This window comes from Mesoplodon densirostris, chromosome 16 (assembly GCF_025265405.1).
Source record: "Mesoplodon densirostris isolate mMesDen1 chromosome 16, mMesDen1 primary haplotype, whole genome shotgun sequence".
NCBI classification, from domain to species: Eukaryota; Metazoa; Chordata; class Mammalia; order Artiodactyla; family Ziphiidae; genus Mesoplodon; species Mesoplodon densirostris.
The window spans coordinates 79,500,884-79,624,346 of record NC_082676.1 but is presented as its reverse complement, the minus strand read 5'-3'; the positions used below and the strand labels follow the sequence as shown (position 1 = coordinate 79,624,346).

At 43.6% G+C, this 123,463-nt stretch overlaps 1 protein-coding gene across 1 annotated transcript; it reads right to left on the bottom strand.

Moving 5' to 3' along the window:
* Positions 1-32,209: 32,209 nt before the first annotated feature.
* Positions 32,210-116,362, bottom strand: ISM1 (isthmin 1). Its single transcript, XM_060078946.1, has 6 exons — positions 116,225-116,362; positions 60,338-60,577; positions 51,110-51,374; positions 43,037-43,180; positions 38,899-38,988; positions 32,210-32,727 (listed from the first exon to the last, which is right to left on the bottom strand). Exons 1-6 carry the CDS (start codon positions 116,360-116,362, stop codon positions 32,210-32,212), a joined length of 1,395 nt encoding a protein of 464 aa, XP_059934929.1.
* Positions 116,363-123,463: the final 7,101 nt, after the last annotated feature.

The window sequence follows — 123,463 nt, the reverse complement described above, 5'->3', positions numbered from 1 at the left end:
GCACTTAAATTCTACAGTCTACATGAAATGAAGAAATTTCTCAAAACACACAAACAACCAAACTCACCCAAGATAAAAGAGATGCCTGAATAGTCCTATAACTAGTAAATCAACTGAATCCATAGTTTAAAATCTTCCACTAAATAAAATTCCAGGCTGGATTTTTCTCACTGGCATAGTCTACTAGTTATTTTAAGACATAATCCTAATTCTATAAAATCTCCTCCAGAAAACAAAGGAAGAGACAACACTTCTAACCTCATTTTATGACGCCATTATTATTCTGATACCAAATTCAAAGACATTTGAAGAAATGAAAACTACAGACCAATATCACTAATGAATACAGATGCAACGATCTACAAAAATATTAGAAAATCAAATTTAACAATGTATATAACTAATTGGGGCTTTCTAGCAAATGCAAAGCTGATTCAATATTTAAAAGTAATCAATGTAATCCAATGTTTTAACAGTTGAAAGAAGAAAAACCACACGATCATATCAATAGATACAGAAAAAGCATCTGACAAAAATTATCATTCATTCATGATAAAGTCTTAACAAACAAGGAATAAAATGAACATCTCCAACTTGAGAGTGATATTTTACAAAATCCTACAGCTAACATCATATTTAATGGATAAAAACTGAACATTTTTCCTATAAAATTGGGAACAAGGCAAAGATATATACTCATATTATTCCTCTTCTACATTATCCTGGAAGTCCCAGCAGTTGCAATAGCAAGAATGAGAAATAAGGGGCATTCAGATTGGAAAGGAAAAAATAAAACTGTCTCTATTTGAAAGGACATGATTGTCTATGTAGAAAATCTCATTGTATCTCTAAGAAAAAGCTCATAGGACTAAGAAGTGAGCTTAAAAAGGTTATGGAATATACGGTAAACACAACCAATCATTTTTCTATATACTAGCAATGAACAACTGAAACTGAACTTTGAAAAAAAAAAGGGTTATATTAGTTTGCCGTGGCTGCCATAACAAAGTACCATAGACCGGGTTGCTTAAACAACAGAAATTTATTTTCTCACAATTGTGGAGGCTGAGACCAAGGTTTTGAAGGTGTTGGTTTCTTCTGAGGCTTTTCACTTGGCTTGTAGATGGTCATCTTCTCCTTGTGTATCTTCACTTGATGTTCTCTGTGTGTGTTTGTGTTCTAATCTCTAGTCCTATTGGATTAGGGCCCACCCTATATACCTCATTTTAACTTAATTACCTCTTTAAAGACTCTATCTCTAAATATAGTCACATTCTGAGTTACTGTGAGTTGGGACTTGAACACATGAATGTTAGGGAGACAAAATTCAGTCCATAACAATTACTCAAAACAATAGCTCAGGGCCTCCCTGGTGGCGCAGTGGTTAAGAGTCCGCCTGTCGATGCAGGGGATACGGGTTCGTGCCCCGGTCTGGGAGGATCCCATATGCCGCGGAGCGGCTGGGCCCGTGAGCCATGGCCTCTGGGCCTGCGCATCCGGAGCCTGTGCTCCGCAACGGGAGAGGCCACAACAGTGAGAGGCCCACATATCGCAAAAAGAAGAAAAAAAAAAAAAAAACAATAGCTCAAAAAAAAAAAAGAAATGCTTCACTTATAGACCTAAAAAAATGTGCAGAATCTGTAAGCTGAAGACTTCAAAATATTATGAAAGAAATCAAACATGTCCTAAATAAATGGAGAGACATATAATATTCATGGATTGCAAGATTAAATGTAGTAAAATGTCACCTCTACCCAAATTGACCTATAGATTTAATGCAATTTTAATCAAGATGCCATCAGGATTTTTTGGTAGTTAAGGACACGCCAATTCTACAATTTATATGGAAAACTAGAGGAATTAGAATAGCCAAAAAAAATTCTGAGAAAAAGAATAAAGTTGGTGAACTTAACCTGATTTAATGATTTATCTTAAAGCTACAGGAATCAAGACCGTATTGATCTATAAGATCAACAAAGCAGAATAGGGCACTTGGAAAAAGACCCACACAAGTAAAATCCACTGATTTTTGACAAAGGTGTAAAGATAATTAAAGGGAGAAAGGATAGTTTTTTCAACAAATGATGTTGGAATAAATCAACATCCTATGCAAAAATGGGAGCCTTAATCTAAAACTTACACTTTATAAAAAAGTTGACTCAAAATGAATCATAGCTCTAAATATAAAATGTAAAACCATATAAAAATTTTAAAGAAAACAAAAGAGAAAATCTTCCTGACCTGGGTTTTGACAAAGACATATTAGACATGACACAAAAACCTCAATAGATTAAAAAAATTGACAAATTAAAATTCATCAAAATTAATAACTTTTGCTTTGCAAAATACACTCTTAAAAAAATTGGAAGAAAAACTACATTCTGAGAGAAACTATGTGAAAATCACACATCTGACAAACAACTTGTATCCAGAGTATATTAAGAACTCTCAAAATTCAACAGAAACAAAAAACCCTATTTAAAGATGGGCAAAAGACTTGCACAGACATTCCATTAAAGAAGATATATGGGAGGCAAGTAAACACATGAAAAGATGTTCAACTTCATTAACTATTAAGGAAATTCAAACTAAGAACATAATGAGATACTACTATATACCTATTAAAATGGCTAAAATAAAAACTACTGACAACATCAAGCACTGACAAGGATGGATGGCAAGGGGAATGCTCATATACTGCTGGTGGGGATGCAAAATGGTACAGCCAGTCTGGAAAATCATTTGTTTGTTTCTAAAAAGTCAAACATAGACTCCCGTATAACCCAGCTATCCAACTACTAGATATTTACCCTAGAGACATGAAATCTTTTATTTTAATTTTTTGAATTTTATTTTATTTTTTTATACAGCAGGTTCTTATTAGTTATCCATTTTATACATATTAGTGTATACATGTCAATCCCAATCTCCCAATTCATCACACCACCCAACCCCTGCCACTTTCCCTCCTTGGTGTCCATAAGTTTGCTCTCTACATCTGTGTCTCTATTTCTGCCCTGCAAACCTGTTCATCTGTACCATTTTTCTAGGTTCCACATGTATGCGTTAATATACAATATTTGTTTTTCTCTTTCTGACTTTCTTCACTCTGTATGACAGTCTCTAGATACATCCACTTCTCTACAAATGACCCAATTTCATTCCTTTTTATGGTTGAGGAATATTCCATTGTATGTATCTACCACAACTTCTTTATCCATTCATCTGTCGATGGACATTTAGGTTGCTTCCATGACCTGGCTATTGTAAATAGTGCTGCAATGAACATTGGGGTATATGTGTCTTTTTGAATTATGGTTTTCTCTGGGTATATGGCCAGTAGTAGGATAGCTGGGTCATATGGTATTTCTATTTTTAGTTTCTTAAGGAACCTCCCTACTGTTCTCCATAGTGGCTGTATCAATTTACATTCCCACCAACAGTGCAAGAAGGTTTCCTTTTCTCCAAACCCTACCAGCATTTGTTGTTTGTAGATTTTCTGATGATGCCCATTCTAACTGGTGTGAGGTGATACCTCACTGTAGTTTTGATTTGCATTTCCCTAATAATTAGTGATGTTGAACAGCTTTTCATGTGCTTCTTGGCCATCTGTATGTCTTCTTTGGAGAAATGTCTATTTAAGTCTTCTGCCCATTTTTGGATTGGGTTGTTTGTTTTTTGAATATTGAGCTGCATGTTTATATATTTTGAAGATTAATCCTTTGTCTATTGATTCATTTGCAAATATTTTCTCCCATTCTGAGGGTTGTCTTCTTGTCTTGTTTGTAGTTTCCTTTGCTGTGCAAAAACTTTTAAGTTTCATTAGGTTCCATTTGTTTATTTTTGTTTTTATTTCCATTACTCTACGAGGTGGATCAAAAAAGATCTTGCTGTGATTTATGTCAAAGAGTGTGCTTCCTATGTTTTCCTCTAAGAGTTTTATAGTGTCTGGTCTTACATTTAGGCCTCTAATCCATTTTCAGTTTATTTTTGTGTATGGTGTTAGGGAGTGTTCTAACTTCATTCTTTTACATGTAGCTGTCCAGTTTTCCCAGCACCACTTACTGAAGAGATTGTCTTTTCTCCATTGTATATCCTTGCCTCCTTTGTCATAGATTAGTGGACCATAGGTGCATGCGTTTATCTCTGGTCTTTCTATCCTGTTCCATTGATCTATATTTCTGTTTTTGTGCCAGTACTATATTGTCTTGATTACTGTAGTTTGTAGTATCGTCTGAAGTCAGGGAGTCTGATTCCTCCAGCTCCATCTTTCTTCCCCAAAGACCGCTTTGGCTATTTGGGGTCTTTTGTGTCTCCATACAAATTTTAAGATTTTTTTGTTCTACTTCTGTAAAAAAATGCAGTGGGTAATTTGATAGGGATTGCATTGAATCTATAGATTGATTTGGGTAGTATAGTCATTTTCACAATATTGATTCTTCCAATCCAAGAGCATGGTATATCTCTCCATCTGTTTATGTCATCTTTAATTTTTTTCATCAGTGTCTTATAGTTTTCTGCATATAGGTCTTTCATCTCCTTATTCCTAGGTATTTTATTCTTTTTCTACAATGGTAAATGGGAATATTTCCTTAATTTCTCTTTCAGATTTTTCATCATTAGTGTATAGGAATGCAAGATATTTCTGTGCATTAATTTTGTATCCTGCAACTTTACCAAACTTATTGCTTAGCTCTAGTAGCTTTCTGGTGGCATCTTTAGGATTCTCTATGTATAGTATCATGTCATCTGCAAACAGTGACAGTTTTACTTCTTCTTTTCCAATTTGTATGCCTTTTATTTCTTTTTCTTCTCTGATTGCTGTGGCTAGGTCTTCCAAAACTATGTTGAATGATAGTGGTGAGAGTGGATATCCTCGTCTTGTTCCTGATCTTAGAGGAAATGCTTTCAGTTTTTCACCATTGAGAATGATGTTTGGTGTGGGTTTGTCATATATGGCCTTTATTATGTGGAGGTAGGTTCCGTCTATGCCCACTTTCTGGAGAGGTTTTATCATAAATGGGTGTTGAATTTTGTCAAAAGCTTTTTCTGCATCTATTGAGATGGTCATATGGTTTTTCTTCTTCAATTTGTTAATATGGTGTATCACATTGCTTGATTTACATATATTGAAGAATCCTTGCCTCCCTGGGATAAATCCCACTTGCTCATGGTCCATGATCCTTTTAATGTGTTGTTGCATTCTGTTTGCTAGTATTTTGTTGAGGTTTTTGCATCTATATTCGTCAGTGATATTGGTCTGTAATTTTCTTTTTTTGTAGTATCTTTGTCTGGTTTTGGTATCAGGGTGATGCTGGCCTAATAGAATGAGTTTGGGAGTATTCCTTCCTCTGTAATTTTTTTTTTTTTTTTTTTTTTGCGGTATGCGGGCCTCTCACTGTTGTGGCCTCCCCCGTTGTGGAGCACAGGCTCCGGACGCGCAGGCTCAGCGGCCATGGCTCACGGGCCCAGCCGCTCCGCGGCATATGGGATCCTCCCAGACCGGGGCACGAACCCGTATCCCCTGCATCGGCAGGCGGACTCTCAACCACTTGCGCCACCAGGGAGGCCCTCCTCTGTAATTTTTTGGAAGAGTTTGAGAAGGATGGGTGTTAGCTCTTCTCTAAATGTTTGATAGAATTCACCTGTGATGCCATCTGGTCCCGGACTTCTATTTGCTGGAAGATTTTTAATCACAGTTTCAATTTCATTACTCGTGATTGGTCTGTTCATATTTTCTATTTCTTCCTAGTTCAGTCCTGAAGGTTATACCTTTCTAAGAATTTGTCCATTTCTTCCGGGTTGCCCATTTTATTAGCATAGAGTTACTTGTAGTAGTCTCTTAGGATGCTTTGTATTTCTGCCGTGTCTGTTGTAACTTCTCTTTTTTTATTTCAAATTTTATTGATTTAAATACTCTCCCTCTTTTTCTTGATGAGTCTGGCTAATGGTTTATCAATTTTGTTTATCTTCTCAAAAAAACTGCTTTTTGTTTCATTGATCTTTGTTATTGTTTTCTTCGTTTCTATTTCAGTTATTTCTGCTCTGATTTTTTGATTTCTTTCCTTCTGCTAACTTTTGGTTTTGTCTGTTCTTCTTTGTCTAGTTCCTTTAGGTGTAAGGCTAGAATGTTTATTTGAAATTTTTCTTGTTCCTTGAGGTAGGCTTGTACTGCTATAAACTTCCCTCTTAGAACTGTTTTTGCTGCATCCCATAGGTTTTGGATCATCGTGTTTTCATTGCCATTTGTCTCTAGGTATTTTTTGATGTCCTCTTTGATATCTTCAGTGATCTCTTGGTTATTTAGTAACGTATTGTTTAGCCTCCATGTGTTTGTGTTTTTTTACATTTTTTTCCCTGGAATTGATTTCTAATCTCATAGTGTTGTGGTCAGAAAAGGATGCTTGATATGATTTCAATTTTCTTAAATTTACTGAGGCTTGATTTATGACCCAAGATATGATCTAACCTGGAGAATGTTTTGTGCGCACTTGACAAGAAAGTGTAATCTACTGTTTTTGGATGGAATGTCCTATAAATATCAAGTAAATGTATCTGGTCTATTGTGTCATTTAAAGCTTGTGTTTCCTTATTAATTTTCTGTTTGGATTATCTGTCCATTGGTGTAACTGAGGTGTTAAAGTCCCCCACTATGATTGTGTTACTGTCGATTTCCTCTTTTATAGCTGTTAGTAGTTGCCTTATGTATTGAGGTGCTCCTATGTTGGGTGCATATATATTTATAATTATTATATCTTCTTCTTGGATTGATCACTTGATCATTATGTATTCCTTGTCTTTTGTAACATTCTTTATTTTAAAGTCAATTTTATCTGATATGAGTATTGCTCCTCCAGCTTTCTTTTGATTTCCATTTGCATGGAATATCTTTTTCCATCCCCTCACTTTCAGTCTGTATGTGTCCTTAGGTCTGAAGTGGATGTCTTGTAGACAGCATATATATGGGTCTTGTTTCTGTATCCATTCAGCGAGCCTGTGTCTTTTGGTTGGTGTATTTAATCCATTCACGTTTATGGTAATTATTGATATGTATGTTCCTATGATCATTTTCTTAATTGTTCTGGGTTTCTTTTTGTAAGTCCTTTTCTTCTTTTGTGTTTCCCACTTACAGAAGTTCCTTTAGCATTTGTTGTAGAGCTGGTTTGGTGGTGCTGAATTCTCTTAGCTTTTGCTTTTCTGTAAAATTTTTGATTTCTCCATTGAATCTGAATGAGATCCTTGTCAGTTAGAGTAATCTTGGTTGTAGGTTCTTCCTTTTCATCACTTTAATATATCATGCCACTCCCTTCTGGCTTGTAGAATTTCTGCTGAGAAATCAGCTATTAACCTTATGGGAGTTCCCTTGTATATTATTTGTTGTTTTTCCCTTGTTGCTTTCAATAATTTTTCTTTGTCTTTAATTTTTGTCAATTTGATTACTATGTGTCTCAGAATGTTTCTCCTTGGGTTTCTCCTGCCTGAGACTCTCTGCATTTCCTGGACTTGGGTGGCTATTTCCTTTCCCATGTTAGGGAGGTTTTCGACTATAATCTCTTCAAATATTTTCTCGGGTCCTTTATCTCTCTCTCTTTTCCTTCTGGGACCCCTATAATACGAATGTTGTTATGTTTAATGTTGTCCCAGAGGTTTCTTATGCTGTCTTCATTTCTTTTCATTCTTTTTGCTTTATTCTGTTCTGTGGCAGTGAATTCCACCATTCTGTCTTCCAGGTCACTTATCCGTTCTTCTGCCTCAGTTATTCTGCTATTGATTCCTTCTAGTGTAGTTTCCATTTCAGTTATTGTATTTTTCATGTCTGTTTGTTTGTTCTTTAATTCTTCTAGATATTTGTTAAACATTTCTTATATCTTCTCAATATTTGCCTACATTCTTTTTCTGAGGTCCTGGATCATCTTTACTATCATTATTCTGAATTCTTTTTCTGGAAGGTTGCCTATCTCCACTTCATTTAGTTGTTTTTCTGGGGTTTTCCTTGTTCCTCTTGGGCTCTCTTCATTTCTTTTCATTCTTTTTTCTTTATTCTGTTCCACAGCAGTGAATTCCACCATTCTGTCTTCCTGGTCACTTATCCGTTCTTCTGCCTCAGTTATTCTCCTATTGATTCCTTCCAGTGTATTTTTCATTTCAGTGATTGTATTGTTCATGTCTGTGTGTTTGTTCTTTAATTCTTCTAGGTCTTTTTTAAACATTTCTTGTATCTTCTCAATCTTTGCCTCCATTCTTTTTCCAAGGCCCTGGATCATCTTCACTATCATTATTCTGAATTCTTTTTCTGGAAGGTTGTCTATCTCCACTTCATTCAGTTGTTTTTCTGGGTTTTTATCTTGTTCCTTCATCTGGTATATAGCCCTCTGCCTTTTCATCTTGTCTGTCTTTCTGTGAATGTGTTTTTTCTTCCACAGTCTTCAGGATTGTTGTTCTTCTTGCTTCTGCTGTCTGTCCTCTGGTAGATGAGGCTAAGAGGCTTGTGCAAGTTTCTTGATGGGAGGAACTGGTGGTGGGTAGAGCTGGCTGTTGCTGTGGTGGGCAGATCTCAGTAAACTTTAATCCACTTGTCTGCTGATGGGTGTGGCTGGGTTCCCTCCCTGTTGGTGTTCGGCCTGAGGCAACCCAACACTGGACCCTACACGGGCTCTTTGTTGGGGCTAATGGCAGACTCTGGGAGGGCCCATGCCAAGGAGTACTTCCGAGAACTTCTGCTGCCTGTTGTCTTGTCCTCACCATGAGACACAGCCACCCCCCACCTCTGCAGGATACCCTCCAACACTAGCAGGTCTGTCTGCTTCAGTCTCCTCTGGAGTCACTGCTCCTTCCCCTGGGTCCCGAGGCACACACTACTTTGTGTGTGTCCTGCAGGTGTGGAGTCTCTGTTTCCCTCTGTCCTGTCAAAGTCCTGCAATCAAATCCCACTAGTCTTCAAAGTCTGATTGTCTAGGAATTCCTCCTCCCATTGCCAGACCCCAGGTTGGGAAGCCTTGACATGGCGCTCAGAACCTTCACTCCAGTGGGTGGACTTCTGTGGTATAAGTTTTGTCCAATTTGTGAGTCACCCACACAACAGTTAGGGGATTTTATTTTATTGTGATTGTGCCCCCCCCCATCGTCTCATTGTGGCTTCTCCTTTGTCTTTGGACGTGGAGTATCTTTTTTGGTGAGTTCCAGTGTCTTCCTGTCGATGATTGTTCAGCAGTTAGTTGTGGTTCTGGTGCTCCCACAAGAGGGTGTCGAGAAATGAAATCTTATGTGCCCACAAAAAACTTTACGTAATTGTTTATAGCAGTTTTTTTCATAATTTCCAAAAACCAAAAATAACTTAAATGTCTTTTAATGGGTGATGGATAAACTGTGACATATTCATGCAATGGAATACTACTCAACAATAGAGAAGAATGACACACTCATACACACACACACACAAAACAACTTGGAGGAATCTCAAAGCATTATGCCCAATGAAAGAAGCCAGTTGCAAAAGGCAACATGCTTTGTGTTTCTATTTACAAGACACTTCAAAGAGACAAAACTGTAGTGATCAGTGGTTGCCAGGGGCTGGTAGGTTGGGGGTGGAGGAAGTGACCACAACAGGTAGTAAGAGAGTTTTTGTGGGGTTGATGAAACTTTTTTATCCATAAAGAAGCCTCCATTTCAAACTGCTGGGTTTTCTTTGAAGGTGAGTGTTATATGCTCGTCTTTTAAAAACTTCTTTTAATAAGCAGCTATATGAATAGCTCATGGCAGGTAGGAGAAAAATCATGCCCAAATTCCCAGTTCATCAAATGAATTATGAATAAATACATATTAACCACATTTCAGTGTTTTGATGCAGGTGGGATTCATTGAAGGGCTGATTATTTTGGATCTGGCTTCTCCTGGAGGGAGATTTGTCCTCTGATGGCAGCAGAGGGGTTTTGTCCACCGACATGTCTCTGGGGACAACAAGATGACTACTTCAGGAAACAGCTTGGGGAGCAGTGAGTTCCATTGGAGCCCTCCCACCCCATCCCTTTTCCCATAGCAGACCTGTGAGCCCTCTCATTGCACCACTCACAGCTCTCCTCTGCCTTGTTTGGGAATCAAAGTGACAGGTTTCTCCCCCTTTTATTTATGGAGACGGATATCAGAAGAGCAAGCAAGCAAACAAGGGCTCTAAACCTCAAACACAAGGTTTACATATGTTGCAGATTTGCGTTCCCAGTACAGATGTGCAACCTTGCTTTTCAGAAGGGACCTGAGACCTCTAACCCCTCGCTAAGAACAAAAGGTAATAGTCTCAGTTGTGGTATCACATGTGTTTCCCATGAGAAGGGAGACTCTCTAGGGTCACCCCCCAGTGGCCGGGCTGTCCTGTGCGCACCCCCTGGTGGTCACTTGGATGGAGTGTCTCTCTTCCTTGCCTCTAGCCACTCTCAGGCTGGAACCCTGGTATAAAACAAAAAGAAATATTCCGATTTATTTCTTTGGAGTAGCAAGAAAGAAATAGCTGACCACCAAGAGAAGAAGCAGTGGAAAAAAACAAAGTATCATCTGACCAAATGGTGTTAACTGTGATCATCAGAGCTAAGGGTCCTTGCGTTTTCTTCAGCTCCATGAGCAGGACTCTTTGCCACACCCTGCCCTTGTGCTTTAGTTTTCTCATCTGGAAAATAGGAAATTTAAACTAGGTGATTTCTAAGGGTGCTTCCGGCTTTAAATTTTCTATTATCTAACATATGTATATATGTATTTAGGAGGTGTCTTCTGCAGAGGTGTTGGATGCCACTTCCGCCACCTGACTTGGCACCAGCCAAGAGATCAATGCCTGGAAAATTGAAGAAAATGGAAAGACATCTTGTAGATATCTCTTTGACCTCCAACATCCAGCCCCTTCTACTTGTGGCAGCTCACACTTTCTGATGATTTGGAATAGATGATTGTGATTAGAGCATAACTAAAGCCATTGAAACTTAGTTTACTTTCTTCCAAAAGGCTCTCATCCAGTCATGATGAAAACACACTAGTCTTCAGAGAGAACTGAGGATGTAAGTCTAAATCCTATGCTCCTGCAAAAAATGTAGACAAGACCCTCTTTTCACACCTTTGGGTCCTGCCCATAATTTTAAGTCTTCATAAGTCCTGAAGTTAGAAGTTATATTTTACAAACATACCTCACATTTACTTACATTTCACAGAGAGCGAGGCAATTGATCCCTACAATGCCCAGTGTATTTTTTTTTTTTTTTTTTTTTTTTGTGGTATGGACGCACAGACTCCGGACACGCAGGCTCAGCAGCCATGGCTCACGGGCCCAGCCGCTCTGCGGCATGTGGGATCTTCCTGGACCGGGGCACGAACCCGCGTCCCCTGCATCGGCAGGCAGACTCTCAACCACTGCGCCACCAGGGAAGCCCTGCCCAGTGTATTTTTAATCCAGTCACTTAATTGCTCTCACCTTTCATCTCCTTACCTGTGAGTTGGGGCCGTGGAAGTCAGAGATAGCCCATGGGGACATGATTTGTAAAGTGTTACACAAGCTTTGGGGAGTGATTTTAAAGCTGATTTCACAGCCAGATCACAGAGATGGTGCCTGAAAGTTGCACTGTTTTCCTACAGAACATCAGTCAATTACTTCACATGTTTCTTAGCTTAAAATGATAATTCCTCTTCAGTGCAAATTGTTGTCCTTACTAGAAGGAAGAAACAGAAGACATTTCTTAGAGAAAAACTCATCCTAAAAGTGATGAGCTGACCACATAGAAACCCAGAAAGGCTCACAAGAAATAATGCATTTCTCATCAATTTGGCTATTAAAAAATAAATTTTGTCCAGAGGAGGGGTCAGAAAAAGGGTTTTCCATTCTTTTATGAGGAAGCCTCCATTTCACGCTACTGTGGTTGAAGAACAAGGTTTTCTCTCAAGATGAATGTTAAGTTCTCCTCTAAAATATTTATTTTAATAATCAACTTTAGGAGCAGTCCACAGCATGTATAAGAACAATAAGCTCTTTCTACCTTTGTAGTGTGATTCCAACTCTCCTGTCCTGTTTGAGCCACTGTATTTCTGAGAAGGGACCCCATTCCCTTTGGACCAGTCCCCAGTCTCCTCAGCACCTACCTTTTCAGCAGGCAAGTCTTAGTGTGTCTCCTGCTTTATGTGAATACACCTCCCCTCGACCATGCCCATCCCCTCCTCCTTTTGACCAAGGAAGATTTGGGGACCATAGCTGTGCTTCCCATGTCACAGTCCAATTGCTCCCCCTTAGTGCCTGCTTTTCCTCAGAGTTGTCCTGACACAACGTCTGGCAGGTTGGGGAAAATGCTTGTGACAAGTGGCCATGTACCTTTGAGGACTTTGATGGTGGGTGGCAGGGAGTCTATGCAGAGAAATGAAATGGTGCCGCCTTTTCCCAGAGTGTACACCTAGTTGCTCCGAGGAGCCAGGAAGCGCTGTGGCTTCGCTAAGCGTTTTCTGCCCTGGCTTTATCAAATGTTGTCTCTTCCTACAGTAATCCCTGGGACTCTTTTCATCCCAGGGTTTTATTCCAAATGGAATGTTAAGAGGGTTCAGATGTGGAGAGACAGGTCAGGGCGGTGGGGGTAGGGAGAGGTGTGAGCTTGTCCAGATCTGTGGCTTTGCCAGAACTGTTTTTAAGTTGACACAGGGCTAAATAAAAAGCCCCCTGGCTTTGATCTCAGGGACTTCCTGGGTAGACTGTCTGATTAGATAAAGATCACGTCTCCAGCCCCACCCCCATCATCTTTTAGGCAGTAATCTAAGCTCTGCAGCCATTCCTTGTCCTGGGCTCCTGTCTCTTTCTCAAAGTATGTCTCTCTGTCTCAGTGGGTTCCTTCCTGGGTCTTGGGTTTTTCTTTCTGTTTGAGCAGGAAAAGGAGGCTGAGAAAATAGAGCACTCCTTCTCCTTTAATTCCTCTTAAGTTGTCTAGAAACAAAGCAAAAGCTTTGTTCGAGAGCCTCATATGGACCTCGTCTGGTCCTGGGCATCAAAGGGAATTGGTCTCTGTGTGCAACACGGTCAGCTGCTGGGATGCTATGGAGAGAGTGCGTTGGCAGGTGGAGGGTTTGGAGAGAGAAATACTATCAGTCCCTGCACTGGGTTCATCAGCCAGGACAACAGGCTGTGAGGGGTGTGGAGGAGAGTGTCTTCTCTGTGACTCTTTTTTTTTTTTTTTTTTTTTTTTTTTTTGCGGTTCGCGGGCCTCACTGTTGTGGCCTCTCCCGTTGCGGAGCACAGGCTCTGGACACGCAGGCTCAGCGGCCATGGCTCACGGGCCCAGCCACTCCACAGCATGTGGGATCTTCCCCGACCGGGGCACGAACCCATGTCCCCTGCATCGGCAGGCGGACTCACAACCACTGCACCACAAGGGAAACGCATCTGTGACTCTTTAACCTAGAGCTGGTCACCCAGGAGGTGCAACAGAAACCATCTTTGATGATGATGAAGTAAATTGTTCTTAGGAGTTGGGCAATTTTAAGAAATGCTTGAACCTAAAACCTACCAGGTTGAAAATCTTCTAGGCTGGATCACAGCTTTTTAGCTTTGTTCAGAGGAGAATCTCTTTATGACATTAAACAATGAGACTTTGCACAAGAGGATTTGCACTTTTACTATTTTATTTTACTTAACCATCTGTGCTGATCACTGTTTTAAGTGACACATACACACACACACACACACACACTCACAGTTTACATAATATAAATATTAACTCATTAAACCTTCATGATAACCCGATGAGCATTTGCTGTTAGCAATTGCCAACAGTTCCATTTGCTAATCATATTTGATAAACTAGGAAACTAAGGCACATAGAAGTTAAATATCTTACTCAAAGTCAGACAGATAGTGGGGCATCAGATTAAGGATTCAAACTCAGGCAGTCAGGTCCAAGAATCTGACTCTGCTGCCTGCTCACACCCCCCTACCCCCCAACACACACACACTTAGAAATTCGCTAAGAAAACACACATGGATAAAAATGTTATGAATTCAAGAATATTTTAAAATATTTACATACACCTGAAAAATAGTCACATTTTTATGTGGGAGGCAGTTGAATGTAGCAATTTATTCATCAACTTCACAAACATTTCTTTGAGAGCCAACCAGGCCCTGGGCTCGGTGTTGGGGTTTGAATGGGGACTGGAACTTGGTAGGTCCCTGTGTTTAACCTAGGCTTCAAGACACCAGGTCTGGGCCAAGAGACAAGCATCACGTTTACGCTGCAACATTACTGAGGGCTTTAGGTGCTGTGGGGCCAGGGTTCTGGAACTTCCTGGAACAGAGCGTTTCTCTCCTTGGATCCAAGCAGCCATCATCACTTCCCCAGAGAGAAGCCCAGTTCCCGGTGGTGTGCTGCAGAGGGACCCTTTACCTACAATTGTCACCTTCAGGGCTCATATGGTTAATGCCCCTGTGGCAGAAACTGCTAATTTTCTCTTCAGCATCTTCTTTATTCATCATAGAATCCCTGTGCATTAGCTGGGGCACATGGCTGCCACACATGAAGGTGGTATTTATCGTCTCTTGCAAGTAGGTGTGGCTGGATGACTAAGTTCTGGTCAATGGGATGCAAAGAGAAATGGTGTCTGCAACTTCTGGGAAGTCCTGTTTTACTTCCTCTTTTTTGCTGACAGGAATATGGACGTGATGGCTGGAGCTTGGGGTGTCATCTTAGACCATGAAGTGAGACTGCTGGCATAGAAATGTAAAACAGTGAGATTGAGGGACCCTGGACCCCGTACCTACCTGGGACTATTTTCCTCCAGATGTATTTTTCACAAGACAGGAATAAAATTCTATCTTATTTAAGCCATGGTTACCTTGTTTCTCTCTAACCTAATGCAGCTAAACCTAATCCTAAATGATATGGCATCCCTCTTCATTAGCATGTGATGTGATTTTATCCATTTGAATCTTTCTAAAGCTACATAGTATCTGTCCAATATGCTTTCATTCTGTTTAAATTAACAGAGTTAAGTTCCCATTTTCAGCCTTGAACCCCGACTGGTACCATCTGTCTCTAAGTTCTGCCTTAGGGTTTGCAAACACAGGATGATGCCAATGCTTTTAGGGCTAAAAGACCTCCTTAAACACAAAGCCAGTGTACCACACACAACTCTGCTAGTGAAGTCTGAACACTCTTGGGAATTTGGAAAGTAGTTTTGCGCTATCTTCCTTTCCAAGGATTTGTCTTCGCTCCTAGAAAAGACAACTGTGCTTTCAAGGGCCCCTGAGCCCCTCAGCAGTGGTGTGGGTGAGTGGGGTGAGGGCTCTCACTGCAGGGCCAGATTAGTGGGGCTAGTGGTCCAAGTACGGGTCACTTCCCATGGGAAGGGGAGCCCTGGGCCCTTTCCCTGCAGCGCCACCTACTGCTACCCCACCAGCCTCTGACTTTGGGGACTTGGGTCACCTCCTCACAGCAGGCTGGGCAGATGTTCTAGCCCCCAATCCTTAGGTGCGGTTTTTAGAACAGCCAGTGCTTTCACTGGAAGAGCCCTGAACCGCCTCCATGTGAACGATGCTGGTCAGAGAGTCCCTTCCTCTCAGCCGACTCCAGCCAGGCCCGTGCCAGGCGCCCTGCTAGGGCCACAGGCCAGGGGACCACAGGCCTTGATGCCCTCGTGGGCCTCTCCCACATCTGTGTGTGTGTGTGTGTGTGTGTGTGCGCGCGCGCGTGCACGTGCGTGTGTGTGGTAGGGAGGGGGTTAACTTGTGGTGATCAGTTTCCTGTAGATAACACTTAACCCCTTCATATATTCAGGAACTATAGCACGCTTAGAACTCTGAAAACCATCCCTCTTTTTTTTTTCTTTGACAAATAGATGAGCTAGAATGTGGGATGTTTTTTTCAAGGCATGTTTCAACTTTTTTTCCCCTTTAGTTCTCTCTTCTCTACTCTGTACCTTGTCCATTTCTCCTCTCCCACTCTCCGAGGGACTGTTCCCTGTTAGGATTAAGCGAGGCTCAGTCCTCAGCCCTTGGCCTCTGGGAAACCCAGACATGATGTGGACCGGCAGTGCCTGGTATTCCTATAACTTCTAGTTTCTGACTAGAAGCAGAAACACCTGCCATGCGGTGCTCATGTCTGGTTCACCCAGCAAAAGCCAGAAGGTGCCCATAGTCTAGTTCTTACCCTGTTTGCCTTTCTGCAATTTGATTTTCAGGGGAGAAGCCTGTGGGAGAAATCTGTGGGCAGACTTGAGTGCTGAGGCCATGGTGACCTGTGGGATGGGCGGCAGGAAGGACCATGGGGGCCAGGGGCCTCTGCTTGAACTTGGAAGGTGCTCAAATGAGAATCAAATCTCACTGGCTCACACTCCAGCCAGAGGTTGGTTTGGTGCAGGCAGGATGGGGCAGAGATACTGTCTCCAAGTTTGAAGCCCAAATGGTGAGAAGAAAGATGGATTTGGAGCCACACACCTAGGTTTAAATATGGATCTACGCGTGAGATTGAGGGTGCATCTCTCCAGGGTCCTCAGGGTCCTCACCTGTGACATTTGTAAAAGGTGATGGAGGTGATTTCCCACTCTGGTATCCAACATGAAAGAGATGCTCAGTAACCGGGAGTTTCAGGCTCAGGTAGGAGCCCATGGCTCCAGAGTTGGAGATTTTATTGTCTCCAGGCTCCTCCTGGAGCAGGACAGCAGGGGGAGTGGAAACGGGGGCTCAACAAGGCGGGACAGGTTCGAGGCCTCCATCCAGAAAATGCTGGATTGGGGACCAGGTTCCCAGTCCAGGGCTCTGTTTGCCCCAGAACGCGCATGTGAGAGAGGAAGGGAGAAGTTGGCAGAGGAAGGAAAGTGGGAGCAGGTGAATGCAGCGTCCCAGCCTCAGCATCATTGCCATCAACCTGCACAGCTGGCCATCTCCTGCTATGTGTGTACACCCACAGATGCCAAGGGGTGTTAGAGTCGTGAACTTGTAGGAAGTCTTCTAACCTCGTCACTTCATTTAGTTTTCCTTCTCAGGTTTTTGCTCCTCTTTAGTAATTTTTTTTTAATTTTTGAAATCTATTTTATTTATGTTTTTATACAGCAGGTTCTTATTAGTTATCCATTTTATACATATTAGTGTATATATGTCAATCCCAATCTCCCAATTCATCCCACCACCAGCACCACCCCGCCACTTTCTCCCATTGGTGACCATAGGTTTTTTCTCTACATCTATGTCTCAATTTCTGCCCTGCAAACCGGTTCATCTGTACCATTTTTCTAGGTTCCACATATATGCTTTAGTATACGATATTTGTTTTCCTCTTTCTGACTTACTTCACTCAGTATGACAGTCTCTAGATCCATCCACGTCTCTACAAATGACCCAGTTTCATTTCTTTTTATGGCTGAGTAATATTCCATTGTATATATGTGCCACATCTTCTTTATCCATTCATCTGTCAATTGGCATTTAGGTTGCTTCCATGACCTGGCTATTGTAAATAGCGCTGAAGTGAACATTGGGGTGCATGTGTCTTTTTGAATTATGATTTTCTCTGGGTATATGGCCAGTAGTGGGATTGCTGGGTCATATGGTAATTCTATTTTTAGTTTTTAAAGGAACCTCCATACTGTTCTCCATAGTGGCTGTATCAATTTACATTCCCACCAACAGTGCAAGAGGGTTCCCTTTTCTCCACACCCTCTTCAGCATTTGTTGTTTGTAGATTTTCTGATGATGTCCATTCTAACTGGTGTGAGGTGATACCTCATTGTAGTTTTGATTTGCATCGCTCTAATAATCAGTGATGTTGAGCAGGTTTTCATGTGATTCTTGGCCATCTGTATGTCTCCTTTGGAGAAATGTCTATTTAGGTCTTCTGCCCATTTTTGGATTGCATTGTTTGTTTCTTTAATATTGAGCTGCATGAGCTGTTTATATATTTTGGAGATTAATCCTTTGTCTGTTGATTCATTTGCAAATATTTTCTCCCATTCTGAGGGTTGTCTTCTTGTCTTGTTTGTAGTTTCCTTTGCTGTGCAAAAACTTTTAAGTTTCATTAGGTTCCATTTGTTTATTTTTGTTTTTATTTCCATTACTCTACGAGGTGGATCAAAAAAGATCTTGCTGTGATTTATGTCAAAGAGTGTGCTTCCTATGTTTTCCTCTAAGAGTTTTATAGTGTCTGGTCTTACATTTAGTTCTCTAATCCATTTTGAGTTTATTTTTGTGTATGGTGTTTGAGAGTGTTCTAATTTCATTCTTTTACATGTAGCTGTCCAGTTTTCCCAGCACTACTTATTGAAGAGACTGTCTTTTCTCCATTGTATATCCTTGCCTCCTTTGTCATAGATTAGTTGACCATAGGTGCGTGGGTTTATCTCTGGGCTTTCTATCTTGTTCCATTGATCTAAATTTCTGTTTTTGTGCCAGTTCCATATTGTCTTGATTACTGTACCTTTATAGTATAGTCTGAAGTCAGGGGGTCTGATTCCTCAAGCTCCGTTTTTTGCCCTCAATACCGCTTTGGCTATTCGGGGTCTTTTGTGTCTCCATACAAATTTTAACATTTTTTGTTCTAGTTCTGTAAAAAATGCCATTGGTAATTTGATAGGGATTGCATTGAATCTGTAGATTGCTTTGGGTAGTATAGTCATTTTCACAATATTGATTCTTCCATTCCAAGTATATGGCATATCTCTCCATCTGTTTATGTCATCTTTAATTTCTTTCATCAGTGTCTTATAGCTTTCTGCATACAGGTCTTTTGTCTCCTTAGGTAGGTTTATTTCTAGGTATTTTATTCTTTTTGTTGCAATGGTAAATGTGAGTGTTTCCTTAATTTCTCTTTCAGATTTTTCATCATTAGTGCATAAGAATGCAAGAGATTTCTGCGCATTAATTTTGTATCTTGCAACTTTACCAAATTCATTGATTAGCTCTAGTAGTCTTCTGGTGGCATCTTTAGGATTCTGTATGTATAGTATCATGTCATCTGCAAACAGTGACAGTTTTACTTCTTCTTTTCCAATTTATATTCCTCTTATTTTTTTTCTTCTCTGATTGCCATGGGTAGGACTTCCAAAATTATGTTGAATGATAGTGGCAAGAGTGGACATCCTTGTCTTGTTCCTGATCTTAGAGGAAATGGTTCCAGTTTTTCACCATTGAGAATGATGTTTGCTGTGGGTTTGTCATATATTGCCTTAGTTATGTTGCGGTAAGTTCCCTCTATGCTCACTTTCTGAAGAGTTTTTTTTTTTTTATCATAAATGGGTGTTGAATTTTGTCAAAAGCTTTTTCTGCATCTATGTTGATGATCATATGGTTTTTCTTCTTCAACTTGTTAATATGATGTATCACATTGATTGATTTGCGTATATTGAAGAATCCTTGCATCCCTGGGATAAATCCCACTCAATCATGGTCTATGATCCTTCTAATGTGTTGCTGGATTTTGTTTGCTAGTATTTTGTTGAGGATATTTCCATCTATATTCATCAGTGATATTGGTCTGTAGTTTTCTTTTTTTGTAGTATCTTTGTCTGGTTTTGGTGTGAGGGTGATGGTGGCTTCATAGAATGAGTTTGGGAGTGTTCCTTCCTCTGCAACTTTTTGGAAGAGCTTGAGAAGGATGGGTGTTAGCTCTCTCAATGTTTGATAGGATTCACCTATGAAGCCATCTGGTCCTGGACTTTTGTTTGTTGGAATATTTTTAATCACAGTTTCAATTTCATTACTTGTGATTGGTCTGTTCATATTTTCTATTTCTTCCTGGTTCAGTCTTGGAAGGTCATACCTTTCTAAGAATTTGTCCATTTCTTCCAGGTTGTCCATTTTATTGGCAAATAATTGCTTGTAGTAGTCTCTTATTATGCTTTGTATTTCCGCGGTGTCCACTGTAACTTCTTTTTCATTTGTAATTTTATTGATTTGAGTCCTTCCCCTCTTTTTCTTGATGAGGATGTCTAAAGGTTTATACATTTTGTTTGTCTTCTCAGGGAACCAACTTTTAGTTTTATTGATCTTTACAACTGTTTTCTTTGTTTCTATTTCATTTATTTCTGCTGTGTTCTTTATGATTTGTTTCCTTCTGCTAACTTTGGGTTTTGTTTGTTCTTCTTTCTCAGGTTCCGTTACATGTAAGGTTAGATTGTTTAGTTGAGATTTTTCTTGTTTCTTGAGGTAGGCTTGTACTGCTATAAACTTCTCTCTTAGAACTGCTTTTGCTGCATCCCATAGGTTTCGGATCATTGTGTTTTCATTGTCAGTTGTCTCTAGGTGTTTTTTGATTTCCTCTTTGATATCTTCAGTGATCTCTTGGTTATTTAGTAACATATTGTTTAGCCTCCATGTGTTTGTGTTTTTTTTACATTTTTTCCCTGTAATTGATTTCTAATCTCATAGCGTTGTGGTCAGAAAGGGATGCTTGATATGACTTCAATTTTCTTAAATTTACTGAGGCTTGATTTGTGACCCAAGATGTGATCTATCCTGGAAAATGTTTTGTGCACACTTGAGAAGAAAGTGTAATCTGCTGTTTTTGGATGGAATGTCCTATAAATATCAAGTAAATCTATCTGGTCTATTGTGTCATTTATAGCTTGTGTTTCCTTATTAATTTTCTGTTTGGATGATGTGTCCATTGGTGTAAGTGAGATGTTAAAGTTCCCCACTATGATTGTGTTACTGTTGATTTCCTCTTTTATAGCTGTTAGCAGTTGCCATATGTTTTGAGTTGCTCCTATGTTGGGTGCATATATATTTATAATTATTATATCTTCTTATTGGATTGATCCCTTGATCATTATGTAGTTTCCTTCCTTGTCTCTTGTAACATTCTTTATTTTAAAGCTTATTTTATCTGATATGAGTATTGCTCCTTCAGCTTTCTTTTGATTTCCATTTGCATGGAATATCTTTTTCCATCCCCTCACTTTCAGTCTGTAGGTGTCCCTAGGTCTAAAGTGGATCTCTTGTAGTCAGCATATATTGGGGTCTTATTTTTGTATCCATTCTGTGAGCCTGTGTGTTTTTGTTGGAACATTTAATCCATTCACGTTTAAGATAATTATCAATATGTATGTTCCTATGACCATTTTCTTAATTGTTTTGGGTTTCTTTTTGTAGGTCCTTTTCTTCTCTTGTGTTTCCCACTTAGAGAAGTTCCTTTAGCATTTGTTGTAGAGCTGGTTTGGTGGTGCTGAATTCTCTTAGCTTTTGCTTGTCTGTAAAGCTTTTGATTTCTCCATTGAATCTGAATGAGATCCTTGCCAGGTAGAGTAATCTTGGTTGTACGTTCTTCCCTTTCATCATTTAAAATATGTCATGCCACTCCCTTCTGGCTTGTAGAGCTTCTGCTGATAAATCAGCTGTTAACCTCATGGGAGTTTCCTTGTATGTTATTTGTCATTTTTCCCCTTGCTGCTTTCAATAGTTTTTCTTTAATTTTTGCCATTTTGATTACTATGTGCCTTGTTATGTTTTTTCTTTGGTTTATCCTATATGGGACTCTCTGCGCTTCCTGGACTTGGATAGTTATTTCCTTTCTCATGTTAGGGAGGTTTTCGACTATAATCTCTTCAAATATTTTCTCGGGTCCTTTCTCTCTCTCTTTTCCTTCTGGGACCCCTATAATGCAAATGTTGTTGCATTTCATGTTGTCCCAGATGTCTTTTAGGCTGTCTTTGTTTCTTTTCATTCTTTTTTCTTTATTCTGTTCCACAGCAGTGAATTCCACCATTCTATCTTCCAGGTCACTTATCCGTTCTTCTGCCTCAGTTATTCTGCTATTGTTTCCTTCTAGTGTATTTTTCATTTCAGTGATTGTATTGCTCACGTCTGTTTGTTTGTTCTTTAATTTTCTAGATCTTTGTTAAACATTTCTTGCATCTTCTCGATCTTTGTCTCCATTCTTTTTCCAAGGTCCTGGATCATCTTCACTATCATTATTCTGAATTCTTTTTCTGGAAGGTTGTCTATCTCCACTTCATTCAGTTGTTTTTCTGGGTTTTTATCTTGTTCCTTCATCTGGTATATAGCCCTCTGCCTTTTCATCTTGTCTGTCTTTCTGTGAATGTGTTTTTTCTTCCACAGGCTTCAGGATTGTTGTTCTTCTTGCTTCTGCTGTCTGTCCTCTGGTAGATGAGGCTAAGAGGCTTGTGCAAGTTTCTTGATGGGAGGAACTGGTGGTGGGTAGAGCTGGCTGTTGCTGTGGTGGGCAGATCTCAGTAAACTTTAATCCACTTGTCTGCTGATGGGTGTGGCTGGGTTCCCTCCCTGTTGGTGTTCGGCCTGAGGCAACCCAACACTGGACCCTACACGGGCTCTTTGTTGGGGCTAATGGCAGACTCTGGGAGGGCCCATGCCAAGGAGTACTTCCGAGAACTTCTGCTGCCTGTTGTCTTGTCCTCACCATGAGACACAGCCACCCCCCACCTCTGCAGGATACCCTCCAACACTAGCAGGTCTGTCTGCTTCAGTCTCCTCTGGAGTCACTGCTCCTTCCCCTGGGTCCCGAGGCACACACTACTTTGTGTGTGTCCTGCAGGTGTGGAGTCTCTGTTTCCCTCTGTCCTGTCAAAGTCCTGCAATCAAATCCCACTAGTCTTCAAAGTCTGATTGTCTAGGAATTCCTCCTCCCATTGCCAGACCCCCAGGTTGGGAAGCCTTGACATGGCGCTCAGAACCTTCACTCCAGTGGGTGGACTTCTGTGGTATAAGTTTTGTCCAATTTGTGAGTCACCCACACAGCAGTTAGGGGATTTTATTTTATTGTGATTGTGCCCCCCCCATCGTCTCATTGTGGCTTCTCCTTTGTCTTTGGACGTGGAGTATCTTTTTTGGTGAGTTCCAGTGTCTTCCTGTCGATGATTGTTCAGCAGTTAATTGTGATTCCGGTGCTCTCGTAAGAGGGAGTGAGAGCACTTCCTTCTACTCTGCCATCTTGAACCAATCTCAGTAATTAGTTTTAAATATGTCACGTATACAGAAAATAATGTAACGGTTGTACTTTACCCAATACTCAGATTTAACCAGTATTAACATTTTGCCATATGTACATATACATGTTTTAGGTTATATGTATAGTTTTATATTAGGTTTCTTTTTTTAAAAAAAGAAATAAAATATTATTTGTAAAGTTTCTCTGCTTCCCCACCCACTCACTGTCAGCCATACCCAGAGGTAACTGCTATCTTGAGGTTGGCTGTTAGTCCTCCCATGCATAATTAAAACTTTAATTCCCTATGTCAGTGTCCAGTCATAATACAGTATTGTTTTGTGAATTTTTAAATGATTGAAGACTGTATAATACTTTCATATCCATTTGCAATTTTCTTTTATACACATTATATTTTTGTGACACATCTGTGAGCCTATGCCTAGCTCTAGATCATTTAATAGCTGGATGGTATTCTATCCTATGAATGTAACATGGTGTATTTTTTCATTCCTCTGTTGGTGAACAATTTTACTTATTTCTAATTAAAAAAATTATTATTTTTTGTTGGTTGCGTTGGGTCTTCGTTGCTACATGAGGGCTTTCGCTAATAGTGGTGAGTGGGGGCTACTCTTCATTGCGGTGCATGGGCTTCTCATTGCTGTGGATTTTCTTGTTGCAGAACATGGGCTCTAGGCATGTGGACTTCAGTAGTTGTGGCACGTGGGCTCAGTAGTTGTGGTTCTTGGGATCTAGAGTGTAGGCTCAGTAGTTGTGGCACATGGGCTTAGTTGTACCACAGCATGTGGGATCTTCCTGGACCAGGGCTTGAACCCATGTACCCTGCATTGGCAGGCGGATTCTTAACCACTGTGCCACCAGGGAAGTCCCTCTTATTTTTGATAATAGAAAAAAGACCCTCAGGAGGGAAATTAGTGAATTTTGCTACATTTCAGCTTCTACTCTACTAAGTATAGTCAAATTATTCTCCAGTTTACATCACCACAAGCAGAGGTGATAAAGAGTTTCTGTTTTCACACCCTCTTGCCAACACTTGGTATTATCAGACTTGTTTTCCTAAATAAAATGTGGCAACTCTGGCTGTTAGCTACAATTTCCGTGGTTAATCATGTCCTCATATGTTCCCATAGCATAATGTATTATAGTCATCTGAGTTAGTCACCCCCACGGGACAGGGTTCCTGTCCATCTTTTTTTGTATATCCAGTAGGTACCCAGCATGTGACTAGTAACTGGCACACACTAACTTAGTGTTCAGTACATGTGTGTTGACTTAAATATAAGAATAAAGAGATCAAAGAACAGAAGAGTCAGGGAAGACTTAGTGAAAGGGATAGAACCAGGATTGATCCAAGAATCAGAACCTTCAAACACTCCTGGATAAAGTGTCAACCAATGTAACCACTTTGGAAAACCCTGGGGAAGTATCTGCTAAACTGTGCAGGTCCTCTGACCTACCAATTTCACTTCCAATAGAAATGTTGTGTGTATGAGCCCCAAAGACACACCCTGGACCGTTCATAGCAGCACTATTTGTAAAAGCTCCAAGCCAGCAACCACCCGTATGCCCACCCATGGTAGAACAGTTAAATAGACATGTGCCATACTTGGCAGCGATGGGCAGGTGGCACCTATAGCTGCAAGGAGCAACGTGGGAAAATCTCACAATACGATGTGGAGCAAAAGGTGACAGATCTCAAGGAGCACATGCTGTGTGATTCCACTGACTTGAAGTTCAAAATCAGGCAAAACTAATCTAGTGCAGAAGTTGTGATACTTATTACTTTTGGTGGGAAGTGGGTACTGACTGGAAGGGGACAGAGTGCTGGTAATGTTTTATTTATTTATTTTATATTGGGGTGAGATTTACATACGATGAAATTCAATTTTCTTAAGTGCACAACTCAGTGAGTTTTGACAAATGCATACAGTTGTGTAGCCACCACCATAGTCAACACTTAGAACATTTCTGTAATCCCCAAAAGCCTCTCATGAGCCTTATGCTCCATTTCTTGACCTTTGTCATGGGTGTTGGTTACATGTGGTTGTTCACTTTGTGAAAATTCACTGAGCCATGCACTTATGATATGTTTGCATTTTTTTCTGAATGCATGCCTAATTGTAATAGTGTTCAAAGAGCATCTTTAACAAAAGATTGGCTACAAAAATGGCAATTGGCTGCAAGATGGCCAACTGGGTGGCAGAGGGGGTGGGAGAGGAGCAGTCAGGAAGGTGACTGGGCTGTGCAGTGTAGAAAAAGCAGTGAAAGGGAAACAGTGAGTCTGCAGTTTTATCTCAAGCTTTAGCTTCTTACCTTTGCTGCTGGTGAGTGGTGAACCAGGCTTTATATTTCTAGCACTGGATCACTGCCCTCCTCCTTTTTTTTTCTCTTTATAATATACTGTAATAGTAGGAGAGAGTACTCAACAGTGGCTCAGAGGCAGGCTTCTTCCTGACTCAGAGAGGTCCCCAGGAAAGGGGACTTGAAATGTTCCTCTCAGAAAGTTCTACCCTCCACAGCCAATCAGCATAGGACACCTCACTCTCTTTTGACTGGAAGAATCCTGGTCATGTGACTTTAAGGTCACATGAGGTCTTTGGAAATGTCTTCCTGGTCTTGTCTGGGCAGGACCCAGCCATCCCTGAGGGGGGATTGGAAGGCTCTGTGGGGTCAGAAGCATCAATGGTGTGGGTCTCTCCAATCTCCTGTTTGTGAAGATCCCACCTTAGTTACATTAATAACAGGGACAGTGAGTTATTTTAGAGGTTCCAAAGAGACTTTCATCCTGGGAGATCCTGGGTTTTTCATTTCTTTTCTTTTCTCTTGCCTTTCTCCTTCTCCATTTGTTCAGCTCTCCAAAGATGAAAAAAAACAAAAAACAAAACCCAACCCCCCAAACAAACCAAAAACACAGCCAAGTGGGGTCTAAAGGGGGTTACAGCTAACCAAATAGAAACTCTCTGGCTAATGGTGTAAAATTTTAAAATGGTGCTTTTCAAGATCTGCTACCATTCCCTGTCACTAAAGAATTAAAAGTTTACTTCACTTAGACTGTTCTCTTCCATAGCAAATAAACCTAACATTTAGCCATGACCTTTGTGAAAAAATAACTTAGGAACTTGCATAGAAAAGAGAATCCCTCTTTCTTTTTTAAAAGTCAGCCTTGAAATTTTTATATCCTTTGAGTCATATTCTTGAAGCAATTGGCTGATTAGTTCAAGAAATGTTACCTTCCCAATTCAAACATGACATTTTGAAAGTCATCCATGAATTACATGCCTTGGGAATGAAAGGCTTTTCTGTGCCAGTTAAAAGTTGTTGGTTTTTTTTTTTTTCATTTTAAGGGCAATCATGAATACCTATAAGGGCACATTTATGACTCCCAGAACAGATAGAAAATTAGCAAAGTCATAAAATTTTTACCCAGCTTTGCTATTGCAGCTGTGACTCAATCCAGTCTCCCACCAATTCCTCTGCCACTAAAATGGTTAAGGCAAGGCACTGGTCTTTGTATGTTGGCTTTCTAAATCTCTACATGAAGGTCTGGGGAAAAAAAAGGGTCTGTTCTTCTGGTTCAACAAAAAGTTGCTGGTCCCATAAATTTGTTCCTGAAAAGTTTTACCTTCTGGTCCTGGGAACTGCCCCTCTTCTTCTAATCCCATAGAGTAAACCAATGCTAAACCTCAGAAAATCAACTGGCTGTAAGCTTTCTGCCTTCATTTATACTACTGTATTCAGGATCTGTAGACATGGATGTATGTTTCTGTATATACCCACCCAGTAATTACTGAGGCAAGCCTTTAATTTGTCTGAAACCGTGCAGGCATAATGGTGACAACCCACACATTTTTCCATTGGAAATTGTAAATGGATGACAACGAAAGAACCCAGGCCTCCCCCGCCCCCTTCCTGGGAAGCTTTTTCATGACTCTCTGTCCATCAGGACAGAATCAACTCAATGCTCATGGGGTGTTGATCACTGTCGCTCAGATAATTAGAACAGTGCTACTCAAAGTGTGGTCCTTAGAGCAGGACTGGTCTTTAGTCAGCAAGGAGATGAAGTCAAAACTTAAGAAAAGACGTTCGGAAATGTTTAGAGGTATTTGGTGGAATCCTTTTCTGCCTGTTGAACCTAATCATAAAAACTGGGGGTTTATCTTCATTTTGTAAAAACTAAATGGAATTGAAATCTAATAGAATTTCTATCTCTGGCCAGGATGAGAGTGAGTTTTCTTTTTTGGAAGAGCTGTCAGCAACACAAGACCTCGTCTCACATGAGCTCGATGGCAATAATATTATTATACACTTATATTTGAATAATGATCTTATATTTGAATATTAAAGCACGAAGTGATGTCTTGGTTTGGGACCACTCCGAAGCAGATCCAGAAAGAAGGATCTGGGCAAGTAGCTTATTTGGGAGACAATTCCAGTGAGCGACAGTAGGGGAGTGGGGAGGAAAGACAGGGAAGGGAAGGAGGCCAGTAATTGATGTGTTAGCAAGCAGGTCCCCACCGTGGGTGGCAGGACCTCAGTCTCACTGGGAGCTCGGGAATGGTATAAAACACACTTCAGAATTGCCCCACTCGAGGGATGAGAGAGATGGGGTATTCATCCACCAAGGTCCTGTTAAGCCTCCTGGGAGGCACTGTTCACTCCCTGGCACTTCAGCCCCATCTGTGCGAGCTGCGTGGCCCCTGGTTAGAGAAAACCATTAGGTAAGGGCTTGCAGGAGCTTCCAGTTGAAAGCTGAGCTGGTCTAAATGAGATGAGAAGGATCGCTCCCTTTGATCACTAACTTTGGGCCCATCCAGAACTGCTTTCACTAGCTTTCTCTCTTGCCTTGTGTAATTAATTAGTTGGTGGTCTACCTATGTGGCAGAGACTGATCGGGTGCTCACACAGCCGATCTCTGCTTCCTGGGCCCCCGACTGGACTCCATTTCCCAGTCTCCCTGTAGAAGAGTGTGGCATGAAACAACTGTACTCCCCTGGGCCACCTATATAAGTCATTGTCCATATTCTCCCTGCTTTTTACTCCTTAAGCCTCCTGGAATAGAGATGACCTGCAGGGCACCTTAGAGAGTCAAGCCTTGAAGATGGAAAGTTTGGGTCCTTGGGTCATCACTTAGAGGAGAGCCACTTGACCAGAAACATACCTTTAGAGGTTTCTGTATTAAGCCATTGTGATTTTGAGGCTTATCTATTACAGCAACTAGCATTACTTTAAATAATGCAACATACACGTGTGATCAAATAATTTATTTTTCTTGATATCACTTACCACTATTTCAGATTATGTACTTATTTATTTATCAGCTATCTCCCCTCCACCAGGAGAACTTGGATTTGTACACTGCTGTATCTCTGGCATCTAGAACAATGCCTGGCAACTAGTATATGCTCAATAAATATTTCTCCAATGACTCAACACCGATGCTCATGGTACATGACAGGCCCTATGCTAGGAACTTCATATCTCTTATTTTATTCTCCGAACAACTGTATGGGGAAACTGGAATATACGCAGGCTGATTAACTTATCCAGTGGTACCCAGCAGGCAACTGAGGGAGCCAGGATTGGAATCTAGGCAGTCTGACTCAACTCTCAAATTCTTCTGCCCTCTGTACCTTGCCTGGTGATATCGGCCAGGTACAGAGCTAGGGGCTGGGGGTGTAGAAAGCATGAGACATGGCACCTGCCCTTCAGGTTGACCCAACAGGCAACAGTTGGCATGGGGCTTGAGTGCAGCAGGGAAAACAGACCAGTCTCATTCTTATCTATGGAGCAGGCTATCTTCTAGAAAGTTAGGCTCTTCTACTCAGCCAACCTGAGCAAGGGCACAGATACAGGATTCAAATCCTCTTATGGAATATGAGAGAATTGAGCAGACTATATAGAGCTAAAGCCAGATCCACTGTCACCAACACGAGACACATAAAGGGTGGTGCAGGGACATTTGGTGGATTTGAACAATTGGAGCAAAGGCAGAGTGGGTCGGAGGCAAAATCCTGATCCTGTGTGTTGGGAAGAGTTAGGAAGACAGTTGAGTAGAGGTTAAGGTTAAGAACAGGGTCTTCAACCAGCTTTGCCATGTACAGAGCCTTATGACTTGGACAGGTTAGAAGACCTTGTTGGGCTTCTTTTGTCTTATCTGTAAAATGGATGTAAACTGCTTGCCTCCCATGGTAAAGTGATTAGCACAGAGGCACAAAGTGTGTGCTCAGGAAGGGTGGCTGGTATCATACCTATTCTTTGATCCTTGCTCCCGGGTCTTAGGGTGGGGAAATCTACCCCCTGGCCACTGAGCTACAAAGATGGAAAGGCTTGGAGACTAATCATGGTGGATAATAATTGAATGGGGTGAGGAGGTTGCCCAGCTCTTCTGGGGCCCTGCCCTCATCCTTCCCATGTGCAGCCACTAGACGGCCTTGCCTTCTCTGTCTGCCACTATTGGCTTGCTAAGACGTGGCATCTGAGAGGCCCAGTGGGTCACTAGAAAAAGGGATCTCTTTCTAAGGAGCAGCAAAAGAGCAAAGCATTTCATGAGAGGCGTCTGTAGAGCAGTTGCTGAGGGATCAGACAGCCTACTGTGTGGTGGGCAAAGTTGGCCCTTGCTCACATGATCCCCTTTCCATGAAGGAATTACCCAGGGTTACCCTGGGGCTGGCTTGGGGCCCTAGAGTAAATGAGATACATCTGCATAGAGGCAGGTTATAGTTCATCAAATTTCCAGAGGGGTGGCACCATCTGGATGATGGATGGGAAACTAGCGGTGTTCTCAGTAGGCAAAGAGCCCAGGAGCCCTCCCCAGCTCCTAATTCACCCCACCTTCCAACTCTCAGTTCATTATGTCAGGAAGGTCTGATATAAAGAGGCAAATAGCCCATTGGAAACATGGCTCATATCAGTCATTCTCACTGTATTAGGAAACAGCTTTAATTTTCCATGCTAAATCCTTAACAAAAACACCTTAGACACAACTCCATACCTTGCCATTCTTGTCCCTCTGGCTCATCACTGTAAACATCCCAGTTTTCAGAAAACACCAAGCTCTGGCATAGCTCCTTCCCTTTGCCCATACTGTTTTCTTCCTCCAAATGCATCTCCTTGCTCTCCCTCTTCTCTGCTTTGTGAAATACCACTCCTCCATTAAGTCTAGCAGGTACTTCCCTGATTCCTGCCTCTATTTTCCCAGAGTACTTTCCACATACCCTTTATAGAACACTTATCAGAGGGGGTTTTTGCTGTACATTTTTGTCTCTCCTGCTCACTAAAATGAGCTTCTCATGTGATTCATCTCCAGCTCTGCTTGAATACCTGTCCAGACAGGGTACTCACCATCCCAAAGGCAATGCATTCCATTGCAACCAACTCTCTTGGCAAAAATGGTTTTCCTATTATTAGGAACCAAATCTGCTTCCCTGATACACGGACCTACTGATTTTCTCCTTACCAGTTGAGTTGCCTAAACTTCCTTCAGGTGTGAATAAGGATTCTCATTCCATAATTAGCAATAGGTCTTAAATATAAATATCCTGAGAGTGGGCAATACATGGATAACTCATCCTAAAGTGTAAATGACTGATAAGAGCTTTTCCATTAAAACAAGATTTTATTATGAGAACCTAAGGGTAGGCTGATATAATAGATAGAGCACTGGACTAGGAAATGAATGATAGATCCAATGTGATCTATTTTTTTCTGAGCTTTGGTTTCCTCATCTAGAAATGGAATAATTTGCACAATGAGGAGTTCTACTTATTACTGTAATTGCAGAATTTTGTCTGGAAGCAGTCCCACTCACCTGGGCTGTCTTAAGCCTTTGCTCTGGCTTGGATTTCTTAGTTCTTTCTTAGCTCTGGGTGGGCAAAAAGTTGCACGTGTATCAATGAGCTCTAGCCTCCTGGGGGCAGGGTTGATATTCTTGGTGCCAAAGATGCTATGACTTATACCACCCACCATCACATCAGTCAATGAGCCTTTTATTCTACCTGGTTTGAACCTTCCTCTCCCCTGCCTTGAAGCCCTGCTTTACCAGGGCTATTTATGGAATTCGTATCATAAATATTTGCAGGTAACACATTTACTGTAAGTAACACATTTTATTATGATTTTATTATGTAATCTCTTTTCCTGGAGTTTTGCAAGTAAAGATTGCATAAGAACCAACTCTTTATTTGCCCTAAGTTCCACCCTACAGAACCAGGCCATATTAACAATTGCTTGATGCACAAGACTCAGTGACTCAATAAATACTTTACAAAAATAATGTATTTTTTTCTTTCTTAAAACATAAAAAAATTAGGGTTTCCTAGACTTGAGTTCCCCTCCTTGTTTTTATATTTATTTACTGAGAATGTATTGTGGAGAAAAAAATTGTTACGATGGTATTAAAATAAAATAGATAAAATGAAGTTCATGTTCTCTCCCCATTTGTTTTGCATTTTTTCTTTGGAAAAGTGCTACTCCTTGTTTTTATGTCTGACCTTCCTGTAGCCTTCTGAACCTATTAAGGCATGAGCAGAAATTCTATTCTGGGGTCTTTTAGTAGAATCATAGCATTGTGTTAATACTGGCCTTTGTTTTAAAGTCCATTTAAAACCAGGCCTCAGATTTTCTCCTAAAATACCCATTTGCTCCCCACTCCCTACCCAGGCTGAGGCAAGGGCACTTGGAAGCTGAGACTTCATCAAGGTACCTCACTGGCTAACTAACACTTGGTTTCAGGTGGGTGTTTTCTTGTTTTGATATCTTTCTGTTGAATTCTTTATTTTTAAAGAAGTCATTACTACAAAATTCCCTCTCTCTTCCATCTCCCTAAGCCCCTTTCTGAACTCTCATGGAAGTGATTAAATAGTTTCACGATGACAACTCCAGAGAAAAGGTGACGTATAAGTCACATTCATATTAAATAAGTTACAAAAACTGCTTATCACGTTTACAACTTCCTTCTCTTTGCCCCTTTGCTTCTCTCGGAAACGCTGGATCAGGGGTGTGAGTTGAATCCCACCTGCTATGATGTCCAGGTTCTTCTTCCAGCTTCTTTCTCCCCATCTTCCTGAGGACATCCCACCTAGGAAGAGTTCCAAGGAAGCCATTGGCATTGAAGAGGCAACGGTGGCTTCATATGGCAGTCACGAGGGCCTGGCACACACCCCTAGTGTAACTTATGACAAATACTCATGTGGTATACGTACATATACATGTATGCGGGTAAGAGGGACTCTGTGCCAGGTGGCGGATCAGTGCAGTGTGTTTGTGTCACGAACAATAGAGGTGGTGTCTCTTTAATACTCTCTGGCCTCTTGAAACTGCTTGATATAATCTTCGTCCGAGGGGCTCTCTGTGCACTTCTGTCCGTTGTTGGGAGGTCGGGCCTCGTTATACCTGCTCCAGTCGCCCTTGCAGATAATCCAGGGCAGGATGTCCACTTTGTAGTGGAGCTCCGCTGAGAACTCAGTGCTGATGAGATTGGGTGTCCCCGCCCCTTTGCCCCTGGTGATGAGCTGCATGTTGTCGCCATAGCAACAGTGCTGGGCGGCCAGTGTGGTGCTCTCCAGGGACAGCATGGAGCGAATGCAGTACCGGGCCGTGGGCTTGTAGATCTCCAGCTTCTCCTTGGGCCCGCTGGCATCCTTCCAGCGGAAGTCCTTGCGTTTGATGCGGTCGAAGATGTCGGCCGTGCTGTAGGCCACCTCGGTGGGGTAGGAGCAGGGGCAGCTGGGCAGGTCGTTGATCACCTTGTGCATGTACTTCTTTAGGAACTCGCTCTTGCAGCTCATCCAGCGCTCACAGCTGTCCGTGTCTGAAACGGGCCAGAGAAACCCTCTGATCGCATGCAAAACCGGCTGCCTGATGACATTAAAGTCAACCTCTCCCTTCCCTGACTGGCAGCACCTGGAACCCCCAGGCCATGGGTGAACACAATCATGGCCCTTGAACTTGGGAACTTTGTTCTTGGCCCCACCAACTCCTTAATTTATATTATGAAAACTTTTCACATACATAGAAAAGTGGAGAGAATATATGTATACAATGACTACCCAGATGCCATCACCTAGACTTAATCATTGTATTTCCCTCATTAAAATTTTTTTTGGAAAGATATGATATTATTACCGCTAAGTTTTAGTAGGCATCTACAAAAAACAGAGGATAATTACACCATATTTTCTATGTTTTCCTAGATAACCGTAACCCCATTATCACCCATAACAAAATGAACAATAATTCAGAGGACCATTTTGAATCTCCTCTCTAAATAAGCAAAGAGTGGTGGAAAATGCCTCAAAGGGATATTTGTAGAACTAAGTTTTATTTCTGCCACTCACTGACTGGTTTAAACTAGGCTAGTGGCCTAACCTCTTAACCTTAGGCAGGAAAGAGTTAACAACCGTTACATGCAAATCCCTACGATAAGAGGTCTCAAAGAGGAAGAGGCTGGTGGTCCCTGCTTTTAGGGAATTTAATATTTAGGCCAGAGGACACTGACCTATAGACTTTGAGCCAGAACCTGCCCCAAGAGGTGTGTAGTGTTTGGCCTTACAGTATTAAAAAATATTGAATTAATTGCCAACGTTTAAGAATTATGTGATTCCACTTATTAATGTATATTCCTGGTTTCATTTGAAAAACCCAAAGATAGGTTGACATCAGTTCTGCATTGCCTTGTGAACAGGTCACCAGTGACCGCTTCTTGGTCAAGACAGGAGGTCCCCAGTTCACCACAGTCCCTACCTGGTCCCGTCACTCATGGGTGTTCGCTCTTAGTCCCTTAGTCATGAGAGTTCAGGACCTCTGGTTTAGTGAATGTCTCAGTTTGTGTTTTCCCAGACCCGGAGACAAAGATGTCAGTGAAAATGGTTCTTTGGGAAATGATTCTGGGAAACACCAGCAGGGAGTATGGAGGTGGGACAGGGAAGGGGGGTTGGCAATATGGGATGTGGATCAAACAAGTAACCACTGTAGAAACTGGAGCATCTTGCCCTTGGACCTCGGAAACCCATCCAGTGACAGGGTGGAACTTTACCCAAGCCCTGTGATTCTGGGAAACAGCCAAGGTTAAGACTTTCCCCCCGCCCTTGGGCATTCTGGAAAACCACTTACTGTAAGAACCCTCTTCCCCGCAGGACTTGATAAGACTCACAGCTGCTGCCTTGTTTACCCATGACAAAACCAGACACAGACCCTCCAGATTCCTTTTCTTGGTCTCATAAATGATTAGCTAAACTGCTCATCCCCGATCAGAACAAAACGCATCCCAACTAAACTTTAGTTAATATTCTCCCCTTCTTTCAAGCCCCTGAACTCTTTTTTTTTTTTTTTTGCGGTACGCGGGCCTCTCACTGTTGTGGCCTCTCCCGTTGCGGAGCACAGGCTCCGGACGCTCAGGCTCAGCGGCCATGGCTCACGGGCCCGGCCGCGCCGCGGCATGTGGGATCTTCCCAGACCGGGGCACGAACCCGCATCCCCTGCATCGGCAGGCTGACTCTCAACCACTGCGCCACCAGGGAAGCCCCTAACTTTTTATTTTGTATTGGAGTATAGCCAATTAACAATGTTGTGATAGTTTCAGGTGCTCAGCAAAGGGACTCAGCCATACACATACATGTATCCATTCTCCCCCAGACTCCCCTCCCATGCAGGCTGCCACATCACATTGAGCAGAGATCCCTGTGCTATACAGAAGGTCCTTGCTGGTTGCCCTTTTTAAATATAGCCGTGTGTACATGTCAACCCCAAGCTCCCTAACTATCCCTTTCCTCCACCCTTCCGCCCCTGTAGCCATAAGTTCATTCTGTAAGTCTGTGAGTCCGTTTCTGTTTTGTAAATACGTTCATTTGTATCATTTCTTTTCAGATTCCGCATATAAGCGATATCATATTATATTTCTCAAGCCCCTGAACTTTGACCTACCCTCTGCCTGGGCCAGCATATAGCCTCTCCTTAGGGGTCCCTACCGAAAATAGGCTGGTCTCAGGGCAGAACATTCTCTGATGCCCTATCTGATCTCACCAGCCTTCCTTCCCAATGCCTCACGTGGGGTTCTTCTAGCCTTATTTACTCCTCTGTAGAAGAAAACCTTTTGCCTAACCCTTGAGAGGCTTGCAGGCCTATAGACACAGTGTTTTCTCTATTGCAAATAGGCCCTTCCCCTTTTGCAATAATCCTTTGAATACAGTCTTTGAAGAGAGATTTTTTTTAATTTGGCGGGATATGGATATTATCCACCAGTTCCCATTAGTCACTGATAAGGGGCTGCTCCTGGACTTCTGGATGACTGTGGATTCATGAGCTGGTGGCTCTGGGGGCCAGAGCACGCCATCAGGCAAAGAACCACAGGGGCTGCTGGGGTGTAGGGATGTGGTGTGGGCAGTGGCAGGTTTCCCATCGTGTGTGGCTCAGGAAGCTGCAGTGGGTAAGATGAGCCATATCTAAAGCCACCCACCATGGTGGAATGTGGGGTGCATTAAGGGGGCCAAAGCAAAAAGTCCTGCGGGTGCTAAAAAGTGTCATTTCTATCAGTGCAAGTCAGGGAGTGCTTCAAGGTGTGTGTGACACCGGGCTGGCCCTGAGCCTCTTCAGGGCTGCATGGTGGCCACAAGTGTCCTGCTCAGAGCTCCTGCAAGGAAGCCTGCTGGGGGCACTTTGCTGCCTGGTGGCCTCCAGCTGTAGCCGCTGTGGATCTGCCATGGTTTCCACATCCAGGTTGTGCTCCCCCGGGGCTGCTCTCGGTCGATGACTGAGCCTGGTGTGGGTGCTGCCCAGCGGGGGACCCCTTTGTCAGGCAGCCTTTGCTGGGGGGTCCCCGTTGGCATGGTCCAGACTTTCTCAAGCTGCTTTGAGGCCCTTGCTTCCCAGTCCTCCTTCCTTCCCTCCCTTCCTTTGCAGGGGTCAGGCCTGAATCGTGGTCTGAAAGCCTTCCCTGCTTACTCCTGCTGCTTCTCCTCTATCCTTCCCGGGCGCTTCCCCAGTGAATCTCTTGAATGTCTGATCCCATCTCAGAAGGCTGGACCTGACTCAGACTACATACAGGAGCAGAGATGGGGCCGGGTGAGGGGAGGGCCATCCAGGTTGGTATTAACTGTGCAAACCACAGTTAAGCAGAAGAAGCCTGGGGGCAGGGTGCTTGTTCAGTTTCCCTGGAGCAGAGGATACAGGGAAGGAAGGTTGTTAGTGTCAGGTCATGGGGTCTTCGGTGTGGTTTAGGCTCGTTTCAGAGGGCACTAGGGAACCAGTGAAGGTTTCTGAGTGACAGTGAGCTCTTCACTGAGCTATGCAGTAGGAACAAGGATTCAGTGCTGATGCCAACTGTAAGAGTCCAGGTGAGATACTCTGGGAGGGAACAGCGGGTGGGGTCAAGAGTAGTCGGGGAGGTAGGGCTGCCAGGCCTTGGTGGGCTTGGGGGGAAGGGAGGAAGGTATCAGAAGTGACTCTCCAGCTCTGACCCAGGTGCCTGGGAGGCTGGTGGTGTCATGAGTGAAAATCAAATGGTTGGGCTTGCGGGGCAGCTTGCAGGGGTGCTCAGGTTTCTCTTGAGGGATATGAGAATGAGAAAGCTGGGGCGCCTCCCAGGAGCTCGGAAAGGCCTGGCCTAAGATGAAACACCTGGGCTCTTGGGCCAGACTGCCTGGGATCGAATCCCAACTCAAGTATTTAGTGGCTCTGTGACCCTGAGCAAGGTATTCTACCTCACTGTGCTTCGGTTTTCTCATCTCTAAACTGGGTATAAAAATTGCACTGATCTCCAAAAGTGCAATGAGGATTAAAGCAGAGGGAAAGCAGGGAGTACACAGAACAGGGCTGAGGATGCTGCCTGCGGGGATGGGCTGAGTGCTATGATTCCACCCCTGAGAGCCCCTGACTGAGCAGTTGCATAGAGATTGGAGGGTCCATCCTGGGAAGTGTGTGTCTGCAAAGCCAATGGGGGTCTCCCTCAGAGGGCAGGGTTTGCAGAAAAAAATTCAGCGAGGTCCCAGAAAATAGCTTTGTATTTTTCCTCCAGAGTAGAAGGTCATCATAATTCATGTACAGGACATAGGTCCTTTGACTTATTTTTTTAATCAAATTTACATGGAGTATTCAGTGTGAATGTTCTCAATGCTTTACAAGTATTAACTCATTTCACTCTACAATAGGTCTAGGAGGTAGGCACCATTACCTTAGACCATTTTACAGATCAGAAAACTGAGGCAGAAGTAGGTTAAGAAACTTGACCTTGTGCTAGTCAAGCTTTTCTCATCTCTGCTGGGCATCTTCCACTTGTCCTTCTACATCCTTATTCCACATTTTTCCTTGCCATGGAAGGCTGCCCTGTATGCACCAGATCTGTGGGCTCCCTAAGCCCTGGTTTCTAATTGGGGTGAGCCAATGGGAGGACCGGGTGAGGAACCAGAGAGAGGGAGGAGCAAAGTCAGGGTATTGTTCCCGAGGCTCTTCCCTCACTGTTACAAGTTGGCTACCTACTTCTGGGAGCTGGAAGTGTTGTCAGGCAGCCCTCTCTACACAGTGGCTCTGGGAACCACTCCTTCCCCTGGTCCCTTCAGGCCAGTGGGTGGTAAGGGTTCCCCATGCTTGCCAGCCCCAGGGTTCTGTACAAGCCCTTCTTGGTTTCCATCCACCTGCTCACACCTTTGCCAAAAGGCCCTCATCAAATGCTCCTCTATTACCTGATCTGCGAGTGAGCCTTGTCTGTTCCTGCCCAGAACCTGCCTGACCCACCAACCCCCCTCATCCCTGTGTGTCCTCAGCTGCCCACTGGGTGCAGCTGGTCCCATCCCCTGTGAAAGGGCAAATAGCTGTCTGCCTGTGGGGTGAGATATGGGGAGGCCTGAGACACTCTCTTCCCCAAAAGCCCATCTTGTTTTTTTATCATCTTATGCAAAATTCCCACATGTAGTCTTTAATTTTTTTTTTTTTTTTTTTTTGCGGTACGCGGGCCTCTCACTGTTGTGGCCTCTCCCATTGCGGAGCACAGGCTCCGGACGTGCAGGCTCAGCAGCCGTGGCTCACGGGCCTAGCCTCTCCGCGGCATGTGGGATCTTCCCAGACTGGGGCACGAACCCGTGTCCCCTGCATCGTCAGGCGGACTCTCAACCACTGCACCACCAAGGAAGCCCTAGTTTTTTGTTTGTTTGTTTTTGGTCAAATGCATTGTGTGTGCAGAAGGCTTCTGCTAACGTTTTGGTTGCACGTGAAGGACTGTGATGGAAACTCCGGGCAACAGAATTTCCAAACTGACTCCAGTGTGGCTGAGGAGGGCAGAGTGAAGAGGTGAGGAGAGGGTTTTGGGGGGCGGGGGTGGCAAAAAGAAATGGGGCAGGAGTCCTACCATTCTGTAATATAGAATTACACCCAGAAGCACGTGGAGCTATTCTTATTCAGCAAGCTTTCCCCTTGCTGAATAGACACTTTCAATTTTGTTTGGTCCACGTTCAGTGTACTTTAGCTAGCATTTCCGAGCAGATGAGTAGCAGGGTGTACCAAAGGGTTACGAAAGATTCACGTGGCGGGGAGTGAGATGGGGGAGGCATAATGTCGAGAAAGTTCCCGTTCTCTTCCTTCCTGCCCCCCGTCCTTCTGCTGGAAAACTGACATCACCATTTCTTGATTTTACTGGGGACACTCGGTGAGAGTTGGGAGAAGAGATGCCCTGAGGCTCGAGGCCCGAGTGTGGACGGATTCCGAGCTAGGGGCAGGGCACCCCGCCCGCGTGCTATGGATGCTGCGTGGCTGATATAGCAGGGCTGCTGGGCTCCGTCTGGTGCAGGAGGAATGGGGCGGCTGCTCTCTCTTGCTTGGTGTATATTCAGCGAGCAAGAAGTATGCTGAGAAAATTGGACCCCGTAAGAAGAAAACGAAACATTTAAATGGATCCAAGGATGGCATGGCAAAGGCAGAAGGAATCTCCAAAATGCTAGATCAATATTTGGATGGAAAAGCAAAAAAAAAAAAAAAAAAAAAAACCTTTCCTTACCAACTTCGAACAGTTTGGTGGCATTAAACTCTTCGCTTCCTGCAAGCAGACTCACTTCGGTGGCAGCTGTCCTGAAGGTGTCTTCGATTCCTAAACACAGACAGGAGCTCATTTTCCCTAGTTACATGGAAAAAGTCAGCCCTCCACCCCACACAGCCCCGCCCCACTGGGAAATAAAAAAAACAAATACACTTGAATAAAGCCTTTTTTGTATTCATTACTACTCATGGGCAGAAACTTGCCAACAGAGGAAACAGTAAAAAGCAGGTATAGAGCATAAAATATATTAAAACTCCAGATACCATTTGCAGCATGAAATCAGATCCAAATGTGCCTGAATGTGCCTAAGGAACTCATTCCTTGGGCTTAGGAATGGGATTTTGGGTGGTGCGGGATACGCGTCAGGATGGCTATCTATCTAGAGGTGTCAGGATGGCAAACTAAACTAGAGGCTGTAGAGCGTAGTGGCTGACAACCTGTCTCGTGGTCACCACCAGTCTTAAGGACTGACTCACTGGGTCCAAATCATTACTAGCTGTGTGACCCTGGGCAAGCGCTGGAACATCTGTGTGACTCAGTTTTCACAACCGTAAATGGGGGGGATCAATGACCCACCTCATAATGCTGAATGAATTAAATGAGTTATGTGTAAAGAAAGCACATAGAGTACCAAGTGGTAAGTGTTGGCTGACCTTTTCCCCTTGAATATTTGTCTAGTTCATTTTGAGGATGCAGCCGTCCGTAGCTAAAGACCAGATCTCTCATATGCTGGGACTTTTAGCATTGCTGATGATGTTTCAAAAAGAATAAGCTGGGGGAGCAATGAATTGGGAGCTTGGGATTAGCAGGTGCAAACAATTATATAGAGAATGGATAAACAGCAAGGTCTTACTGTGTAGCACAGGGAACTATATTCAATATCCTGTGATAAACCATAATGGAAAAGAATGTGTATATGTGTATAACTGAGTCACTTTGCTGTACAGCAGAAGTTAACACAACATTGTAAATCAACTATATGAAATAAATTAAAAAAAAAACCCAAATTCAAAGTTGAAAAAAAAGAATAACCTGGGCTTGTTATTACTTGCTCTGAGCAACTGAACCCAGCTTGCCTCAAATTTCCTGGTTCCCTCTCCTCCTCAAATGACGACCCCCACCCAGACTTCCTTTGCAAACAAGAATCCCCTGCAAATGGGGCCAGTCAGGAGAGAGAGGAGCAGTGGAACATGGACTATTTGTTGGAGAACCTTGACTGTCTTGCTAAGCATGAGTTGATATCCTTTAAGGGGCTCTCTCTGGTTTTTTGGGTTTTTTTTTTTTTTTTGCGGTACGCAGGCCTCTCGCTCTTGTGGCCTCTCCCGTTGCAGAGCACAGGCTCCGGACGCGCAGGCTCAGCGGCCATGGCTCACGGGCCCAGCCGCTCCATGGCATGTGGGATCCTCCCAGACTGGGGCACGAACCCGTGTCCCTTGCATTGGCAGGCGGACTCTCAACCACTGCGCCACCAGGGAAGCCCTCTCTCTGGTTTTATGTGAGGCCCCTAGAACTTATTTTTATGGTCAGCCTAAGGGACAAACTTTTACAGTGTAATCACTGCCAGGCCAGAGAGATGGCCTGTCCCACAAGTTCTTCCAGTAGAGCTGAGAATCAGGACACCAAAAAAGGAAAGAGATCCTGCAAAAGGAGATCCTTCATGTTCAAGGGAGCCCTGAAAAGCTGGAAGAGTCAAGAAAAGAAAGGCAGAAAGGATGGAAGGAGGGCAAGTTCAGATGAGAAGAAAATGTATGAACAGGGCTGCTGGCCACGCTGCTCTCAGTAGTGAGAGAAAACGAGAAGGAAACATTCAAAATGGTGGCAGGGAAGATACCTGCTATCAAGATACCTAGGTCTACTGCTTTAGGTCTGGGTGCCAGCTCTGGGAGAGAAAGCAATAAGCAAGCCTGCCCAAGCCCTGACATTAAATGCTGTCTGTATTCGTGTGTGGCTGAGCTCAATATCCTTCCCCTTGACAGAGGTGTAAGAGTCTAATGGTTAAGAGCATGGATTCTGGAATCAGACTGCCTGGATTCAAATCCCACCTGGACCACTTGCTGCCTGTGTGACTCTAGGCAAGTTAGCCTGTGTGTCTCAGTTTCCACAGCTGCCAAATGAGTACCATCGTCAATAGCTAGTTCATGAGGTTATTGTGAGGATTAGATGAAGTAACACATGCAAAGACCTTAGAAATTTGCTTGATACTTAAATACTCGAAAAGTCCTACTCTTCATGAAACTCGTTATCATCTTTTTCCCTTCTTCATCTTCCCAATCTTCATCTTCATCTTCATTTTCTTTTGTTTCATCTTATCTTCGTCATCATCTTCTTCTTCTTCCCCTCCTTTTCTTCTTCATTTCTTCCTGCCTTCCTCCTCTTCTCCCTTCTCATATTATTATTATTTATTGATTTCTACCCATCCAAATCCCATCCCACCAGACTTCTAACTCAGCTTCATTATGATGAACAGGGGAAAGATCAGGACAAGCATCTTGATGGTTGTTCCACTTTTGGAAATCCACCTGCATGGCTGACGGGGGCTAGAAATGCCTCTTCTCACACCATCAGCCCTGTTTTCTGCACATACCCCTTTGCTATCACACACATCACCAATCTGATCTTCTCTCTCTGCAGAAATCCCTTTGCTCTTCCACTTTTTTGTTCTAAATCTCAGCCTGAGAGATTTAGAACAGAGTTTCTAGGGGTAGAAAAAGGAAGTCTGGGGTGTGGGGATCAAATGTTCTGCCTCTGAAATTTCTTTTGGAGGAAGCCATTTGGAGCATGTGATTTCTTGGAAGAGCCCGAGATAGTATTTTAGGCTGGTTTTCTACCTGACCATGGGGAACACATGGTAGATGGAAAACTATAGACCAGGAGTTGGTAAACTTTTATGTAAAGGGTCAGAAAGTAACTATTTTAGGCTTTGTGGTTCACATATGGTCTTTTTTTTATTGAAGTATAGTTGATTCACAATGTTGTGTTAGTTTCGGATGCATAGCAAAGTGATTCAGATATATATATACATGTATATATATATATATAATTTTCCATTATAGGTTATTACAAGATATTGAATATAATTCCCTGTGCTATACAGTAGGTCCTTGTTGTTTATCTATTTATATATAGTAGTTTGTATCTGTTAATGCCAAATTCCTAATTTATCCCTCCCGGTTGGTAACTGTAAGTTTGCTATGTCTCCAAGTCTATTTTTGTTTTGTAAATAAGTTCATTTCACATACGGTCTTGGTTGCATATTCTTCCTCCTCTTCTCTCTCTTCTTCCTCTTCCTCCTTCTTCATAATCCTTTAAAAATGTGTGGGCCATACTGACATGGGCCATGGTTTGATAACTACTGCTATAGACACAATTATTTTTCACCCCAATATGGCCTCTCACCAAGTTTGTAATTAGTTAAGTTTTCAAAACACTGACAATGCAGTTTAAAGTGATACTTAACTGCCAAGTTGCCCCAATTTGCTCCCTCTGGAGCCTTCAGCAACTCTCAGGCTAACACATGGTTTTTCTGTAGATGGCCATTAAGCCTCTGGTCCTGGCTTCCTTATTAGACCATGAACACCTGTCTTCATGTGTCTCTTTAAGGTACAACCCACCCCACATCAAAGGCTCAAGTTAACCAGAATCCCTCCTTTAAATTAAGTACATGGTGGCATTGTCTTCTAAGTCACAGTTACTGCAATTGTGTATAAGGCTCAGAAAATCCATCTTTTCATCCACTAAGCTCATTACTCGTCTCTTGTCCCAGTCTGGTCAGAATTCTTAGGAAAATCGTTGCCCTGTAGGAAGTCAATTTCTATAAGTTTTTAAATATAAACTAAAAGCTTCCCCAGACTCACAGATATAGAGAACAAATTAGTGGTTACCAGTGGGTGGGGGGCGGGGAGGGTCAATATAGGGGTGGGGGCGTGGTAGGTACAAAATACTGGGTATAAGCTAAGCTACAGGGTTGTATTGTATACATGTGGAATATAGCTAATATTTTGTAATAACTGTAAATGGAGTGTAACCCTTAAAAATTGTATAAAAAGATTAAAAAAAAAGCTGCCCTTTAACGTGGAGCCACACCCCTGCGTAAACCCACCTGGGCAGTTTGGACGGTCACATGTCCTAGATTCGGTTGCAGTGCATGCGTAGCCACAAGACCTGGTCCGTTTCTGGTTGCCGTTCCCACAGGTGACGCTGCAAACAGACCAGAGACTCCAGTCTCCCTCACCATCTGTAGAATCTGGAACGGAACCAGGGAGGTGGTCACCAGCCTTCGCCAAAGAGTCCCCAAATCTCCCCCATTGAACTGCCAGCCACCTGTCCATTTCTGACGTTCCCATTGTTAGAGGGGGCCAGATGCCAGCTGGAGTCGAAAGCCTATGGCTCCAGGGTTCATTTTAGGGATTAGCTTAGTAATGGCAGGGACTCTGTCTGAGGTTTTGGACACCTGGCCAGGGCCTGCCCCCTAGAAGGTGCCCAGTAAGTGCTTGTTGAGAATGTGTACATTCACAGAGTGTGGAGCCATGGAATAATATGGTAGGGATTTTCCAAAATGACCACCATCAGTTCCTTCACACACAAAGAGAGGAGTCACATCATGGGCCCCCAAAACACTACACATGGGAATGCAGCCTTCTTGGACCTTCCAGGCGCTTCTCAGTGGACAGCTGATGCCATTGGCAGTAGAAGAGATGCCCAATGGGGCCCCACCTGAACTCCTGAGCCACAGAATCATGAGAAATAATACACTGCTGATGTTTTAGTCACCAAATTTTGGAATGGTTTGTTATGCAGCAGTAGATAACTGATACATAATGGTAAAGCTAGAAGTGGTCCTTGAGGTCATCACTCAACATCCATTCAACAAATACCGAGCCCCTATTATGTGCCAGGCACAAATCAGGGTATGTGAGATATATCATTAAATAAAGCTTTCAAAGATCTCTGCCCTGTGGTACTAATATTTTTGTGAGAAGATTCAGACAATAATCAATAAACACAAAAAAATGAGTAAATTATACAATATATCAGAAATCGATGAATGGTATGGAGAAAGGAGAAGTGGACCAGACTAGGGGGGCCTGGAAGTGTGAGAGCTGTGAGAGAAGTTGGTATGTTATCTAGACTAACTTCCTCTTTTTAAAAGTAAGGAAACTAAGTCCTGGAGTGCTTGGGTGACCCATTCAAGGTCATAAGCGTAAGAGGAAGGAAAGCTTGAGCCCTAGTGCTAAATCCTTGATCTCTAAAGCTTGACCCTTTCTGCAGCATCTCCCCTCTGAACTACTTTTTCCTGCTTTATCCAAATCTTCCTCCAGACTTGGGGCCTCTGCCAGGGCCAAGCACCGAGCCCCAGACATGTGCCTCGCAGGGAAGGGGTCGGCTCTGCTCAGAACAGGTCGCGGTGATCATGATTACTTAGGCCTGGCAAGAATGCAGTCCACACATGTTTCTACCTGATCCGTGGGCCCCGTGCCAGGCTCCCAGGCCATCGTTTACAGAGTGATCACTCTGAACACTGCTCAGGCAAACCCAGGGCCACTGAGTCTCAGCCCATCATACAAAGTTGGTGGGGGGATTCCTGGTCCTCTTCCCTAACCCAGAGCCAAGAGTCTGCCCACACCTCGCCTGCTCCCAGGGGCCCCATCCGTTTCTCCCCACTTCCCAAAAGGGATTTTTCCGAACTTTGATTTCTTTCTAAGACATGGTTTTCCAGCCACGGGGACAAGCAGATGTTTGAAACTACTGCTTCATGTGAGGGAGGTGGGCACGCTTCCCCCCCATCAGCTGCCTCCATCTCTCCCATCTCCTCCTGGGCATTAACGCAGTGGAACTGGACAGACCGCTGAGGAGGGGGCCATGGCTACTCCCTCCCAGACCTCTTGGTAAACTCTCCGAGAACACGAGGGATGTGCCTGGAACAATCACAGGATAGCACTCCTGTCAGCCAGTGTATCCATGTGTAGCAGGTTATACGCGCACGTGAACACACTCAGAGCCTCCTGTGTGAATCACCCGTACCAGATTTTGTTAAAGGGAACAACCACCACACCAAAAAGTCACCAGTAAAGATGGTACTGTTTTTAGACTCATAAGAAAGGGGCAGTGGATCAGTCGGAAAAAGCTGATTAAATCACACAGGTAGAGTCCATGTCATCTGTGGGGTGGGTACTGGCCTAAGACATGATCCAATGATGCCAAGAGGTGTCCTGCTTGGCTCAGTAGAAGCAACGGGGCCTCAACCATCTAGAAATTTCTGGCGACCTTTCCTCCCTGTTGCAATAATTTTGGGAAATATCATCCCTGAACTTTGAGATTTTAGCATTAAACACACCATTTTGGAATCTCTGCCGGAGGTAATGTCTTGTTTTAGTTTCTTGGATCTGAATTACTGAATGCTAATACTGTGTCTGATGATGTGAAAAATGACTTCCGTAATTCTTCCTGTATCCACCCCCTTGGTTACTACCTTTTCACACCAACCCCAGTCTGGGCCATGTGACTTGCTCTGGCCAATGAGAAAATAGAAAATATAATGCAAACAGAAGCTAGCAAAGTGCTTGTGCATTAGGGCTTGCCTTCTCACTGTAGAGAAGTCTTCCACCACCACATGAAGAGCCTGGACTAGCGTCCTGGAGGGTGAGGGACCAGAAGGAGAGAGGCTCAGATATCATCCCAGCACCCCCCGCTGTCCAGCTGGGACCCCATCATTGTGAATGAAGCCATGCTAAACCGTGCAGCCCCAGCCAAGCCCTGAGCAGAACAACAGTCCAGACAATCTGCAGACTCTTGAGAGAGAAGACATTTGTTCTTTTAAGCCACTAAGTTTTAGGCGCTGTTTCTAAAGCAGCAAAAGCTAACTGTCACAAATACACTATAACAACCCTCCCTATGCTATGCTCTCTGGATGGCTAGCAGACCCTGGAACCATGACGGATTTATTACTTCACTAAGTGGCTGTCTCCATGTCTTTATTTTATTTTATGTATTTATTAATTTTTTTTTCTTTTTAAAGACCCAAATCACATTTAATGAGATTAAAAACTACTAAACCTGAGGTTTATTTATTTTTTTAATGGATAGGATTAATGGAAGATTCAACATGGCAAAAAAAATAGATTGGTAAACTTTAAGACATAACAATAGAAACTATCCAAAATGAAACAGGGAGAAAAAGATGGATTAAAATGAACAGAGCATTGATGAATTGTGGAACGACCTAAAGCATCCAAATACACATGTAATTATAGTCCCCAAAGTGGGAGGGCAGGGGTGGAAGTGGGGGTAATAGAAAAAATATTTGAAGAAATAATGGCCCCAAATTTCCCAAATATAATGGAAACTGTAGACCCACAGATCCAAGAAATGCAGCAAACCCCTAGCACAAGAAACATGGAAAAGACCACACCAAGGCCATGTCTTTATTTTAAATGCTCACAAAGTCATTTATTTTCCAAACACTTAAAAATACTGGTCCCCCAAAGTTAGGCACAGAACATGTATACAGCCATGTGGCTGATCCTTTCTATTGGGCTAGCAACGAAGTGAAACAACCTCTTGGGGAAAAGTGGGCACGTCAGCCCTTTCTCTGGAAGTGTCTGTAGCATACAGCCCCCGATGAACACCCCATCCAAGCCCCTCCTCGTGGGGATTTCTATTTGTTTAATGTGTTTGCAGGAGAGAAAGGGAAGTTCTGACTGGGGGACAAAGCTTTGAGGGCAGTATCCCTTTCTGCTATAATAAAATAAGCCTGTTCTCATTGGCTCACCTACCAGGGCATCACTCAGAGCAGAAGATGAACTTGAGCAGCAGTAATTACAAAGATGACAACAAAGACAGCAGAAAACAGTCCCTGCGAACACTTACGTGGTGCTTGGACGGCCCCTATCTGTGACCTCAAAGAGCTTGGTGAGGGCAGAGAACAATCCACAGGGCAGTGGGCTGAGGGCCGGGTTACAGGGATGTTGTTTGAAATTTTAAAGTGGTCATTATACACTTTCAGGGCACTAGAGTTCTGTGGGCCAGTTATAGTGTTTGGGCAACTGAAGTGACTTGGGTCTTGGCTCGGCCACTGGAAAGCCTCTATCCTAATCCTAGATGATAGTGGCTGCCAGTTATTGAGGGCCTGTCTTAACCAGCTCCTCTGTCTACACACCCTGATTGAACTCCTATAACAATCCTGCAAGGTAGGTAGAAACACTCTCCTTTTATGGATAAGGAAACTGAGGCTCAGAGAGGTTAAGGTACTTGATTAAGGTCACACAGCTCTAACTTGGCAGAGCTGGGAGTAGATCTGAGATCTGCCCGCTCTGGCCATATCCTGTTCTATATCCTGATATTCCAGCAACTTTGATTCCGGCCCCAGAAGCCCTTCCTTAAGATACTCACTTATGTGGCCATAAATTAACGTTACAAAGAAAAACCCTTGCAAAAAATCACCGTGAGATCTATTAAAATAAGACCGTGACCTGTCAGAGGATTGCAAAGGACTGAGTCCCAGCCCAGTTACACTAAGCCGTGTCCGTCTGATTTCATTATGCAGGTTATTCAGAGCAATCTGGGGAATGGTATACTACTATTTGAAAGAAAAATATTTATTTGGATGCTTTCTTTGCCCTGGATGATACCTTAAGTATCTCAAACACATGCGGTCCAAAGTTGAGCCAACTCAATCAGAAATTAGGTCTAACTTCTTCTGTTGTGTATTTTTGTAATTTATTCTACAGATGCTTTTACCTTCTACTTATTCATCTAGGATTTTTTGAAATACTCTTTGGCCACAGACATTTACATTCTTATTAAAAATCCTACCTTCAAATATTTGAGATAGACATCTTCCACTAAGCCCAGTTCCTGTGGCAATTGTAGCTGGTCTCAGATGAGGCAGCAAGTCCTCAGGTTCAGTGACGCGCACTGCTTTGCCACTGCATGGACCTCACCTTCCTGGGCTGTATATTCTCTCCTTGTATCCTCCACAGCACCCGACACAGAGATACATACTTAGAAATTGCTCTATACTTTCTTGTTGATTGAAATAAGAGAGGACTTAGCTCATCTGATGCTGTAAAGAATTCTGGAAATCACATGTTCCCTGTGAGTCAGACTGAGAAGCAGTAATTATTCATCCATGTTGCAAATGCTACTGAGTTACTGTAGCGTGTAAGCTACACACCTACAGTCTCGCTTCTAAAAGTGTGGTCCGAGGGCCAGCGGTGCCAGCTTCACCAGGGCTCCCGGCCCTTTCCGGCATCTATGGCTTCAGAAGCTGCCTTTACCAAGAGTCCCAGGTGATTTGTGTGCACATAAAAGTCTGAGAAGCACTGCTTTAGAGGTATCATAAGGGACAAGATTTTCTTTATAAAGTAGCAATCCTGATGTCTGGTCTAATGATGGTGACATTGCTAAAAGAGACTCTAAAATCACCAAAGATGGGAGTTTCCCCATGACCCAGGGATGCTGTAAGATCCAGATGCAGGGCACTCACTCCCCAGGTATTATAGATCTAGAAAGCTGGGGTGAAGGTGGCTCTGGTAGCCACAGTAACTGCCCCAGCAGAAGCAAATTCTATCCTCAAGACTGAAATGGAGGGAGTATTCTTAATGTTCATAAATTTGGCAGAATATATTCTGTAAAAGCTTTAGATGAAAAAGTTGTTTCTAGTGGTGGTCTTCAAACTTTAGTAAGCAAGAGAATCACCTGGTGACCTTGCTGGTTGAAAAAAGAAATAAACAAAGAAGCCAAGAAAGACCCCAAGTCTCACTCCTGCACATTCTAGTTCAGTAGAAGGACAGCAGTGACCCTTGACCTGGACTGCACATTGGAGTCACCCACAGAGCTTTAAAAGACACTGATGCTTGGGCCCCACCCCCAGAGATCCCAAGTTAATTGATCTAGAGAGAAGTCCAGCCATCGGGATTTTAAAAAAATTGCCTAGGAGAGTATGAGAAACCATACTAAGAAACACTGGTCCTTTGGACCCCACTTTTCCAGATCAGAGCCTGCTGGAGGGCTTGTTCAAACAGATTTTTGAGACCCACCCCAGAGAGTCTGATTCAGCAGGCCTGGAGTGGGGTCTGAAAATTTGCATTTCTATCATGGTCTTGGGTGATGCTAATCAACTGGCTTGGGAGCCACACCTGGAAAACCATTGGTATATAGGGAAGGGGCTGGGGCCCAGGATGGGTGTTAAATTTTAACAGGCAAAGGGGGGATTCTGAGGTCCAGGGTTTGAGCCCCACTCAGAGAGACCTTGTTCCATGTGGTCTGGGCAGACAGGTTCAGCTTTAGTCCTGAACCCAGGTTCAGTTCCACCCTGGCCTTTTCCTCCCATTCCTATCTTCCAATCTAACTGTCCCTTTCTAAATACACTTTACTGTCCTAAAAGATGTGCTATTTATTTATTTTTCCAGAGAGGCAGAATAACATAGTAGTTAAGAGGACAGACTCTGGACCCAGACTGTCTGAGATGGATCCTAGGTCTTGACCCTTGAGGTCAAATTTGCTTAACTTCTCCAGGCTTCAGTTTCCCCATCTGTAAAATGGGTCCCTGCCTCAGTGAGCTGATTAAATGAGCTAATCTGTGAGAGCTGCTATGAAGAGGAACTGTGAAAGGCAAGCGCGGTAGAAAGGTTGGCTACTGTTCCCAATCCTTTGTCTTGGAAAATAAATTGGACTTCTTCTGGGAAAGGAGAAGGTTTTACGAGCCTCCTGATTGGGTGGGGTCTGGGAGCTCTCTTTATGCTCCCCTAGCATTTGATGTATATCTCTGCTGTGGCACCCTTTGCTCTATCAGTTAACTTTTCTCCTTTTGTCCATAGATAGGTGAGATGCTCTTTAGGGAAGGACTGTATCTTAATCATTTTTGGATTCCCAGCACCTAGCACAGTGATGGGCATAAGACGTGTTCAATGTCAGTTGAACAACTAAATGATGTGGCTGGGAAAAACATGGTCTTACTCTTTTGGAAGTTGCCTAAGATCATCTATTAGCGGGTAGAAATGAGTCTCTAATATACAACTGGTCTTTCTGCTGAAAAATGGGGGTAAGGGTGAGAATGCAAATGGTGCTAGACAAGTCATCGTCATAGAGTGTTCACTTAAGTCTGCTGAGGCTGAACCACAAGAATATCACGATGGTGGATGCATTTGTAAGATATCAAATACTCTCATTATAACACAAGGCACACTGCCTGATTCCTCATGAAACCTGGCCAGATGCTTTCTGAATCTGTTTCCTCTTCATCTAGGACACATAGAAAACATTTCCCAGCCTCCCTTGCATCTACGTTGGGCCATATGATGAGGTCTTGCCGATAGAATTTGAGCAGATGTGATGTGTGTCATCTCCAGGTTGAGGGGGTTAAGAGCGTGTGTGCCTTTTCTAGGCTCTATCTCTCTACTGTCTGCCAGCAAGATGCAGAGCATCTAGTGGATAATTTGCAGGCCCTCACAGTTGGTGGAGCTTCAAGATGGAAGAAGCCTGGGTCCCTGAATGACTGAGTGGAGCAGAATTCCCCCAACCCTATCTCCCATCCCAGCTTAAGTGAGAAAAGAACTTTCATTATTTTAAGTCATTGAACTTAGAAATTGCTTGTCATCTCAGCTATCCTACTCTAAAAGCAGGGGAAACTATAAGTCCCAATTTGGGGTCTTGAACTTTATTGGTGGGGAGGCCTCACTTTGACAACTCGTGACATACATGTCCATGAGGGTTTCCAAGGGCCACTCCACTGCCTACGATAAACATGACACAGTTGCCTGGTCAAAGGAGACAACAGGGTACATCTCTTTTACTACATTGATTCTTACTATGAATGTTTACAGTCAAACATATGAGGAAGTGAACTTGGTGATTCTGTCATTTTGGAAAAAAAGAAAAGAACATTTTTTGGAAAAATAAGGCAGAACCTCTAAGACCCCTAACTGAAAAAAAAAAGTTCTCTCCTAGGATAATTGGTATTATTTTAAAATTATAGTCTTTCCAGAAAAATGTGGCTTTGGGGGCCTCTTGGGGCTTCTGTGGACAGAGTGGACAGAGTCTGTATGAGGTCTGCCTCATTGAAGACCCAAAGCCACACACTGTAAACGGGGTTTTGTTTGGCTCCACGTCCGCTGGGCCTCATCGTCTCATTTATTCTCCCCACCAATTTTATATTACTGGGTGGTAGACTCACCATATTCTGGCTGCTCTTTGGATTCAAAAGTCCGGTGGCCTGGGGCCGGACGGTCCCACCCCCCAGGGGGGTTGAGGAAGTTGCTGTCGTCTGAGGTACTGTCGTACTTGTAGTCCTGGTCCCCGCCGTTGGCCCTTGCCAAGGACAAGGACCTCTGCCACCAGGCCCGCCAGTCGGGGGATGGGACTGACCAGCTGGGCTTATTCTCCGGATGCTGATCTTTATCTGCTTCAGAGTCAGGACCGTCCACCACCTCTATGGTGACCTGAAGAATTCAGAACAGGCCAGGGTCAATGAGGAGTCAACAGCCTCTAAGCCGGGTGACCCTTGGAAGACAGTCCGAGAGAACGGAGGGAAATGTGCATCCCTCACATAGGAAAGCTGAGGCTGCATTGTGACACAGAATGGAAAACCTCCAGGGATGCCAAAGGAATGGATGCACACAGCCCTCGGGTTGGGAGGAAGCAATGCATCACTAGGGTCCCTGATTTACTGATGACTGTGTTGCTGGGAAGCCTTTAATTCAAGGAGTAAACATGTACCGTGTATGTTCTTGAAGTGGCACAAGAATAATGATAATAAAACTGAACACTTACTGAGTGTTAACTCTGCACCAGGGACTGTTTTAAAGGCTCTACATATATTAATTTATTTAATCCTCAGAACAGCCTTATAAGCTTGGTTCTATTGATTGACCCTTGTGGCTGCTGATCTCCAAAGATGTCCCCGGCAATTCCTCCCATTCTGGTATGTGTGTGCCACACCTCTCATCAAGTGGTGGAGTTTGTTTCCCCTCCCTTTCAGTCTGGGCTGGCCTTGTGACTCACTGTACCCAGTAGAATCTGTTAGGTGTGACAATGTGACAAGCCTTACAAGCTCTTGCAATTTCCATTTTCATTCTCTTGGCAAGTTCCTACCATTATGTACAGAAGCCCAGCCTAGACCACTGCTCACAGAGCCACCATGTGAAGAGGCAGGGTACGTAGAGGAGAACAAAGAGTCCTCTCAATCACTGGCCAGCTCTGAGGCCCCGGTCTTGTGTGTGGGGTCATTTTGGGTCCTCCAGCCCAGTTGGGTCACCCTAGCTGATACCATATGGAACAGAGATAAGCTCTCCTGGCTGAGCCCTGCTCAAACTCCTGACCCACAGGACCATGAGCAATCCAGTGGTTGTTGCTTTAAGCTATTAAGTTTGGGGGTGGTTGCAAGACAGCTTCTTACAGACAGGGAAACTGGCACACAGAGAAGTTAACAACTTGCCTAAGGTCACAGAGGTAGTAACTGGCAGCCATGGGTAGTCTAGCTCCAGAGCCCATGCTCTTACAGACTTTGCCGTACTGCCCCTCAAAAAGTCAGTCACCGAGGTAGCGTCCCCTCCTGTGACCAAGTGAGCAAAGAGGCCACTGATGCTGGTGGGGGCTGGATGCCACAAGTCGTGTAGAGATGTGAGCACAAGGTCCTCAAGGTCCAGGATGTCACAGCTTGAGTTTCACTCATCCCTAGTCCAGACCCAGCACACAGTCCTTAACCGACCCTCAGGGTCAGAGCAGGTAGTCCCAGAGTCAAGGTCAGAACTTGCTCTTGGATTTATGGAGCCTAGTTTGGAAGTCACGGGGCTGAAGGAGTGCAGCTTCTTGGCTCCGAGAGATAATCAACATAGAGAAACTTGTTTAAAAAACACAATAAAAGACTCCTTGGGTTCCTTTGGCCATCACATAGCTCTTGCAACACCCCCTGGATGAGTTATGTGCAGATGAATCAGAAACATGCGCTCCAAGTAATCAGCGCAAGATGTACTGGGCAGATGCTTTTCCAGTTTTGCCCTAACTGGACATCTGAGAGATTTGCTGACATACTCTGCCACATTGCACCAGGTCGTGCCAATCCCTGAGACAAACAGACCCTTCCTTTTGTCTTAGGGATGGGAAGGTTTGAAGTCTCCTTGCTTTGACATTTTAAAGAAGTTGCCCAGCTCATGGTGGGCCTGGGCTGTGGCCTTGCGTGGTCCAGACACAAAGTTAAGGGTGTGGCCTTCCATCCCAGAGTGTACTTGGGCTGTGGCAGGCCGAGTGCATCTCTTCCTCTGGTGTGGGATGCCTGGAAGGGCACCACTGGCTTGCTTCCATGCCACCACCATTACCCCAGTCTCATAAGCATCCCTTGAATATTTGTAAATAATTATGGGATGTTTAGGAATCCCCGAAAAGGAAAAAAGAAAAGAAAGAATTACATCATTTGCCTTGTATCATTGCCGTTTGCTGGAGGGATGGTTGTTGGAAAGGGATGGGGACCTGGACCCACACACAACGCTGTAAGGGCAATGCAGAAGAAATACACAGCTGGGCTGCGCAGACCCGAGCTGGGCAGTGACACGGTGATGCTGAGCCTTTGAAGACAATCTTTCTCCTCTGCAGTCCAGGCCCCCTGTGCCTGCAGACAGAACAACTGAGCCGCAACAATCGTCTGCAAGGCTATTAAGGGTTTTGGAGGGGAGAAGCTGCCAAGAGCCAGGCAAGCCTGCAATTATGGTAATGAAATCAGACTCTGGGTAGGAGATAAGGGGGAATGGGCTGGACAGTTTTGGTATTCCATTTGTATCCAGACTGGAGTCAAAGGGATTGCCTAAACAAAACGTGCCCTGCAATTTCTCCAAGCTGGGAATCAAAACAATTTCATGTTTTAGGCTATTACCGTCAAAATGATTTTTTCCCCCCACAAACTACTGCTCAGATCCAAACAAAATAGATATGTTGCCTGGCCAGGCAATGAGTAGCAAAATATGAATTTACTCCAAAAACTATATTGATGACTAAATCTCATCAGTTTAGAGGTTTCTTTTTCCCCTTTCATTTTTAGCCACTGCTCCAACTGAATTAAAACACACACACACACACAAAATAAAAAACACACAAAGCTTAGGATCCACCCTTCCCTGCAGTTAAGAATATGGAAACCTCATACAGACATCAAATGAAGAAGTGTAATCTTGAGCCTGAAATTTCATAGGCATCCAATTAAAAAGACTTAATGAGCACGAGCATGACTTCTCGAATAGTGCAGATGAGTTTTATGTTTCCTGTTGCTCTTATTATATTTACATGGTCTTTAGCATCAAAGCATCTGTCCTTAAAAATGTCTTGAACAATAATAGGTGTGATGAGCTGAAGGTGTGGTCGTGAGCACAGCAGATTTCCAAGCGGATAGATCTTACCATCCTTTTGCATCCTTCATACACAGAATTGAAGCATCTTTAGTACACTGGTTTCTTCTGGACTTTTCTGTACCATGAATTAAGATAGTAAAAGAAAGAGAACTTTTCCAAAAGATCTGACTCCAACTTCTGACAGAATCTTGTCAGCTCTGAGAAAGAGAGTCTAGAATAGGTGCCAATTTGGAGAATTCCATCCAAAATTAGGAGAGGATGATAAAATCCTTTGTAACTTTACCTGTTTCTTTCTTCCTCTTGAGAGTTTAAACATTTATTAGAAACAAACCCTTTACTCTTGCTCTGAAAAGCACTTTCCACTGAGAAACCAACACAATTCTTAGTCTAACGGATAATAAACTAATGACACTGGGAATACAGAAGCCTTGACTTTCTGAACTCAGGAGAATCTTCTAGAAGCTTCTAAGTTGGTCCTCTAAGCCTTGAGAGCTATGGTGACTAGGCAGATTTGGGTTCGTATTTATTCCCCAGAGAGGAGAATGAGGCCTGGGAGGTGAAGTGATTCCTCAAAAGCACAGAGCATCCGGGGACAGGATGACAGTCTCCAGCAAAGGGTTAGACCCCCGATTATGTACCCCTTCTTCCTTGACAATTGCTGAAGAAAGAACACAAAGGACCAGGAAGATATATAATCCCTCCCTCGCAGACCCACTGATGCTCTAAAAACAACTCTGGCAGCTCCAGTAAGTGTGGTTAATGCTTGGAGATTTGCAGCGTGCTCGTTCAAATATCATTGCTTGTTCTACACAAGTTAAACCCACATTTCAGGCATAGCAACTGGCTTAGAGAACCCACGTTCCTGAGGTGAACAGCAAGGAAGGTGGAGAGCTGGACTCACAACTCCTGATTCTTAATTATTTTATACGTTTCCTCTGTCATCTTCATGCTCACTGACATCACCAACCAGCATCCCCCAGTCTGGGGAATCTTCCCATATTCCTGTCTCTGTGCGGAGTGCTTCACATGGATGATTTCATTTAATCCTCACAACAACCCTACTACTACAGAGTATTGTACTTCAGAGGTACTACTCACAGGTTGTGTTATCATTCCCATTGTATAGACAAGGAAATTGAGGCATAGAGAGGTCGAGTAACCTGCATGCAGCCATAGAGGCCAAGCCTGGTCAACAAAACAGTGGTACCAGAGCCCAAGGGCAGGTTGGTGGACTCTAGCTCATGATAGGGACTGCAGGGCCCCCATAAGAATCTGAACAACACCAGCTTGTCCCCTGGAGTGTGTGGGCCCATCTCTTGGGCACAGAGATTTCTTGGTTCTTACTTGGCCAGGCCTGCCATTCCAAAAGGATTTTAGGAAAAACGGAGGAGGGGAAATCAGAAGTAGAAGCACGTACAACACCTGCAGCCCTGGCCAACTCATCTGATTGTATCAAGAGGTCTACGGCCGTGTAAATAAGTCTGTGCGAGGGGAAAAAAAAAAGCCTTTAGATGACTATTTTTGTGTCTCCCTCAATGGAAGAAAAGAAATAAATACATTGGTTGAAATGAATACAGATCTCAGATTGACCCAGAAAAGAGAACTATTTGGTGGTGAATAGCCACTGTGGTCATGAATTGATGCAGTGAGCCTAATAATGAGTTTATTTTAGAGATTTTTGTCTCTGCTATCTGACCATCAGCTGCAGACCAGAAACTTAGCCAAGGATACCGAAGTTCAAGTTGAACTTCTCCTGGGAGATTTACTGTCTTTCCTGAGTGATTTATTTATTTATTTATTCGTTGCCAAACCCCCAACTTCTAGTTTTGTTTTAAATTTAATATGGAGATTGGGTTCAGGAGTTTGAGGCTATTTCTTTCTCTTTTGTGCATTTTTTTTTTCTTTTTCTTTTCCCCTCACTCACTTCCACAGCCTGAAGCCAGTCTTAAAATGGAGAGCCCAGTCCACTTGGGACGGAGGCCACTGGCTTCAGGGGTTTAAAAAAAAAAAAAAAAGCTGGGCTTTTTAAAGGATTTCCCTTCCTAAAAGTCAAGAGGCCCAAGAGCTCAGCATTGTCACTTTGGAAAGGTGTGGGCGGTTTGGCAGGGGTGCACAGCAGACCCCAGCCTTGGAGCGTGGGAAATGCTTGCAGACACAGGGGGGCTGGGGGGAGGTCCAGAGAGAGGGGTATCAGATTCCTGGGTAGCTCCCGGCTCCAGTGAGGGCTGGCTAGGTGGGGGTGAGGGGCAGGTTGCCAGGGGATGGGGGGAGACCAGGCCAGGGGCCCCGGCAGCGGAAGCCGACCCACTGATACGCCTTCACCTGTTTTCAGTCTGCTCCCCAGGGAGAGACAATGCTTGGATGGCCCGGGGTGACCGGTGGACTGTCTGCTTGGCTGAATCGGCCCTGTGTCAAACCAGTGGATTTCAACAAAAGACCAGAGCTCTGAGGAAGGGGCAAGGGCTGACAACGTGAAAACCATCACCCCCTTTTAGAAAGCACCTCATCTTTTAAAGGACCACCGGGGAGCTAGTTTACTCAAGTGCAGTGGGGCATGAGGCTACAGCGGCCAGTGCTGCATGTGTGTGTGTGTGTGTGTTTGTGTGTATGTACGTGCCCTCACACACACTCACACTCAGACCTAGGGCTGGGGCTCCCAGGGGTAGCAGCTGCGTTAGTCTTTCTTTGAGCATCTTTCTGAGTCACTAACACTCCCCTTTCATAACCTTCCAGAAAGAGAAAGGACAGGAATGCAGTTCAGTGTTCCATCATCAGATCAATAAAACATAGGCTGCCCTACCCCCCACCCCCACCCCGACTGCCTGCAGAAGGTTAAAAGACACAGGGCTTGTGCAAGGCAAAAATGGGATGAACCAACTGGCTGGCGGGCAACAGGACAGGGCTGGCCTTGTCTTTGATTCTGATGGCATCTGGGTTGGAGCCTCATTCATTTCGGGTCCATTTTGCCAGAAACCCTGATATTCGGATCTACGGGGAAACCTATACTCTTGGGAGGTATAGTGATTTCTTCTGTCCAAAGGGTAACTCAAGAAACATATAGGGACCTCATAGGAGTAGCCTGGTCCCCTTCCCGCCTTGTGCTCCAAAGCATCCCTTTCCGAAGCAGCTCCTAGAGGCAAACTTCTTGTATGTGCTGGGGCGGTGCTGAGACAGAGTGAAGACAAAGTGGGGATTCCTTCGCACCTGTTAGAAGTCTATACAGACAGGTGGCTGTGGGCTCAGAGGGGACAAGGACGAATGCTTTCCATTTGTCCCATCTCCGCTGCCATCCTTTGTGATGGCACAAGGGGAAGCTGCGTTTTATAAAAGTCCAAGAGGCTTTGTTGGGGAGTCTCAAGTGTGGTGATCTCATAACTCACCCTCCACTTATCCTCTGTTCCCTTGTCTCACTTTATAGTTCTCTCCACACCCATAGACTCCAACCACCCTCTCATCCCTCAGAAAGCCCAGCGGAACTGTTCCAAAGCACTCTTCACTTCACGTCTGGCTAGAAAACACAGCTTATTCTGATGAAAAATGGATTGCGAGCTCGGGGGCTTTACTGAGCTCATGCACAAATGCATCGCTTCACGGCTGCCCTTTTCTTTTTATGGAAAAGTCATTTGGGTTCCCCAGATCTGAGGATCCCAACCACTTTTGCCCCACTGTTCTTCCCTGACAGTCAGGTTAATGTTTTAAAGAGGCCCAAGTGGGGTCTGAGGACTTCCTGATGGATGGATTTATCTGGGAGAGAAAAAGGGGATCTTGAGAAATTTTGTTAGAAATTCGGTTCTAGGTGGAGCTCCATGCGCTTAGTAAATTTCTAATGAGGGGACTGCAGCCTTCCAGTCCCCTGCATCCAGGTCTTTTCTTGTAAGTTTATATTAGTAACTCTTAAATCAATTATATTAATAGCTCAGTCCTCAGCATTAAGCCCCACAGCGACATTTCCCATCTCTGAAAAAAAAATGCAAGCTACAGCAAACCTAAAATTGTTGTGGGCATGATCTAAGCATCCTTGGGATAAGGGTGGTTTAGTCCTAGAACTGTAAAATCTATCAACAAGGAAAAATCACTTCCTGTCAATGAAGGCGTGATGGGGAGGCTCTTTGAGCAACAGTAAGGAGATGTCTGTGCCTTTTTTTGCCAGTCTGCACCTCCCCCAAGTGGATCCTTTGTTCTTTATCAGAGAGTCATGTGACCGGTTCCCAGAGAGAGGGCAGTGGATCGAAAGGCCTGTTTTCCCCATTAATCAATTAGAACAGTACAAGACCTATTGGAAATATTAATTGGTCCAGGCAGTGATTTCAGCACATGGGCTGTCAAAGAGTGACCTCCGAAACATTTTTCACTTATGGACTCTCAATGCTGCCCTGCCCTAATCTTCCCAAATATCCCATCTATTCAGGTCTGCCCTCCATGGAACACAGCGCTTTTTCTGCCTCTGTCTCCACAATCCTTCCGGCCCTGTCTTGGGTGGTAAGCTGGGATCTTTACACCTACGTCATTTCCTGGAGGGAGAACACCTTGCATTTCTTAACTTCCCAGAAGCTAACACGGCATCGAGGTGTATTCTCAGGGACATTCAGTAGTCACAACAACACTGGTGTTAGGAGCAAAACAACTCTGGCCAAGGAAATCTGATCTAAAAGGGTGACACAGGCAGCGTTAGTCTTGCGGGAGAGACCACTAACCTAATTATGGATCAGTTGTTCCAAGGTCAGGTTCAGGAACTTTCTGCCATGGAAGCTAATTGGCATTTGATGCAGAGAAAGAATAAGGACAAGCTGCCCTTTCTCCAATGAAAAGAGTTGAGGATAAACTTAAAAGTATGGAAGCAGGCACCTGAGGACTCGGGCTGCACAGGGCCAGGCTGCCCAGGGGGACGATCTGCCCTCGGCCGCCATGGGTACCGTCTCTGGGAAAAAACAGTGGGAGGCACAAGCAAAATTCAAAATGAGGAGTTTGTTTTTGAAACATGAAATGGTAGGGTGAGTATTCTTGGGAGCCTGAGAGACTGGATTTGAGCCCCAACTACTGTTTACTAGCCATGTGACCTTGGGCAAACCAAAGGGGAACTTCCTGAGAGTCAGTTGCGTTATTGATAATATTGGAGGAATGACGTGGGCTCCATAAGGGTATTGGGAGAGCCAAATCGGATCCACCTTTACTTTGTAAAGTAAATTGTGCTATTTCAGTGCAGATGAGAGTTCTTATTTTCAGTTCCAGGTACCTCTTTCCTAACCTCCCATTTCCTTCAGCTTCACCCCATCTCATCTTAGTGATATGTATTCCTCTCTCTCCTAGAAACCTCTGTTATCACCTCCTTTCCTCTTATCAAAAGTTTTTTATCAGTCATTTACACTTTGGAGCAACTGAAGTGTTGTCAGCGCCTAAAGGAATTTCTGGTGTCTAAGGCAAGCTAGAGAGGCATTTGAGAGACAGTGTCTTCCTGAGCATCTTAGAAATCACACTATGATCTGCCTCATCTACTCATGTGTCTGATTGGCCTTTCCCTATAGCTAACATATTTCATCAATTTCAGAGCATATTATTTTGTTTTGTTTTCACATTTCTCTTTTTTTTTTTGATGTGGACCATTTTTAAAGTCTTTATTGAATTTGTTACAGTGCTGCTTCTGTTTTAGGTTTTGTTTTTTTGGCTGTGAGGCATGTGGGATCTTAGCTCCCCGACCAGGGATTGAACCCGCACCCCCTGCATTGGAAGGCGAAGTCTTAACCACTGGACCTGCAGGGAAGTCCCTGTTTTTACATTTCAACAGCTCTGAAATCAGGATGTATCTTATAATCATTGGTGTGTCATACTCTAATTAGCACTGCTTTCTTTTTTCAGTGGCTGATAAAATAATGATGCATCTCATAATCCAGGGTGTTACACAGATGAAATACAACACTGCTCTTATAGAGATAACATGCTTGTCAGCAGGATTCATTAAGGGGTCAAGGAGAAAAGTGAGGTAAGGCAGCAGCTGCTTTGGAATCAGATCAGGAAACAAAGACATGGGCTGTTTCATTTTCTTTCACCTTTCAGTTGCTAAGTGTTACCTGGATATTTGGATTCTGCCCATTGATATCAGCTTTGGAAAGATCTGGAAAGTTTGGTAGATCAAGGAGAAAGGATCTGGGGCCATCTCTTTGCAATGAAGGGGGCCCAGCCTCTTGCTGGAATTGCTGTCTGGGGAATGGTTGGTGTGCAGCCTGGTGGTCTGAATGCTCCCCTGGTGTTTCTTTGGAGAGAGGAGAGCTGGTTTCCGATGTCGAGGCACTTTCCATGTTGAGGTTATTCTAAAACAAACAAACAAGCAAATGAACAAATAAATAGGAGAAGCATGATTTAGAAATGCCACCCTTAAAAATTCAGGACAAGGACAATTCCAGGGGCTGGAATTAAGCCAGGATGGTATTCCCAACTTGTTTTCCTTCCATGGCTTAGTTTTTTTTCTATCTTCAAAAAGCTAAATCATCAGGAAATTTTCCTAGCCTGCTACTTGGGAATTTTCTGAGGGCTAATGTGTGATGGGATATTAATCAAACATCAAAGCATATCAACAAAAAGTGCTAATTTGAAGGAGACTAGGTGCTCATTTAGAACTGGAATCAAATTATGGTTTCCTTATCACAGTTTCAATTGATTAACCACTGTGGCTTGAGTTATAGCCCCAGTATCCAGTGTTTGTTTCTTTGGTGTGGGTCAGCAGAAGATCTACCAAACTGGGTAAAATACTTCAGCCAAATCATTGATTATTTCTAACCATCCATCCATCCATCCATCCATCCATTTTTTCATCCATCCCCTCACTAACCTATTTAACTTTCCTTCCTCCTTCCTTCAATTCTTTCATTCATCTACTCATCCATCCTTCCATCCATTTATCCATAGATTCATCCACACAATCAACAAGTGTCAACCACATGCTAGGCACAGGAAAGCCATGAACAAGACAGACACAGGTCCTATTGTCTTAGAGAGTACGTCTAGTTGGGGGGAATAAACAATAAATACACACATAAATAAGATCAGGTCAGAAAATGGTGATTGCTAAGAAGAAAAGGAAGAAGAAAATGAGAGAGAGTGGTCAGGGCAACATGAGATAGGTAGCTGGGGAAGACCTTCCTGAGAAGGTGACATCTGAAGTGAAACCTGAACACCTGTAATTATCTGGGGGAAAAACATTCTAGCAGAGGGAACCGCAAGTAAGACAGTCCTGAGGTAGGGATGGCTTATCTCATTGGAGAAACACAGAGAAGGCCAGTGAGGCTGGGATGGAGTGAAGGAAGGGAGAACGACCCAAGATGGGGATGAAGAGGTGGAGACAGGCCAAGAAAAAGTGACAAAAAGGCCTTCTGAAACTGAATGTCTTTATCCTGGAAAGAAAAGTCCAAGTCTGTTGTTTTTCCAAACTAGCAAAAAATGTCTGTGTTTAGTTGTCACGAGGGGACATTTTCTCCAGTGACTGAAGAGTGTGGTAGTTGCTGGACTTCTTTCTCAAAGCAGCCCTTCTTCTGCTCTCATTCTCCCTGGACCTCTTGTTGTATGTTCCCTCCATCCCTTCAGGGATAGTATTTTCATGTTTAGTGGTGGAGGGAGAAGTGGAGATAGAATTTCACCAGTGTTTGGGTCAGTGGTTAATGTTCTTGTTATTCTTGGGCATGTTTGGGGGTTTTGGAGTGAATATTCCAGCACATTGCCTCCACACACACTCCCTGCCCCCTCTCACAGCAGTGTCTTTGACCCAGTCAAGGGGTTACACCTGGTATCAAAACACTCCCGACTCTGAGTACCCAAGGTCAAGAATGGCCTGAGGATGAAACACATGCAGTGGGTAATGATCTTATTAGAGAGCTGACCGGAGGGGATGGATTTTTCACTCTTTAAATAGACAGGGGGCTGTGAGGAATAAACTCACTTGTGCAGAGACCATGTTTGTGAATGCTCCCAGAGGCCAAGAAGAGGCTGAGCTAGAAAGAAGCATGTCTGCTGTCTCTTCCTTAATGTGTGCAGATACGGCAGGGGAAGCAGGCTGCTCTTCATCATGTCTTTGCTTGCCCTTCGTCTTTGCTCAGGAGATGTGGCCAGGGGCAGTGTCTTTGTTCACCTCTCCTGTCACCTTTCTGCCATGTTTTCATCTCCTGGCACATCCTCCTAGGGGGAGTTGCCCTGCCATCCCCAGGCATTGCTCAATGCAACAGAGGCCAAATGTATTATGCTGAGATTATATTATCCAGCACATGGAGAGAGAGAGAGAGAGAGAGAGAGAGAGAGAGAGAGACAGACAGACAGACAGAGAGAGAGACAGAGAGACAGAGACAGAGACAGAGACAGAGACATGCTAATTCTTTCCTCAACATAAGACCTCTCTATCATAGCCCAGGGGAAGATAACTGAATGCAACTGTTCCCTTGTTTTTCTCCCTGGATCCCCAATGGTGTTAGTAAGGACAGTTGACTTCTCATGGAGAATTTCTTGCACAGGTTTTGGGAATCTGAGTCTCAGAAGGGACCCAGGATTTGCTTGTCCATGGCTTGAGGAATCCCCTGCAAATCCAGCCCTCACTTCATTGTAGCAACTGGGACATACGGTTTAACTGTGTTCAAAATGGAGCTCTTTTTACTTTTCCCTGTGATGAGGCACTCTTTCTACTATGAAAACTTATATTTTATTTTATATTTGGTACTTTATTTTTTTGGCCACACTGAATGGCATGTGGGATCTTAGTTCCCCAACCAGGGATTGAACCCATACCCCCTGCAGTGGAAGTGAAGAGTCCCAACCTCTGGACCGCCAGGGAATTCCAGAAAACCTCGTATTTTAGAAGAAGAGATAGGAAAGGTATCTGTGCTGCTTATTTGGCATTTCACTTAGATGGCTGAAAAAACAAGGACTGAATATGATGGGTTTCTGGGTCTGACTCTGGAATTTTTCCTGAGAGGAGATACACCACCCCAGAGTGATCCTGGCTTAGACAGGGACCAAGAAAACCCCTTAAACTCTCTGTGGCTCAATAATCCTCCATGTAAAACATAGCAGACGATAAGGAGAATCCCATGCTGTCCCAGCAGGATGGTCAAGAGAACTCAGGGTGGGTTGTGACTAACTACACTTGAAAAGAGAAATGTAGAGTTAGGGTAACTGGGCTGGACGATTCAGGCCTCAAGTGCCTCTGCCGTGAAGATGGGGGCGAAAGTACATTTTGGCTTGAATTATGCACACAGTTGTGGCATTTCTCCATCTTTCCCCGATCCTCATCCTCCCGCCCCTCAAACAACATTTGGAAGATGAGAATGGGAATAATAAAAAATGCTAATCACGATCTCTGAATATCTGAATTATTCTTGCATTTTTACAAAAACGTATTTATCTGGAAATCTTGGCTCCCTCCATACCATGGCATGCCCCCAAACTGTTCAGAAACTGGAAGCTCTACGGTAGGGGGAGGGTGCCTTACAGTGAATCATATAAAATGAAGCTCCACTTGATTCAATCAATGACAAGATTCAGGGAGTAACCATTATTTTGGTAATCAAGAATTTAAATCTGGGGCGGGAGACAGTAGACAGGGTCTGCTAACAAGGCAGGAAAACACTTCTTCATTCTTTCTCAAAGACCCACTGTACAGCTTCCTGTAGAGGCCCCACTGGAGGTCATGGTTGATGCACCAAGCTCACTCACCAAGAGTTCCACTTAATTATTCTAGCAGAGTAAAGATTCTCAGGAAGGGTGGATCTCAAAATGAAGATCTAAACAGTTTGTATGTTATTCAGAAAAGCAGACATTCTTCTCTGAAGACGTGAGCTTTGGACAGTCCAGGGATTGAAGGAAAGAAATATCACCATTCTTTCCAAGGGGCTGCAGGATTCATTTTGTTTAAATTCAAGTGACGTGAGGGCATCTGCTCAGTTTGGGAAAATATTTCTTTACCCACAATGTGTCTTTGAGTTGACTTTCAATCTGTGACAACGCTGTAGCTCCAGGAGCAATGTTCTCTCTAATCTGCGAGCTGTGACTACTAATAAAGAGAGATAGAAGAACTAAAACTAGTTAGTGGTTTATACGCATGCAGTGTTCCACTGACAAGGAAGGTGACCTATGGTGGCCAAATTATCCAGCTGCTGCTTAACGCTCCCCATCTTTGGGCATAGCTCCTGTCCCTCCATTATTTTACAACTTATTCTTATTTAAAATAGGAATAAAGTAATAATATTGTAAAATGTTAACAATAATAATAAAATTATAAAATAGGCTCCATGCTCATGCAGCCTGGTGTTTTGCCTTAGATGGCAGTATTATTGTGGCAGATATTGCAGTTTCCTCTCCAATATCCATTCCCCACTTCTTTTTTTAACTCAGTATTTATTTCAGCTGGCAATGTGCCTGGCTAAAACTACATGTCCTAGCATCCACTGTAGCTAGGGATGACCATGTGACACGGTTCTACCCAATGAGATGTAAGTGGAAGGTGCCTGATGGTACTATTGGACAGAAGGCAGAGTCAGTTTGCCTTTTGCCTCTTTTCTGTCTTCCATTTTCTCCTGGCTGAAGTGTGGATAGTAGTGTTGGAAGTGAAATGATGCCACTGGCAGGAGGTTGAAGATATACGCTAAAGGTGGCTGAATGGAAAGATAGAGGAGCCGGGGTCCCCGATAGCATGGTAGAGCCTTCATACTAGTCCTGGAATGATGACCTCTGAACTTCTTGTACCCTTGATACAAACAGTAGTATTGACAATACTGCAGCCCTAGTAGCAATGTTCCCTGTATGATTCTAATTTGAGAGCCGTGACCGCCAATAAAAAGGGAAAAGCCCTTTTCAGCAAAGTGACTCAAGATTGGGTACCATCCCCAGCTGAAGGAAGTGCCAACAGGGCATATAGTGAATCATCACCGTGACCTTCACAATGGCAGCCAGGTTATGGGTGCTCAGCTCTGCTGCTAATTTTCATAACATCCTTTTCCAAATCTGCCCTCTACCTCCTTCTCTGTATATGTATAGAATCTTCTATTATTTCAGCATCTATACCTTACATTTCTCAAATCTATTACTCACTGGGTACTGTAATATTTCCTTTAATTTATCCAAAAATACTATCATTAAAGTTCAAGGACTTTGCCCTCAAAGAATCCAGAGCTCCTTGGACAAATGGCTGATCCCAGAGCTTGGGCAGGGAAGTCAAGGTGAGTTGGGGATATTTTGCTGTGTCAGAAAGCAAGGGAGACTTCAGTGATTAATGATGTCCTCTTGAAAGAACACAGGAGCCAGATTGAAGGGCCCACCCTGCACCAGGATTAGACAATTTGGGCGTTAAAACAAAAAGGTTGTCGTTGACTGCCATACATTGCATCTATGACATTCCATGAGCCTATGATGATACTCATAAAAGAGAGGAAGCCAGAAAAATCATCACCCCCATTCGAGGTAGGGATGATAAAACTCCTTACTTTGAACATTTGTATTAAAGAGAAGTAGAGTTTTGTCTACGGAAATAAAGTTTGAACTGAGATTGAAAAACACAGGTAAAATGAAGCCCGTGAAGCAGGTGAAGAGCGCGGAGCAGAGGGGGAGATGGGCCAGTGAGCACTGCGATCCTGGCAAACGATACGGTGGGTGCAGACTCCTGAGACCTCCCAGGGCCTGGCGCAGAGGCCCAAAGGCTATCAGAGCTGGAATGGAGTGGGTGTTAGGCACAGTGCCAGTCTGCTGTCTTAGTAAGCGATCACTGAGTAAATAATACAAATGCTAGGCCCAAACCCAGACGTCTGGATCCACCAGCCTTCGGTCTGAAAGCTTTCTATCCTAGTGTACTGTGACTTTTCTATTAGGTCCCCACTTCCCCAGTGGCATTCTCTGGATCATCTGGAGGCTTCCTAAGCTTATGTGTGGGGATCGCCTCCCTGGCTCTCTTCGGCTGGCCGTGGATGCCCCTGGGAAAGCTCTGTGAAGAGGAGCTGAGAAGAGAAAACCTCTCATCTGCAGACCGGGTACAGTTTCTAAGATAACAAGCCCAGGCACTTTGTCATTCATGTCCTTTCTCCCCAGGACATCCCTGGCCCAAGACCAAGGATGCCCAGCAAATGCCCTTAGCCCCTGCGGCGTGGACTCACTCATTTTGGCTGTCCTTGTGACCAAGGTGGATCACCACGGCCACATCAAGGTCAGCATGGTCACAGTGGACAGAGTTGCCAGCTGGTTATTTGACATAGGAGCGAGAGAGGGAGGGGTTCTTTGGAGAACCAAGTCACAGGGGAAATTAGGGCGATCAGCTCGAGGGGGACAATCAAGGTGTGAAAACGGGCGATGGGTCCACCTTTGGAGGAAGCGTGCCAAGCATCATTGTCCCAAGTCTGCAGCCAGCCACCTGCCCTGTTCCACGAACATCAACCAAAGGCTGAAGTATGAAAAACTGGGCTAATGTGACCACTTCTAGAACCTCCAGAAGAGGCACAAGCTAGTACCAAATTGTGGCTGGCTTAGACAGTTTTAGTGCTTTTTTTTTTTTTTTTTTTAAGGCTGTGGTAACTATTCCCAGATTAACACAACCAGGCAGACTTCTTGGAGGCAGATGGGATGGCAAATTTCTGGAGGGCAAAGAACAGGCCATATCTACAGTCTCAAACTCCACACCCTCCAATTCCACAAGCTCGGGGGGCACCCAAAAAGTACTAGTTGATGGTAATGATGGCCACGGGCCTAGTTAGATTTTGTTTTAATTAGGCTCAGGCTACAGGCCTCATTACCCCTAATGTGGCTTTTATGTGGGATTCTAAAGAAAAGAAAAATCCAATAATCTTATATTGAAGATATTAAAGAAGATATTATTAGCAATGCTTTTGGTCTCATAGGCTTTGAACAACAAACAACAAAGATTATAATTAACGTCACTGCAGCCTCTCTCCTTAAAATATATTAACAATATAGCTAATTAGCAATATGTCCTCATTTGGGGCTGGACATCTGCATATTATTATCGACAATGCTTGTTTCCTTTTTCCAGATTAAAGGCAGCCATGCTGCACCCAGGCATATGGCCACACTCCTTCCACATTAAAACCCTCCATATTCTTCTCCCCACGATAAACACACTCGGGGCTTTATCTGTGTTGGGCATCGATTTTTGTCTGGAATATTTCCACACGTCTAAAAATAGGTTCAAGAATGCCATGGGTGGTATTTCAAAGGGAAGAGCAAAAATTTCCCTGTTTGGGGAGCAAAAAAGGATAAAAGGGCACTCTGATTATCTTTACACATGACTAGGGAGCAAGCGCTCCCAGGAAGAGAAAACCAGGAGCATGAACAATGTGAATTTCAGACGGGAAAACCTGCTTTCTCAGGGGGTGCGCTCGTTCTTAGGGCTTGGGAAGATGGCAGAGAGATGGTGATCACAGGAGCGGAAGGAGGGGTGGTGGAGGCTTGTTCAGTGCAGCGTTGGAGAGGAGGAACCAGGACCCACGGGGAGGTCCTCGCACTGTTGAACATACCAATGGTGAGGTCAGCCACCTTCTTTTCTCTCTACCGGTGTGTGATGGTCATCACACCCCTTCAGGCAGCAGGAACACAGCAAATATCCGTGGCTTTATTTTATGGCAAGCATGAACATGCAATGCCCCTTTGCAGGAAAATACAAATTCCTGGCAGAGGGAAGTGGCTAGGACTGTGCTTCAATCTTTGCTGTCGGATCCTGAAGACAATCCTGGCAGCTAGTGACATAGGCACATCGTGTTTCAAGAATGCAGGAGTGTTTCTTCTTGTTGGGAATGGAGCCCTCTTTTGAAAGTCTGACTAATAGCTGAGGAATCTTCTGTTATGGGGGCAGAATGTATCAGAAGGCTGTTTACTCTAGGGCTTGGGAGTGACCTTGCTTATGATCTCAGGCGATGCTTTGGAAGGAATGAAGAATGGCCGACTCCTTGCACTTGGGCAGGGAGCTGGCTCCACAGGGGAAGGGGCCGCTGGTGTGGGTCTCCCACCCCTGTGTTTCCTTCTTGATGGAAGTCTCTTGGGGCCGGCTGACAAAATGGAAGTCAACGCCCCACAAGCTCGTCTCCGATACTTCTGTAAACAGCTTTGATCTTGAAAATGTGTGGATTATTGGTGATTTTTCAAGTTGTACTTTCTCCACTGCTGGCAAAGAAAACAGAGTGAGAACCACCCAGGCCCCATTTCCTTTATGTCCTGTTAGGCTAAAGAATGAACAGAAATGAGACGCAAATTATTCTTTTAAGTCTAAGAAAACATGTGAGAAGTAGAGTTCAAGGCTGGAAAGCCAATTTGGCTAAAGAAACCTTCAGCCATCATCTAAACCATCTCTGCCAACGGAGGGGGATGGAGAAATTGTATTTTCCAGACTCCTTCTCCGGGTAAATGGTGGAACTGCCTAGAAGGGACGCTTGTATAAATTCTCTTGGGGTGTGAGACAAACCTGCTCCCAAGTAAGCTGAGGGAAGATTTTGTCTGCTGAGAGGGGTATTTGAATTTGAGGGCAGCACTAACTTGCTCAGGGCTATAAAGAACAGGTCAAGGGTGGCCACCAGGGGGCTTCAGCCACGTGGAGCTCAGCCTCCCCTCTAAGTCAAACTTTGAGCAAATATTTAATGAGTGTGGATTACTGTGGATTTTTCAAATTGTGCTTTCTCCATATCTGGGAAGGAAAACAGAGCGGTAGCTATCCAGATTCTTTTCTGGGGCCCAATTTGAAGAGGTACCAAATTATTAGCCTAAATGGCCCAACTATCTAAGTCCTCCCTTGACCAGAGGGAGAGTGTTGAACCGGACAAGGAAACCCCGGAGGTGAATGCCCCCTGCAATGATTCTGTGCCTCCCCACATGGCCTGGGGGGCACCCAAGGCCAAGTCAAGGCTGGTGTCCACTGTCGCGAGGCAGAACCTGGAAGGCAAGTCGAAGGGCAAAGACTGGTAGAGTTCAGACTGGCCTGGGGGGTGGGGGGGTGGCCTTGGGGACCCTTGCCCAGCTTATTGTTTTAATTAAGAAGATGGATTTCTCTCAACACACAAAGTTAAGACCCATCACTGAAACCTACCACAAATCTTTCTGCTCCAAGTACCTCTAAACTAGGTTTTAAAGGGAACTGGACCTTAACCTTGGAATCCTAGAGAAGGGCTCATGGTGTTGAGGAAGGGTCCAAGGCTAGGAGGTATGAGGCCCGGTCTACGTCTCAGCATTGCCCCTACCTAGTTTTATAAGCTTAGGCAAGTTCCTGTACCTTTGCACTTAGATTGGTAGGGTTTGCAAAAACGTCCACAGATTCTCTTTCTGTAAATATCTATGCATTGGGTAGTTGTCTCCTACACTGCCTTTGCAACTGGTCATGTGACTTACTTTGGCTGTTGGATAAGCAGAGATAAGTGTGTCTTGGAACTTCCCTTTTTTTTTTTTTTTTATTGCTCTTTGCAATCTCAAGACCTGGGCTAGCCTGTGGGATGAGGACAAACATGTGGAAAAGAGACGATCTACCCCAGACTGAACAGCCTGCCAATGACCGACTGGTCATTGGAGACTGGTCAAATGGAGACCATCCTAGACCATCTGGACCCAGCTGAGCCGGTCCAGACTAGGAAAGCCACCCAGCTGACCCATGGAATCGTGAGAAATGATAAACATTTGTGGTTTTAAGCTAATGAATTCAGAGTGGTTTTTTACATGGTGAAAGCTAACTGATATCAGTTAGCAAAAGCTAACTGATAACAGGACCTCAGTTATTTCTTCTGTAAAATGGGTGTGGCAACGTAGGATGGGAACTAGAGAAAACCTCTCAATCCATCTAGTTCTGACCTCCTAGGAATGGAAGCCTCAAGAGACACTTGTCCTGGAGAAAATGTTTTCTAACAATTAAAGAAAGAAACCTGATACCAAATGCTAAAAACATCAAACTGAGGGTGGGGAAATTAAACAAAAATGTGATGGTTCTAAATGCATGAAGTGCAAATACTATCTTCAATGTCAAGCACGCTTCCTTCTTTCTCCCATCCTTCTACCTGCTGACTCAAAGCTGGGTCAAATCTGTTGGAAAACATCCCTCTGCCTACTGCTTCCATCATTTACATGTGCTGCTCTGTTAACAGCTCCAAGGTCAGTGTTTCAAAGATTCGGAGCTGAGACTTAACAATTCTCCCTCACACTTTCATGATGCACCTGTATGGCTTTGTTGGCTCTCAGAAACTAGTAATGCTCATTTATTAGGGAAACCCTACTGACACTATAAAACAATTATAGAGCCATCATAGAGCAACTATAGCCTGGGGTGAAGAGAAAGCTGTACACCACCAGGACTGGTTCCCTTTCCCACCTGTCCGTACAGACTGTTCTTATTTAGACTCCTGTCCTGTTCTCCTCCAGGGAAACTGTTTGATCCCTGCTTGGAAAGCTGGCAGCTGATGTCATTGTGGGCCCTGGACTTAGCTTGGCTAATCTTTCTCTATAAATGGGTGGAGTTTTGTTCTGTTTATAGGTTCACTCAACAAACACTTTCTGGGCATCTCTGGCTTGGCCAAAAAGTTCCTTCGGTTTTAAAGTAAAAATAAAAGACACGTTCTTCATTTTCACCAAGGACATTATTGAACAACGTATTCACTGTTTTGTTCCACTACCTTCTGCTATTTTTCAGGCAACTTCATAATTCCATCTTCCCAAAACTTTTTATCTTTTTGAGCAAAGAACTGTTCCAGGTGCCTTTTACAGTCTTCCAGGGAATTGAAATTTTTTCCATTAAAAGAATTTTGTAAAGACCTAAATAAATGTAAACTGAAGGTGCAATGTCTGCTGAATATGGCAGATGAATCAGAACTTCCCAGCCAAGCTGTAACAGTTTTTGCCTGGTCATCAAAGAAACATGCGGTCTTGCGTTATCCTGATGGAAGATTATGTGTTTTCTGTTGACTAATTCCGGACGCTTTTCATCAAGTGCTGCTTTCAGTTGGTCTAATTGGAAGCAGTACTTGTTGGAATTAATCGTTTGGTTTTCTGGAAGGAGCTCATAATAGAGGACTTCCTTCCAATCCCACCATATATACAACATCATCTTCTTTGGATGAAGACCAGTCTTTGGTGTGGTTGGTGGCGGTTCATTTCGCTTGCTCCACGATCTCTTCCATTCCACATTATTGTACAGTATCCACTTTTCATTGCCTGTCACAATTTGTTTTAAAAATGGAACGTTTTCGTTATGTTTCAGTAGAGAATTGCATGCGGAAATACGGTCAAGAAGGTTTTATTCGCTTAACTTATGTGGAACCCAAACATCAAAGCGATGAACATAACCAAGCTGGTGCAAATGATTTTTAATGCTTGATTTGGATATTTTGAGTATGTCGGCTATCTCTTGTGTGGTGTAATGTCAATTGTTCTCAATTAATGTCTCGATTTGATCTCTATCAACTTCAACTGGTCTACCCAACCATGGAGCCTCGTCCAGCAAGAAATCTCTAGCACGAAACTTCGCAAACCACTTTTGACATGTTTGATCAGTCACAGCACCTTCTCCATACACTGCACAAATCTTTTTTTTGTTTGTTTCAGTTGCGTTTTTACCTTTCTTGAAATAATAAAGCATAATATGCTGAAAATGTTCCTTTTTTTCCATCTTCAATATTAAAATGGTTACACAAGAATTCACCACTTTTGATAAGTTGTTTTTAAATGCACGCTAATATGACAGCTGTCACAATACAATCTAACAAAATTGTTTCGAATGAAGTTAAAGACAACTAAACGGTACCAGAGCCATCTTATAGAAAAAAGCAAATGGATATTTTGACCAACACAACACTTTGTGCCAGGTGCCTTGCTGGGATGAGACAGTTCAACAGCATATACCTTGTTAAGAGAAATGACCCAAAATTTGGAAATAAAGCAAAAGGATGATTGCAAGTTGATTAGTTCATAGAAGGGCATAGTATGACAGGACTGTCCTACTTTTCTAGGAGAATGGACCTTTGTTTCACTTATTATTTACTATTGCTTAGGGCCTAGGGTAAAAGTTACAAGCTAACTTGGAGATTTTCACCCTGTAGAAATATACATTTTTTTTTTTTTGGTCTGGTAGAAAAAATAACTCATTAAAAGTTCTCATCACAAGGGAAAAAATTGAAAGTATGTGAGGTGATGGATGTTAACTAAACGTACTGTGCTAATCATTCAAAATATATCATGTATCCAATCATTATGTTGTACACCTGGAACTTATGCAATGTTATATATCAATTATATTTCAATAAAACTGGGAGAAAAAGAAACAATAACTCAAAGCTTACTGTTTTATTGTCCTATAGGACATTAACCAGTTTTGCTCCTAAGTTGCAAATTTACTTTGTCATGATTTTCCCCACTAATTTTATAAATATCTGTTCCTCACATGCTCTGAACTAGAATTAGCATGTCCCTAGTTCCCTTACTAATTAGTTAAATAAAGCTTTGGCATGTATTCATTTTATATGAGACATTTTTAACATTATGAAAATCATATTTGGAGAAGGTTTTGTCTTGAAGGACTTCAGACTCCAGTGGGGAAGTTAAGAAATGCTTACATATAAAATGCCAGGTAGAAAATGGGAAATTCTCTAGGAGTGAAAGAGTTCAGTGTCAGGAAGTAAAATTATCCATACTTCTAATTATGATTCCACAGCTCACCATCTACTGAATCTTTAACAATCACCACATAGTCTTCTTGCATTTTCTCTAAAAGACCCGTATCTATCAATAGATACCGGTCCAATGCACGAACAAGCTGAAATAAGTATGGAGAAGAACGGTTTGTGAGCAGGACTTTTTGTGGGGTTCTCCTTTTACTGGGGAGCGCAGAAGGCCAAGTGTCAGATGGCAGAGGGCACACCCCCCTCCCCGCTTTCAACCATTTTATTACCTCCCTTCCCCCATACAATTGCCTACTCTGACCTTAGAGAAACAAAGCACCTACTAGTTTTTTTCTCAACAAAGATCATTCTTCCACTAGAACTCAGTTAGCTGAGCTTCAAGGAAAGAGAAGAGCAAGTTTCTCAGGGGCTTTCTTTTGGGGATGGTCATGAAAGGGGGGTATGATAGAGCACGTGCTTACATGTTACTACTCTCCCCAGGATAAACATCACGGTACTAGGGTGTATCCATCTGAATCTGGGCAGCAAATGGATGGCACTGAGGTATGTATGGGTGACCAAGGGAGCTTAATGAAAGAACAATTGACAGATGTCTGGACAAAGAGGCAGGAACCACCAAAGATGCTACAGTATGGCCAGGAAAGCCAGGGAGATCTTACACTCCCAGGCCTGAAGAGGCAAGGAAAGGGAGAGGTTACTGTTCCCCAAAGGGAGAGAGAGGTGTGGCTGTGTGTGTGTGTGCATGCACACACACATAGGGGCCTTACTAAATACTGCAACCTCCCTCTCCTCTTCCTCTCCTCTCTTGCCACCTTTACCATTGGCCAAGTCCAAACAGAAGCTCAAGAGCAAGGGAGCCCATTGATGGGATACATTCCGATCACATATCTGAGGCACAAGTTAGGATGGAGAAGGGTGAAAGGTGGATCTAGAGAGGTGAATGGAAGATACTGAGCACACAGGACATGTCTGGAAGAAACCACACTATCACCCAGGCCAGGCACTGGAAGTTTAATCTTCACAACATCCCTTTGAAGGAGACATGAGCACTCGTGTTCCAGGGAGAAGGAAATTGAATCCCAGAGGACACTGGATGGCAAGTAGGCACCACAGCCCCGTTCCTTCCACGGCACGGTGCTGTCCTAATTTCTCTCCTGGAGGTGTTATTTAAAGTAAAAGGATCTGCAGCCCCCTTGGAGTTCCCATCTTCCCCCAACTGCAGCCCTTGCCCAGGTAACAGGTCCAAGAGGCCTGGTTCAGGCACACTGACCTGCAGTGCACTGTTGATTTAATCCTCAACTCTGCTCCCCTACTTTGTTTGATAGGGGGGTCCTGGCCCCATTTTCTTAGGAAAACTCCTATCTAGATACCAGTCCAGCCCAAAGCTGCTTGGTTTGTGCAGGCTGATGACTTCGCAGGTCCAGTTAGTGCTGGTCAACAAAAACAGTTGGTATAATGAGGCTGAATTACAATAATGGCAGCAAACTCGTGATGGAAGAAGACGGGAATGAAACGGCACAAGGCACTTCATGCAAACATTATGGGAGTTATTTCGGTGGGCCAGATGAGGCAGAGAGTGGAGAAAGTAGGTCACAAAGAGCCAGGTTCCAAACTATCGCTTTGGATATTAGCTTTTGGGGTCATCACATTCCTCCTGAGATTTGCTAAGCATTTGGGGTGAACTTTGAAAGTGACAGGGACCCAAATGGCCATCCACAGTAGAATGTATAAGGAAGGTGTATGCATACAATAGTTATAGAATGAAATATTATCAATGAAGTTCTCAAATGAAATGTTGAACAATCCAGATAAAACATATGATTCTATTTATATAAAGTTCAAAAGCAGGTAAAACTAACCAATGTTGTTAGAAGTCAGGACAGTGGTGACCCTGGGGGTGCTGGTGACTAGAGGGGAGCCCGGGGAGGGGGATGTCTGGGTGGAGCAGCCATATTCTGTTTCTTGATCTGGCAGCTGGTTACATGATGTGTTCGCTTAGGGGAATTTGTTGAGCTGTATACATATGATTTGTGCTCCTTTCTGTATGCAGGCGACTTATCTATGGAACTTATATAACTACCAAAAACACAAGGGAAAATAAAATAGAAAGGGAATCATAGAGAAATGGCAGTTGGCAAGGTCACAGAGATTTCTTAAAGACACCAAGCTTCTGTTACTGCTATTTTCTGAACTATTAAACGATGCAGGAAAATATGGTATTTGAAACACGAGGGCCTCCACTCTGCTCATTATTTCCCTATGACCTAGTGTTCTCACCTTTAAAATAAGGAGCATCTCTGTAATAAAAACACTTCTTTTCTCCCCTTTATTATCCCCTCTCCCATTGGTCTTTCCTAGGACTCACTCTTACCTTGTTATCTTTTCTCTTGAATGTTTTCTTCTCAGGCCCAGCTCCCATCTTCCCTAGTCCAAGCCTCCACCTCCACCTCCACCTCCACCTCCGCCATCTTTCCCAGTGTTGTCCCATAGTCTTGTCCAAACACTTTTTATGGATCATCTCAATCAATGTCTCCTAAAGCTCCCCACCAGATGGGTACAATTATCATCACCCCCATTGTACAGATGAGAAAACCAAAGCTGAGAATGTTACCAAAGTCACCAGCTCCTAAAGGGTCCAGTGGGGACTGACCATGACTGTGGAATCTGGCCGACAGGCAGGTGCTGATGGGGTTCATGCTGGACCAGTGGAGACAAGGGAAAGCAGCCTGTGTTGGCTGAAGCCACGGGAAAGAATGTCGATACCTCTTTCAACCACCTCAGTGTCAAGAGTAGCCAGGATACAGAGGGAAGACCTAGACTCTGGCCAGCAGCCTCTCCAAAGGGGCCCGACTTCGGGAAGGATGGGGAGGCTGGTGCATTAGTCTTTTGAGTTTTAAAGCCATTTTCATCTCTACAATCCGTATTAAAATACAGCTAGTCCTGAGAATAGTTACACCAGACCTGCCAGGCAGGAGCAGGACACAAGGTGGGTCCCAGGATTCCATGCCTCATCTTTACAGAACATGGTGCAGGGGTTCGTTGGGCAGGGGCAGCACGAGAGGGTATCTGGCCTGGCCCCGGAATACAGGGTTCCTGCCTCCCAGCTTGGTGCTTTTCCTATTGAACTGGCTGCTCCGGCTGTCCCATTGCCCTCCACGTTTTCCCAAGATTGAATTACAAAACGTTAGTCTTTCCCTTTAGAATTGCAGTCACACCAAAAAATCTGGACCTCACTAAATGCTCTCTGAGTGAATGGATGGATGGATATCCATCCATGGAAGGATGAAAAAAGAGAATTTCAAAGCCTGATGGGTGTGGGCACAGCTGACTCCCTGTGGTTTCATTCAGGGCCACCATGCAAGTGGTGTAATCTGTGCATGGAAGAAAAGTCTGGTGGGGGGCAAGTATGGGTTGAAATTGAGACTGGAGGAAGGGGTGCCATCTGCCCAGACAGAGTGCCTTACTGTAACTCATATAGAGGCTAAGAGGTGCTCATAGATGCCTTCTGGTCAAACCTCTCTCTCTCCTCTAGCTGCAAAGACTTTCTTTCCCTTGACTACATAGAAAACTCCTACGCATCCTTAAAAACCCTGTTAAGATATTGCCTTCTTTGTGAAGCTTCTCTGAGCTTCAGCAGAATTAGTCTTTCCTTGCTCTGCATTACTTCCCATACCTTATACATTTTTTAATTGTATTTTTATACGTTATTAGAATTTTTTCACTTTTGTCCAGTTTCTGGCTAATAAAGGCATACATAAAGTGACTGAACTGCAAACTCACCTGCACAAGGGGTAAATTATATTAGTCATGTTAGCTTCTTCAAGTCCATTCATCCCTGCTGACAGCACAAAGAGTATTTTGTCTATTTCTGAAATTCCTTTGCCATCGTCCTAGTCCAGGCTACCATCATCACTTTCTCCTCTGTCTTTCAAATCTCAGCTTCAATATCACCTCCAGAGAGGGAGGACTTCCCTAATCATCTAAGTAGTGTCTCTCCCCCCAGACAGTTCCCTTCCATCATTCTGCTTATTTCTTTTATAGTATTTGTCACAAGCCAAAACATTTCCATTTATAGGCTTTCTACTTTGTTGTTGGCTCCCTTCAGAGTGTCACCTTCTTGAAGCAGGGATTGTGTCTGTTCTGTCACTTCCATGTCTCGGCACTTAGCCCAGAGCCTGGCACACAATAGGACCTCATTGCTGCCCTCTGAATGAATGGATGGATGGATGAATAAGTGGACAAACAGGATTTCAAAGTCTGATAGGCTAGGCACACTTTACTCACCCTACATGTCTGGAACCACGTCTGGGTCCTGGGGTGTGGGAGTGAGGAAGGTCTCCCTGGCTTGGTTCCTGGCTTGGTTTGCACTTGCATGGTGACTGCAAGTCCTGGCACAGTCACTTCTCCCCAAGTCATGTCATGAGCAATGCCTGGTGCCTCCCTTTGCCCAGAGAGAGAATGTGGAGACTGCGCTGGGGGTACAAATGGTGACAGCTGCCTGGGTGGGACCGATTCACCGCTCAACACCCAGCCAGTGCAGCAAGGAGCAGCCCTGGTGGAGCTCAGAGGACAGTGGGATTGGGAAGCAGGGGTCAAAAGGAGACTCTGAAGGAGACGAAGCACAGGGACCCAGGTATTTTGCTCTTTGGAACTCATTTCTGACCCTGAACATTCTCTGAATCTACTTGCTTCTCTTCAATGTCAAATAATTCAAAGACTTTATATAGGTGTATATCTATATACATATTTATTTATAAATGCACATTCTTATGTGTACATAAATATATATTTGTGTATATAACCATGTATATAAGTACATATATGTGTATAAATATACACACATATTTATACATGCACATATGGATGTGTGTGCTTTAATTTTAATTTCTGTTTTAATTTTTAATTTAAAGTTATCCTAAGTAGCCCATTCTCTCCTAACCAAGCTCAGAGAAAATATGGTAATAATGCAGAATTATCACTTTAACTTAGTGGTTCTCAAAGTGCCATCCTCAGAACAGCAGCATCTGGCCACTTGTTAAAAATGATGATTCTCAGGACCCACCGTCACCCTGCAGAATCAGAGTCTCTGGGGTAGGGCCCAGTAGCCTGTGTTTTAACAAGTTCTCCCAGTGATTCTGATGCAGGCCAACATCTGAGACCCTCAGCTCAAACCAGGGGAAGATGAGGAACGGGTGGCTGAGCAGTAGTTAGGAGCTATTCTTCTGAGGGTCACTTTGGCAAAGGGAAAGATTTCCAGAAAACGAAGGGCTCTCAAAGGGTTGGTGTACTTTTTTGAGGGGAAATGTAAGCAGGGAAACAGCAAATGAGCCCCAAGCACCAAGTCTGGCCTGGGAGACCCTCTGAGCAGTCAGGGATCCCCCCATGATGAGGACGCTGTAAGGGGAAAGGCAGAGCCCCTCGCCCTCCAGGGTCCCTGAGTCAAGTGACATTCGACACCAACACACAAGGTGAAGAGACCAAGCCCCGAAGATGGAGTGTGAACCACACAACTCGACTGGCTTCCCACTTTCCCCGGCATCCGTGCCTTCCTGTCTCATCACGCTCGCTTGGGTAGCAAGTGCCCCCCATGGGGCAGCAGAGGGTTTCTGGCTGATTTCTCCCTCACTGTGTGTCTGTCTCCGAACAAGCCGCATGGGTCCATGGGGAAGGACAGGCTTGCGTCCTGATTGGCAACTGGATAAACTTTTCTAGCTCAGGGGGCTGGCAGAGGATTAAACAAGGCCTGGAAGGGGGCCCTCAGGCAGGTCTAAGAGAGAGAAATTATCCATCAGTTTATGAGACATGTGGAAGAGAGATGGTGGGAGATAGAGAGTCGGACAAAGAGTTTCTCCAGGTGCCCTGATGTTAGGTGCCAGTTCCCATGGTTTGCAGATGGCTCCTTTTTCACCTGAGAGCTCCGTGGTGCTCATCAAGCCCTTCCACCTGCAAACCCATCGGCAAGGATCAATCAGAGACCATTAAACTCCTAACTTGCAGTTTTCCGGGAGATTTAAGCAAAGACTCGTGTGAAGTTGAAGAAGCAAAATCTATCTGTCCCCAACACATCCACAGCAGTCACCATCTAAACCAAAGGTTCCTTCTCGAAGGGAGAGCGTTCATTCACCAACTTGCACACCTGCTCCTGGTTCTTCAGGGTGATCTTCCGGCAAACAGAAGCCTGATGGATGCCTTCACCCTGGGGGTCTGAAGTCCCTGTAGGCAGTGTCCACTCCTGCCAGGAATCCACCCCTACAAAATGGTCTCTTCAAACAAGCCACACAGGCCCCAACTGGAAAGGCTCATGGAGCGACCAGAGCTTTGTTCTCCACTAGCAAATTTATCCCTCGTTCATCGACAACGCCATGTGTTTGCTTTAACGCCAAATTTTTCCTATTGACTCTCCACGTCTGCACATAGAAGCACTGGTTTTTAGATAGAGCCAAACCCATTTTTAACCAGAGCCCTGGGTATTCAGTCACTAAAAGCTCCAAACACCCTCCCCAGGGCCTACAGAAAAGGCATGCTGTCGGCAGAAAGTTCTCCACCGTGGCCCATTTCATGAACTTATGAATGGCTTCTTTCAAAATCCTGATTTTGAAAGCAGCCTCCAGAAGGTCAGGAGACAGTTTGTTACAAGTGGATCTGTTCCCTCTCTGACCAAAGGAAATAGTTTCTAGCTCTTCCAAAGAGAAAGGAAGCATCTTTTGCCCGGTCCTGGTTCCCTCCCTCCCTCACACCTTGCTCTCTCTCTGCCGGATCACGATCTCAGGCCTGAAGCCCCAGGAATAGAAGATCCCTGTCCTCGGAATCCTTGCCCCCGCCCCAAGCAGAATTTCACTCATTCCAGGTCTTGAACAAAGATTCCCCGGCACACGTTTGATCTCTTCACGCTCCGTTCTCATTAGTCCTTCACACTCTCCATCACTTGGAAAAATACAAACAGCATGGTTCAGTTTTAAGGTTAAGAACTGACAGTCTCCATAAACATTGTTACAGTAAAAGTCGACTTATCCACTGCCAGCATTCGGTGTCTGCGGGAGGGGGATGTGGAAACCCTGAGCATCAGAACAAGAGAACAAGTGCTGAACATCCAACTGCTGGGTGAAGGATGCCCCCATGGTGTGGCTGGCAAAGATCTGCGCGGATCCATCCCTGGAGAGTTAAAGGATTACAGGGAGAGACAGGGAAATTCAAGGAGCAGGGTAGCCCAGGTATAAATTCCTGACCTATGAAAAACACAAAGCCATCAATGGTCCTAAGCTATGAGATCACAAAAATTCAACGTGGTCCATGAAGAGGTTATACAATCATTCTCAGGATGCTATAAGTAGGAAGAAGCAGAAATAGATGGAGGCAAGGAAGACCTTGAACTTCAGCCACACTCCACCCTCGACCATGTCAAATATTTATGTGCTGAAATCATCTAATTAGCTGGGGTTTATTTGGATGGTGTGTGGGCAGATGAGCATCAGAACCCTTATTCATTTACTCACTTATTCCTGCAACATATAATTACTGAGAGCCAATTGCTCTGTTCCGAGTGCTGGGAATACAACAGAGGCGAGACAGGGACAGTCCTTGCCTTCATGGGGTTTATAGTCTCCAGCGGCAGTTCTTAAACTTTGCTCACCTCCTGATGTCCAGGTCACACCCCACGCCATTTAAATCAAGGTGTCTGGGTAGGATCCAGGTACTAGCACTTTTAAAAGATCCCTAGGGGATTCCAATGTGCAGCAAAGTTTGGGGACAACATAGGAGTTTTAACTGTGTTGACACGATTGGCCTGATCAGTGAGCGTGGAAGCCTGGCCCACGGCAGCTCCTCCTCAACTCTGTGAAATGACACGTGCCGCAAAGACTGCATCCTAACATCTTCAGTGCAAGGGCAAAATTCTCTGTAAGCTCAATCCTCTCTGAGCTCTTCCCAGGGAGTTTCCTAACTGAAAGGACTAGCCACATCCTCACACTCTGGTAGGGAAACTTCCTTAATCCAAACCCCAAATCAGGACATATTACCCTGCACCTGATCTGATCATGGTATAAAATATTTGAAACCCAGGCCATCCCGGAAGCCCTAAGCCCCCTGGTTGCCATATTGACAGAGGTCATTTCATGGCATGAATCCTGGGAGCAGACTCCCAGAAGGCTTAAATCACATGATTTCTTTGTTAAGGTTGAAAAAGAGAACTTGCTTCTTAAGCCTTTGCCTTCCGTTCCCTCTGAGCTTTGATATCCTTCAAGTGATCAATGGAAATCCATTATAGACTTGGACCTACTCCTGGATTTTCATCAATTTAGAAAGGAAATGTTACAATAAGCCTTTTCTTTTTTTTTTCTGAAAGTCCCCAGGAATTTTCAAAAATGAGAATAAAGGAAGAGAAAGAAAAGAGGAGTCTGCTTTGAAGTTGCAATGACCACGCCAGAAAACAAAATAAAACAAAACAAAACAAAAAGATGGATCTTGAGAAAAATGTTTTAGGAGAAGGACGTCCCCCTGCTTCCCATCACGCCTTCTTAAGGGTGAAGTGGTCTCCACTCAAACCACCAGAGCTGCCAGTTGGCTAACTCAGCAGCATTCCACTATAGAGATTAAAACCAACTTTATGACTGTGGTGCAAATACTAAAGAGCCTGGCCGGATTTCCTTCCAAAATGAAAGCTCATTTATTTTCTGAGGTGTATAATTTGGTTGTAAATGTTTCCTTTGGGCCAAAACATCCCAGATTGGGTTTTTGCCTGGAACACATCACTGCTTTGCTGGGGAAGAATGGACTCTGTGTAGTCCCTCCGTGTCCATCCACTTGGGGCATGGAGGGGTTCAAGCAGGCCCGCTCTTGCTTCACTTCTGGTCTGGCGGCAGCAGTCTAGGGGACAGAACCAGGGATGGGGAAGCAGGAGGTGCTGGGCCTCCACTGGCTTCACCCACTCCCAAGTCTTGGTCCATCTGTGAAATGGGCTGGTTCACCGCTGGCTCCCACTCAGGCCTGTTCCCATCCCTCTCAGTGGTGGGGAGAGTGGAAGAGCCTTAGGAGCCCTGTTCCCTGAGAGACTTGGCTTTTCTTCCAGGTCTTTGCAACCTTATTTTATTGATCTTTTCCAAAAAGATCATCCTAAAAAAATCCACCCAGAATCGACTAATATTTGGATAAAGGCAAAGCCAGCTTTTTTTCCAGGGCTCATGGGCTTACCACATGTACTTGGGGCCAGAGTATGGCCCATGGTGTTAAGCCAATCTCACCCAAATATAAATAGCTTTCTCTCCTATACAAGCAGATTAAGAAATAACAAGGTTTGCTACCATTTTCATGTTTATCAACCCTCTCCCTTACATCATATACTTTTAACCTGCCTTCCATTTGCATCTTCATGTCAAATTCAAAGCCAGTGCTATGCTTTGTAGATGAAAATATATTTATTCCACAGTTTTTTTTTCTTTTCCTTCCAAACAGCTGGTAATTCAGAACAGGAGAACATCTTGTGAGATCTAAGGGATGGCATCAAAAGTCATCATGTGACATCCCTTTAGGATTTCAGAAGTTGTTCCTCTAGCACTGGGATTGGGTGAAGGAGGGGGAAAGAAGTGGGCTGAAAGGGGAAACAGAATCAGTGCATTTCACCCAGGGAGCATGAGAAGAACAGTGGTAGAAATTATTAGGGTTACGGGACCTGGCTCAAGAGGTGAAGTTCAACAGTGTCATGTATCATGAAGTCACCTGCCAGGAAATGATGGAGCATACTTTTGCTAAACCTGAGCTCCTCCTGAAACAGACCTCAGCAGTATGTCAGGCAAAAGGTAACATAAAAATAGCTTCCTGTGGCGTGTAGACGTCTCACTGCTAAGATGAATGATCCACCCACTTGTCAAAATTATATCTAATTTGCCAATTGGCCATGGCCACTCTGAGTCAGTTCATATACCAGCTACACAGTTCATGCTCAGATTTTTGGATAATCACCTGCTACTGGACATCAGGCCCCTAATTCAAGTGGAGCAATAAGAAATGCTCTCGAAGGAGAATGGAGTGAAGAAATGTTAGAGAAAAAAGGTTTCTGACGATTCATGTAAAAAAAAAGATTCTAATATGGACTGGGCAGCCACAGCCTCAGTCTCTGAGTCACCCAGCGACTCTAGATAATTCCTTCAGCACTTCAGCCACTGCCATAAGCAACACATCGCCCACCTGCAACTTGGAAAATCAGATTCACACAGTGTTTGGAAACCACAATACTGACACAGGATGAAAAAGTCGTAGAGGAAATTCCGACTTTCCTCAGTGTCAGATGCACAAAAGCAAGGGATTCAAACCACGCCTGCTGCGTGTATGTCAATTTTGCACTGTGGTTAGAGGGTTTTATTCTAGGACACACACATCATACTGCAATAAAAGAAAGGCCAAGAGCGACTTCTTTTTGAAAACCATAATTCTTTCCTACTTCACTACCTTATGTCAATACATCTGAGCCTCTGGGGCTGTAAGTCACTTCGTGTCATGGTCAAGTTTCATTTCCTCTAGAAGCTTTCAATCCTTTTCACAGTTCCCAGGTGCAAAGATGACTTGACTGAAAGTCATTTTGAATTCAGAATGTTGCCCACAGAGTCTGGACAGCGGGGTTTAAGAAATAATTATCCCTCATGCCTTAGTCCCCCTTTTAAATTATTCTTCCTCCTGTGAACATGCATGCACACACACAGACACACATACATCAACAGACACATACAGACACACACACACCAACAGACAGACAGACAGACAGACAGACAGAAACACACCACTTTCCTGACAAAAATGCCTGTGGTTCCTGCCAAGGCATCTGGCAAAGGGATCCTAAGTCACTAGAACCTTCCTGACCTGTGCAGGCTACAAGCTGCATGACACCTTACTTCATCTCATGGTCAGAAGTGAATCAGGGGACAGCAAGAGACATTCAAAGTGACATTTTAAAACATGATGTTTCCTGACATTGCTTTTTTGGGTAAGTTGAAATGGTTAATTCACAGAAGAACAAGAATTGCAGATCCAGGTCCTCCTCCTGCCCTGATGGTCTTTTATTTATTTATTGAAAAAAAACCTCTGTTCTACTTCATCCTTTGCCCTGGAGTGGTTAAAAAAATCAAAGGGTAGGATATTCATTACAGTGCAGGGGTTGGTGAGTGACTGAATTGTTCCATTAAAAAATCAGGTCAAGTTAGGTGCTTTTACATTTAGAAGAAAAAAACAAATATGAACAGAGAAGCCCAAACCAGTCACTTCCTGCTTATAGGCCAGGCCACTGGGAGATTGGGTGATACTTTGGAACTCGGGAATTTAATCAGGGCTCTGTCGCTGTCTGCTGTTAGCCAATAGGTAAACCTTCCAGGTCTCAGTTTCTTCATCTATAAAATGAAAATAACAATATCCACTCCCCAAATGTGGGGAAGGCATTTTGGAAAGCACAGCACTAAGTGACATATCAGATTTTACCAAACAGGTGCTATATGCCAGGGGCTACAGTATACGCCGTGGGGTAGGAAAGAGAAGTAAGTTACCATCCTGTTCCCTTACTCCATTTTGGCAGGCAGAGTGGGGAGTAGGGATGTTTTGTATATTTTATATATACACATATATATGTATATATACATATGTATATATGTATGTACATACATATATATGTGTATATATACAACTATATATACACATATATCTATGTCTATGATTGCATTGTACAGATATAGATTAGATAGATAGATAGATAACTGTATATAAGGAGGAATGTAACCCTCGCTTAATGGATGTGCAATGCTGTAAGTGTTCAGAAATGAGCCATTTCTACGTCGACAGTCCACAGGAAAGTTTCTGTGGCTTGTCCAGAATTTTTGCAGCTGGAAAGAGGGAGAAGTTAGTTGTAGCTTGAGTAGAGAGGCAAAAGAGCATGGGGAGGGCACAAAGACTAGTAAGAGTCTAATTTGGCTGCAAATACAGCCTATAAAGCAAAGGGCAAGAAAAGTTGATTAATTCCAGATACGCAGCTCCTCAATACATGTTTTCAGGCAAGAAATGGGGCGGGGGAGAACCACTGGACTTCTTAAGCAGGGAAGGCAACAACTTTTAAGAAGATGAAGCTGAGTATTTATTATATTTTGATGAGTATGAGAAAAGAGACACTGGAATTGAAAAGGAGATCTGAGAAAGTAAAGACACAGGTCGCCACGCCAGAGAGCGAAGGGGAATTGTCACCATTGGGACAACAGAAATGGGTAGGGACCGATGTCTGTTTGGGGGGGAGTATGATTCCATCCCCTGGAATTCACACCTTTGTGCAGTTCACTTCCTTTGAGTGTGGGATGGGGCAAGTGACTTGCTTCTAACAAACAGAATGAGGCAAAAGTGATTGGAGGTCACTGAGATTAGGCAGCAGAAATCCATGGATTTCATCTTGCTAGTACTCTCTGACTCTGATGAAGCCAGCTGCCATAGTTGGGCTGCCCCATGGAGAGGCCCACATGGCAAGGAGCTGAGGGTCCCCTCTGGCTAACAGCCCTCAAGAAAATGGAGAAAACGGAGTCCTCACCCAACGAGTGAGCTCGGAAGCCAGTCTTCCACCAGTCACACCTGGACATGACTGCAGCCCCATCTGATACACTGGAACAGCCTGAGAGAGGCCCTGGACCGGGGGTGACCAGCTAAGCTGTGCCCCAATCCACAGAAATTCTAAGATTATAAGTGTCTGTTTTTTAAGCTGCTAAATATTGGAACAAGAGACAACTAATACAGGGAGGAAGATACTTAACTGACCTGGATGTTGAGGAACAGATGCTCTCTGAGATTAAAATCCCAGACTCATGGGCCAAAGTTGTACATACTCTTTCTTCTAGCCTTTGTTGATTTTAGAAACCTTACATAAAAAGAAACCTCTCCTAAAAAGAAACCTCTCCACCACCCCTTTCTTTCACTGTTTCCTAGGGCTGATTAAAGAAACATGACTTGACTTTCAATTTCAAGCGACTCAGAGGGGCATTCAATAGAAAAGTGTCAGGAAATTAATGCCATACACACCAGGCAAGGCAGATGCTCTGAAGCTGACACGTAGGTGAAGCACAGCTTTCTTCTGTACACATCTTACACTCTTTTGATTTTACACTGGTATTTGTTTTGGGGGGCCTGGGAAAGGGGGACACATCCTTTCAATATAAAATGAGTCATTCCAGAAATGCATGAGTGGCACCAAAATACTTGAATGATAGTTTAAAAAAACTTGGCCAAGGGATTTTTAAGAAATCTCATTATCTCTTCATTTATGTTTGAATTATGGACGTATTTAGAAAATATCGTGCCTGTGAACTGTGAGATAAACCTCCATGCTAACCTTTCTATTATGTTTCTATATGAAGCATAATTAGTTGTACTTAAATTCTTTTCACCCATCTTTTTGCTGTGAGTAAAAGAAATTGAAGAACTGTCTTACCACATAATTTGTAGAACTTAAAGATATGTAACGTCCAAATAATTAACCACACTCTTTTTATCAGCTAAGGCTGGTTTTGCATGGTAGTGGAAAGCAGAGCCTCCATACTTGAGCTTGGCACCTCAGTGAGATTGGTGGTTCTCTCAGGCCTGAGGGACTGTCACTTGCAAACCAGTCAGAGGTGAGCTGTTCTGAATCATCTCCTGCTCCTGTAGACTTTTCAACCTTTGAAAGGGTGAGCAGATCTTTGCATTTAGTCCAAGACTGAGGCCAATTTTCTCTCTGCCTGAGTTTACCTCTCCTGTCCATGAGTGAAGGAAAAGAGAAAAGCACCCTGTTTGCGCTTGTTCATAAATGTTACCTTTTTAAACTGGCTAAGGGGGTATCTCTCTTCCTGACCTGTGTGGGATGAGCACTGCCTCCACTGCAGCTGTGGTAACAAAAAAACATTCCCTTCTGCAAACACCTTGAGCTCTGAGGCTTCTGTCTATTCCTCTAAAGCAAACCTATTATCTGGATAATTGAGGACATAAGTCCATCTTTCCTTCAAACACCTGACTAATTCAGGGAAACTGCACCTGCTACTCTAACTGCAGAAATACTGTGAATTGCTAAGTCTTGTACTCCCTATCAAGTGGGTTATAACAAGTCCTACCCAAACTGTGTTTTGCTGATTAGTATCCAGATAAATATTCACAGTGCAAATAGATGCTTACAGGTGATGAATATGGCTTCAAATTCTGGGCATGCTTAATTTCTTCCCTGGGTTTTGGCACTGGGGAAGGCCTAGGTTTTTTCTTGACTCAGGCCTTGTTTTTTGAGAAGTGATGGGCTGCATGGCAGGTCATAGTCAGTTATTGGTCATGTGATGAGGAAACTGAGAGGTGAGGCAGGAAGAAGGCAAACAGATGGCAGCCCAGGCGCAGGTATGGTACCCAGAAGTATACATACAAAGTCCTGAAAGCACGAGCCACCATGAGCAATAAGGCAGAGAGGGCCAATTGTCCACCAAACATAGGCACTCCTGCTCCAAAGTAGAGGCAGCCCCCTGCCCCAACCCCTAGGGAATGAATTTCCCAGCCACCTTGCCTCAAGTCTGATTGATGTGGGCAGAAGTGATGTGTGTCCCTTCTGAGCTGATATTGTTAAGAAGACATCAGAGGCTCTATCAGCTCATTTCTCTAGTTTTCAAACTCAGTGAGATCCTCATTCCACTACCATTTTCTCACCACCGTCCTTCAGCTTTCTCTTACTTATGCTTATACAACACATGTTCTTTAATTGTAACCATTCCTTTGCAACTGCCCTCAACTCTCCTTGCCCCCTTCTCTCCCTCTGATCTATTCACCAGCAAAACTTCAGTTCTGGTTGAACCCAATTATTCAACTTCTCTAGGTTAGTGGGCAAGCAGATGGGTGATGGGAAAAATAAAATAGCCCAACTTGAAAACCTCGGTCCATTTTGGATTCATGTTCTCAGACCTCAAGTGAGCACTCAGGACTGTTCCAAAGCCCACTGCCCTTTCCTCAGAACCTCACCTTCTCCAGTATCCAAGATGACTGCTTAGTATCTTCTGTCTCCAAATTTCCTACTCTTCCTCATTGTCCTCACTGCATATTCATTGAAGGAACGGGAGTCACCCATTGGATGGTAATGCTCACATTCCTGCCACTAGGTCTGCACTCCCAGCGGCATTGCTCACTTTCTCCCTCATCCCAACTGTTACATGCAATGATCATCCCTGCTTCATCAAAGGCCAATTCCCACACTCATGATCTTGCCTTCTTGAGGAATTTACTCCCCAGCCCTCCTTTCTCTATCTGGCATCATTAATTTCTCCCTTTCTACTGGCTCAGTTTCATCAGCATCAATGATGCCCTGGTATCTCTGATCTTAAAACAAATGAACCAAAAACCCCTCCTTCAATCCCATGTCCATATGTTTCCCCTTCATAGCAAAACTTTCCTAAGACTTTCCTTTAGATTCTATTTTTACTTCTTCACTTCCCATGTGCTCCTTTACCCAGGAGAGGCTGACATCTCGTCCTGTAATGCCTCTGAAACTGCTCTCATCAAGGATGCCAGCCATGACCATGTTGCCCATGGACACCCCTCTATCCTCAGCTTCTTTGCTCTGACAACAGCATTCAAAGGGAGGGCTCTTTCCTGAAGGCAGTCTTCTCCTTTGGTTTCTGTGACACAACCCTTGGTTTTCCTCCTACCACTTTGGTCATGACATCCCAGTCTCAATTCCTGGTCCATCTGACCACTTCGCTGCTCATCATCTTCACTTAAACATCCACAAATATCTCAAATGCCATATGTCCAATATAGATCCACTGACATGTACGCCCCCCCCCCCATAAAACTGGAAGCTATCTGGGACCCTGAAGTCCAGATTCATCATCACATCCTGCTGGCTCTGCATCAGAACTGTATCTTGCATCTGTTAGCCATCGACTCCTCTCCACCCTGGTCCATGTCCCTTCCTCTCTTGCCTACTGACATGTCTGCATCCTTCCTTCCCTTTTCTGCAAAGCAGACAGAGCCATCACTTAAAATCTCTTGAATGGCTCCTTTCTTGCTGATCTCAAAAGAACAGGCAGATTCTTCACCATGGCCTACAAGGCCCCACACTCTTCTGCAAGTTCCTAAGCCACTTTCTCCCTTACACAGTGTTCTTCAGTCTCTTTTCTGTCCCTTAGTCCAGCTGAAGTCCTTTCCACCTTAAGGCTTCAGTACCTGTGATTCCACCTGCCTGACCTGCTCTCCCCCTTGTTCTTTGAAGATCTGGCTCTTTCTTAGTCCCCAGCTCAGGACTTAGGTGTCACTCTTCCACCAAGTCCCTCCTTGGCCACCCTCTTTTAGTAGGTACCCCCAGGCATTTTCTATCTTTGCTCCCGTTTATGTCCTGATAAGCACCTATCACAATCTATAATAATTACTTTAGTTATGAATTATTTTTTTTCAATCTCCCCATCTGGAACATAAGCTTGCTCTCTATTAATCTTCAGCATCTGGTGCAACACCTGCATACAGTAGGCACTCAATATGTGAGTCCTGAATGAATGAATGGAATTGTGGAATGCTTACTATACGGTTGGGTCGTGTCCTATACTTATATGTACATTATTTCATTAACTTGACTGCCACCTGGTTGTCTCTGAAATAAGAGACACAATTCATGTTCATTCAATTTCCTTTCAACACCGTTAACAATCAAACAGCAGCTGTAACATGGCAGAGTCTGGGCATCTGAGATGGACATTTGCTCCAATTCCCTTTGGCAAAAAAAGACCATGAAAACTCTTACAGATGTTCAGAAATGGGGTTATGCAGCTTTGTGAAGGAGGAGCGGGGTCAGTCACCCTGGAATGAGTATTATGGTCTTGGGCAAGTCCTTTCATTTCTCTGGGTTTTCAATTCCTCGTATATAAGAGATGTCAGGACTCAGTTTTCCAGGCTTCTTGCCAACAATGAAATTCTAGGATTTGGTGAGTGTCTGCAATCTGCCTCCTAAGCAGAGTTCCTCACCGTGGTTGTGGGGATGGCGTTTAGCTTAGAGGAGCCCGTTCAGCCCAGAGAGCAGGGCACTGAGCATGTACGCAGCCGTGTGTAGTGACCCTTGTATACACGAGCATCTGCCATGTGCTCACATATCCTGTCGACACAAAAGTCATCCTAGTCATATTGTAGGACTAAGACAGAAACTTCCAGGGGCACAGCCATAGCCATTCCCTGCCAGCATCCAGCTTTCCTTGGATCTCAAGGGGGAGCCCACAGACGGCCCCCCGAGGTCACTCCAGGCTGAACACGTGGGGTTTTGTGGAAGCCGAAATTTTCTTTTAAAGGGAGTCTGTGTAGTGTTCTGGCAGCTCCTGGCTCCAGGCAGCCCCCACTGCACTGGCAGGTTTCCACAGCGCTTCTTTTATACCCCATCCTAAGTGGCACGAAGAACCCCAACCCAAAGGAACAATGGACACACCCGGGAGCCCTCCGAGCAAAGTAAATTGAGTTAGTGGTTTGAGCAATCTTGGAGCAACCATTCAGAGGCTCAGGGAAAAGATGCATCTCCTTAATTAGAGGGTAGCTCTTTGAAGCTGCGATTCTATCTCTTTGTTTTCCCCTGTGTTCACATCCCCGTCCTTCATTCACATGAGGAAGATGTGAATCATGCTCTTCCTGGCCCCGCGGCACACATGTCTCCCCTGACTCGGGGCCACATCATTCTGTAATTGAGTTTGCTGGGTCTGATCAGGCCCACTTCCCTTCTCTTATTCCCCTCCTTCCCCATTTCTGAACAAGTTTAAGGCCAAGAACATTGACGTTCATTTTGGGGTTATTGCAGATCCTAGCACGGGACAGAGAATACGCAGTGACAGAAGCCCTGTGGAGCCTGGGGACCACACTGGATGGCGCTTCAGGGTGGCGAGGCCAGCGGGGAGAACCTGAAACAAGAAAGCTGCCTGTGCAGGTGCCTTCCAGGGAGCCTGGCTCTCATCACTCCCACCTGAAGTTCAATATCACAGTCACTTTCTTGGGACTCCACGGCCTCTCCAAATACTTCCAATGTCTTCCAGTTGATGCTCATTCTCATTTATAGGTGAGACTGATCTCATTTCCTAGGTGTCTTTGGAATTGAGTATTTGGCCTCCATCAAAATCTCAGCAGGAAGATTGCAGCCATTCATATGGTTGGTGTGTCTTCCTGAACGTGCCAGCCAGGGGAGCAGAAAGCAAAGGTTCTGCCCAGTCATTAGCCTTTTTCCAGCAAAGTGTGGTGTGCTGAACTTTTCAAGAGTAATGGATTAAACAGAAGGGGAAGCTCCGAGCCAGGTTGACTTGGCCATTCTTTAAAAGGCTGTATCCTCCAAGGATGGATTCGCTGCTGTAATAAGTGATCACATATTGGAAGGTCCGTTCTGGATGGTTCCGTTTGGGCTGGTAATGTTGATTGCAGATGCCTCAGTCTCCACCACCTGGAGAAAGACTCCAAGTCAAGCCAAAGACATCCTTTAAATTATAAGTCATTTTACTTGTATGCTTGGAGCTATTTTCCCTCTATATTTCCCTCTTAGGGAATAAGGTGCTTCATTTTCTGAGAGTCGTACAAACAGCTCCATTCCTTCCTTGCCCAGTTCTAGTATAAATGCTAACAACTCCCTGAGATTTCCACACCAGGGTGATATAAAGAAATGCTGTCCATGTAGATATTGGGGGACTGCATAGAACTGATCCAGGAGCTTAGTTTGGCCTCAGTCCTTAAAAAATGTTTACTCCATGAAGGATAACTTCAAATAACTTAATGAGTAACGGTACATGAACTTTGCCATTTTGCCCAAGTTGGGTGAGGTGGCCCTCTGATTTGAGGCAGATCCCCTCTCTTGAATGACTTTCCCAAGACCTTGCAGACCCTAGGGAAAGGCTTGGAGCATAAAAATATAACTCAATTAGTCAAAAAAGTCACCATATTGAATAGAAGGCTCTCAGACCAATGGTTAGACTTTCGGGAGTGTTTGGGCACATGTAACCACAGTGATGGAATGCCCATCTTGCAGTGCTCTCAAAGGTATTCTTTTTTTAAAAAATTTAAGTTACTGCCTCGCTTTATTGTACACGGTGTCCTATAAAAAAGATATATGTTCACAACTGAGCTTTGAAAGAGGACCGTGGGGCCAGTTCCATTTAAAGGGAGTGAAGTCAAGCAGTAAATTTGCTGGTCACTCTTTTCATACGGACTGTATCTTAGCCAGCAGTTGGTCTTTGATGTCATAACAATAGCCCTGGGCTACGGAGGCAGAGGAGGATGCCCCCTAACACTGAAACTAGTCCACACTCATTAAAATTGGGAGACCAGTCTGCGGGGTAGCACACATGAGGGAGCACAGGGAGTGGACTCCAGGCTACCGGGTGCCTTTCTCAGTGAAAAATGGCCATCTCTTCTCTACTATCTACCCTGCCTGCTGCATTCTTTGCTGTATTTTTAATTGAAGTATGATATACATATGGAAAAATGCACATATATAACCATACAGCTCAATGAGATTTCACAAACTGAACACACCTGTGTAACCAACACTCAGATCAAGAAACAGAACATTACCAGCACCCAGATGGCCCCCTTGTACTCCCTTCTAGTTACTTCCTTGGCAAGGAAGCCGGTGTCCTCTCTTCCAATAGCATAGATTAGCTTTTCCTGGTTATTCAACATAAACAGAATTATCCTGCATGTACTCTTTTGTGGCTGGCTTCTTCCACTCAACACTACATTTGTGAAGTTGTACATGTTGTGTGCAGTTGTTTGCTCTTTCCCAGTGTTTACACTTACTGCCTTACTATCCATTCTACTGTTGATTGGCATTTTGGATGTTTCTAGTTTGGGGCTATTTTAACTAGCACTGTTATGAGCATTCTTTTTCCAGTTTTTAAGTCCACAGATGAATACATTTCTATTGGGTATATACCCAGGATTGGATTGCTGGGTCAGAGGGTATGTATATATTCTGTCTTACTCTGGATAAACAATTTTCTAATGTGTTCATATCAGTTTATATTTGCTGTGGGTGCTCCACATTCTTGCCAGCATCTGGTGTCTTCAGTTTTTGTTTTTGTTTTCAATTTGCCATTCTGGTGGGATAATATAGTGATTTCACATTTCTATCGGTCATATGGTATTAAAAGTTATTTTTTCTATTTTAGCGATCTACCCAGTCAGTGCTCAAATCTGTGACAATCACAAAATTAATAAGCTATTAAGAGCGTTGAAATGAGACTGGTCCCAACTCAACATTTGGGGAGCAAAGGGAGAAGAGAGAGGGTGTTATAGAACACATCCAAAGTATGAGACAAATTCTGTCAGAACCAAAGCAAAAGAAAGGATAAAATTCACTGGGGGTACAGGGCGGTCAGAGACTTGGGAAGAATGACAGAGAAAGATCTAGAACCAAAGTCGCCCACAAGCTGATCCAATATTAGCAATGTAATGTCATAACCAGAAAAGGAAATATGATACTCCTCTCAACTATGGGAAACATTAAAAAAACCCTGACCACTTGTTCCTCAGAAGACCTTGAGGAAATAGACTTGGTGACACACTGAGGAAAGGGAAAATCTGATTAGTCACAAGGAAGAGATTCTCCTGGCCAGCAACCATAATTAGAAAGCAGAATATACAGCTCAGAGAGCTTGTGAAACTCCTGTCCCCAGGCATGTCCTGTTTCTCTTGTTATGTCTGGGAAAGGAAGGTAGGAAACGGTGCCCCTTCGTCAGGGAAAGTGGTTGCAAGCTTCAATTGTTAAAGCTCAGTGGGTGATGAATAACATACTTGTGGCCATGGTTCCATCCCTACCATGGAACACATGATTCTTAAGCAGTAACACTGCACAAGAGAAACCATTCAGAAGGAAGATGGAAAGAGAGGGACGTGTGTATCTTGAGTCAGAAACAACCTTTGGTGGAATCCAGTGCTGACAGAGCAACCCATGGCCTTTCTGGGTCTGATTTCTCAGAGGCAGGGTCCTTTGGGCCCCACCCTTCCCCTCGGCTCGACTTCAGCCCAGTCAGGCTGAGCAGCTCCACAACACAGCCTTGGGCCATGGTTGGCTCCCACTGGAGATGTTCGCATGTCCATCTGGCATCCGCTTCCCGGGATGTGGACTTGGACGTGGCCACATGGTGGGCGGGGTGGGAAGAGGGGCTGTTTAACCAGGAGGCCAGCTCTTTCCCAGTCTCTTCTCCTTAGCTGTCCCTGCTCTTTCCTTTCCTTCTCCCACATGAGAGAAGAAGACAGGAATAACCTTTTTAGAAGCATCGCTGATTGGCATGAGGCACCATGTGGGTCAGCACGTGGAGCCAGCCTGGACGGCATCCCTTCTGTGATATGTTTCCCTGCATAGGAGGTGCTCAGAACAATCAGTCATTAAACCTTGATTTCCTGACATTGCTCTGCCTCAGCTTCTTCAGCTGCAAACTGAGGACAATCTTCATTGGGCTATAATGAGAATGAAAGGTGCAAATACAGTTAAAGTTCTTACAGCAGTGCTTGGCACAGAACGAACGCTCAACGTTAGCTTTTGTAGCACCATCACCATCATTATCACCAGGTTTGAAGGTGAAGTTCATAAATCAGTAGAATTATCCCATTAGGATGTCTCTTTTTTTTTTTTTTTTTTTGCGGTACGTGGGCCTCTCACTGTTGTGGCCTCTCCCGTTGCGGAGCACAGGCTCCGGATGTGCAGGCTCAGCGGCCGTGGCTCACGGGCCTAGCCCCTCCGTGGCATGTGGGATCTTCGCGGACCGGGGCATGAACCCGTGTCCCCTGCATCGGCAGGCGGACTCTCAACCACTGTGCCACCAGGGAAGCCCAGGATGTCTCTTTTAATTTTCTTATTTTATTTTTTTAGGATGTCTATTTTCAGATAAGGAAAATGAAATGCAAAGAGTTGAAGTGACTTGTCCAAGGTTTCACTGCTCTGTAATACCAGCATCCATGAGTTAAACCATTCTTATTCACCAAGGATGGTCCTTACAACATAAACTCCCAGGGATATAACTTTCATTATCCCATTTTTCTGAATAGGACACAGAAGCCCAGAGAAGTGTGAGAATTTTGCCTAAGGGCACGCACATAAGAAGCAGATGTTGAGTTGAAACAAATCCAAAGCCCATGCCTTTGGCCACTTTATTGGGCCTTGTGACTAGTTTTGGCTGATGGGATGCTAATAGGTGTGACCCAAGCAAAGGCTGGGGTGTGCTTGTCCATTGGGCTTGCCTCTGCCTTTCTGTGATTTTTCATCACTGTGAGAGAAATGCAGGACAGGTAGCCCGCTGGTTGCAGGAATCTGGGAGATGCACGGAAGAAACCCAGACCCAAACCTCAGCCTGAAACCCAGCCCGCCTAGATCTACTGAACCCCAGCCACCCATAGATCCACAAGCGTGAGAACATGTGTTTATTGTTACAGGCCACTGAGTTTTGGGATAGTTTGTTGTGAAGCATAATTGGATAATAGCTAAATAATACCTGATCTGTACTGAGTGCTTTCTGGGACTTGTAACTTGCAAGAAAAGCATGCATCTCAACCAGTGCTTCTTAACCTGTGTATATGTTTCACTTGGGACCCTGATTAAATTGTATATCTTGATTCAGTTGTTCTGGGTGAGGCCTGAGATTCTTATTTTCTAACAAGTTCCCAGGAGATGCTGCTGCTGCTACTCCATGGACCACACCATGGGTGCAAGTGCGGAGAAGTCATCCCAAGCTTCTCACCTGTACCTGCGGGTCACGACTGCACCTGGTGAACTCGGGGCAGTGGATGAGCCACCTTAAGTGTAAGGGAAGGACAGTTCTTGCCCTCCAGTGAGAATCCTCTGTGGGTTTCTAACAATCATCACTCTCCTCCTGTCTAGTGTGGTCAGGGGGTCAGCTCATGTTAACATTTCTGCAGCCTGTTTCATGGGCTAAGGATTAGGAACACCTAATGAGATCTCCCCTTTGTAATTTTTGCCCCTCCTGGAATTTGAAGGTTCCCAGCAATAAACCTGGCTTCCAATTAATTTGGGCTCATAACCAATACCAGATTTCCAGCCCTTCCTTCAGCGTTTCATAATATATTACAGATTATACACCTATGTATTAGCTGTAGGAAGATATCATCCTGAGACTCAACTTCCAAATTCTCTGAAGTTTTCTAACAGTGTCTTTGGTTGTTGTAGATCCTAAACATGCTATGTGAGTACCTTTAAAAGATTGCCACAATTTTTAATAAGCTAAACATACAACCAGCCATTCTGCTCTTAAGTATTCACACAAAAGAAATGAAAGCATATATTCATGCATGGACTTATACCTGAACGTTGGTAGCATCTTTATCTTAATAGGCCCAAGTTGGAAACAACCTAAATGTGCTTCATTGGGTGAATGGAAAACTGTATTGTATGTGCATACAATGGAACAATAACTGGCAATAAAAGGATCAAACTCTTATGCATCAAACAACATGGATGAATCCCAAATTCATTATGGTGAGCAAAGGAGCTCACTGTACTGTACATTCTGTATGAGTCTACTTATATAAAACTCTAGGAAATGCAAAAACTGATCTATAATGACGGAAGGCAGATCAGTGGTAGAGATTTCTGGGGAATGAAGGAGAAATCCCCAAGGAGCACAAGGAAGCTTTCGGAGATGGTAGATTTATTCATCATCTTGATGGTAGTGATGGTTTCACAGGTGTCAACTCCTCAGACTATTCACTTTAAATATGCACAGTTCATTGTATGTCAATTATACCTCAGTAAAGCTGTATTTAAAAAAATAGTAACACAACTGCTATTTTCCCCCTCATTGTCTCCCCATCGCTGTCTCTAAGAGGTGGCTGGGAGCCAAGGCATGTGTTTTATTTGTTTCGTTGGCTTTGGCACGAATACTCTCTCTGCATGCTGGTGGGAGTAAGATAACATCTGGGTGGCCTATGACATCATTTCTAGCCTCCCTGTATCCTTCATATAGGTTCTAGCCACACCTTGTTATTTTTAAAAATAGAGATGCGGTATCCAGTAGGAAGTAGCCTCTTGGATTCACAGTTGACCTTCTTTTTTCCAGGTCACTTCTGGTGCACATCTGGGGATCGGGTTGCCCCAAACTGTGAATCTGGCATCCCAGAGCCCCAAACTTGAAGCTGGAATTCTCCTATTCCATTGGCCCTGAAGCACTGTTCCTTTCAGGGGGCCCAGGGGTGTTGCTCTCTAATGGAGGTATATCAGCCACAGACAATGCTCTCTGTGAGATGACTTGGTTTACTAAAATGTGCATGGGTCAGGTCAACAGGAAGAAGGGGGAGTTAGCCTACTGTTTTTACTTCTACTCAGTTTACAGAAACAACTTTCCAGTGACACATGCTGGTCTGTGCCTGGGGAGTTGATGCAAAGCTACATTTATCAAAGCACCCTGGCCTCTGCCTTTTTTAGGCATTAGAAGACAGTCCCACACATCATTGATGACTTCCCATTGTCGCTCATCCTCCCACTTAAAATAGCAAACAAGCACGGGACGAGGCTCTCAGGAGAAAAACAACAGTCATCTCTCTAAACACCAGCAATTCGTAGGCTTTCCCTAGGCCTGAACTTTCCCATTCCTACAATTTTGGAATTCCTCTCTTCCCAGCTGCTCTGGGAGAAGATGGCATAACCTGATTCTGTTGCTGCTGCAGCACCTCCCTTTCTGAGGCTAACAGACTTCAGCTTTGTTAACAGTGACAAGAAGCAGCAGGTGCCTCATGGAAACTCCACCCTGTACCTTTCCTACGTCATCGCTACCTAGAGAAATGGCCATGTTCCCACGTCAAATGTTTGAGTAGTGTTTTTTTTTTTTTAGTTTGGGTTCTCCCAGAATCAAACCCTGGGACAAAGAGGACATGGTATACTTGGGAGATGCCCCCAGGAAGCTCTGGTAGGAGAAAGGGAAAGAGGGTAGGGAAGGTAGAGAGCCATAAGTTTATGTTATCAAGCCAGTGACTAGAGTGGGCCATGAGTGCTTAATCCCAAGTGGAACACTGGGCACTAGCATGTTGACTTCATTTTATTCGCATTGTGCCCCATCCAACCTTTGCACTGATACACCACAGAAAGAAAGAAATTAAGCTTTATATCTTTTATGTTCAGGGCTTCTTATGAAGTTCTTATGGAAGAGGAGTACAGACAAAGTTTAAATGAAATGCAAAATGAGACTTTTTCTGTAACACACTCCGTTGCTATTTCTTTAACATCATTGCATACAATCCCAGGAATTAAATGGACAACCCCATTCCCACTCCCTAAATAATCTTCTGTCTTTGGGGGGATGAGTATAGACAGAGGGACACCCTTAGCTGTCACTGAAGAAAGGGGCTTCATCACCATCCTTTTCTTTATAAATCATAAAAGCTTGAGCCAAGGATTGCAGAAGAAAGATGTTCTCAGATGAGAGAGAAATAAGAGGACCACAGAAACCATTAAAACATTGTAAAATAAGATCAGTTAAGACAAATTAAAAAACTGAGATAATCAAATCTGGAGAAGACAGAGGAACTATTAAATAATAATCTTCAAGTCCTGCATGAGATGTTTCTTGAAAAGTGAATGAATAGTGGGAAGAAAATAAGCAAACATGAAATTAAGATATATCATAAAATATTTAAAGGACACATCAGCGAAAAAAAATGTTCTGTCATTGAAGGTTGTTAAAAAGTACTTGTGCCGGTACTGGGTTGGCCAAAAAGTTTGCTCGGGTTTTTCCAAAAACCCAAATGAACTTTTTGGCCAAATCAATACAAGTGGGATTCTTTCCTTTGGAGGCTTTAAAACCACAATAGATTCTTCTTTACTGAATGGATAGCTCTCATGACTTCTGAGGGTGTCCCCAGGCCTCAAAAATCAATGCCTTTTAGAACATGGCTGGAAAAGAATGAATGAAGCAGCTGCACAAATAATAGAAATTTCTTCTGGTTTGTATAAGGAAAATAAAAGTAAAGAATAAAATTATAGTGTTTCTGGTCAAGGTAGCAGACTAAGCATTTTTGTTTACTTCTTTTCCTTCTCCAAATGCTGCTGAAAAGGGAGATGAAATATGAAAATAAATCCCCAACAGAAGTGGAAAGCTGAGAGGGGAACATCTACAGAAGAAGGAATGATTTCTGGTAGATATGAAACCAATGGTAACCAATTGAAAATGAAACATTACAGAGCTGAGAAAGTGAGAGAAAGATCACCAAAAAAAATGAGTTTCTTTAGAGGAATTCCCATAATAATATAAAGAACTGAGCCTGTGTCAGTTTCACTAACAGGTATTTACTCACAAGAAATAAAAATCTATGTCCACAGAAAGATTTGTACAAGAAAATTAACATGATCTTATTTATAATATCCAAACCATTAGAAACAACCCAAATGTCCATCAATGGGGAAATGGATAAATAAATTGTGGCATACTCATACAATAGAATACCACTCAACAATAAAGAAGAGAAATCTGCTGATGTATACAGCAATGTGAATGAATGTCAAAAATACTACATTAAGAAAAGGAAGCCCAGACACACACACATACACACACACACAAATGCACACAGTATGATTCTATCTACATGAAGATTTAGAAGAGGTAAACTAATCCATGGTGATAGGAGTCAGAGACTGGTTGCCTGTGGGAGGAGTAAATTGCATACAAAGGTGCACTAGAAGACTTTCTGGGATGATAGAGATATTCTATATTCTAATTTTGGTGGTGCTACATAGGTATATATAATTGTGAAAAACTGGAACTGAATCTTTAAGATACATTCATTTTATTGTATGTAAATTATTCATAATTAAAAAACTTTTAAAAATGTAAAGAGAGAAAAAAGAAGAGGAGGAGAGGAGGGGGACGGTGAAGGAAGAGAAAAGAAGGGAAGAAAAGAGAAGAAGCTATAGAAGCTGGGTGAAAAGGATGAGGACAGGAAACTGATAAAGAGTGAAAAACCTAGCACTAGGGTGGCAAAAGCTGGAAGATTAAGCTAAGACATAAAACACATTATAAAAATGCAAAGAGATAAAACTACAAGAGAAAAAAATTGAGACATGTAAGACTGATAGATCTTGAAATCCCAATATTAGTATCGAAGCCTAATAGGAGTTCCAGAAGGAGAGGACAAGGATATTGGAAATAAGCAAAGAAATTACTGAAGAAATATTCTTAAGCTGAAGACAACCTTGAGGATTCAGATTGAAAGGGTCCACCAAGTGCTGAACAGGACTAACAAATAAAGCCTTAAATCTAAACACAAACAGATAAAATTTCTGAACATTGTGAATAAAGAGAAACATCCTAAAGTCTTCCACTTAAAAAAAATCACCTGCAAAGAAATAGCATCAGACTTTTCACTGAAACAGTGTAAAAAAATGCATTATATCTTCAAAATTCTAAGGGGAAACAAGATAGAACATAGCCAACTGCCAAATTAGCATTTAAATGTGAGAAGCAAATAAAGATGTGCTTAAAAATTTAGGATCTCAGAGAGTTTATCCTTTGATAAAACCTTTCTGAGAGAACTTTTTGAGAATGTATTCCAGCAAAATAAAAGATGAGAATATGAGATTCCAGAAGCAGCAGCAGATAAATAAATAAATAAATAAATAATTCTTATAGTTAAGTCTAAATAATTATTGGGAGAATATACTACTGCTAAGAAATTTTTCCTAAGATAGATATAATGAAAAAGAATGAAAGAAAAAAGGAAGAAAAAAAGAAACAAAGAAGAAGGAGTGATCTAGCACTAAATGTTCAGATAATGTGATTAAAATTTGAGAGAGAGAGACAAAAGAAAATAAAAGCATGTTAGAATTTTGTTTGGGGGAGGTTTAGATTGTAAATATTGACTGACTCTCAGCATTGATAGAAAAGTGTAAGTTCAAATCTGTTTGTTAAAATGTTAAGTTAGAGAAATAGAACAATTTCCAAACTTGAGGGGTAATGAGCAAAGTAAATAATATATAAATACTTATTAAATGTTTAAGTGCCAAGTTCTAACAGAGCACTTACATGCATTCAGTGTTTTAATCCTTACAACAACACTGGGAAATAGTCTTTGTATACCTATTTTACAGATATGGAAATTTAGACGTAGGCTAACTCTTTTGCCAAAGTGAGAGATAATAAATTGGAAGGTGGGAGGCAAAATGAAGAAAATTGGAAATTTGAAAACACCAAATAAAATTGAAAATACACCTTCAAATCTATTAGTAATCACAATAAATATAAATGGGTTATATTCATTGACCTATTACAATGGCAAAAGAAAATTTGGCTATTGGTTATTAATAAGAGAGACAGGGGCTTCCCTGGTGGCGCAGTGGTTGAGAGTCTGCCTGCTGATGCAGGGGACACGGGTTCATGCCCCAGTCCGGGAAGATCCCACATGCTGCGGAGTGGCTGGGCCCGTGGGCCATGGCCGCTGAGCCTGCACGTCCAGAGCCTGTGCTCCACAATGGGAGAGGCCACAATAGTGACAGGCCTGTGTACCGCAAAAAAAAAAAAAAAAAAAAAGAGAGACATTCAAACAAAAAAGGCAGAGAAAAGTTGAAAATAAATGTTGGTAAAAGACACATAATTAATGGCAAGAGAAAAAAAATAAGCAGGAGATGCAAAATTACTATCAAACAAAAAAAAGTGTTCAAGACAAATGTCAATAAAAAGATATATATAAAGGAATTTCACCTTGATAAAAATATAACCATCAAAAAAAAAAAGACATTTTACATCCTAACACCATGGATTCTAAACAGGTAAAGCAAAAATTAAGGGGATAATAAGTAGAAACAAACAAATCCACAATGGTAGTGTCAGAATGCAATTAAATTTTTTGAGGAATCAGCAGATTAACTAAACAATAAATAAATGAAGATTTGAAGGGTTTTCATAATATAATTAACCACCTTGATCTGACAGGTCTTATAAAGAGATTTAAGACTGTACATCATAAACAATATGCAGTCATGAAATAGTTTCAAAATATGCTTGTATTACATACAAACTTTATACTGATAAAGTAAAAATCCCATAAAATGTATGATTTTCTGAGAAGATATAAATTATCAAAAATGACTAGAGAAAAGTTATAGTATCTGAATAGGCTATTGACCATGGAATAACATGGAACATTAATCAGAGATCTCAACCAAAGAGGTACCAAGCCCAAGACAGCTAAAATGAGTGAATTCTAACAATCTTATAAGAAACAGATAATTCTTATTATTTAAAGTGCAAAAGTGGAAAAAGAAGGGTTTTCAATTAATGCCATGGAACTATAATGATATCACTACTGAAATGGATACTGTTAGCTCTCATGTACACACCAAGAAAAATGTAAGCATATACTGCTAAGTATAGCTTTCCTGGATCCTGGAACTAACAAATTGGAGAATATAACAGAAAATAAAACAGAAAATTCACAATAGCAATCAAACCAAGAAAACAGCTTGTCAAAAGAAATGTGAAAAGATGAAGAAAATTCTAAAACTTTACTCAAGAAATAGATACCTTAACCATGTCCTTAATGAGAGGATTAAATATTATAAAATTCTCAATTCTTCTAAACTTACTCCCCCCAATATATATAGCAATTCCTATTAAAAGCTCAATGAATTTTTAAACAAAATAATTCTAAAGTCTGTTTGAAAGAAAACATTTTATAAAAATTTCTAAGAAAAAGAATGTTAATTACAGGGCATTTGCCCGATTAAAAAATACCGTGAAGCTACATGAAATAAAAGAGTGTGGTGTTTGTACATGAATAAAAAAATGAAGGTCAAGAAATAGACTAACATATATGTGAAAATTTTAATATGTGATAAAACTGGTATTTTGTACCAACAAATATACAATGGAGTATTTACCAAATATGATAGGAGAAGTGGCTACTCACTTGGACAAAAACCAAAGTTATATCTTTATCTTAAACCTAAAACTCACAAATAACTTGAAAGTAGATTGTAGTTCTAAACAACAACAACAACAAAAACTCTATAAAACTGTTAGAACAAAATATATTTAAAGATTTTGACAATCCTTATTTGAGTAACCCTTTCTCAAGTAAGGCAAGAAAACAAAAAGTCATAATGGAAATGATTCAGATTTGATTATATTTAGAGTGGAAGGTTTGTGCATGGCCAAAAGTAGCATAAACAATGTTAAAAAATGAGTGAAAGATTGGTTCAACATTTGCAAAGTATATGAGATAAAAGGTCAGTATGGTAGTTATTTTGCAAAGACAGCCACAATGACTCCTCCCATCCCTGAATACACACTCTTTTGCAATGTTATTTTGCTGGTTCTCCCATCAAGAGGAGTCTATTTCTGGTCCTCTAGAATCTGAGCTGACCAAGTGATATGTTTGGCCAGTAGAACGTGGCTGAAGTTGTACAAGTTCATCAAGAGGCCTTGCGACTTCCGGGTAAGATGGCGGAAGAGTAAGACGCGGAGATCACCTTCCTCCCCACGGATACACCAGAAATACAGCTACACGTGGAACAACTCCTACAGAACACCTACTGAACGCTGACAGAAGACCCCAGACCTCCCAAAAGGCAAGAAACTCCCCACATACCTGGGTAGGGCAAAGCGGAGAGATCCCCACACAGAGGATTGGTGCCGAGCGGCACTCACCAGCCCGAGAGGCTTGTCTGCTCGCCCGGCGGGGCGGGCGGCGCTGGAAGCTGAGGCTCGGGCTTCGGTCAGAGCACAGGGAGAGGACTGGGGCTGGCGGCGAGAACTCAGCCTGAAGGGGGCTAATGTGCCACAGCTAGCCGGGAGGGAGTCCGGGAAAACTCTGGAGCTGCCGAAGAGGCAAGAGACTTTTTCTTCCCTCTTGGTTTCCTGGTGTGCAAGGAGAGGGGATTAAGAGCGCTGCTTAAAGGGGCTCCACAGACGGGCGCGAGTCGCGACTGAAAGCACGGAGCCCAGTAACGGGTGTGGGACGCTGGGGCTGCTGCTGCTGCCGCCAAGAAGCCTGTGTGTGAGCGCAGGTCACTGTCCACACCGCCCTTCCGGGAGCCTGTGCAGCCCGCCACTGCCGGGGTCCCGGGATCCAGGGGCGGCTTCCCTGGGAGAACGCACGGCGCGCCTCGGGCTGGTGCAACGTCACGCCGACCTCTGCCACTGCAGGCTCGCCCCGCACTCCGTGCCCCTCCCTCCCGCCCGGGCTGAGTGAGCCAGAGTCCCCGAAGAGGCTGTTCCTTTAACCCTGTCCTGTCTGAGCGAAGAACAGACGCCCTCCGGCGACCTACACGCAGAGGCGGGGCCAAATCCAAAGCTGAGACCCAGGAGCTGTGAGAACAAAGAAGAGAAAGGGAAACCTCTCCCAGCAGCCTCAGAAGCAGCGGATTAAAGCTCCACAATCAACTTGATGTACCCTGCATCTGTGGAATACATGAACAGACAACAAATCATCCCAAATTGAGGAGCCAGGAGTCAGTGCTGTGCCTCTGAGGTGGGAGAGCCAACTTCAGGACACTGGTCCACAACAGACCTCCCAGCTCCACATAATATCAAACGGCGAAAATCTTCCAGAGATCTCCATCTTAACACCAGCACCCAGCTTCACTCAACGACCAGCAAGCTACAGTGCTGGACACCCTATGCCAAACAACTAGCAAGACAGGAACACAACGCCACCCATTAGCAGAGAGGTGGCCTAAAATCATAAAAAGTCTGCAGACACCCCAAAACACACCACCAGACGTGGACCTGCCCACCAGAAAGACAAGGTCCAGCCTCATCCACCAGAACACAGGCACTAGTCCCCTCCACCAGGAAGCCTACACAACCCACTAAACCGACCTTAGCCACTGGGGACAGACACCAAAAACAATGGGAACTACGAACCTGCAGCCTGCAAAAAGGAGACCCCAAACACAGTAACATAAGCAAAATGAGAAGACAGAAAAACACACAGCAGGAGAAGGAGCAAGATAAAAACCCACCAGACCTAACAAACGAAGAGGTAATAGGCAGTCTACCTGAAAAAGAATTCAGAATAAAGATGGTAAAGATGATCCAAGATTCTATTTCCCAGATCCAAAATATTGGAAATAGAATAGACAAAATGCAAGAAACAGTTAACAAGGACCTAGAAGAACTAAAGATGAATCAAGCATCGATTAAAAACACAATAAATGAAATAAAAAATACTCTAGATGGGATCAATAGCAGAATAACTGAGGCAGAAGAACGGATAAGTGAGGTGGAAGATAAAATAGTGGAAATAACTGCTGCAGAGCAAAATAAAGAAAAAAGAATGAAAAGAACAGAGGACAGTCTCAGAGACATCTGGGACAACATTAAACGCACCAACATTCGAATTATAGGGGTTCCAGAAGAAGAAGAGAAAAAGAAAGGGACTGAGAAAATATTTGAAGAGATTATAGTTGAAAACTTCCCTAATATGGGAAAGGAAATAGTTAATCAAGTCCAGGAGGCACAGAGAGTCCCATACAGAATAAATCCAAGGAGAAATACGCCAAGACACATATTAATCAAACTGTCAAAAATTAAACACAAAGAAATCATATTAAAAGCAGCAAGGCAAAAACAACAAATAACATACAAGGGAATCCCCATCAGGATAACAGCTGATCTCTCAGCAGAAACTCTACAAGCCAGAAGGGAGTGGCAGGACATACTTAAAGTGATGAAGGAGAAAAACCTGCAACCAAGATTACTCTACCCAGCAAGGATCTCATTCAGATTTGATGGAGAAATTAAAACCTTTACAGACAAGCAAAAGCTGAGAGAGTTCAGCACCACCAAGCCAGCTTTACAACAAATGCTAAAGGAACTTCTCTAGGCAAGAAACACAACAGAAGGAATATACCTACAATAACGAACACAAAGCAATTAAGGAAATGGGAATAGGAACATACATATCAATAATTCCCTTAAATGTAAATGGACTAAATGCTCCCACCAAAAGACACAGAGTGGCTGAATGGATACAAAAACAAGACCCATATATATGCTGTCTACAAGAGACCCACTTCAGACCTAGAGACACATACAGATTGACAGTAAGGGGATGGAAAAAGATATTCCATGCAAATGGAAATTGAAAGAAAGCTGGAGTAGCAATTCTCATATCAGACAAAATAGACTTTAAAATAAAGACTATTAGAAGAGAAAAAGAAGGACACTACATAATGATCAAGGGATCGATCCAAGAAGAAGATATAACAATTGTAAATATTTATGCACCCAACATAGGAGCACCTCAATACATAAGGCAAATACTAACAGCCATAAAAGGAGAAATCGACAGTAACACAATCATAGTAGGGGACTTTAACACCCCACTTTCACCAATGGACAGATCATCCAAAATGAAAATAAATAAGGAAACACAAGCTTTAAATGATACATTAAACAAGATGGACTTAATTGATATTTATAGGACATTCCATCCAAAAACAACAGAATACACATTTTTCTCAAGTGCTCATGGAACATTCTCCAGGATAGATCATATCTTGGGTCACAAATTAAGCCTTGGTAAATTTAAGAAAATTGAAATTGTATCAAGTATCTTTTCCAACCACAATGCTATGAGACTAGATATCAATTACAGGAAAAGAGCTGTAAAAAATACAAACACATGGAGGCTAAACAATACACTACTTAACAACGAAGTGATCACTGAAGAAATCAAAGAGGAAATTAAAGAATACCTAAAAACAAATGACAATGGAGACACGACGACCCAAAACCTAAGGGATGCAGCAAAAGCAGTTCTAAGAGGGGAGTTTATAGCAATACAATCCCACCTTAAGAAACAGGAAACTTCTCGAATAAACAACCTAACCTTGCACCTAAAGCAATTAGAGAAAGAAGAACAAAAACATCCCAAAGTTAGCAGAAGGAAAGAAATCATAAAAATCAGATCAGAAATAAATGAAAAAGAAATGAAGGAAATAATAGCAAAGATCAATAAAACTAAAAGCTGGTTCTTTGAGAAGATAAACAAAATTGATAAACCATTAGCCAGACTCATCAAGAAAAAAAGGGAGAAGACTCAAATCAATAGAAATGAAAAAGAAGTAACAACTGACACTGCAGAAATACAAAAGATCATGAGAGATTACTACAAGCAACTCTATGCCAATAAAATGGACAACCTGGAAGAAATGGACAAATTCTTAGAAATGCACAACCTGCCAAGACTGAATCAGGAAGAAATAGAAAATATGAACAGACCAATCACAAGCACTGAAATTGAAACTGTGATAAAAAATCTTCCAACAAACAAAAGCCCAGGACCAGATGGCTTCACAGGCGAATTCTATCAAGCATTTAGAGAAGAGCTAACACCTATCCTTCTGAAACTCTTCCAAAATATAGCAGAGGGAGGAACACTCCCAAACTCATTCTCCGAGGCCACCATCATCTTGATACCAAAACCAGACAAGGATGTCACAAAGAAAGAAAACTACAGGCCAATATCACTGATGAACATAGATGCAAAAATCCTCAACAAAATACTAGCAAACAGAATCCAACAGCACATTAAAAGGATCATACACCATGATCAAGTGGGGTTTATTCCAGGAATGCAAGGATTCTTCAATATACGCAAATCAATCAACGTGATACACCATATTAACAAATTGAAGGAGAAAAACCATATGATCATCTCAATAGATGCAGAGAAAGCTTTTGACAAAATTCAACACCCATTTATGATAAAAACCCTGCAGAAAGTAGGCATAGAGGGAACTTTCCTCAACATAATAAAGGCCATATATGACAAACCCACAGCCAGCATCGTCCTCAATGGTGAAAAACTGAAACCATTTCCACTAAGATCAGGAACAAGACAAGGTTGCCCACTCTCACCACTCTTATTCAACATAGTTTTGGAAGTTTTAGCCACAGCAATCAGAGAAGACAAGGAAATAAAAGGAATCCAAATCGGAAAAGAAGAAGTAAAGCTGTCACTGTTTGCAGATGACATGATACTATACATAGAGAATCCTAAAGATGCTACCAGAAAACTACTAGAGTTAATGAATTTGGTAAAGTTGCAGGATACAAAATTAATGCACAGAAATCTTTGGCATTCCTATACACTAATGATGAAAAATCTGAAAGTGAAATCAAGGATACACTCCCATTTACCATTGCAACAAAAAGAATAAAATATCTAGGAATAAACCTACCTAAGGAGACAAAAGACCTGTATGCAGAAAATTATAAGACACTGATGAAAGAAATTAAAGATGATACAAATAGATGGAGAGATGTACCATGTTCTTGGATTGGAAGAATCAACACTGTGAAAATGACTCTACTACCCAAAGCAATCTACAGATTCAATGCAATCCCTATCAAACTACCACTGGCATTTTTCACAGAACTAGAAAAAAAAAATTCACAATTTGTATGGAAATACAAAAGACCCCGAATAGCCAAAGCAATCTTGAGAACGAAAAATGGAGCTGGAGGAATCAGGCTCCCTGACTTCAGACTATACTACAAAGCTACAGTAATCAAGACAGTATGGTACTGGCACAAAAACAGAAAGATAGATCAATGGAACAGGATAGAAAGCCCAGAGATAAACCCATGGACATATGGTCACCTTATCTTTGATAAAGGAGGCAGGAATGTACAGTGGAGAAAGGACAGTCTCTTCAATAAGTGGTGCTGGGAAAACTGGATAGGGACATGTAAAAGTATGAGATTAGATCACTCCCTAACACCATACACAAAAATAAGCTCAAAATGGACTAAAGACCTAAATGTAAGGCCAGACACTATCAAACTCTTAGAGGAAAACATAGGCAGAACACTCTATGACATAAATCACAGCAAGATCCATTTTGACCCACCTCCTAGAGAAATGGAAATAAAGACAAAAATAAACACATGGGACCTAATGAAACTTCAAAGCTTTTGCACAGCAAAGGAAACCATAAACAAGACCAAAAGACAACCCTCAGAATGGGAGAAAATATTTGCAAATGAAGCAACTGACAAAGGATTAATCTCCAAAATTTATAAGCAGCTCATGCAGCTCAATAACAAAAAAACAAACAACCCAATCCAAAAATGGGCAGAAGACCTAAATAGACATTTCTCCACAGAAGATATACAGACTGCCAACAAACACATGAAAGGATGCTCAACATCTTTACTCATTAGAGAAATGCAAATCAAAACTACAATGAGATATCATCTCACACCAGTCAGAATGGCCATCATCAAAAAATCTAGAAACAATAAATGCTGGAGAGGGTGTGGAAAAAAGGGAACACTCTTGCACTGCTGGTGGGAATGTGAATTGGTCCAGCCACTATGGAGAACGGTATGGAGGTTCCTTAAAAAACTACAAATAAAACTACCATATGACCCAGCAATCCCACTACTGGGCATATACCCTGAGAAAACCATAATTCAAAAAGAGACATGTACCAAAATGTTCATAGCAGCCCTATTTACAATAGCCCGGAGATGGAAACAGTCTAAGTGTCCATCATCGGATGAATGGGTAAAGAAGATGTGGCACATATATACAATGGAATATTACTCAGCCATAAAAAGAAATGAAATTGAGCTATTTGTAATGAGGTGGATGGACCTAGAGTCTGTCATACAGAGTGAAGTAAGTCAGAAAGAGAAAGACAAATACTGTATGCTGACACATATATATGGAATTTAAGAAAAAAAAATGTCATGAAGAACATAGGGGCAAGACAGGAATAAAGACACAGACCTACTAGAGAATGGACTTGAGGATATGGGGAGGGGGAAGGGTAAGCTATGACAAAGTGAAAGAGCAGCATGGACATATATACACTACCAAACGTAAGGTAGATAGCTAGTGGGAAGCAGCCGCATAGCACAGGGAGATCAGCTCGGTTCTTTGTGACCGCCTGGAGGGGTGGGATAGGGAGGGTGGGAAGGAGACACAAAAGGGAGGGGATATGGGAACATATGTATATGTATAACTGATTAAATTTGTTATAAAGCAAAAATAAATAAATAAGTAAATTAAAAAAAAAAAAAGAGGCCTTGCAATTTCTGCTTTACTCTCTTGCTGCTCTGAGTCCACCATGTAAAGACATGTGGAATAAATTCCTTGAGGATGAAGAGAGAGCATAGGTAACAGCCAGCACCAACCATCAAACATATGAGTGAGGCCCTTTTATTTTATTTTTTTAACATCTTTATTGGAGTATAATTGCTTTACAATGGTGTGTTAGTTTCTGCTTTATAACATACTGAATCAGCTATACATATACATATATCCCCATATCTCCTCTCTCTTGCATCTCCCTCTCCCCTCCCTATCCCACCCCTCTAGGTGGTCACACAGCACTGAGCTGATCTCCCTGTGCTATGTGGTTGCTTCCCACTAGCTAGCTATTTCATATTTGGTAGTGTATATATGTCCATGCCACTCTCACTTCGTCCCAGCTTACCCTTCCCCTCCCCGTGTCCTCAAGTGCATTCTCTACGTCTGCGTCTTTATTCCTGTCCTGCCCCTAGGTTTGTCAGAACCATTGTTATTTTTAGATCCATACATATGTGTTAGCATACAGTATTTGTTTTTCTCTTTCTGACTTACTTCACTCTGTAGGACAGACTCTAGGTGCATCCACTTTACTACAAATAACTCAAGTTCATTCCTTTTTATGGCTGAGTAATATTCCATTTATATATGTGCCACATCTTCTTTATCCATTTATCTGTTGATGGACACTTAGGCTGCTTCCATGTCCTGCCTATTGTAAATAGAGCTTCGATGAACACCGTGGTACATGACTCTTTTTGAATTATGGTTTTCTCAGGGTATATGTCTAGTAGTGGGATTGCTGGGTCATATGGTAGTTCTATTTTTAGTTTTTTAAGGAACCTCCATACTGTTGTCCATAGTGGCTGTGTCAATTTACATTCCCACCAACAGTGCAGGAGGGTTCCGTTTTCTCCACACCCTCTCTAGCATTTATTGTTTGTAGATTTTTTGATGATGGCCATTCTGACTGGTGTGAGGTGATACCTCACTGTAGTTTTGATTTGTATTTCTCTAATGATTAGTGGTGTTGAGCATCCTTTCATGTGTTTGTTGGCAACCTGTATGTCTTCTTTGGAGAAATGTCTATTTAGGTCTTCTGCCCATTTTTGGATTGGGTTGTTTGTTTGGTTTTTTTTGATATTGAGCTGCATGAGCTGCTTGTAAATTTTGGAGATTAATCCTTTGTCAGTTGCTTCATTTGCAAATATTTTCTCCCATTCTGAGGGTTGTCTTTTCATCTCGTTTATGGTTTCCTTTGCTGTGCAAAAGCTTTTAAGTTTCATTAGGTCCCATTTGTGTATTTTTGTTTTTATTTCCATTTCTCTAGGGGGTGGTTCAAAAAGGATCTTGCTGTGATTTATGTCATAGAGTGTTCTGCCTATGTTTTCCTTTAAGAGTTTTATAGTGTCTGGAGTGAGGCCCTTTTAGACCATCTAGCCCATGTCAAACTAACAGAAAGCTATAGCCACATGAATAATCCTAAGCAAGATCAGCAGAAGAACCACCCAGCTGAGCCCAGTGTAAACTGCTGACACACAAAGTCATGAGCAAATAAAATGTGATTGTTTTAAGCCACTGTGCTTTGGGATGGTTTGTTATATAGCAATAGCTAAGTGGGACAGTTATTCATAATTTGTAAAGAATACCTGAGATAAAAGTAGACAGCCTGCCTGGAAAATGGGCAAGGCAAGTCATGAAGTGAGAAACACAATGGCTGTTGACTTGTGTCAGAGCTGGAGGCATCTTGTTGATGAACTGGAACAAGAATTCCAGCCTCCCTGGGTCTGAATCCTGGCCCTGCCAACCATGGTTGTGTGGCCTTGGGCAAGTTACTCAAATCTCTCCAGGTCTCAATTTCATCATCTGTGAAATGGGTATATAAATACTATCTATCTCAAAGGGTCATTGTAAGGAAACTCAGTAGCATTAAGTACAAATAAATGTTGCTTTTGCTTTTACTGCTATTACTAGCTCAGATCAACTCGGTGAGTCTGAATCAGTGAGTACAAGATGCTGAGCAGTTTTGTTGAAGGCAAGTAGAGGGATGAAGGAGAAATGCACTGATAAAGATGGTAGTTAGGAATTAGAGAACAAAGACATTTAGTTACATTTCAGAGTTTGGTTTGCTTTAATGTTATCATAAAAATGATCAATGTGATGATTTCTAACACTTCCTTAAATCTCATTGTTTTAATGAGTTCTAGCTTTATTATGCAAAATCTGTAGAAATTCATGCTTCTGAATCTGAGATTTAGTAGAGAGACACTCGTGTGAATTTCAAGTAAAAGAGATACTATTATTATCATTATCATTATTCTTATCATTGCCTGTGGTTCTATATTTTGGGATATTCTGTCTTCCAGACTGCTTTTTAATTATATTTAATTGTTTTCTTACTATTATCAATTAAAGACATATGAAAGAACTAAGTTGAGTATCTGATCAACATGACACCAGAGGAGATAAGATTTCATTCAAAAGTGAAAAAAGTTGATTTTTCTGTGCATTTTTATACAGCTGTTGCAGACCACTGTAAAATTTCTTATTACATGTTTTAAAATACCGAAAACAGTACAAAGACTAACATCATTATTTATTATTCTTCTGAGCCACATAACCACTGGAAATAGTGTGTTCAAAGCATTTTCCTACCACCTCATAACAGTATACCTAACAGTACAGGGACAGTCACTTACAGAGTCAAAAAACATATCTCCTACTATGTTGAAACTACCAAAAGAATCATGTTAGATCATGTTTATATATGTGTGTTTATGTATGTGTATATAATTTAGATAGATAGATAGATACGTTCATATTTGACACAATAAGACTGTCAAGATGTGTTTGAAAATGTAGATTGTTAGGGACTTCCCTGGTGGTGCAGTGGTTAGAATCCGCCTGCCAACACAGGGGACACGGGTTTGAGCCCTGGTCTGTGAAGATCCCACATGCCACCCAGCAACTAAGCCCGGGCTCCACAACTACTGAGCCTGCGAGCCACAGCTACTAAAGTCCGCTCACCTAGAGCTTGTGCGCCACAACAAGAGAAGCCACCGCAAATGAGAAGCCCCCGCTCGCCACAACTAAAGAAAGCCCGAGTACAGCAACGAAGACCCAATACAGCCAAAAATAAAAATAAATAAATAAATAAATAAATTAAAAAAAACCCCAAAAACCTAAGCCCTGAAAAAAAAAAAGAAAGAAAATGTAAATTGTTAAAAGACTTTTTCTCTTTTGTAGCCAGCAGGATGACTTTCTCAAGAACTTGGAATACAAATATTTTTCAAAGATTTTTACACTTATAAAATAACAACAACAAATTAAGCAGCTTCTGGCTCTGCAACTGTGGGCAAGTTACCCAACCTAAGTTTTTTCATTTGAAACAGGGATAACGGTAATGCCTAATTCACGAGATTTTTGTGAGGATTTAAAAAGAAAATATATGAAAAGTGCTAAGAACAGTGTCTGACACATAAAAGGCACTTGACAAATCTTAGCTACTATTGTTATTCCTACTATTTTATTGGGTGCCCTCGATATGCCAGATCTCTAATAAAGGTGCATTCTCTTTTACATGTTCCCAAATATACTACAGTTTGGGAAAAGAAAGCTACCATTGTGTATTTCTGACTCCAACCTCATATTTCAGAGTATTTTAAGCAGAGATAACAACACAAATAATGTAATATAAGGATTGATGAACTTTCTGGTTACAAAGAATGATTTTAGCGGCTTAAGATACCCCAGAGGCAGCAAACTTAAGTTTAAATGTAGTTAGTTAAGATAGGTTATGACTTCCCTGGTGGCGCAGTGGTTAAGAATCCACCTGCCAATGCAGGGGACACGTGTTCAATCCCTGGTCCGGGAAAATCCCACATGTCATGGAGCAACTAAGCCCGGGTGCCACAACTACTGAGCCTGTGCTCTTGAGCCTGCGGGCCACAACTACTGAGCCTGAGCACCACAACTACTGAAGCCCATGCGCCTAGAGCCCATGCTCCACAACAAGAGAAGCCACCACGAGAATCCTGTTCACTGCAACAAAGACCCAATGAAGCAGAAGAAAAAAAAAAAAAAGATAGGTTACACATGACCGGTAAACAGAAGGAATATGGTACCCACAGTTTTGTTTTCAAATACACCTGCTACTAGCTAATTCACATCCTGGGCCCTGAAAACGATAAACTAACAAATGTCTTTTGCAGACCTCCTCACTTGAAGGAATATATTCTCTCCATTTAAATCATAATATCTTTGGAGAGTCAGAGGGCCAAAGAAATAACTTTAGTCAGGAAGAATATACAACTTTTATAGTAACAAATTACAAAAGAGAGCAAAATTATGAACTAAACTGTTAAACTCATCATTCTGCCTGAATAAGTTCATTGAGTGGACAGGATAACCAAACACGATTACAAAACAAGCTGAAAGCTGATGGATTGGCAGCTATTTGGGACCCAAGATACTCCTAGGAGCGTTACTCTTTCTAAATGCCCCTTTTCTTCTGCCCTCTTGGGACAGTTCTTCAGCCACAGGCTCTTTTGAGAATTTAATCCACTTCCCCTTTGCAGTTGCCACTTCCACCAGCTGCTTCTCTCATCACCTTACCAGTCAAACGGAAAAGGCCAAGCCTAGGTTATTCTAATGATAGCAAACACCTCATAAAGGAAACTGCCAAATTTACTTTTCCATGGAACATCATTTTTACAGTTTTTCATGAGTCCACGAGGAAAGAAAGCATCAGGTATAAAATGTGACTTCCAGAAATCTCAAAGATATTAGGAATTGTTCTTACAGTGTTAGAGTGGGTCAGTGTACAATCATCTACAGAATGGGGTGTCTTCAATTTCCCCAAAGGAATCCTGTCAGGCTGTCACTGTACCTGTTTGCCCACAGGAGAAGAGAAGAGGGCCTCATAAAGTTAGGACATTTTCAGAAATGTTCCCAATTTAAAAGAACTTTAGGCTCTGGGGTGCATACTTTTTCATTCCTGGTTTTGCGTTTGTGTGTAAGGATCACCTTGCTTTAGTCTATATAACATCCTGGCAGAGAGAAAACATGGTGTAACTAATCAAGAGTTTGGAATGTGTAAACCTTGCAAGTTTCTTAACGTCTGTAACCTCAGTTTTTGCATCTGTCAGGGGAGGATATTAACAGCATAGTACATCATTAAATCGGTTAAGTTCTGTAAAGCACTTAAAACCAGCACGTGGTAAGCACTGTGCACGTGTTTAAGTGAATTCCTTCTCTCTACAACAGTAGAGTTTTCAGGCAACAAATTACATAAAGATGTGAGAAATGAACTAATAGGGGCAATGGTCTTAAAGCCCTTTGGGAACAATGAATAATGCTTATCTCGACATAAAGCGATTTAGAGGGGCTGGTTTGAGGAGGAGATTTTAGGAGAGAATTCCCGCTGCTTCCTGGGAAAATCCCTGCAGACTACTACCCACGCCCCAAGTTGACAGTTGTCACACGTCTGATAGAGCCAAGGAAAGCCGCTTCTTCCCAAGACAACGACAGGAAATCCCTACCTGGACAATCCTTTACTTGGAAACCAGAGAATTCCTCTTGTGTCTGACGCCCACTACCCGCTCCCCAGTTGTGACCCCCTCCCCTGCCTTGGAGCTGCACAGATCATTAGAATTCCATTCCTAAGGAGACCTTCAACAGGGGCAGAACGCTGGAAGAAGTCTTTGCTGTAAGTTTAAAAGCCCCAGGTAACGCCGGGCCAAAGTACAACCGGTGGCTTGACTCCACGCCCTCTGCCCGGCTCGGGAGGTGTAAGGGAGGCATGGGGACCACGTGGGCGAACAGGGGATGTCTGGCCATTCTCTTCGGGAAATTATTTGCTGACCTTTGCGTAGCTTTCTGAGGGGGCAGATTCACTGGGGTTCTTCCTCCTAAACCCAGTTTGGGGATTTATCCTAAAGTCTCCTTCCGCTCCCCCTTCCTCCCAGAGTAACGTTACTCAGTCTCTAAAGGGTAACCAAAGAGTGGCAGAACCCCAAAGCAAACACAGACATACTCCACACTTCCTCCGCCCATCTCAAGCTAGCACCCTCAGGTACCTGGTGACAGACGACCTGGAGGAGCGTGCCTGCCAGACCTCCAAAGCGGTCCAGCCTCCAGGCACGTACCCCGCTCGGCCTCAGCCGGAGATCCGTGGCCCCGGCAAAACTGCTGCCAAAACAGATGCTCTTCGGTGGGGCGGGGACCCGCCTCCTCGCTACCATCAGGTGCTAGCTAGATCAGCCTCCCGCCACCCGGCTCCCCGCTGCCACGCGCGCCCCTCTCCGGCAGCGCACTCACCTGCAGCTGCGTCCGGCTGGCGTTGGCCGCGGCCGCGTCCGGCCCGTCGGCGTCTCCCGAACCGCGCAGCACCGTGATGTGCAGCGTGAGCAGCAGTAGCCCCAGCAGCAGCAGCAGCTCGGCCGCCAGGCGTACCATCCTCCTGAGACGCGCGGCTTTAGGACCCGGCGCGGCGGGCGGCGGCGGCGGCGGCGGCGGCGGGGGAGGAGGAGTCGGAGCCCGGGAGCCCGGCGGCGCGGCTCCCGCCTCGGCCCCCGCCGGGGCCCCGCTCCCCGAGCCCGCGGGACTGGCCCTGGGCGCGGCGGGGCGCGCCGGGCTGGGGGAGCAGGAGCCGCCGCCGCCACCGCACCACGGCGGAGCCACGGCGGGGCCGGGGGCGTCCAAGCTGGCTGCGGAGCAAACCCCGGCGCTCCCCGGCGGCGGCGGCGGCGGTGGGGACGGCGGGCCGCCAGGGGCCCGGGCCGGGCCGGGGACCACCCTGCGGGCAGGGGGCAGCGGGGGCGACGGCGGGGCGGGCGCAGCCGAGCCCCCGAGCGCACATGGGCGCCCCAGATGTGGCCGCGGCGCCGCAGCTGGAGCGGGAGCGGCCGCCAGAGGAGCGCGGGGAGGAGGAGGAGGAGGAGAAGGAGGAGGAGGAGGAGAAGGAGGAGGAGGAGGGCTTCAGTGGCGGCCCAGAGTTACCTCCACGCTTGGCTCCCCCGCCCTTGCCGCCCGGAGCCACTCACCCGACGAACCACCTCCCCTCCTCCCTGCGCTCCTTCGGGCCGCGGGCCGCGCCGCCCCGCCGCCGAGTCCTAGGGTGAGCCGGCTCCGGATGGGGGCTCCGGGACCCGGGGGCTGTCACTGTCTGGAGGTGACCTGCGCGCCTCTCCAGAGTCCGCGTCCGCCTGCCGGGCTATGCGCCACCGCTGCCGAGGTCGCTGTGGGCGGCGAGGGCCGAGCCCTGTGCGCACTGCGCCTCGGGGCTGTGGGTAGCGGGGCGGGGGGTGGGGGTGCCTGGGCGAGTTTAGAAACCTTTATTGACAAGGTGGAGTTGGGAGTTGTGGTGTTGGAGACGGAGAGGGTGCCGGACCAGCCAGGTGTCTGTCTGCGACTGTGCGCCCCTCCCTCAAGCTGCCGTGCGTATGTATGAGGGGGGAAGATAGAGTTTCGTTCCAGAAAGGTCTTGACAGTCGCTCCCGCACGGTGGGCCGCCCGCTCTCTGAGCACCTCTGCTCAGGCGTCCGCGGCGCGTGGTAGAGCCTGGGAAGGCAGGCGAGTCCGATTCGCTGGGCGTCCTTCTGGTCCAGGGCGCAGGTGTCTCGGCGGGAAGCTGCAGGGGCCGAGTGCCCGCGGGCTCAGGCGCGCCGAACGGAGGTGGGGCACTGGGGCTAAATCTCAGCTCAGGCAGTCGCGTGTCGTGGGGCTCATCCCGGAGGCGCCGCGCCCGGAGGGGATCTGGGGGCTGCCGTCGCACAGCCGCCGCTCCCGGGCCAGCGCCTCATGACCGCGCTGAAGCCTCGGGCTCCCGAGCGCAACTCATGCCTTGCAGGTGGCAGCCGGCGAGTGGAAGGGCTCGAGGGTCGAGCAGAGGGCAAGGGGTCCTCGCCTCGGATGCAAGAGAGAACCGGGTCCAGTGCCGGGCTCAGATCACCGCAGCGGCACTGGCGCGTCCTGCTCGGGCTCCCGCCTTCTCCAGGAGGCTCGGAGTGGCTGGCGCTCGCTCTGGCTGGAGCCTTTTATACTGCTGTTCCTCCGCCTCCCCCTCGGTTTCCTCCTTCCCTCCTCCCCTGTGCCCGCCCAGTCCTTTCCTCCCCGTGAGCGGAGCCTTCAGCCTGGGCATTCACAAATTTCGCAAACTTCCAAGCCCATCTCGCATTCTGGAATCCAGTGTCCCCGGAATGGATCCTCTCCATTCTCCCTTGGGGACTGAAATTAAATAAATAAACAAACCTTTCTCTCCGGCACGCCCCCTCCCCCCGCCCCCATCCCTACAAACTGAAGTAAGATTCTTAAGTCAACTACCTTCCGAGTTCACGTCTTTACGCAAGGCACCTCACCGAAGTCTTACCCAGATTAAGACAAAAATACACTTTCATCACTCCGAAAGTTCCTCGGGCCACCGTGGCGGTGGTTAAGGTATGGTATGCGGGTTGGTTTTATTTGTGTCAGGGTCAAGAAGGGCTAGTTGCTGCTCTAGAGATGCGTTGTGAGCATCTTTAAATTCCCAACCAACCCAAGCATCTTATTAAGAAATTGACAGCTTTTTAAAGCATTCGATTTCTTTCCTTTTCAGTAATTTTTTTGTGGGAGACGTTGGGAAGGGGGAGATGTCTGGAGGGAGGGAGTGCTTTAAATGTTTAGGCAGCCGGTCCTGTCAGGCATCTTACTGCAATCCTCAGGCTCTAAGATGCCAATAGTTGTCAACTGCAGCGCTGGGGAAGAATTTGAAACAATACGCGGTCCTTGGTTCAGATGGCAGATCAAAGGGGAGATCGCAGCGGTTTTGCGATCCCACAAGGTTCCTCCAGCGTGTTTTCTAATTAGAATCACTTAGAAAAGGGTGGGGGAGTGCAGGATAATCAGCACATGGATGGAATATATAAATTAAGATGGCAAACTAGAATCCTGTATGCAGAGAGAGTTTAACGCTGGCTCTAACCCCCAGTTGTGCCAGATTGTGATGTGGGCACACAGGGACAAATGACTTTCCTATTGCCTGAGGCAGGCTGGTCTAAATTAGAATCCAGGCGCTGCTGCTGTTATCCTGCATTTCCATCACACACAGTCCCCACATGTGAGCCTCAACGACCTCTACTCTCATCTAAAATTAACATTTTTCTATCCCAAGGAAAAATAACTTTTAAAAAAACCTTGGAAAGAAATCCTTGCAGCGAGTGTAAATTCTTGTAAATTTATCAAAGGAGGGTTGGAGATCAAAGTCTTTGTAAAACGTTGTAAAAATTGTAAATTGAATTTTGGGGACAGAAGTCTTTATAAAATGTTGAACAAATGTATGAATGAATCCTATTAAAATTCTTACATGCTGTGAGATCCAAATTCCAGGTGAGTTCATGTTCTAGTAAGTACACATAACTAGTATTGATAAACCTCCATGCTCTGTGACTACCATTGCCAAACAGGCTGCCAGCAGTGCTTGCTTTTGAGGAGTTAGGGAAAACTGGATTGTAATTTTTGGGAAAAAAGAATTACAAATTTAGTAGCCCAAGCAAATTAAGTTTCAAGCACATTTAGGAAATCATACCAATAGCTGATGAAAGTTTTTTAAATTCCTACCTCCTTCTACAGAGTTCCCACAGCACCTTATTCATATCTTTATTATTATTATTATTATTATTATTATTATTATTATTTTTGCGGTATGCGGGCCTCTCACTGTTGTGGCCTCCCCCGTTGCGGAGCACAGGCTCCGGACGCGCAGGCTCTGGACGCGCAGGCTCAGCGGCCATGGCTCACGGGCCCAGCCGCTCCGCGGCATATGGGATCCTCCCAGACCGGGGCACGAACCCGTATCCCCTGCATCGGCAGGCGGACTCTCAACCACTTGCGCCACCAGGGAGGCCCCATATCTTTATTATTGATCTTACTATGCCTTAGTAGAATGGGTCTGTTTGCATGTCTGTGTTTTCACTAAACCTGTGTCACCTTTATGGTAGAACATTCCAGAGTACATCCCCCTTACCCCAGTATCCAGTTTTCTTCTTCCTGTGTTCACAGCTAGAGAACATTTTCCAGCAACACTGGGTCTAGGTGGGACTGTGGAGAGTTCTGTCACTTTCAGGTCTGGCCATAAAACATCCCGAGCGATCATCTATCACACTCTCTCTTTGCTTTCTACAGGGCAGAGGACTCAGGTGGAGGGAGCCCAAATCTCTGAGTTACTCCTCAAAAGAGAGCTACCAGGAATACCTGCATTTAACTTTGCACAGTGAGTAATACGCTTTGTTGTTCAAGGCCACTGTGAGTTGGGGATGTTTGTTTTGCAGCTAGTTCAGCCCGTCCTGACAAGTACAATCCTCAAGCCAGGGACAGCTGCCTCCTCATCATTATATTTCTAGAGCTGAGCACAGTGCCTTGCATGGAGTAGATGTTCAATCCATGTTTATTTAATGCACGTAACAAATGTGGTTTTTATACAGACCCTACCCAGTAAATTAACTCTTCTTAAACTGTTCCTACTATAAGTAGCTGACCTATGAATAGTAACTCTTCTGTTTTGATTATACTATTATCTCACAGACGTTATCTTTTATTATCGGTCCATTTCTTTTGCAGACAAGCTTATTTGACTGGAATAGTTGGGTAAAGCAAGAGAAATTAATACGCCAGTGTACCTATAGTAAATGTCATTGAAGAGAATCTTGTAGTCTATTATGGTCAGGATTTTATTGTTTTTACTATGTATTTTTTTCTAAAAACTGTTGGAAGACAGCAAAGAGTAGTTTTAGTGTACTCTTTAAAAAAAAACCTTTTTATTATGGAAAAATTTTAAAATATATACAAAACTAAAGAGAATATAATAAATAACCCAGCTTCAACAAAACTCATGACCATTCTTGTCTCATTTGTATTCTCACTTTCTATTCCCAGATTATTTTGAAGCACATCCATGACATCATATCATTTCACTGGTACATATTTCAGTATGTATCCCAAAAAGATAAGGACTGAATCCAAAAAATGTTAAACACATGCATACTCTATGTGAGGTGTAAAACAGATTTACGAAGTCAAAACCAGAGCCTTTTTCTGGGTGTAAGAATAATTAGCATTTAGGGATTGTGGTGGAGGCTGCTAGGTGTTCACCAAAACCTGTTTCCTCTTCTTCCTCGACCTAACAGTAGACCACATTGCCCAATATCCTCTGCAGTTCGATACAGCCATGTGACTGGGTTCAGGCCAATAGGATGTGGGTGGAAGTGATGGATGCCACTTTCATATCTAGCCCATAAAAATCTCCTGTGTGTGAGCCTCTCTTTTTTCCCTTGTCTGCCGGCTGGATGTTTCTGTCCGGGATGACCTGAGAGGAATGATCAGTTGGAACAGGCATCCCATTCCAACTCTGCCCAGAACACCCTAGCTAGGCTATTTTGTGGTTAGAAATACGCTTTTTTTTTTTTTTTTAAACTGAAGTATAGTTGATTTACAATGTTGTGTTAGTTTCTGGTGTACAGCAAAGGATTCAGTTATACATATATACATATTCTTTGTCATATTCTTTTCCATTATGGTTTATTACAGGATATTGAATATAGTTCCCTTTTCTATACAGTAGGACCTTCTTGGTTATTTTATATATAGTAGTTTGTGTCTGCTAATCCCAAACTCCTATCCCCTACCCCCTTTCCCCTTTGGTAATCATAAGTTTGTTTTCTATGTCTGTGAGTCTGTTTCTGTTTTGTAAATAAGTTCATTTGTATCATATTTTAGATTTTACATATAAGTGATATAATATAGTATTTGTCTTTCTCTTTCTGACTTACTTTGCTCAATATGATAATCTCTAGATCCATCCATGTTGCTGCAAATGGCATTCTTTCTTTCTTTTTTATGGCTGAGAAGTATTCCATTGTATATATGTACCACATCTTCTTTTTCCATTCATCTGTTGATGGACATTTAGGTTGCTTCCATGTCTTGGCTATTATGAATAGTGCTGCTATGAACATTGGGGTGCAAGTATCCTTTCAAATTAGAGTTTTCTCCAGATATATGCCTAGGAATGGGACCGCGGTATCATATGGCAACTGTATTTTTAGTTTTTTAAGGAGAAATAAACTTTTTGAAAAATATGTTAAGCCACTAAAATTGGAGGGTTTGCTCCAGGTGCTTACATTGCCCTGACTAATACGTTCTGTGAAGGAGGGGTGACACATCTTTTCTTTGGAGGGCCAGATAGCAAATATTTTTGTCTTTGTGGGCGGTCAGGTCTCTGTTGCCACTACTCAGCTCTGCTGTTGCAGTGGGAAAGCAGTCAAAGAAAATGTGTGAACAAGTGGGTGTGGCTGTGTTTTAATAAGACTTTGTGTACACAAACAGACAGCTGGACCCCATGACTTAGTTCACCAGTGCCTGTTCTAAGAGATGGGCGTATTTTACCACCTCCTCTCAGGGGCCATACATGGAGGAATTGTAGCAAAATGGGGTTGAATGGATTCTACTTACTAGCCGTGTAACGTCTCAGGAAAGTTATTTTAGCTCTCTGAGTCTCAGTTTCCTCATCTGTAAATTGGAGCTAAGAATGCCTCCTTTACCGCTTTTGTGAACTTCCACTATCACTCCCACAGAAGACAAGATGAGTGGTTCCAGGTCACTCTGTCCAATAGACAAAGGACATGAGGGCAGGGAGCTGGTCTGTCTCATTCACTTCTGAAGTCACATCACTTCATAAATATTTGTTCCATGGAGGCAACTTTTAGAAAACTGCTGAAAAATGTAGCTGTAAGGAGCCCAAGAGGTAAACTCTAAGCCCTAGAGGAAACACAAACAAAAACTCCAAAATGTTTCATTAGAGTCCTTTGAACTGTGCAGGGGTCACAGTGCTCACAAGTGAGAAAATCACCACCCTCAGAGGCTCAGAGGTGCTCCTGGGGACTCTACCCGCTAAAGCAACAGCTAGGCTGGTGGGACACCTGGACCTCCAGCATCGTTCCAATTTCTGAGGCTCTAACACACACACACACAACATGTGAGAACCAAGGGGATGCTTGTGTCTCTCTTCACTTCATTATAAGAGCCCCTATGTACAAAGGACCCATGACTCCCCTGAGTGTATGACCTAGGAGGTGGAGAAGCTGCATTCCCGGGTGAGGACTGTCCTTCCCAGGCACGGACAGGAGTGGTGGCAAAACAGGGTTGCTTTTTGAAAGGGTTCATGATGGTTCTTCCTTATGTGGCAGGATCCTTTACTGCATTTCCAGCGTGATATTAAAATGTGATGTCCTGCCTGTCCACTGACTTGTTCTGCAAGTAGCTAGCCCTTTTAGCTCTCATTTGTACTGAAAAGAGACCCCTTTAATACTTCTGCTTTGCTATAATTATTTCTGTGCAAATTCTGGAAAGCAAAATAAAATCTCAGGGACATGTTATAGCTGGAGGAGAAAATATATAATTTGTATAATTATGATGTTATATATTATATATCCTGACAAATAATTTCCAGGCAAAAAGAGAGCAAACTATTAGTCAGAGTTGAGTCTCAGAGTCTAGAGGATGGAAGGGGCCAACCAGAGTTCATCC

Bases quoted from the DNA above. Each gene is read 5' to 3' on its own strand.
- ISM1 (XM_060078946.1), bottom strand. From the start codon at position 116,362: ATGGTACGCCTGGCGGCCGAGCTGCTGCTGCTGCTGGGGCTACTGCTG. The intron at 51,375-60,337 runs GTAACACTTAGC...TGAATTCTTCAG, and splicing joins GGCAGAATCCAAATATCCAG to GTCACCATAGAGGTGGTGGA. The intron at 32,728-38,898 runs GTAAGGAAAGGT...GGCCCGTTTCAG, and splicing joins CACCAAACTGTTCGAAGTTG to ACACGGACAGCTGTGAGCGC.